Raw genomic sequence first — 144,179 nt, 5'->3', positions numbered from 1 at the left:
CCTTCCCTACCTACTCAGCTTAAATTTTTGTGACCTTTGTGTCCCTTTTTTTGTATTTTTAAATTCAACTTCAACTTGTGCCATTCATGGATATGTGGCCATCTAACAAGGCATGGTTGACCTACCAGGGGCTATAAGCCAAAGAAAACCTGCTGTCCCTTTTCTAACAGCTATGATTGCCAGTAGTTCTTCAGATGGGGATGGAGTTTCATGCTTGTTTTTCATCTCTGTGCTTGTATTTTGCTTAGCTTTAGTTTACATGGCATTTGTATATGTTTTCACAAGCATTGTGAGCTCATACATACAACTGCCCTGTTGTATGGAAAATACTATTTCCTTCTAGTGATCCACCAGTTCTAGCTTTTAATAATTAAAATCTTATGTAATTTTTAAACTCTCATAATTTGAAACAATATATCTAATGGAGATAATCTTCAAAAAGAACTCACCAAACTGTCTTGATTTACTTTGGTTGGCACCTGGCTAGGCAATGATTAAACTTTTTATACTATCCCCTTACACAGTTGTGAACCAGATTATCATTTTATGTGATAGAATGTTTATTCTGAATATTTTGGGTTATGCTAATTTTGGAGCAAATTATTCAGATAATATTGCTATTTCATGTATATTTGGCAAAATGAACTAGCCCATGCAACTAGCCCATGAAAGTTCTTTTGTTTTATTTCATTTTTATTTATTTTATATTTCATTTACTTTAATTCATTACAACTTTTAATTGCTTTTAGAAATAACCTTGGTGGCCTCAATTACTTGAGATACACTTCAACTTTCAAATTAAACTTAATTTGTGTGTGTATGTATGTGTGTGTGCGCGCACACGCAAAACACCTTTCTATAGGCTGGTTGAGCATATTATAAGGAGATCTGCTCTTTTTCTTCCATTCTTTAAATTACAGCTCATTCATTTAAAGGGATACTTGTCAAAAAGAAAGCTTTAAGTAGTGAGTTAAAAAAGCACTGTTAAATAATTGAATTGACTGTGATAAAATTGCCTGAGTTTAAATAGACTAGTCTGTTTAATGAATTGTGCTTTTATGGGGTGAGATAAATCTATGTGAACTCAAGTGGTTGTCCCAGGAACACCGAGTGTAGCTAGCATGTGGGAACATCCAGAGGAGCTGCGTGCAGTAACCTGGTTGTATTTTATTAAAGTTCTGTTCAGGAAACATTGCTTTCTGCCAGGTTAAAAACAACAGGAGAGAAATTTATTATTCAGCTGGCATGTGTATTGCACGTTTCTGATCTTACTCTATTTTTCTTCTCTTTGAGTACAGATCATAACTCGATGCTTAATTAGAAACACAGCACCTAATTTCCAATGTCTAGGAGGGCACTCAACTTAATAATCTTCAGCATTGGATGACATTATTTTGGCAAGCAGGCTGTGGTAGGAAATTCATTTCAGGTTTTAAAGTAAATTTGGCAGGTTGGCTTTCCTGTTTAGTGTTGAAAAGCGTTTTTCTAACACAGGATTAAGCTACCATGCAGGCAATTTGTGTAGCAATGGTGATGGTTATCACTTCAAATGGGAACCTCAGGTGGAATACTCTACAACCCTCGATTGTACTCCTCTTGCTGTTAAGTGTTGAAATACCTTTTATGTGCTTAAAAACAGGACGGCATCTTACAGGGGAACATAATCTCACCACACAAAGACAAAGATCTGTTCTCATCAAAAAGGAATTGCAAAGTCAGAGAGGAATGGCAGCCTTTCCTGCCTTTGATTGAAAAGGGGCGACTGTTTCTTTGCTACACAGCTCAGTGCCACTGAGTAGTGGTGAGGGGCGATAGCTAGTATCAGTTCATGTACAGCACTGAAGGACACTACAATTTAAGACCCATGGAATTCCTATTTTAGTGCGGTTACCTGAGAATAACTTCTCAATGGAAGACAAGATTCCTTTCACTACAAGCACAGATGTAATCATGGGTGCTCATGTTATTTGAGGAAATTTGAAGGATTTCAATGAGATATTGAAAATCAAGTTCAGCCTCAAAACTAGGCCCAGAAACATGGCGTGGATTATTAAAGCCATGAACTAGTTTATATTATCAAAGATCCAACAATGTTGCTGTAAGAGAAATAATTCACACATATTTTACAACTTAATTTCTCTATTTTTAGGATAATTCAATTAGATTTTTAATTAAAATTATGATCTGTGGTGTGTGTGTGTGTGTGTGTGTGTCTGTATGTCTGTCTGTCCACAGGCACATGTGTGCCACAGAATGTCTGGATGTTCAAAGGGCATGTTTCAGGAGTCAGTTCTTTTCTTCCAAGGAGGACTGCAGTGATCCAAACCAAATTATGACGCCTGCCTGGCAAGCTTTTACCTATGTAGCCATCTCAAAGCCTTTAAAAACAGAATATTTTTATTTCTTATTTCAGAATTTATACATGCTAGCTATCAATGTAGTTAAGACCTGTAAATGTTACTTTCATTTCCTCAGATGACAGGATAAGATGACATCCATACCTAAGCTGTGCAAATACATAGTCTAGCTGAGCCCAGATCATTTCTTTTTCTGTTCTAACTTTCTAACCATCCCTTAGCCCTAGGTCTGGAAGCTTCTAGCCTCCATACATTCTAATCTTCCAAGCTGACTGATTCAATCTAGCTTCTCTCAGCTTCTGACTGAGTTGTCCTGCTTGGCTTCTTCATACTAACTTTGGCAGTATGTTATTATCTTCTGGCTCCTTCTCATTCTCTGGCTTGTTCTGTCTTCACCTATGTCGAGTTTGTTTTCTCTGGAGCTTGTCTCTGTAAAACTGTCGCAGTAAAGTTGCCATACACACACCACAAGTGTCTACTTTAATCTCTCCCTACACTAGTCTTAAGTAGCCTCTTTTTCCTGTGCTGCTCTTGTGAAAGTTGGGCTATCATGTCTCTGACTCATGCTGCTAAACCTGCTATGATTCATCATTTTGTCTGTCTCTAAATTAGAAGTCACATTCAAACATGGCTGCTTCCTCCTACAAACTAACTTTACCTTCACTATTAGGGATTAAAGGTGTGTACTGAGGGTGTGTCTGTATTCCAGCTGGATCACATAGATCTAGAAGGTTTTTGCATGTGATCCCTTGTCAGAGTAGCCATGTTGCTGGATTAAAATTCCTCTACAAAGACTTATAATTCCCTACATTCATTGTCATCTAGAAGTAATTGATTGAGTGTCTGATAGGTGCGCCAAACATTTATTGAGATTATGATATTTAATATAGTAAGAAAAGAATTGACTCCTGAAACTTGCCATCTCTCTATCTGTCTACCTATCTGTCTATCTATCTATCTATCTATCTATCTATCTATCTATCTATTATCTATTATCTATAAAACATGGATATATATGACTACAATATAATTAGCTGCTATTCAGGTACCCGAGGGTACACATAGGAGAACGTATTTTCACCTGGAGCGAAAGATGCTGTACAACATACTTTTTATTCTGAAAGAGAATAAAGAGTGATATGAAGAGTAAATGAGAGGAGAGCATTAACCTAGAAATGGCCAGGTTCCAAAATCAGATGGCTGTTGGCTCAGTCTAGAACAGGACATCAAATATGGCACAGTAGTAAATAAAAATGAAGGCGGGAAATAGCAATTTGGAACAAGAGGTGAAAAGTAGATTGTGTGGGAACTTACACATAAGGTGATAAACAGAGAGGACCAGTAGTATTTAGTAGTAACAAGTTATCCCTTGTTTTTTTCTTTAATTATTTAAAGATTCAAGTATTGTCATAGTCCAGTGCTTCTCAACCTTCCCAATACAACAACCATTTAACATAGCTCCTCATGTTGTTGTGATCCCCAGCCATAAAATTATTTTTGTTGCTACTTCATAACTGTAATTCGTACTGAATGGTGTCTCAGTTCCTAACACCATCAGAAATATGCTTTCCAATGTTTCCACAGGTTGAGAAATGATGTCATAATCTGTTTTCTGATTCTATAACAAAACAACTGAGACTGGCAATTTCAACATGGTAGCTCATTTAGCGTATGGTCGTGGAAGTCAAGAAATCCAAAAGTGAGACACAAGCATCTGGTAAGGGGCTTTCTGCTGCATTGTCACAAAGCAGAGCACACCACAAGGCAACAGAGCAAGCATGCATCGTTGCACCTGTATGCTCCTCTCCTCTTGAGTTTATAATCTCACTAGAGTCATTCTGGGGCCTCCACCCTGATGACCACATACAATTAAATCACCCCTCAAAGACACCACTTCTAGAAACCACTAATTTATGAGTTTAGCTATTAAGTTTCAGTGTGAATTTTGAAGGAGACATTCAAATCATGGCCAATATTTTATGCTGGTTATGACGTGTTACTCTTATTTGCTTTGTATTCAGTTTTCATTAAATGTTCTCTTATGACAATACTTTGAGTTCAATTAGTTTCACAAAATGGAACTTTTATAGTTTCCTTCCCCACACTTTTAATTTGGATCCTTGGAATATTGTTTTCTTTGAACAGTGTTCAACAGCAATGAGATGATACTATCTTTGTAGATGTTGTTCACTTTCATGGATCCATGACTTCTAAGCACTTTAAGAAAATTTACAAAGCACAAAGAGAACTGTTCCATCAACAGATAAGGGCATTTGAAAATTTTAATATAAAATGCCAAACTGCCTTCCAAAAACCTTGGAACAATTATTTCCAGGGTTTTGTGGGGGGAAAAACCCATTTAGGGTAAATACACTTCTTAAAACTTAGATGCTAAAGATCACTGGGGCAAATTTTCATTTCTTATACTTTTGACTTGAATAGGTATTTTCAATACTAAAATCTAGTTGATCACAGACTTTTAAAAATTGTTGTCTTCCTATCTGGATGCTTTTAGTTATATGACCCATGTCACCTAGAATGTCATTGCACCATGATCATTTATGTGTAGCCAGTGGGTGATGTGCAGGCTTGACACGTGCAGGGAATAAAACAATTACACACACACACACACACACACACACACACACACACACACACACAGATACACACAGAGAGACACATACAAAGACACACACTCGCACAAATGTACACATGCATGCACAAACGCTGAAAGTAAAAAACTTGAACTCTCGACTACAGCTAAATTATTGAAAAGAACAATCATCTTTCAGATAGTGCTTGAAACCACAAAGAATAAGAGAATCCAACACAGAAACAAACACAAAACCTGTCGAGGTAAGTGAACAGAGTATATCTTTGCAGTTACATTGAAGCCTGGCTTCAGATGCTCTCAGCTCTGTCAAATGATTGCTGCACCACACTCTCAGCTCTGAGGCTGGTGTGCCTCTATGCTGGGCTTTCTCACTAATCCCAGTTCTGAGTCTTCACAGCATCACAGCATCATCTGCCTCTGGCTCATTGTTTTCTGCCTCTGAGTCTTGTTTTCTGTAGCTTTTACTCACTGACATTCTTCATAGTTTTGGCTTCTCTTGATTGACTTCAATTTTGTACTTTGCATAACCTCTGATGGACAGAAGTTCCTCACATGTAGTCCTCATTTTATTCCCCAAAAGTTGCTTGGGAGACATCCTCCAGTTGTTATTGCTGGGACCTCCCTGGTCATGTTGTTGAGTTATAGGAGGTATTTGGGTAAATAAATAAATAAATATGTATATGTTATCAAATTATTATTTATTCTCAAAAATCATATATATGTGCATATAAATTTCCTTTAGTGAAACATGGTGAAAACAAATCTGAGGGGCTGGGGAGATAGTTCAGTCTATAATGTTCTTGTCATGAAAGCATGAGTACTCAATTCCCAAAACTCATGTAAAAAGCTAGACACAGTAGCATAATCGTAATGTTTATTTTCTATAACATAATCCTAATGCTGGAGAGAAGGAGTCAAGAGGATCACTGGGGCATGCTGGAGAACCAGCTAGGTCTAATGAAAAAGTCATAGGCTCTGTGAAGCATTCTGTTTTAATAAACAAGGTAGAGGAACATCAGAGATTGACCTCTGGCATTCACATGTACACACATAGACATAATACCTACAACACAGTTGCCCATATACAAACATGTACATACATGCTATAATGGTTTGAGTAATAATGCCCCACCCCAACAGGCTCATATGAGTTCATAGTCACTAGGGAGTGGCTTTTTCTGAAAGGATTAGAAAGAATATAAGGTGTTTCTTGTTGGAGAAATTTCACCATTGGAGGTAGGCTTTGAAGTTTCAAAAGCCCATGTCAGGCTTAAGCTTACTGTTCTCGGTCTCTCTCTCTCTCTCTCTCTCTCTCTCTCTCTCTCTCTCTCTCTCTCTCTGTCTCTCTCTCTCTCTCTCTCTCTCTCTCTCTCTCTCTCTCTTTCTCTCTCTCTCTTTCTCTCTCCCCCTCTCTCTGCCTGAAGATCAGGGTACATTATCTCTCAGTGATTGCTTCCTGCTCTCTGCCATGGTGAAAATGAACCGAACCTTTTGCCCTATAAGCAAGCCCCAGTTAAATGCTTTCTTTTATATAAAAATCACTTTGGTCATGATGCCTCTTCACCACAATAAAATACCAAGACAGAAGACTAAGACCAGGGGCTGGAATATTGCTGTGACAGGTCAGATCATGCTGTTAGTTGGAGGAACATATAAGACTTTGGAGTGGGAAAGCAATTGAATACTTGGACTAAGCTGTGCTTAGTGGGCCATCCTAATAGGGTGATATAAACTATGGGGGCCAGGCTCAAGAAGTTTCAGAAGGGAAGAATATTAGTAAGTGGCCTAGAGACCATTTCTGTGTTATTTTGTCAAAGAAAGTGTTTGCTTTCTGCCCTTGTCTTAAGACTTTGCCTGAAGCTAAATTGAAGAATTTTAAATTAACGGTGTCAGCAGAGGAGACTTCAAGACAACCTAGTACCGAATGTGTCATGTGGTTATGCAGATGCAGATGTACAATGAAGAAGAGCAAGTGGGGCATGGAGAAACACGGAATGTCCTGTTTGAGGAGAAAAGAAGCATCAGGAATTATAACGGTGCTAAGTCCAGTGCTGAAGGAGATAAAACATTAAATAATAGCCTGATGCTAAATCGAATAAAGGGAGTGGTGACCCCAGGACAAGACCCTAACCAACCGAGCTCCCACCTTGTGTAAAGGAAGTAAAGAAAACCTTAAGCAGTGAAGGACGCCATCAACAGAAAGCTGGTGCAAATGTCACTGAATAAGGAGAGCAAGGTCTAGCCCCATCAAGCAGCAGATGGGCTCTGATGGCAGCTTGGGCTCTGTGGTTCTGGTTTTAGAGTCCAGGATACAGTAAGGAGGCTGAATCTCCCCCTGAGGCTAAGGACAGCCACTGAAGTGAGACATATGTCAAGACTGTCCCTGTATCCTTTCCCAGCAGAGATGTTATTGCCTGGAGCTATGAAGATGAAGCCTAGATTTCATTGGAGACCCTAAGATGTTGGTGATTCTAGAGTCATGGGATACCTGGCAAGGGAGAGCTGAAGACCAGCTGGGGAAGCAGTCCAAGAGAAAGAGATATGTTGCAGTCAACAAGGGTGAAATGATTTGGAGAGCTGATGATTTCTTTGACATCAGAACATGGAGATGCAGAATTTGGAATTTGCCCTGCTGGTTTTTGGTTTTGCTTTGGTTCAGTATTTCTTCATGATGCTTCTTTTCCTCTCTTTTGGAAAGGTAATGTATATTCTGTGCCATTGTATGTTGGAAGTATATGATCTGCTTTTTGATTTTACAGGGATTGCCTTGAGTCTCATCTTAGAAGAGACTTTGGACTTTCAGTTTTTAAGTAGTGTTGGGACTGTATTAGACTATGGAATATTTGAAATTGGACTGAATGCATTTTTGCTTTATGATGTGGCTATACGTCTATGGGGGGCAGGAAGTGAAATGTGATGGTTTCAATAAGAATGGCTTCCATAGGCTCTTATATCTGAATGCTTAGTCACTAGGAAGTGACTCTATTTGAAAGGATTGGGAGGATTAGTAGGTGTGGCCTTATGGAAATTAGCATGTTTCTATGGGGGGAGCTTTGAGGTTTCAAAAACCCATGCCAGGTCCAAGTTTCCTCTGTTTCCAACTGTTTCTGTTTTTCCTTTTTGTCCATCTCTGTCTTTCTGTTTCTGTCTCTGTTTGTCTCTGTCCATCTTTTCTGTGGATAAAGATATAATGCCATGTGTGATGCCATGCTCCCCACCATGATAATAATGAACTAAATTTCTGAAACTGTAAGCAAATTGCCAGCTAAATACTTTTGTTTGTAAGAGTTGCCTTGGTCATGGTGTGTCTTTACAACAATAGAACAATAGTTAAGACACATATATACTTAACAAAAACTATGAAAGACATTTTTGTTTTTTTTAGACACAACATTTCTGTAGTGAGACAGAACTGCAAACTAGTGATTAATATATTTTACATTGCTTTATTTTAGAAAGTTATTGTTATTATTTTTATCTACCATCAATTTATCAATTGTCTATCTGCCATCTGCCTATCTATTTGTCTATCTGTCTATCATCTGTAGGCACATATGCCATAACACACAGATGGACAGAGGGCAATTCATGGGAGATAGTTCTATCTTTCTAGCAGGTGATCCACCAGGGATCTAACTCAAGTCATCACATTTAGTGACAAGATCCTTTACCTCCTGAGCCATTCCACCCACTAGCCCTATTAGTTAAGTGAATAAATGGGGTCATAGTCCTCTTTCAAGTAGGACTTTCATCCAAACACTGGGGAGATAAAGCAAGGGGGATGGTGGTGAACTCAAGGTCAGTGTGAGTTATGGGGTGACACCTTGTCTTAAAACCGAACTCAAAACCAAAATTCAATCCACAAACAGAAATAAAGAGACACAGCTGTTCTTAGAGAAAAAGAATTGGGGACCAGGAGGAGATTTTGTGAGCAGAGTTATGTCTTCCTTACCCTTGTGCTTTTAAAGGTTTTAGGCACACTGTTTTCTATGTCCCCATCATGCCTAATTCAGAGTGCAAGTCAGTGGCCAGTCCAGCAACTGTTGTAGGTCTTCCAGGAATGAAGGCTGTTCAGTGTCGCTGCAAGTTCTTTGTGCAGGGTTGAGGCCCTGTGGCCTTTCTTGTCCAATTTAGGATGTTCATGGGTATCATCCTTGTTTAGCTCACATGTGGGAAGCCACATAGCTGACATTTTAGGTTGTAGCTTCTGATACTACTAGAAGACATAGTGTCACACCAAACTCCCTGAACCATTGGCTCAAAGATCTTTCCACCACCTCTTCTCCAATGTTCATTGAACCTTAGGCTCATCAGAGTTTTGTAGATATATCCACTGGGACCGGACTCTGCAAGTGTGCATTTTTACTGGTTGTAATTTTAGTAGTGGATTCCATCTGTTGAAAAGAGAAGTTTTCTTGGCAAGCAGTAAAGACTACATTTATCTGTGGGTATGAAGATGAATGCTTATAGATTGTTGTTAGGGATTCTGCTGGTTTAGTAAATTAAAAGTATGAGAAGTAGCTTTCCCCAGTGATTTCTAGTACCAATCAGTCAGCCCTGGGAAGATACATATAGATAGCATTATATAGACTGCAAGGTTTTATATATATATATATGTGTGTGTGTGTGTGTGTGTGTGTGTGTGTGTGTGTGTGTACACATACATGTATATAATAAGTATTTTAAAAAGAAACCATAAACTTAAAGGAGAAAGGAAAGGGTATATGGGAGGGTTGGAAGTGAGGAAAGGGAAGGGAGAAATGTTGTAACTGAATTATAATCTCAAAAAAAAATAACTTCTTAAAACAATTTGCTCCCATTGGTGGGAAAATGATTTACAAAGTATCTCTTTCTTCATAAAATCTTTCTCCATCCTGATACAATGTTTTTAGGTGTGGGTTTTAAACTATGGTGATGTTTTAAAAGTAACATACTCTATTTTTTGTTTTACATTTGACTTTTTAGTTTTAAGATTATGATATAATTACAACATGCTTCCTGTCTTCTTTCTTTCTGCAAACCCTCTCAAATACCCCTTTCTACCTACTTTCCTTAAAATTCATGGCCTCTTCTTATTACATGATCTATCTATCTATCTATCTATCTATCTATCTATCTATCTATGTAATGCTCAATATATACAATGAAACATGTATGTATGTATGTCTTCAGGCATGACCATTTGATTTGGCACTGGACAACTAATTGGTGTGCTCCTCCCTGGGCAAGACCAAGAACCACATAACAAAACCACCAATACCAGAAATAAGAAGTCCCATTTTGAGTTGTTAGTTGGGGTTGTCCAAGACACTCTCCAGACATATAGCCTATAGTTGTGCCCTTTGATGCCCCTGGAGGTGGATGGTTAATCCTATTGCTGAAGACACCATGCACTTCAGAAATGGGGTCCAGAGGCCCTTGATCTGGAACTGACCTGCATGACTCCTCTATCAGGACGAGCTTTTATGGTAGCAGAAGGTGCCATGCAAACTTCCAAAGAAGGGAGACAACCAACAGTCCTACATAGCCATGACAACTACAAAGCCACATTAATGACAGTGTGGCAGGATGATAGCTTTATATGTCTTCCCCTACTTTATTCTTGCTCAGCAACCTGGGAGACTCATACAATAAGACTTTGAAGAATTATTATCTTTTATTTCTCACTCTTTATCTCCTTTTTTGGTTATAATGAGAGATTTATAACCTTTGTTTAATTTTTTTATATATGTCTCATTTAAACATGAACTATAATAATGGTTTCTTGATTGGTCTCTTTCACTCCATCTTCCCTTTCCAGTTCATGCAAAACATCTTAGAAACATATATATTAAAAATACTGCTTTCATTTGACAGCATATCATTAAAACCATTTATGGGTTTTCGTCACCCAAAAAGCAAGATGTTCTAGTCCAGCAGAAATATGTCCCACTAGTGCCTTCCAAAGGCTGGTCTGACCTACTTAATGTTAGCCAAGTCTCGATGGAACAATCATACTATTCTCTAGTTAATTTCACAGTGTGGACTGACATTTCAGAGTGACTCTCCATTTTGCTAGACACTGCTGTGTAGACCCTGTACCTCAGCTGAGATTCTTAAAAATATTTATTATTATCATTAATGGGATCCACAAGGCTTATTTCCATGCATTCACAGACAAATTAAAATATCCTGTGACAATGACAGTTGGACATCTTTTGTACTTGCTCAGTTAGCTTATTTCAACTAACGGACAACTCCTCTCAAGTTAGAGGGATGTGTTGTTTTCACTTTTGATCAGTGTGTGTTCTCACATGATAGGAGCCAATTGAAGACGCTCATGTCAGCAGTGCTGACCATCCAAGGAACATTCTTAGAAAACATCAAACTCTAAAGTAACAAAGTGGAAAGTTCTGGATTCTGTTACATCGGTACCTTTTATGGGTCTTGTGCCTGTCCCTATAGCAGGAAGAAAAGAAAACTGGGAGATAGACAGTAAAAATCTTTTTCCATACTCTAGATACCCAAGTTACTCAAGTACTTTTAGAAGACAGTATTATTTATCTGTTGTCACAGATCTTGATTATTCAGAAGCTAATATACAAAAGACCATGTGTCCAACCATCTTTATGTGCCTGGCATTATACTAAGTGTTTTTCATATAGCCACATGATAAATTATGGACACCATTTTCCTGAGCTGAAGCTGGAAGCCTATGAATCAATATCACAGAAAAAGTATGTGGTGGCAAGAAGGCAATTCAATGTGGTGCTGAATTACATGCTTCTATTTTGCTCAAACTTCTCTTATTAAGAATGTTTCTCATTAGCCCAGGTTAGAATTCTAGAAATTCTGAAAAGATGGAAGAAAACTCTGTTACTGAGTAGGAGAATTTCTCCTTTAGGTGAGAAATAACCCCTACCAGGTAGGACATGGAGAGCCAAGTTGTCCACAAGGCAGACAAAGTTTATTCTTAAAGTATGGTGGTAAAGGCAGTACATGGGAGATGTGACATCTGCTGGCACTTGGCCTTCTACTCCCAGAAAGAAACAGTTCTTATTTTCGTGCCCCTAGCCACAAGATTATTGGTTTCACAGAGGGTACAGAAGACATAGGAAGTAGAATGCCAAAGATTAGAAATACCACAACCATTTTTAGAAAATTGATAAAACAAAAAGATTTTCATTATCTTGCTTCTTCTTCTGTCACCACAAATGCTTTTCCCTGTGTGAAAGAATGTATCTTTCCAAATAGGAAAAAATGATTTTTTAAAAGATAAGCCTGAAAAAATTAATTTAAACTTAGCCATATTAGGGTAGCATTAAGGCACTCCCGGGTACATTTTATTGGTCCATTAATATAGGCCCCGAGTGGTTGAAAACACCTTAGGCATGTACTGTATTAATGAACCAATAAAACATGCCCTGAAGTGTCTTAATGATATATTACAACCATTTCTATTACATACATAAATGCACTATTTGCCTGGTGTCTTGCATAGTTTTCAAGAAAATCTTCAATTAACAAAAAATATTGCATCAAGAACCCTTGCCCACAATAAAAAAGAAGCAACAAAGAATCCTGTAATTAACTTACTGGGGCAAGTTAACTGTGAAGTGACTGTGGTTTCCTTTAGTACTTGGAACTTTTTAGAGTTAATATTTTGGTAGAGCTGGCTTGTTGGTTTTTACAATTGAATACTTGTGGAATAGACAGTCTTTCTACCACCCCTCCCTTCAGATACTCAAAACCGAGTGGTGGTTATAAGACTGGCCAGCTAGAAATGCCTGACTCGGAGTTTCCACTGTCTGTGCATACTTTAGATGGTCATCTTTTAGGTATTTGAGAAATGTTCTGCAGAGTGATGAGGAGTCCTAGTTACATAGGCAAGCATGAGGGACTGAACTAAATATGCGAGAACTTATAAAGGCCTCTTCTGATAGACACTGGCTCCCATATTTGGATTTGTTTTATTGAGATAGTGTTTCCTTATTAATAACAGGCTGGCCTCTATGACAACTCTTCAGCCTTCCCTGGGCACATGTATATGCTCCTATGCCCAGCTAGGTTCTATTCTCACTCAAGTTGCAGTTAACCTTGATCTCTCTCTCTCTCTCTCTCTCTCTCTCTCTCTCTGTAGAATCACAAAGATTGACACATAGCTGTAAGTGAAGGAAGCACAGGGAGAAAATCAAACTCTGACAATGACACTGCTGGGGTGGAACATACCTGTAATTGCAGAAATTGGGAAGGTTAGACAGGAGGAGAGGCTCTCTGTGAGTTCAAAGCCAGCCTGGTCTACATAATTCATTTCAGGTCAGCTAGATCTATTTATCAGACACTGATTCAAAATGCAATGATGATGACAATGGATATCATTTACCAAGTCATTAAATATCATAATCATTAACTATCAAGCAGTGTTGCAGTTATTTTTGTATTATTTAACTCTGAAACAGCCCTACGAAGAGGGTAGGAGTACATTTGTTGGGGAGATGAAGTATCTGAGGTCAAATAGAAGCTTCGAATGGTACAAATTGGTATTGAACTTCAACAATCTGAACCAAAGTTCATACTGGGGTAGATAAAGCCCAGTGTAGCCACTGGGTGAAGCAGAGAGTGATGTCAGAAAAATTTATTTTGGAAAATTTTTTTTCCAAAATGTGTGTATCTGCACATTACATCCTACCATTGTATCCTCTTTGTCTCTCCAGTGGTATGGGCACATTAGAGAGAGAGAGAGAGAGAGAGAGAGAGAGAGAGAGAGAGAGAGATCATTGTCCTTGTAACAGTGATTTTGAGGATCCAAACTGGCCTGTATGAGGCAATTGGTAAGATCCAAAGGGAAGGGAAGATCCCATTGTGCATGAGCGCCAAGGGCCATAGCAAGTGAAATGTGACTGTATAGTCACGTGACCCAGAGGAAAGATGATACCATTTTGTCCTTACTGATGGTGTTTGCCAAAGGCAAGTCTTTGAGTTGGAGCCTGGTATAATGAGCAAGTGGAGATAACCTTCTGGATGCTCATCTGGTGAGACAGCATGGAGCACACGGACACATTCTCAATTTGACCACTGGACAGAATGAAGGACAAAGATGCAAACTACTTGTTGAAGGAAAGATAAAATAAAAACAAAGCCTTTTACATGTTTAAGATGCTAAGGAATTACTCATATGTAATTGTACCGACTTGCACTCTAACAGATTGTGACTCAAAAAGTGTTTAGAAAGGCCACAGCACTGACTGGAATTATTCATTTCAGGGTTGTAATTTAGGAACTAAGTTAGCATGAAATTTCTCTCTCCCGAAAAATGTAATTAATCAATTTGGTTATGTATGCGTGTGTGTGTGTGTGTGTGTGTGTGTGTGTGTACATGAATGTCAGGTACTGTCCACCTCATGTCTGGAGACAGGATTTCTCACTGGTCCAATACTCACTGATTCGGATAGACTGGCTGACCAGTAAGCTGCGGGGATCTGTCTGTGTCTGTCTCCCTAGTACTGAGGTATCAAGAGCAATCATTGTGCTTGGCTTTTCATTGGCTGCTGGGACTCGAGCTGTGGTCATCATGTGTCTAACACAAGCACTTTAAAGACTGAGCCATCTCCCTGTCCACTGGTTTTCTTTTGTTAAACTGCATCTAGCTTAGTCAATTTTTTTTCTAAACAAAACAAAATAAAACAAACTGCCATTATGGAGAATTTCATTATTTTGCATACTTACTTTGCACTAATCTATCCAGTTGGGTTTCACAGTCTGGAGAACAGTTGCTGAAGTCTGTTCTGTTTATCTTTTGTTTATTTGTTCTGTTGTTGTTTTCTTTTCTGAAACAGGGTTTCTCTGTTTAGCCCTAGCTGTCCTAGAACTCTCTTCGTGGTCCAGGGTGGCCTTGAACTCACAGAGATCCACCTGCTTCTGCCTCCCAACTATTGACATTTGTTTGTTTGTTTGTTTTGTTTTGTTGTTGTTTTAACTAAGAATTTGCATGTTCCTCACTTGTTTTGTTGTCAAATGATGGAACTCCCATCACTTCCAGTTTCAGGTCTTGACACCAGTGTTGAATGTCACAGCCTGACTTTGCTCATGCAGCCATTAGAAAAGCAGCAAAGGGGATCTTGATGTACCAAAGACATCCCAGAATGAACAAATTTACAATCACTTAAAAATTCTATGAGCCCCATTTCTTGATAAACTTGTTTAATTTCCAAGGAGAGCTTTTAAAGACTGTTCCACCAGGTTGTTTAGGATGGACCATCAGTCACTGCAGTATGTACTGTCAGGAGGTAAACAGCCATAGCTCATGTTCATTGTGGTAATAAAGTGAGTCTCGTTCACTGAAGGAGCCATGTTGCCATCTATTCTAGAACTTGTGGGAGTTGATAGGAACGGCACACGTGAGCAGTAACATCATGAACACATGCCCTCACTGTTCTTTAAACATTCAAACAATTTAATGTTGATTTTGTTGCTGGCTTCACTGATGGCTTCACTGACTTTAATAAGAGAATCCAAAGTGCATGTAGGTGGGGCTTTAAAAGTTTTTGGAGATCCATCCCAGGTAACATTAACTTGTTGGATGCTTCCCCCAAAGTTTATGATATACATGTGGATCACATGATTCTTGTCTTTAGATGAGGAAACGATCTCTTCTCTGAAGTCATTTATCTTCTTGGTGGGAGAATGACTCAGAACCAGGATGCCCTATGAACAGTCTGTGGTCATTCTTTTCTTCATCCTAAGACATGATATCAACATTTCAAAGCATAAGAGCTACACATATTTAAATTGTATTAAGCTGGTGATATTCTCTTGCTTCTAGCCTATAAGAACACAATTTCACATGAATCGATGTAATAGTTAAATCATTTACATACAGACTTTGTGGACCTGAGTCAGGAGGTTGAAGAGTCTGGTGGAAGTCAGTGAAGCAGGCACAAAAAGGAACATCACAGAGGCCCCAGAGTCTGAGACAATGTCCTTGCACAGACACAAAAACAGAACCAAGCAGAAGGTGTTTAAACAATGAGCCATGGCACATTTATTCAGGGAGCCAACATTTCATTTTAACTGTGGGACAAACTTGAGAGGTTTTTGAGTTAATGAAGGGAATAGATTGGGATTACAACAGAATCTATGAGTAAACGGATCCATGATTTGAAGCTGTGGTAAGATTTGTAAGCCACCAATTTATAACTAAGAGTTTGGATATTTTGGCACATTGGGTCAATAAATCTTGACTGTAATCACACAAGATACCCATAGTACAATAGAGGTAATTACTCACAGCAGTAAAAATAGGACAGCACATGGGAGAGAGGATGAGACCTGACATGACACCTAACATCAAAGTCAGCCAATTGACTCAGGTAAATCATTGAACCACTGTGAAGTGTGAAGATGCTAATACACACCTCTTAGAGGTGGATAGAGGACTCATCTGAAGAACATGGCATTATTAGTCCACTAGTAGAACTGAGCAGATCAATAGACCCTTCCAAACCAAACCCAGGATTTTATGCATCGTCTTCTGCACATGACAGGGGACAACCTTGATCAAGACTTTAAGTACTTAAAGAAATTCATAAATTGTGAATGGCTCAGAGATGCCACTTTATTTGAGAAGAGTTCTTCATGGAAATTGATATAAATATTAGGACTCAAGGATAGAGAGGCAAAGCCCCAAGTAATAATTTTCTGTGAGAGAAAAATGCATGTCTCCAGGTAGCTTGAATAGGAATTCTATATAATAATTTGCTTAGTCAAATTTCTATAGCACATAAATTGCTTCTAATGACAATCACTTTCATTTTTAATGATTTTAAACATAGGCATGTCAAACTGTTTTTGAACATATCTCACAGATAATAATCTGTTACTAATTTTTCTTCTTTAGAAATATTTTTACACACACACACACACACACACACACACACACACACACACACACACACACATATTTAAGGAGTCTTGATAAAGGGACTATTTACAAAGATGTTGGTGAAAAATTCAGTACCTAAGATGTAATGAAGCCCAAGATGAGGAACAGTGGGTGTCTTAGTTAGGGTTTTAAAGCTTCAAACAGACCACCAAGGAGGGAGCATGGCCATGTCTAGGTAGGCATGGTGCAGGCAGAGCTGAGAGTTCTACATCTTTATCTGAAGGCTACTAGTGGAAGACTGATCTCCAGGCATCTAGGAATATGGTATTTAAGCTCACACTCACAGTGACACACCTACTTCAACAAGGCCACAAATCTTAATGGTGCAACTCCCTGGCCCAAGCATATACAAACCATCACAGTGTTCTTATTCATAAAATATGACTTACCTAGAAAGACTAAGTCTTATGGATGGGCTCATGTTGGAAAGAAATGTAGACTTTCTTTTCTATCTTTTCTGCTCTGTCTTCTTTTTCCTTTCTCTGGTCCTGAGGATGAATCTAGTTATCTCCCGGATGCTATCAACCCTACCACCGAGTTATATTGTCAGGCTCCAGAGATGTTATCTTCATTGAAGAAACCAGAAACCATGGTGACTTCACTGGGAGTGAATAAAGAGGATACCAATTCTCTTTTTATTTGTCTCTCTCTTTCTAATCTGATGACAGAATGCATTGGTGTTAAGGATTATCTAGAAGCCAGAGGGCGAAAAGGCAGATTGGTATATGCCTGCAGCCAGTTGTCTACTGTGGCCCAGGGTGAACAGTGGCGCTGTCAAGATAGACAGTTTCTACTTTGGGTGGTGTAAGATCCTACTCTTTTGTTTCTTATTCATGCTCTGTGGCTAGTGTGGGCTGGTAGAGAATCTCTGATATCTGCCTTGTCATTCACAACTTACTGTAGTGGTAAGAACAGATGTGCCTTTGAAGTTTAATCAGTTACTTCCGTGAAACCCAAAGAACCTTAGGTGAGATCTTAAGCCAGCGATTAAGTACTTTGGCTAAGTAATTTTATTTTCTTAATCATTTTTTCCTGTATCAGAACACAACACAAGCTTAAGAGTACCAGAAAGTCTGATTCTATCAGGTGCTGGGATAGAGAAGGAAGCAGGTATCCTGAGCAGAATAAACATTGACTTTTAATTTTTTTTTTATTAAAAACATGATGATCTTTCCATTAAATCAGGGTAGGTATCTGCAGAATGATTCAGGCAGAATTCAGTTTGCAAATAGTGTCTGAACCTCTGGTATGATGCTCAAGAAACTCAGAACCTCAGAGAACCAAATATATATTGTCAACTGCAATAACGTCTTAGAAGATTTTTTTTCAAACACTTTAGGATAAAAAAAACTCACATTTGAATTTGAAAAGGGGCTTCATTTAAGTGCATGACATGGCACTAAACCTTTAGTCAAGGGTATTAAAACATCTGTACTTCCCAGACCTTTATAGTCTAAAACAGACAGTTGTGATTTAAAGAAATGCAGCAATTCTGAGTTATCTGTGTGAGCATTATCCATACACAGAAAATGATATACAAATATTTTCAGAATAATCGATTCATCACTCAGCATGTAACTCAAATAAGTCCCTCCCCTAGTGGTACAGAATTATCATTTATAAGTGGATTATAAGCAAGCACTAGGAGCATGGAGGACTTTGGGAAAGGTATAAATAGCATGCTTAGTGGGCATAAAAATCCCATCCCATCCATGCATATTTAGAATTGAAAGGACAGAGGTAGAGCAGAGATTTGCCTACACTTTGAGACAAGATTTTTTTTTTTTTTTGTTTTGTTCGCTTTGTTTTCTCTGTTGGTTTGGAGTGGATAACGGATCTCCACTGGGCATGCAGGATTAGACTTTGTGGCTAATGCTTTGGTATCAAAGAAGTTATATCCCTTTTCTCTGAAATCAGAAGGACAATGGCTGCTGGAAACAAATCCTGAATATTAACTCAGAATGTTTCCTGGACTCTAAGGGTTGTCTGTGGGGAAACAGCTGTGGATGGCTTGAGCTCAGTAGCTTCTAGGTAGGTGTGCTTCTCTAGGGAAACTCCGTTGTGGGTAAGGCTAATACTGGGCAGTAGACCAGCTTCTTCCTATTTCCCAGTGCTCTGCTCCTCTCCCCAGGCCAGTAGGGGCCTGCTGTTTGCTGACACGCAGCAGTCTAGGTATGATGGGCATGTAATGAATCAAGAAACAATCCCCAGTCACAGACCTAGAGGAATAGTATGTGTGGACTTCTCCGGATGAGAAGAATCAGTCCCCCGAGTATATCAAGGGATGGCTGTATACATAAATATATAGGTAAAAAGTCTTGGACTTTTCCTCAGTATTTTAATATGCAAAGATTAGTGATTGTGCTTTAGGTTTCTTAATTATTAGCATTTTTCCTGCTTCCACCTCATCAGCTGACACATCTGATGATGGCATGGGACAAGTTAACTATAAAATCATTCTACTCTGAAGAAAGAAAACGGTGAGCCACACACTAGTTTGTAGAGCTTGCTACAATGTTGAGATGGCTCTTATGAAGCCTTGGGGATGAAGTCCCAAGCTTCAGCCTTTTGCAATATTCTTGTTCTTTGTCCTCTGTGACTCTGGGTTCTGCTATCAGATAATTTCTTACTTGTCTGTTATCTGCCTTGGCTGTAGTAGGAGGTGAGAGATTTGGAGTTTCACTCTCTCTTTCCTGCCTGTGTGAGCTTGTTGGTGCAAGACTTGTTTTAAAGCCCATTCAAAGGCTTTCAAATCCTGGCATGAAGTTGTCATGGAGATTTTGTTTTCTTTAAATTTAGTAAAACCTTTCATCTCTTTGCTCCCAATATGTCATAACCACCCATATATCCACAGTTCTTTTTTTAGATAGAATGCTTAAAGTCATAAGATTTCTTACCTCTCTTTTACAACTCATTTTTCTCAGCACAGACACATGTACCACAAAGCCACGAGGCCTGAGCTGAAACAGACCTTAGTCTTGTCAAAGGGCCACATCTTCAGTTTATAAGGTCTTTCCTTAATGTTTGAGACAAGCATTCCAAACACTTCAAGGTTTAAAATTCATTCTTGTTCTGTTTTATTTCCATGTGTACAATGGGTGATTCTTTATTGTGCTCATTTCTTCCTCTGATACCTTGCCAAACAAAACTAGTAACATTGTACGCCCCTATAAGTCTGTTTTCCAGTTTCATTTTCTAGAGCTACTGGCTGGAGAGATTAGGGGTCTCTCTTTGGGCATGATCCGAGCCCCTTGTTATCAGCTTTGGCTGCTTAACTTAGGCCTGTACACTCTCTAGCTCGGGTACAGGATTCTTGCCAATCATAGGTTTTTATTGGTTCTGTTTTCTGTTCCCTCAGGATACCAATGCCTATTTTATATAATACCAATTGAAGACTCAAACAAACCTTGAAATCTAATAGCTTAATCCTAAAAAAGTTTGTTTCTGACTCACGGACTACCAAACACCATCCTTCTGTTTCCCATTCCTTTCTCTAGAATCTTCAGTGGGTGCCTGAAACCATGTGTAGTACCAAATGTGCGTACTTTGTCTTCTCTCTACACAAACATGCACAAATGCACACAAACCATGCTTTGCCATCTCAACTATGTATCCTGTGGCTGTGAATTTTGTAGTTTGAAGCTCACATTTCTTTCGGCCTTTAACTTTGTTAATAGGTCCTTTCTTGTTGATACTAGCAAAATCAGATAAGTTCCTTTTTCTTCTTTAAAAGTCATGTCTTTCTATCCCTTTTCTTAAAGGAATCACTCTTATATTACCAGCATTATGACTATTGTTCTTTGAGGCCATTATTAAGAAAAATAAAGGTTCCCTGAGCACAAGCTGTGCATAGCTGTGGCAGCCTACGGAGCATAAGATTATGAAGAGTCTGTGGCACAGACAGTGGAGATACCCGGGATAGAGGGATGAGCCAGTGGGATAGAACAGGAATACACAAGATCGTCTCGTGTGCCTTGAAACAGTGCATGAAGACTTGTGAGCTGCTTGTTTCTGGAAACCTCAATTTAATGATTTTAGACTGTGTCTGGACACTGCTGACTACAACTTTGTAAAGCAACGTGGGAGAGAGGGAGATATTTGTTACCAGAAAGGGCTGAGGGATCTGTTGTACCAAAGTTTCATTGTTTGCACACACAGTCCTCATGATGCCAGTCCTGATGGCACTGGTGGCCAGCTGGCAGACAGTACCCCACCCCCCCCCCGTCCCTGCTTTGACTCTTCTCTGCACCTATGCTGACTTCTTAAGTGTCCTGAAGCTTTTGGTGTGAGCCATTTGAACATGGTCCCCAAACTTTGCCTCGCCCCTGAATTTGAGTACGTCACAGCTACTTGGATGTCAGTTGGATTCTACAACTTGAATGTGTCCAACGCTAACTATGGATCTTTCTCTCCCCTCCAAAATTTCTATTATAATCACTCTTAATATTAATAATATGAAGATAATAAAATAACAAAATAAAAAACCATTCATTTTCCCCCAGAGCTACAGTATCTGCCAGACACAAGGCATATATAGGTCCTGCCCATTAAGTTGGTTGTTACAGTTTTAAGGGAAGTTCAGAAAGAAAATTCTGCTTTGAATTTGAATTCAGAAAAAGCATTGTTAATGAAAGTTGTCCCTCCCATATGATTCTGTCAGTAGTTAGTACTCAGTAGTACTTAGTGCCCAGTCCAGCACAGTAGTACTTGATATTTAGTCCAGCACAGTAGTACTTAGTGCTCAGTCCTGCAGCACAGGATGGGAAGGGTCTTCCCTTTTGCTTGATTTCCACATGGTTACCATAAGAGTTGGTCCTCAAGTTATGTTGGGTTGGGTGAGGAAGGGGAAAGAAGGAAAGAGGAAGAAATAGCAGTGGGAACTGTGGGTACTGGGAGGACCTGAGGTCATCAGAGACATACAAGAAGGTGGAAAAGCATCCTGTAGACACTGAGATGGGAGGAGCTGAGAGACACAGGAACAGAATTCTAGTCTGACACAGTGAAGCCACAGGAAGAGAATTCAAATCTGTACCACATTATTTCAAGTATTTTTTAAAAAATGTGGCAAAGAGAAAAAAAATCTCTAACTTTTGCAGCTTTCTCAAGCATTGAGAAAGCTATACTTTACTGGTTTTTACTTTTTGAGAAATAGTCTAAATTTTTTGCATCATGAATTCAGACTCAGTCTGAATGCAGCACAGGTTACCTTAGGACAGGTGATATAGTGGGCCACTATATAAGTCACCTTGATTTAGACGTCTCCAGAACAAAAGTAAAGTGTGTTTAGGCATAATAAACTTTACTTTTGGGGAGAGATCATTTTCATGTGGACAGTAAAGGCATGATAAATTTCCACTTCCAGGAACACAGGCAATTACAGGAAGATGCTAGTCTTTTTGTGGTGAAATGGTATCATAATTTTTCTCTTGCATTTTAATTTTTTATTTTAAAGTGTTCTGTGGCCCTATGGTTTCAGGCTAACTTTTCTGAAGGGCCCTTTTCTTGCTTGAATGAAAAAAAAAAATCCCAGAAATATGCCACATGGTGTCTCATCTTTTTCTGTAGAGTTTCAGGGTCAAATAATTTCATGTTTTAGATATCTAAGTATTTTTTAGAAATACCAGTGTTCCTGATTCCAGTTTTTAAAGTCTTGGGTAGGCACTGGTTAATTAACACTGAACAATTTTATTCTCACCCTTTCCCCACTGTATTATTCATTGTTTATTCAAATAATTTCTGAGCTAATGAGTTACAACAATTGTTGGCTTAATGTAAGATCCATGAAAGCAATGAAGTAAGTTGTATTCTTGAAACCTTATAATCATATTGGACAGATAGATACCCCACATAAACTTTCCATTGGGTTTATTTTGTTAGAGTTACAAACGGCACAGTATTAAAACATGGTGACTGACTGTTGCCCTTGTGATGTTGAGGAAACGACATTAGAAATTGATCTTAAAAGGTAAGTGAGTCTTATCAACTGGTCAAGAAGATAAAGCACACAAGGGAGGCCTGGTATGAGTTCTATGATTAATTTCAATGCAGAATGGTGTTGGGACTTAATAATAATGGAATGAAAAATGGAACTCCAGTTTGGTAAAAAAAAAAAAAACAAAAAAAACAAACAAACAAACAAACAAAAAAAACGGTTCTAATTATGGATCTACAAGGAGTTTAAAATAAGAAAGCAGCATAATCAGATATAAACATTAGGAAAATAATATCAGAATTAGTATCAAATTAGTAATGGGATAGTACTGAAAATAGTACATGGAATTAGAAAGCAAGACCTGTTCTAATGTCCACCAAAGAAGTGATAAAAATTGAGAACTGAGGTCTCAAAGACAGGCTGGAGGACTAGACATCGGATACTTTTGTTGGAGATCTCAGAATATTTTGGTCTAGATTTTTAACAAGGGGATTGTAAAGTTTAACAATAGTGTGTGAGCTTCACATTGAATATTAAAATGACAATTGAATTTTAACTTTTAACAAAAAGTAAATTTTTTATCTGCTAAGTAGTTTTGATTTGCAGATCTCATTCAGGTAAAAAAAAAGCACCCTTTTGGAGAAAAATTTTCATATTCACTTTAATATCCTAAGTACTTGCAACTTTGATATCACTATTGAGTGTATATATGCTCTGTATAGATAAGCATATTGTGATGTCTGGACCTGTCAAAGTCTTTGGTGCTTGAGACAAAGGAGTCCACGTGAAGAATGTCTGTTTCTTAAGGTCTTCACCATGCCACGGCTCACAAAATTCATGTTACAGTCCATACATGTTACTCTTTTTTTGTGTTTTTTCTTTCTAGAAACATGACACTAAAATTGAGTGGATCTGGAGGTGTGGAGAATCTGGGAGGAGTTTGGGAAAGAAAAAAACATGATCAAAATATATTGTATGAAAAGCAATAATTAAAAAAAAATGTTCCTGTGAAGATTAAGTGGATGTAAGAGAAAGAGTTTTAAAAAATGGCTAATAAAACTGTTGATAACATTCTAACACAGTGGTTCTCAACCTGTAGGTTGAGGCCCCTTTGGTGGTTGCATATCCTGCATAGCAGATATTTACATTGCAATTCATAACAGTAATTGTACTACAGTTATGAAGTAGCAATAAAAATAATTTTATGGCTGGGGAGCACAACATGAGGAACTGTATTACAGGAACTGTGAGGAACGATCACAGTGTTAGGAAGGCTGAGAACCACTGCGCAAAAAAGACTCCAGATTCATGTTACCTTATCATCAGCCCTGAGGATTTGCTCTGCTGAAAAGATACCGAAGTTGGAAACGATAGGTCTTTTCATTGTCTATGACAATGACGCTGAACTCAAAGCAGAGTCCAGGCCTTGAAGACCCTGGCAGTGTGTGATTGCCAAATGAGTCTACATATAGGTACTTGTTTTTGGATAAATGACATGACTTTGACTGTATGTTTTCAGTTAAAATATTTATAGCACTTTTTAATAAAAAAAGTATATGGCACTATCAAAGGAAATCAAGAATTTTGGTAAATGACATTACAGTCTTCTGATCAATAAAGGCTTCAAAGTTTACAGCAAGGATCTTTTCCAAAGTTACCCCATTTAGGCACAATGATTGCAAGGCAAGAGCTAGTGGAGCCAGGAAGTATGGTGGGATAGCATCTGAGGCCACAGGTGTATGGTACCCTAAGGTGCATCAATCTACAGGCCTACAGACAAGCTATAGAAGGCCCCATTCACCCAATGAAATTCAAGGATTATTCTGCTGAATGCACTGATGGAAGATGCTTCATAGCTATCATCAGATTTTACAGCTGGAGACAGCCAGAACTTTTAACCTTGTGAAGGGACACTCATGGCTATCCATATAGATTATGATACAAAACAACCATAATGATTCAAGGTCACTCCGCTTCAGAAGATATAAATAAATTTTTTTCTCATAGCCTTTGAGAGGTTTGGTCATGAGCTTTTTCATGATGGGGAAAGCAATAAGGGATGAACATGTTGGAGTGAGTGGTTATACTGTAAGCCAGAAAAAAAAAAAGAGAAAGTGATAGGCTAGTGTCCCACAGTCCTTCACAGGCACAACTTTAATGATATAAAGGCCTCCCAATAAAGCCCACCTTATAAAGGTTACTATCATATCCTAAGACCACTCCTATAGGGACACCTCTGAATATGGAGCTTTGATGGATATTGGACATCTAAACTGTCACAAGAACGGTAGAGTACATTTAGTTAGGCATATTTTGAAGTTTGTTTAAAGAGCTACATGAATTTGAGCAAGCCTTGGTTTTTGCCATTACTATTTTCAAAATTTTCTGCGAGGTAACTGGTAGAAGAGTCTGCGTAGAAACTTCTAGAGAAGTGTTAACTATGTATTGATGACAAATACAGTTTTGACATTCGTTGTTATACACTTGCATGCCCAGAAGTTCTGTGTGGGACCTAGCTTCAGTGAATGAAAGTTAGCCACATTTCACTTATGAGGCCCTCTATTTGGAAGCTGGAGAAAGAAGTTGCTAAACTTTTAGATGCTGCAAGTTCTGTTTTTAGGAAGATAAAATTAAGTTCTCGTGTTGGCCACAAGTGTCCACATTATGAATAAAAATGAGTTTGAAAACATGACAGCACCCCCCCCCCCCAAGGTCTGGCAAGGTCTAGAATGAAATAAGCTAAAGTGATCTGACAAAGTAACTAACCAATTAGGAGCAGGCCCTTCCTCTGAAGATAAGAATTACAAGAAGAGGCTAAAAATAATGGAAACCTATGCCAAGATGCCTGCTGGTTACATTCCTAGTGCGGGGTAACCCTTTATGACATAACTTGATTCTTTACCTTTTTCCTTCCCAAGTGTTTGAGTGTGGAGCAAGGCAGGTTTCAGTACCAATAAGTCTTGAACTGAGAAGGTCTGTGTCATGGCCTTGAAATCATTCACCAGCATTCCAGGCTGAGGCATGAAAGCAGATGGCCAGAGGAATAGCGTTAGAAATGTAGCAAAGGATGAAGAAAGACAACCTCTACCCCTGCTGCTCTCTGATAATTAGTCCTGTAGCTCAAGAGCCCAAGTTTGAAGATTCAATCCAATTGCAAATCATTTTTCTTGGCTTCCACATCCTTCTTTGGTCTTCTGTTGACCTTAAGACTCACAATAATTACCTTTTAAGTTAATTCTATTGAACTATTTCCAGAAATATTTCTTTCCCCTCTGGAGGATGGATGGACCTTTGGCAAGGCAGTGAATGAAATAAAACAGTGGAGATACAAGAGAAACTGGTGATCAGCTGAAGAACTGATGATAAAATGATGATGGCCGACCCTGAGATCGGAACACAATTTTCTCTATGAAGCAACCCTGCACCTTCACCATCAGGGTGAGTACTCCAGCATCCCAGACAGCTCTCCCAATGGTCCAGCTCTTCTGCTATCATGCCCTTCAGGCTCACACAGGTTCAGCTCTACTCTGCTGCCCAGTTGAGTTACAAGGCCCATTCATCTGAGTGATTCAGCTGGCCAAAGCTTGGCTGGTCAACACCTTCACCATCAGGGACAGCTCTACTATGTTGCTCACCTGAGTGTTGCAGCCACCAAGGGATGGGGTCAGCTCTCCTACTCTCATGAACTTGGGGCCAGCTCTCCCCACTGTCTCAACTGTCTCAGTGTGTGTGTGTGTGTGTGTGTGTGTGTGTGTGTGTGTGTAGGGCAAGCATTTCCCTCGTGCATACCACTTCACAGCAGGCCAGTGGCGGGCCAGTTCTCATGTGCTCATGCTGTCAGGGCTGGCTCATTTCCACTGTGCTCGTGTCACCAGATCCAGCTGTACTGCGTCACCCAGGTTAAGTGCAGGACACAAGCAATTTTTTTTTTTTTTTTGCTCTGTCATGGTTTCTTCATGTATTTTGGAGACTTGAGAAAGACAGCCTAGGCATTAAAGCCTTGTTTAAAATTAGAGATGATTATTTGGGCTGGAGAGAGGAGAGGCACTTCTGAGATAAACATGTTTTTTTAATAGAATTTGGTTGACATGACTCAATAATTTTATTTTAAAATTGAATGGGATTGTATAGGTCTTTTTAAAGTTTTATGTTTCCGAATGAATGAACTGAGTTATGTGCTTCAGCACAGAAGATCAGGCAAACTAAGGTGTCTTGACTTCTAAAATAGGGCTTTGTTCCCCTCGAACTGTCAATTCGTGATTGCGGTACAGAATAGCTTATTAGGTATTGCCACATTCCTATAACTGCTGGGCTGGGCTGGGTACAGTTACAAGTAACATTTACATAATACCTGATACAGAAACCTTCACGTCTCAGAATAACTTTTTAACGACGATGCTTTTCGATCTATTCAGACCAGTGAAATGAGCACACATTTCTGGCTCCATTTAATAAATTACCTCCTTGAGGGCATCACATCCCGTTCCCCTGGAAAAGTTCATTCACTGCACATGGGTAAACTAAGTGCTTTTCCTTTATGAACCCCAGTGTTTACTCTCAGTCCGTAAACAGCATAAAGCCGCTCTTACATTATGACTATTATCAAGAGCTCAGACAGACTTCATTGCAGAGCTGTTACTATTGCAGGTGGTGAGCCAGCACAGCTTCAGATGAAGGAAGAACGGGATGAACAAACATGGAAGAGTTAGAGTGAAAATTAGTTTATTTAATTGTTGTAACTTTATGCTTCCCCATTGACGGGGAGCTTTCAGATCTGCTGAATATTACCTTTTTGAAACACTGTGGATAGTTGAAAAATAAAATGGCCCACCACATTGCTCTTAACATGTATGAGTCTTGGCAAGTATGCACTAGGAGGAATGCAGGAATATATGCACTGTGTCCACATTACATACCTAGTTCCTTATTGCCATCAATATACAGCTCTTGGATTCCTCCAAAGTCTCAATTCCAAGGTAAGTTATACAAAATAAGAGTAAAAAAGTGCATTCGTGAAAATAGTAATAGATTTGTAGTCAGCTAGACTTTCTGTTGGCGTTCTTTAGTATCTTTTCCCCACATTTTTTTAAACAGAGAATTCTAACTATTATAGATCAAGCTAGTTAGATCAGTGGTTACATTTAAAAATTCATCTAAATTTAAGTTGTTTGGCTTCTTCTCTTTCTTGTGGTTTCCCTCACTTCCTTCATCTCACTCTCGGAGAATGCTTTTTACCTCCCTGTTTCCTAACCAGAAGCTACACATTACAGAAAGATTTGAACCTCATGTAAAAGTGCATGGCATAATGAAAACGATTGCTGAGTATGGTGTAGCTTTAAAATTAGCTTCTCATTAAGAACGTTGTTAATATTGTGGTATTGGTCATAGGGAGTATGGTTGCTTCTTACGATTCCATGAGTGACATTGTTACATGAATTATATGTCTTGTTGTGTGGTATTTAAATTTAAAATGATGGTGATGTGTATTCAGAAGAAGTAATTTATGCTATTAATTTAATGGGTTGAATTAAATATTTTAATTATTATGAATTGTTCTATTAGTTACTACTTAAACATATGAACAGGGTGCATCTTAAATTTCTTAAATTAATTTATTTTTGTGTACATGTGGTGTAATCATATGTGTGCACACATGACTGTAGGTGGTGTGAGTCTACATGTGAGTGTCAGTGACTAGAAGTAGACATGGACAGTTCCTCCTGGTGGTTCTCCACTTTTTCTGTTTTTAAAGACTCGATCTGTCATTAAACTGGGGCTTTTGGTTTTGGCCACTCTGACTGGCCAACAAGACCTGGAGATACCCCTGTTTCTGCTTTCCAAGCATTGCAATGACAGGTAGCATGCCCCTGTTTGCTGAAGATCCAAACTCGGGTTCTCCTGCTTGTGCAGCTGGCACTCCATCCACTGAACCACCTCCCTAACTCGCACATTGTGCACTCTCTATGTCTATGACATCCTTCAATCTTTTAGCAGAACAGGATTGGACTAGTCTATTGGCTCCATCCATCTGAACTGCTGTAGCAACAGTTATGTGGGGGAAATCAATAGAAGCTCGTTTCTCATAGTCAATGATGCTAGTAATTGTGACTCAAGGTCTTAGGTAGCAACTTCTGGCTTTGTCTTATTACAGTAGACTATTGTGTCCCAATCCTCTTCCCAAATCACTATTACTCAACCCAACACAGCAGGGATGAGGGTTCCAAGAGGTCCTAGTCATAGGGACAAACGCAAGCCTTATCTTTTCTGATTGGAGTTTTAGTTTTTAAGATGTCTTTCCTATTTCAAAGCTTCCCTTACATTAGTCAATTTTGTGGTCATTGCATAGGCCTCCTCTAGTTCTCCTATGGCTTCATAGATAAAACATAACAAAAGCATCCTGTTTTACCAAAGGCCTGGAGTAATCATTATTATTATTCTCTATATTGATTATCATCATTATTCTCTATAATGAATGATTGGCTCATGTTTTGAAATTAATTAAAATACCCTATTATCATCTTTTTTTTTTAAATAGTTAACTACCTTGGTGTGGTGGTTTGAATAAAAGTAGCTTGCATAGGCTCAGAGGGAGTGGCATTCTTGGGAGGCGTGGCCTTGTTGGAGTAGGTGTGGCTAGTTGGAGAAAATATGTCACTTTGAGGTTTCAGAAGCTCAAGCATGGCATAGAGGATCACTCTTCCTTCCTGTTGCCCAAGGATCCAGATGGAGAATTCTCAGTTACTCTCCAGCACCATGTCTGCCTGCCTGTGTGCCTGTGCTGCCATGACAATAATGGACTAAATCTCTGAATCTGTAAGCCTAGCCCACAATTAAATGCTTTCCTTTATAAGACTTGGCATGATCATAGTGTCTTTTCACAGCAATAGAACACTGACCAAGATGTTGGAAGAAATACACCACACGAAAATATGTGTGCAAATTACAGTGACAAGAATTAATGCGAATTGGAAATCAATCTTGTATATTTCTCTTGTTCTAAACTTATAAGTTTTGATTTAAAAATCAAAGATGATGTAAGATACAGAAATAAATGAAATTTAAATAATATTATTTATATTGCATTCCTTTAAAAATAGTGTTGAAATTTTTTGTCTCTTTTCAAGCTTCCTTTCATTCTTCCTTTCTTCCTTCCTCTTGGAGTTCTGCTAATGCTGCACCTTCCTTTGCAATGAAAACTGACTCAGTTTATACTCCTGTACAGTGACGAGGAATTTCCAGATTTCACTTTCTTTCCATATCAATAGAAAATGTAATTAGGCATAGGTACATCTGCTTGAATGCTTATTTATGACCTAGAATTCACAAAGACATAGTTCCTGTCTTTGTGTTCTCATTTTGCAATCTAAATGCTTCCACAAGAAAGCACTTCATACCCCCAATTCAACTGCAAAGGACCAACCCTTTGCTTACAGAATTTCTTCACAGTGTATTAAGAGTTGTTTCCTTCGGTTATCAGTACGGCACAGTAGTCCTGAGGGTGCAGTAGTGGCATGCATAACTTGGCAATAACCAACAGCTCGCTAATTGGACTTAAGGCCAGCTCAATAAGACAGGAATCATGCCTGGCACAGGAACCCTAGCCAACTTGCAGGGATGATAAAACCACGATCTTAGAAGAGAACCCTTAATCACCAGTTTACTAGACCAGCATAATCCTTACATAATAAACATTTATCCTTAAGACCACAGATACGTCTCATTCTCGACCCTCATCAGGGAAACTTCTCTTTGCAACAGATGGAGACCATTACAAAAAACCACAACCAATCGAAACACAGAGTTACGGAGCCCAGTCCCAATGGATACAAGTACAGCATAAGTCCTGCACCTAAGGCTCAGTGATCATTGTGGATGAGGGGAGGAAAAATATTGTAAAAGCCAGAGGTACAGAACATTTGCTGTGAGAGTGTGTCTCTGAGTAATGTCAGAAAACTACATCCATGAAGTCTCATCATGGATGACACCAATAGACATGCTAGTATAGAAGAGAAAAAGGCTCAGGATACCTTAATTCCAGACAAAAACCCTACAATTGATTATTAAATAACAAATTTCAGCCTTGGAAACATATACATACAAGTGACAGGGATTGAACAGGTTGTCTTTATATATTTAGCAATTATATAAATGCACACACACACACACACACACACACACACACACACACACACGCACGCGCACGCACACACCAACTAAACAAAAAGAGGCCTTAAATTTGAAAGAGAGCAAAGTGTGTGGTACATGGGAATGTCTGGAGGGAAAAAAGGGAAGGGCGGAATGATATAATTATAATCTCAAAAATTATTTAAAAGGGATTATTTCACAGTATTTGTACAGGAAGTGCTGTTGGCACCTTTCTGTGCCTGTATCACTCACAGAGGAGGAAAGAGATGCAGAGAGGATGGCAATGAGTTCTTTGCATTTCCTGTTTGTACCGTTTAAGATCACAAACAACAATGTTAGTATATTTATCAGTCACTCTTCTTGTTACCATGACAAAATAGGTGACACAAGTGACTTAAACAACGAAAAGTTTACTTTGGTTCAGGTTTTAACAACGAATGTAGTCAAACATGGCAGGGAAGGGGGCGTGGCTGCATGGGCAGGAAGTGGCTCATCGCCTGTCTACAGTCAGGACGTGGGCTAAGCCATCAAGTCTCAAGGCCTGTCCCAAGTCTTCTCTTCCAGTGAGGCTTCCTTCTATAGTTCTACAACCTTCAAAACAGTACTTCCGGCTGGGCACCAAACTCAAATTTATGAGCTAGGGGCACATTTTACATTTGACCCAAGACATGTAATGTCATATGCACTAGATCACATAGTTTCTTACAGCATTTGGAACTAATGGTAGAGAGCCGTCAATTAGGAGATAGCTTTGTTGTAACATCTACTGGGTACGGGAGTTTCAAGTTGGCTCAGATGAATGTAAGGATCTGCCACTTAGGCAGTGTAGGGACAGAGGCAGAAGGAGCCAAAGTGAGCACTACACAAAATGACAATGCAATGGGAGCAGACGTTACTGCTTCTAGCAACTTCTTAAATGGGGGTGCCAGTGAGAAGACCTAATTCACAAAATGTAAGATGGCGATTCTTATAGGCTGGAGGTGTGGGAAACCAAGCCCCCACCACACAGAAGAAAACCAACAAAACAAAACAATAAAAACAAAAACAAAAAAACCTACCCCCAAACCAAAATGCCATCCCACCACCACAAACAACAAAAATCTCTGCAAGGAAGATGCCACCCAGATTGTCTGGTCTTTCTATGGTGATCTCAGGGAGATTGTCACCTTTCAAAGTGCCAGATTTGCAATGGATGTCCCAAACCATTCATCTTGACTGTGATTACTGGCATTTTATCAGATTGAGATGTTGGGCTTCGATAGTCTGAACTCTCACTGAGAGACTGATGTAGGAACCTGAAAGTTGGATGCACACACACGCACGCACGCATGCACGCATGCATGCACGCATGGCAACTAGTGTGAGCACACACAAGCCTTACCAAGTCCTGACTTGCTAATATGCTTTGATTTTTACTGCTGGGATTAATGATGGAAATATTAAGACCAATGCAAAGTGGATCAAAATGTCTAAACCCTCTGGGAAGTGATGTAACAAAAAGACTTTCATCTAAGGTTCAACGGGCAAATGAAACAAAACAACTCTTATTTCTAATAAGAGTTGAAGCAGGTGTTCTTGTCAAATAGAATATTTATAACCGAGCAGTCCAGTTTAGAAGAATACAGAAAACATGCATATAGATTTATAAATGTTCATTTGACGATTCAGTGCCCCCTTTTCCCCATATGTATTGCCACTCTCTTAAGTAAATATATTCCAGAGAAACATAAATGATCTCCACTTAGCTCATGGGTTTCATGAAGCAGTTGGTGTCTAATAACTTTATCCTTGGCAGAAATAACTTCCTGTTTTAAAAGAAAATAGCTTAAAAGTTCTTATAAAGAAGACTCACGAGGCTTCTTGGAAATCAAGCAGTTCTTAAAAACATTTTGATGTGTTTAGTACAGAGGAATTAGGAACATATGGGTTGTATTTTCCTTAAAAAGCACATGGTTTTTTAAAAATTAAGGAGTAATGTTCTTGGTAAAATAGGCTTTGCCAAACCCAAACTGTTTAAAAAATGGTTCAAGATGTTCAGTGAGGCCAAAAGGCCCCAGGCTTTCACAGTCCTAATAATAGAATCAATCAGGAAAACCAGAATGAAGTCACTAAACTCATTTTAACAGTGTCTTGAAATAACCAACCAAAATAAATCTCAATGTAGTAACAATCACAAGCAATTAGAATATAATAACTTTTATGCTCATACTGAATAAAACCCCAAGCGAGTAGTTAAAATCATTCTAGGAATTCCGGAAAGTTGGCAGTATATTTTGTTTGACTGAAATAATTGATTGCATCTATAAAAGTAATGAAGAGACTAGAAGGGATTGTACAGATAAATTACTTACCAGAAATAATTTAAGAATTTCACTGTGGCTTCTTAAGGAATGGAAGCTGATGTGATTGTTTAAGACCCATGGATTCTTTAGTAAGATGATGTATGTGGAGGCAGCAACCATGAAATTTCATTAACCTCGAATGAGCACCACTTGCCTTATCTGGAAAATAGTCTACTCAATTGATTTGTGAATTTCCTAGTGTTGATTAGATGAAACAGTTGGGGACATCAGACTATACTCTGTATGTGTAGGATGAAGTGGCCCAGTTTTCAGAATGCAATCAAAAAGGAATTCTTTCCCTAGGTTTGATAATTGTGTCTCAAAAATACTTACTTTCAAATGACACAGCAGACTCACCTGTAAGAGGGGTTCAGTAAAATAGTGCTGACTGGATTGTGTGTTAGCTAACTCTTGCCACTATAGCACAACCAATATTCCAGACAACCTATTAAAAAAAAAACATTGTCTCATGGTTCTAGAGGTTTTATATCAGATGGATCCGTTACTTTGACCCTTTGGTAAGGATGCTGGGTAGTAGTGAAAGAGAGTCCAAAGAAGGAAAAATGCTAACCCCATGAAGAAAAAGAAGGAAAGGCTTGTCCAGCGACTGCAATTCCTATGAGTGCACTTATTCAATCAGCTAAATATTGTCCATTCGGTCCTAGCTAAAGGTTCAACTGCCTCTGAAAAACACCATCCTAGGAAGCATGTCTTAAACACGTGTGTCTTTGGGGGTTGCTTGCTATCCAAATTAGAGTAGATCTTATTTTCATGAAAATATTTTCACATCCAACTTTTAATTGGATGGTGTGTGTGTGTAAGTCAGAGGACAATTTTCAGGAGTATTTTTTCCTCCAACCATGTAGAACTCTGGGATTGAACCCAGGTCATCAGGCCTGACAGCAAGTGTCTTTATGTGCTGAGCCCTCTCACTGGCCCTCTTTATTAAGGTCTTAGTTTTTTGGTCTTGACTTGCTTGTGGGTATTATAAGAAAATCAGTAAGGTTTCCTTGTTAAATTGCTGGCCAAATATTTTAGATTTGAAGACAAATTGCTAAATGGCATTAAAGGATCATGTTTTTTGCCCTCAGAATCAGACTTAATATAATAATGTCATCCTTCTTAAGTGATAATATGTCTGTGAGCAGCACTGGTTGAGTCAATAGCCAAAGGAGTTTGATCTTTTCCAGTTTCTTCTTCCCTGTGATGTTCCCTCCTCCTGTGGAATAGAGGTCTAGTTACTAGCCAACTTGGAGATGACGTAGCTCCTGCCTTCCCCTGCCTCTTGACCTCTAGCAAATCTGTATATTGGAAAGGGAAAGAGTATATATTTGAAGCCAGAGAAGGATGGGAGTCTGCCAAATTTGTGGTTTAAGGGTTATAGTTGTGAGATTCATAAGATCTGTCTAAGACAAAGGTGCTAAATTGATTTATACCTAAATTATTGAGTAATGGTATAAAAGGAAAAGACCACTTGAGGAAGAAAAAGAAAACTAAAACAGAAGACTATGGATTAACTTTGACATGAGTCAAGCGAAACAGAATAGTCCACTGGGCCAAATCTATTACCCATTAATCCCAAACAAAATTTGCATTTAGGATGTCTTTATAGGACTTATTTTAGATCTTCCTGCTCACTCTCTTATGTACATCCAAATGGCTCAGTACCTTCATGCCTTGTTGACTTCTACAAACCATAGAAACTTGGCCATGTGCTTCTCAGGCCCAGTCTAGTTTTCTCTCTTCATGATAAAGTCTTACCTTGTTTGTTTGTTTGTTTGTTTTAAAGGAATGGCTCCATATCTACCTCTGACAGGACAATGATTTTAACACTGTTTGTTCATGACTCACAATATGAAATACATTTTATACCAAGAACCAGAATAGAAAGAACATACAGACTTATGTGAAAACAAAATATTGATTAAATTACACACTTGTGCAATGCATTTGATATTTTCATGCCATCTTATTCTACTAAACTTGGCCAGGAATCATTGAAATAATTTCACGGCCCTAACTGGGGACTCATTTGATAATCACAAACACTTCTTTGAGAAGCCTTCCTTGACAATCCCAGCGCACTCTTTCTTCATCTGTTCAAGATCTATGACTTTTATCACTTTTACAACTTGCTCATTTTATACCAATAAAGAACATTGTTCATTTAATTTGTTTCCCTGTCACCAATTAGATTATAAATCACTCAGGGAAGGAGAAAGTTGTGTATTTCTTTGTATTTCTCATAGGACCCAGCATAGCATCTCAATCAATATTTGTTGAGTGAATTAATTGTGTACATAAAAATATCCACATATAATCCTAATTGAGAGTGACAAGAGAAAAATGGGAGGATTTGAAAGTTATGAAAAGTCATCTTTTTTGTTGTCTGAGGAATATTTTATCGAAAATTTTCATATTGCATACATTCACACTGTCCCTTGACATTCAGGGAAGAGATTCAGCAATCAGCAACTCGGATGTATGAGTTAAATAATTTTATTCATTGCCTACAAATCAATTACATGTCACTTCAAGCACAAGTGTTAACTCCACAGAATACATGTTTTCTAGCTTGACCTGATGTTTGTGTGACTTCAGTTTTCCTTGGAGTTGAATTGGATTCTGGATAGTTTATGGGGAGAGATATAGAGTACTATGCAACAATTCTTATCCTAAGTCTGTCATCTTCAGGGTTAGGAGTTTCTAACCTAACCCTGAAGTTATTTTCTTCTTTCTTCCATGCTAAGTCATAGTCGTTGGTATCTATGAGGCTGACCAGATCCCACACTCAATTTGTTGGATTATTTCTTCTCTGGTGCTTGGTCACTTTTTCATTGTCCTTTCTGGGTGTTGGAATTGTCTTCAGGAGCTAAAAATATCTTCCCTTAAAAGTCCTTTACCTCAAAAATTGAATCTAATTTTATTGTTTCTGATTAGGGTAAAATCCTTAAACCCCTTGGTTTGTGACTTGCTGGTGTCTTGGTTTTTCTCTTTCTGAGGGCTTTTTAAAATAAATAGACTAGAGATAGGAAATAAGTGAAGAGCACATATCTTGGCACAAGCATTTTACCAGGACCTGGGAAAAGTATAGGTTATAGTATTAGACTTCAGTGAGAAAAGAAATCACTAATATCTCCAACACATTTCCCCCTATTATACTTAGGAAAATAAGAATAAAGTGCTCACACAATCCATTTCTAGTCATGGAAGGTCATAGAGCCAGAAGAAATGCATTCTCCCAGGGTTCTGAAGCAGTAGAAATCACTGCCTTGAAAGGCACTATACTCAAAGGATCCCCTGGGCCCAGGTAGCAGAAAAGAGTTGAGTAGTTTCAAAACCTTAAAGGGCAAGTCAAGTGTAGACAACATGTCTGGGCAATGAGGAAAGACATGGCAGTGATGGGGCAGCGTAGTTCTAGATTTGACTGAAACAAATAAAGAAATCAAATTTGTAGTGAGATTGTCATCTTATAATATTGAGAGTGTGGGGCTGGAGACATAGTTCAGCAGTTAGGAGCACTTCTGTCCCAGAACCTGTGTGGTGGCTCACAATGATCCATTACTCCTGGTTCAGGCCACCCAACACCATTTTCAGCTCTCCGTGGGTACCAAGCAAGCATGTGGTGCACATATATACCCGTTCAGGCAAAGCACCCCACACATACATATACAGAACAAAAAACAAATGACTAGACCATGACCGAGACTTGGTGTCTAATAAGTCATGAGTAGATTTTTATCTAGTCCAAATGGGAAAGATTTGACTACTCATTAAAAATTACATCTGTATTGTACACAACTTACTCATTTCCTAATAATATATAGATATTACATATACATATAAAACATAATGTTATGAGATGTGTAAGTAGGCCCAAACATTTGCCAGGTTTTACTGATTTGTTAGTTTGGATGACTTTGTCAGTTTATTGACAAAGACTTCTTGAGTGGTGATTATTTGAGACCAAGTCTGTTTTCCCCAAGGAAACTGGAACAGAGACCCTGCTGCTGACCTTCCATGTACTTTATTGCCTATGGCCTCCCTTCACGTTTGCCAGATTGATTTCTTCTTTCTGAAGCCCCATAATATTTCAGGAGAGATAATCGGATGCCTAGGTTTCGACGTTGGTGGCTGAGCAGAGTATTCCTCAGTAGAAAATTCTGATTAGTTCTTCTGGCGATGAATTCAAATGCAACATCCACTCAAAGTGCCCGCTTCAGACACTTACCAAGTGCTGGATCTGAACATCTGTTCCTTATTCAGTGGAGAAGGCGTCATCCATATTGAGCTGCTTTGTAGGGTTGGTGGGCTGAGGTCATTTCCAAACTAGAAAGCTATACAAATGTTGTTACACTTTAATATGATTAGTGCTTTTCCATAAGCAACACCCATTAGCTAAAATTACTTAAAGTGAGATGAAATCTTCTCCTGGGTGTTATCTTAACATTTTCGCATAGAATTAATGTTGTGATCCTAAACTTTTGTTCTCAGAGCCATTCAAAATAGAAAAAATATGACCCGTGTCATATCTGTGATACTAATACTAACTTACAGTTAAACTTACAACTGGGCACACTCAACCTTCTAAGAGGAATACCATTCAATGCTATTTTCTACAGTGCTTGGAAAGGGTTAATCTGTTAATTATACTTCTCCAAATGGTGGTGAAGTGAGAGGAAGGGGCCATTATCCTAATGCTGAATAATTTAGAGCATCCAGACATTTGAGAAGCTGCAGAAGAAACTCACACTAATGCATTACTAGAAAAAAAATCTGTTCTTTTGGAATCAGTTATATTCAATGAGAATTCTAAAACTACTTGCTAGATCTATAAGCTTAGATATATATGTCTTTTGTTCTTTCTCCAAACATAGTTTTATAGAAAAATTACAGTGTAAGGATTCAAATTCTTCACCTTCCTGATGTTAGTTCGAATGACGTTCCTGCATCCTGCTAGTTGAATCGAATGATTAAATCTTTCCCATCTTTGTGGAGTGACCAGGCCAATGTCCTTATGCTTTTTAAATTAATTATCTTTTTAAAAAACAATACACCGTGTGCATGCAGTGTGTGTTACCCATATACTCATGTCTGTAGAGCCATCCACTGGAGTGTGCTCAACCTACCAGGGACCATAGCCTATAAGGAAGCTGAATTTCCCTTTTCCCAAAGTCGTTGTCTGTCAATAGCTCTTCAGTTAGGGGCCTGGCTTGTGAGCCTCTTCTACCTAGTGCTGGAAAGTTGACTGGCTTGATCTTGGGTCAACAACCATAGCTGCTGTGAATTCATAAATGCAGAACTCATCCCAAGTTCATAAGACCCTGGTTCATTCCGGTTCTCCCTGACCTCAGTCTTTCCGCCCCATCTTTTATGGTGGCCCTCGGGCCTTGCATAAGATAGTGGTAGAAGTGTTCCATTTGTGTCTGAGCACCCTACTGGCATTCATTCCTTCTACTTTAATCAATTATGTATTTCTGTGTTAACCACAATCCAATGCACCAAGAAATTTCTCTAATGAGGTCTGACAGCTACAGTTGTCTACTGATAGAGAGATACAGATTTAGAGGGCAGTTTGATACTCTGTCCATTTAGCAGAATACTAAGGTAGGCTTATGCCTGTGGCCTGTGAGCTCTATAATCATGGTTGCTTGACATATTTGTAGTACTACTAATGTAGCATTTCTATTTATTATATTTAATATATTTAATACATACCTATATTATATGTAAATATATTTATATTTTATATATTATACATTTATATTATATTGTATTTATTATATTTATAGTACTATGAATATAGTAATTTCCTCTTGTGGAGTGAGACTTAAATCCATACAGAATATGATTGATTAATCCCAAGACATTTGGGTCACTCTTGCATTTCTGGGCAGATCTTGCTATGCTGATCATTTTTATAGCTCACAAGGATTACAGTTAGGTAAGATGTTGATGACTCTCATCCTCCTTTCCAAGTAGCCTAACACAGAACCTTTGAGTACCATGAAAGTTAGCCACCAGGGAGGAAACTTCCTGGCCAGTAGTAACTTGATTTCTCCATGTTCTGAGGCAAAAATTTGTGATTGATACAGCAGCAGATAGGGTCTCATCATCAAGTTCTGGTGGGTGAGCAAGAGCAGTGGTAATAGCCTATATTGTTTGGGGGTTTTGTGGGACTCTCCTGACCAACAATAATTCAAAGAGAGGTATTTCACACTTAGTACTGGGCTCAGGAAAGAGCATTGCCCTCTTTTTAGGGTAACTCTAGTTGGACTTTTGTATGAATCCATGTATCTATGTATTTCTATCTATCTATCTATCTATCTATCTATCTATCTATCATCTATCTATCTACCTTTCTATTTATCTTTCTATCACCTATCTATCTGTCTGTCTATCTATCTATCATTTATATGTCTTATGTATCTATCATCTATCGATCTATTTATGATTTATCTGTCATCTGTCTATCATCTATCTAATATCTATATAATCATCTATTTCTGTAGTATTTCATATATATGTGTGTGTGTGTATATGTGTATACACACACACACATATATGTAGTATAGGTATGTGTTTATAAAGTAGTAGATTTCCATGTATTCTTTTCAAACATTTTTGTGTTAGTTATTACTTTCCCCAACTCCTTTGTTCTATCCTCCCATACCTTTATTGACTCATGTTAACCAAGTAGGATAATAAGTAAAATTAGACAATCAGTGCATGTGTTAAGGATGTTACTTTCAGAAGGTTATAGAGAAAAGGCAATGCTTGATTTAGGAAACTAAAACATTGGAGTGTAAGACTATATAGTTGCTTAAACCTTGAATGTTAGCTGCCTCCATTTAGTTGAGTATAATTAGCTCAAAGGACAGAATTGAGGATTTTTGCTGCTCTTTTATTTAAATTCAGGGTGCTTCACATTTGTTTAGTCTTTAGCTATCGGAGAAAACCAATTTTTACTGGTGATGCAAAAATGAATAAAGATCAGGGCAGGTGGTGGGGAACTTGCTGGCACTTGTCAGTAATTGCCAAGAGTTATGCCAAGTTCTGTAATGTCAGGACCCAAAGAGGCAGATTATGAAGCAAATTATTTTAATATGACAGCAACCATCTCTCTGCTTTGTTTTCTTCTATGCAGTTTCTATTTATTTCTCCCTCCCTCCCTCCCTCCCTCTCTTATTCCTTCCCTTCTTCCTTCCCTCCCTTCCTCTGTCCCTCCACCTCCCTCCCTCCCTCCCTCTCTTCCTTCCTCTTCATCCCCTTCCTTGTTTTTTTCCTCTTTCTTCTTTTGATCAGTAAGGTCCAGAGAATATAGTGAAGTGGCTGTTCTTTTTTTATGTTCTCCTCTGACCTAGTAATTTTTGTAGCAGAATAAGAAACCCTAGTTCATTGCTCCTAGTTGTTCATGCAAAGCTCAAGCCTTCAGTCTTATAAGAGGTTTCCTTACTTCCTAGAACTAAACCACAGTTGAGTAAGGGGTAGGTTGGGTCCACTGGTGAGGTCTGTCTCATGGTCTCCTGTAAACACAAGAAGATGAGGATGAGGAGGGAGGATGCTGTGAAGAAATAGCTCAGATGTCCAGAATCTCAAGAACAGAGAGAGTAGAGGTTTTGTTTTCAGAAGGAAGTAAGTACAGTCAGCTAAAAACAACAGATGCTCACTCTCTGTGTGTGTAAATTACATTAAAATAATGGCTTTCTATAAACAGACCATCTTCACATTCATTTTAGTAAAATTATGTAAGATATACTAAAAGATAAAAGACTAAGTGTGTCAATGCTATTTAGCTCTGGTTGCTAATAAACAGAAATGTTTTGAAAATTGTAAAGGTCTTAGCAATTAAAGTTATGTGCATAAAGGAATTATTTGTTGTTTCTCTGCTATTAATTATTGCATGGCACTGTAATTAATTCAAGTAATCATAATCAGATATTAACCACTCTCATGATTACAGAAAACATACCCTCATATGTGGAGCAGAGGTGGTTATTCTGTTACAATGATATTAAAGCATGTTGGAGCCAAGGCAAAATCAAGACCCTGAAAGTATTTAGTAGCTCATATGTGAGTTAGTTCTCTTATTTATTATTTACAAAGCAAGGTTAGGAGGCAAATGTTTGCTTGGACTCAAAAACTGGGGAGACTCAGTCCCTCATGTTGGGGTGGCATGGTGGCAGAAGGCAGCCATAGTCCTGCTAAGCCAGTGATTAGAAAGCAGGGAGCTAAACGTGGGCGCTCAGTTTGCTTTCTTCAGCCTATGAAATAGTGCCGTCCACACTTAGGGTGGGTCTTCCTGCCTCTGTTCAACTTCTCTGGAACGCCCTTGCAGGCATGCCACACTCTGAATATCCTAGCTGATTTTAAATCTGGTCAAGTTGACAATGAAGATTAACCATTGTACATTCTAACAAACCCCAGCTACCCCTTGTCTTTGAAATATTCATGTATTCTGAGACCGAATTGCTTTAAGCACGCCACTTGATGCTATAAAGTGTGTAAGAAGGGCATTCATAAACTCATCAGCATGTACAACAAGTACAGAAAACATTGTCAAATTTCAGCAACATAGAATATATTGTATTTCTGTTAAGTTTGGAAAAAACCCGAGTATAGAGAGAGTGATGAAAATAAATACATTTTGCTTCATTTTCTGTGACCAGTGCTTTATAAAGAGAAAATCGACTGTAGTCCAATTCCCACCCTGTCTCCAGTTACTTGTTACCTTGGATTAAGACAATCTCCTCAGGCCTAGTTTCCTCATCTGGAAATGGAAGAAATTTAATTAGATGTTAATGCGAAGCTGCCTCCAGCCCTGAAATTCTACAATTTATGCAATCTTTGGAAGCAGCAAGTCATCAAACTTAAACATGGTGCTTTCTGGAAGTGTACTAGTTAAACTGCTTGGAGCAGTAGCACATTCTTATAAATGATTTCTTGCATCTAAATATGGTTGCTATCTAAATGGTTATGCAGAAAACCAGGTCACCATGTGGATATTTTTGTGACCTACATGTTGAAAGCTTTGAATTCTCAGATGGTCCATGAGCACCCAGGTGGTTTGTGACAGGAAATTTGATAGAAATTCTCAGTGAGAATACAACTCAAAGGCAGGGTGCTGATGGTGATGAGCAATATTATCTGTGTGAACATTAAGGGTTTCACAAGCACATGGCTAGATACTTGGGGTTTACTTTATGGAGCTGGTCATTCAGTGGTCAACCACTTCTTGCCCTGTATGCATTTCCTCTTGACATATACTTCTGTCACCTGTATCCCAACTGCCCTACCGTACATGCAGCATAGGACTGCAAAGCTTTGTTCTTTGCCTACCCCAATCTAATTGTCTCTACATGCTGTTATCCAGACACAGCCTTTTGAAAACATTCCTAACCGGAAAAAAATAGGAAATGCTACAAAATATAATTATTTTTTCTGTGTATTAATGCAAGGGGAAAATGTCTAATGGGTTACAGATTCCTTCCTATTTGAATAGCGTGACCGTGACGGATTAGAGAGGAACTCTCCCGTTGAAGCTACACTTCCTTAGCTCCCTCAATACGGGCAAGGCCTGGGCTTGAGTGATGGTTGCCTGGTGTTTTATGTATGGAAAGAGAAATGATGTGTGAACTGGTAAAGGCTTCTCTATGGGAAGGAGAAGGGAGGTCTTTAAACCATTATTAAGATTAGGGGAGCAGGCCTTCACTTGCCTGGCTAACCAGTAAATAGTTCTGGCTGCCCGCCAGCACATTTCAATACTTCTTTGAAGCTTTCTTTTACTTACTACAGTGGGCTAATTAAAGCACACCTTTCCATCTGTGCTCTGATACACACATACATGCATGTGCACACACACACACACACACACACCAGACACACATGTAGAGTCCATCTTGCACTTACACAGATGGGGTGGAGGAGCCTGAATTTTCTCCCAAGTCTTCCTCTTGAGACCATGTGTTGTATCTAGAGAAGATGTTGGGAGAGCCAACAAATGTGATTTTCTGATTTAAGGATGTTGCTTTATACATCAGAAGGAGTGTCATCGGTGACTGGGGAATGATCAGACTTTATGAACAAACTGTGTCCCTTTGAGATAATTAAAAATACAATAATACCAGACATGGTGCCACACTCTTTACATTCCAGCACTCCGGAGGCAGAGACAGGTGTATCTCTCCATGAGTTCAAGGGCAGGCTGGTGTATATAGTTCCAGCCAAGGCGGCACTGTAAAATCTTGTCTCAAAGAATGAAAATAAATACATTAAAAAAAAGAAAATGAATAAAAAAATGGAATAATGTCTACTTTCCTAGTCAGACACACAGTTGGCAGTTTTTCTTCCCACTTTGGCATTTGAGCTTTCTAGATATCATAAAATATTTCTTTTGAGCAAGGTATAAATCGCTGAGCTATACCCCTAGCCCATAAGCTATTTCTTTCAGAAAGATAAAATATAAATTCCTTAAAAATAATCTTTAGTTCCAGCACTTTAGTCCCAGCACTTAGGAGGCAGAGGCAGGTAGATCTCTGAGTTTGTGGCCAGACTGGTTTTTAGAGTGAGTTCCAAGACAGCCAGGGCTCTACACAGAGAAATGCTGCCTTAAAACAACAACAACAACAACAACAACAACAACAACAACAACAACAACAACAACAGCAGCAGCAGCAGCAGCAGCAGCAGCAGTAGCAGCACTGCTAGAGTGTGTGTGTGTGTGTATGTGTGTATATGTATGTGTGTGTGTGTGTGTGTGTGTTACTAAGAATACTCCAGGTTAAGATATGCTGCTTACATAATCTTATTTGAGTTTTGAATTGTTTCAGGGCTGCCATGCAGTCACCCGACTGTATCTGTATCGCTAAACATTCTCTAGTGACCTAACATCTTAGGCAAGTGGTAGAGTTCAGAGGCTTGTACACTGTGCTTGATCCTGACCTTCAGGGTTGCCAAAGGAACCAGAGGAGTTTGTGTCCACACATGTCAGCATGGGCGGTATTTTGTTTACTTGTTTAATGTACAATGGAAGTCACCAAGGAAACACAGCCAAGATGCATGAAGCAGTCAAGATGCCAATCTTGCGACACTGTGGTAGAAAGTTTTAGTCACTCTCAGGAACCTCCAGACATGGGCTGCCTATAAAGGAAAGGGATTAATTGACCTCAGGGCTCCTGTCTTCAAGGCCTCCTCAGGTCTGAGGAAGACCACATGGTGATTGTCCTGGCACAGGAGCAGGAGGGGTCACATCTCTAGCTTGAAGTCCCATGGAGTCTTGGGTCCCACAGTCCTTTCATACTCAACTGAATTGAGAACCTCTCACTAGGTCTCACTTCTTAAAGGTCCATCTCACCTCAATGCCCCAGTCTTATGGGATCAGAAGACCTGAAAGAGAGAACTGAAGAACGGGGACACAAAGAACAAGTGGCTTGTCTATAGGCTGATCAAAGCGCTGATTTTACTTTTTTCACACAGGGGTTATATGCACATAGAGGCAGGATGTGGGAAAGGGGATGACACAGGAGCGTAGGTGTTCAGGGGAAGTACAGATATCTTCCAGAACAGAATGTCAGCTGGGTGAAGGTTCAGGGGACAGATCACTATGAATCTGCCTATGATTCTTTTGCCCTTATCTAAGTTGGTACTATCAACCAAGGTTACCTATCTACAAGGTCTATGACTATTCAGGCTGGTAAATTTCCACCAAAGCTGCTTGTTTACAATAGCTTCTAGCCATCTGTTTCAGTGTTTTTCCACAGAGACCCAAGACTTTGTGTTAGCAGGCATGTATGTCAGGCCTATGACTGATTTTAGGCTTTCAGTGTATAAGCAGGGCTGCCCCTGATACCTCAGTACTTGGGGGAGATCAGTGCTAGGGAGTTGGGTGATTAGGGGTGTCTTCATTGAACTTTTATGGAGATAAAATATTTATCATGGGAATTATGCTTATACTAAAAACAATTTTAGCTGATATTTACTTGTAACTAGTAAAAAATAACATAGCATTTACATTTTTAGGGGCAAATGAATAGTTTCCTAAGTTGGAGCTCTGCCAGCACTCCCTCCCACTAAACACAAACTCCCTCTGGTTTACAGAATAAGTCAATAGCCTAGGATTCAGATCTAGCCCTCAGTCAGCCTCAAAGCTAATTTATTTCACTATCATAGTACATGATGATAGATGTGCACACTGTGTGCTGGGTGCTACTGAAGCTGGTAGACACATCACCTTGAAGCGGTTATATTTTGATAACTTGATAACTTTCTTTCCTCAGGTTTACTCATGTTTGGTTTGGTAGCAAGTTTATACCAGTAACAGTATTTTTTTAATTCTTCTCTCTCTCTCTCTCTCTCTCTCTCTCTCTCTCTCTCTCTCTCTCTCTCTCTCTCTCTCTCTCCAAGAGTGTGCATGTGGGTGGGCATGCCTGCAGAGGTCATGGAATCTCCTGAAGCTGAGTTTACAAGCAGTTGTGATATGCTTGTGTGTGATCTGAATTCAGGTCTTCTGGAAGAGCAGAGACCTCTAGTAATTGCTCAGTTCTATCTCTGGTCTTACCCTTAGTATGTTATTTTCATAATTTAGTTTTATATATTTCAAATTTGTTTAAATTTCCAAGTGAAATTTTTTTTGCATTTTGTGGGTTATTTAGATATATCTTATTTAAATTTCCTAATCTGTTCAATTTAAAGGTTGGATTCTATTTTGTGTTTCTTTTTCTGGGGTTATGACTTTGTGGATACTATTATTCCACTTTTGCAAGTGTTCCACAAAGATTTAATACACATTTAAAGATATAAGAAGTATCATATGCTTAATATGTCTTTACCATTATAATTATTTATTTAGAATTTTGTCTACTTCTGGAAGCAATATATTAAAAACATGATTTTTGTTATGATAATTTTTATCACTTCTATTATTGAGTTGGATTATCTTATTATGACAGTCACATTTCTATTTTGTTTCTTTCTTCTTTCTTTCTAACTTTTGTTTGTTTTAGAAAGCTTTCTGTATTCTCTTTTACCACATCCTAAATGATTTAAAGTTACTGGTTTTATCTGTATTGTGTTGTATGTACTTTGTTTTTATCTTTTATATTTTAAACAGACATTCTTTGAGCCAAAAATCTTCATATATTATGTATAATAGATATACTAATAAATATTACATACTGTGGTGGTTTGAATATGCTTGGCTCATGAAAAGTGGCACTATTAGGAGGTGTGACCTTGTTGGAATAGGTGTGTCCTTCCTGAGTGTGGCATGGCTTTGTTGGAATGGGTGTGGCTTTATTGGAGAAAGTACAGCATTGTGGGAGTGAGCTTTAAGGATCCATGCTCAAGCTGTGCCCAGTGTGGAAGATACTCTCCTCTTGGCTGCCTGCAGAAACAAGTCTCCTTCTATCTGCCTTTGGATCAAAACGTAAAACTCTCAGCTCCTTCTCCAGCACTATGTCTGCCTGGACAGTGCCATGCTTCTGCCATGATGATAATGGACTGAACCTCTGAGCCTGTAAGCCAGTTGCCTTTATAAGAGTTGCCTTGGTCATGCTGGCTCTTCACAGTAGTGAAAACACATATATAATATTATATTTATTATAATCTTGTTTATTAGGTTATTTCCTCAGCTGGTAGGCACTATACAATACAAAGAAATTATATTTACTATTTAACATCCAGAAATTTCATTGTTGTGGTTTTGTGGGAAGAGGGCAGTTTTGAAAGTTCCATGTGACTTTATCACATTAGTCATCTTTATAAGAAAGTGAATGTGTTTGTGACAATTGTTGGCAAGTAAGTCATATAAATTAAAATGCAGAGAGAATGCATTCTAGTGAAACAGCTACCCCAGTGCATGACACAACCATGGGAGTTGTTTACAGTCCTTAGTTTGGACATAACATGTAATATTAAATATAAAAAAAGTTAACATGATTAATTTTTCTAGTATTTAGCTTACTTATGTCTGCATGATACAATATAATATATAAAAACATAGTTCTGTTTATAAACAGACATAGTTTCCTGATGTAGAACAACATCAAGAGAAAGGCACCACAGCTGCACTGACTCAAGGAACATACATACACAGACACTGCTGACTTCTCTGTGTGGAGCACTAGAGGGCTTTGCCTGCTAAAAATCAGAGCCGGTCCTCCAAATTTGTGCAACAGAATTTTATAGATTGTCTGTATGTTTCATTAATTTTTTCCCACAAGTCTATTTAACATTTCAAGCATGATGTCACCGCTGTCTCTCTAGAATGGCCTGTGACTTCTGCTGAATTCAAAGCTTCCATAGCCCACACAGGACCAAATTAGAGTTGCTTCAGGACCAGATGCCATAGGCATGTCTTTCTTTTTCTTGCTACTTATTTTGTTTAGCTTTATTGATACTCAAAGATTAACACCAACTTCCTGCTAACAGACGGTAGATTTGTAACTCTTCCTCCTTTCCAACAGGTCCTTTGTGACCCAGATTATTTGTGACAATGATGCTATCTTATCTTCCCAAGACTCTCAAATGCCCTCTTCCACTCCCCACCCACGCTTCCTCCTTCCCCTCTGTGAACACCCTAAAACATGCTAAATTTTCCAGAAAGCCAACTCAACCCCTGAACTTTTAAATACGATGCAATGTGGCTAAGCCAGCGTCAGGGTTGCAAGTCTTTCACATCAGTTACATTTCACTGATATAGGAGGAAAGAACCCAAGGGTGAAGTACATTATATTTCCAGAAAAATGTCAGAAGTAGCTTTATCTTACTTTACAAAGGGGAACCACATTAAATATTTGTTTAAGCTGGGGTGGTGGGCTCATGCTTGTAACCTTAGCACTGTGTCAGGATGAGAGGTACAAATTTGGGACCATACTGAGCTACAAGCAAAATCATTTATTTTTTAAACCATTTAAAACTATCAAATTCTAATAAATTATTTTCTGAAGAGAGACGCGATTGAAAAGGTGGTGTTGGAGCCTCAGGTCATAAATGATTCTTTGTTTGTAGTCATTGCTTTTGCTTGTTTGTTTTTGAGAAAGGTCTTAGTGTGTAGTTTATACTAGTCTTGAACTTCTGATTCTCCTCCCTTCATCTGCTATGTCTTGAGAGCAGAGATGTGTGATATTTGCTTGGTTTGAAGTCTACTTGTTGGTCTGGTGTTTCTTTCTCTATGGTTGTCCAGGTGAGTGCAGGCAAACTAATTACACATCTGTCAACCCAACAAGAAGTAGTGAAGGCTGAGAATTGAGGAAAGTCTTTCATAAACTGGTGTCACTGAGAAAAAAATAGACACACAGTTGAAATTGCTTTCAGGGATAGGTTTTACTTAAGATAGAGGTTTTGTTGGTTGTTTTAGACACAGACACACAGATGAAATTGCTTTCAGGGATAGGTTTTACTTAAGATAGAGGTTTTTGTTTGTTGTTTTAGAGTAGTTGAAGTTCACAGCAAAATTGATCAGAGGACACAGACGACACAGACAGCTTCTTGTACTCACTCTTGTATACCACCCACATAGTTATCAACACCCTCAGCATGACCAGCCCATTTGTTACATTTAAAAAAGTCATATTTACATGTCATGACCATCCAAAGTCTATGCTGTGTCAGGATCATGTTGGCTGTTGTATGTTCTGATTCTGCCACAGTCTATCTTTATGTATCACGTGGAAAAGCTTCTTTGTTTTAAATCATCTGGGTCCTACTTATTTCTTGCTCATCCCTGACATCAGGCAACTACTGACCTTTTTATTATCTCCCAAGTTTTGGCTTCTTGGGAATGCCTCAGCTTAAACTATAATATGCTGCTCTGCCCAGTGAGCACATTTTACTTACTGATATTCATTTATTTGGCCCAGTGGCCTGTTTGAATTTCACAGTGAATAGTATCCCATTAAGTTGATAAGTTATAGGTCACAGCTTCTCCTACTACACATTTGATTCCTTTCTTGTCTGGTAGTTATGGACACAGGTGCTGTAACTATCCATGGGAGAAATTTTGAGCAGATGTACATTTTCAACTCATTTGAGTAAAACTCCCCCCAAATGATTGTTGGGTCATATGATGTCTTTCACCTTTGAGTTTCATATGGTTACTATTGATAAGAAAGATGTCCCCAGGATATGAATCCTGCACCGAATCCAGGAATCTTGCAAGGGTCTCCTTTGGTCAACCATCTTTCCTTGAGTTTGGAGGACAGCCTTGATAATTATAACTTATATTGCTGGAGAGCAGGTTTTCAGAAATGAGGCAATGTTGGCCTGGATTTCCAGAAATGCTGGGACTTCACCAAACATTTCACAGTGAAGAAAAACAGCATTGGTCAGGCCTGAATTGCTTCAACCACCTAAGAGCCTTTCTGAGGCTAACCAATTTACAAATAAATACTAGAGTGTTTGATATCCTGGTCTTTTAAATCATTGTATTGAGATATTGAATGTAAAAATTTTTATTTGAATGGGGTAAAAGATTTTCATATGAACGTATATATACAGAACAAAGTTTTCTTTATTGTGACCCCTTAAAGATTCAGTGACTTTTATTAAAGCTTGTTGAGACAAACACTTTAATCCCTTTCCTAAATAAATTTTATAAATACAAAGCTCATTAAAATCATCAGTGTTTCCTTCAGGCTCTTGCTAATTTTGCAGCCATCTTGGATCCTGAGATGAGTTTATGGAATTTAGAATCAAACAAGCCAGCAATGCTTCAGAGATCTTTCCGGAAAGAGGAAGTCTGGAGTAATTCTTACACTTTCTGGATATTGTCACTCTGATTTTCTTTGATTCTTCTTCCCTCTTTAGAAAACAATAACAACAACAACAACAGCAACAACAACTTTGGAACAAATTGATCTTGTTAGACAGAGAACTAGTCATAATCTAGGCTGAGGGAAGCACATAACTTCCTGGACAATAATGACCAAGACAATCATCTAATTTTACTGAAACAAAAGTGAGATTGTACACTGCACAAAATCATTGCAGAGACTGCTTGGTAGATTTGTACTTCTATTTTACCCTCCATGCCACACTAATCTACTAAAGTGTCTCCCTCTATTTTTCTCTGTGCAATCTGGAAGAACAGATTTGGCAATGACTGTATTCATTTAAAGAAGCATCCCAAACAAAATTGAACCCCAAGGCTGATAAACCATAAAGATGCTGATCAGATCTGAGCAGAATGGACCATGCTTTAGGGCTTGCTCTGCTGAAGATGGTTCTAGAAGACTGATGGCTTTATCTAAACAATTACCAACACTACAGCTCTGTCAGATGACCGGAAATTCATGAAATATGGCAATGGCCCTTCATTAAGTAATGGAAGGCATTTTGTAAAATGGTTTTGGGGACTCACTAATTGTTGAAGGTAATTACATTTCATTCATTATTCAGTATAGGTTATAATCAAATAATTTATAGAAACAAAAACGATTCAATAAGATACACACAGGAGAAGTCTATAAAACAAAGAATAATTGATTTTTGATGGGGAAAATGGAAAGAGATGAACCTTGTCAAATTTACACAATGGTTATTCATACCAATGGAAGTGATAATCCATGAGGAAGCAGAAATGTAGTTTTTCCAAAGTAATCCAGAGAGGGAGAGAGATAGAGAGAGGGAGAGAGAGAGATAGATAGATAGATAGAGAGAGAGAGAGAGAGAGAGAGAGAGAGAATGCTTTCCTTGTTTAAATAGATTAAGCTGAGAATCTGCAGTAAAAACAAGTTGGTCTTGTAAAGAAGACTAATTAATGAATGTCTATCAGGGAAGGTGCTAATACATGAGAGACCTTGGATGGATTTCCTCTTGGTCGCTATGTTTCAGCAAGCCTCATGAATTTTTATACATGCTATATTACTTCATTTAATTTAGTTGATTTTAATGGCTTTCTCCTTTGTGAACAGAATCCCTTTTCATTAGAGCATGTATGTATGCCACTGGTAAGACTTCACTCAAAATTAAAATGTAGTTAGCTGACCAAATGCAGAAGTACCTGAAAAATTCTGCAGGTTTTATTTCACAAGCCTTTCAGTGATGTTGGGGGAGTGGCCCGTTTATTCTTCCTACTTTTATAAGCTGTTCTGGGACGACCTTTCATGCTCTGCTCATCCATAGTCCACAGAATTCTCCCAGTTCTTCGAGACTGCATCATTTTATCAGTACCTTGGATTCTCACTTACACTATACACTTGAATAATAACAACTCCTTGCCAAGTCTGGTGCTATATGCCTGTGATCCCAGTATTTGGGAGGCTGAGGCAGAAGGGTTGTTGTGACTAAGGCCACTATGGGCTAAACAGTGAATTCAAGCCAGCCTGAAAGTATATAGTGAGATCATGTCACAACTAACCAAAAAAACTCAAACCAAACACCAAAACCCCTACTTTCTTATAGTAATAAACATAATGAAGCTATGAAAATTCAAGTACTCTAAAAACCCAAATTACCAAATTTTGGTAGTCTCAGAAAATAATTTGAATTTTAAAAAAGAAAATGAGATATAGTCTACTGCATGTCAGAAACCTGACTCCTTTTTAAAGATTAACTTGCTTTTAAGATGTACAGAGATAGTTTGAATTTCAATTTCATAATAAAAATATGTAGAACAGATGGGTTCCAAATATTTTAAGGTTTCTGGCACAAATATAAAAAGGAATCTTCACATCTACTGTGTGTAAATATTTGAAGATAAATAACGTTATATGGCTTATGTCTTGATCCAATAGGATTAATGTGTTTGTAAGAAGGGGCCCTAGAGAGCTGAAATGTTCTCAAGTGTTCATCCTGTCTACTTTGCATATGTATACAGCAGCCTGGAAAGAGGAATTTTGAAACTCTTATATCTTTGTTACACTGCAACGCCTAGAGGACTACAGTTCAGCTTCTGGCTGAGTTCGCTGTCTCATCTTCTGTCCATCCCTCCTGAACACTAAAAGAAGTCTCAGTTGCTTAGGTGCATCTGTGGAAGTGGCAGCCTGCATATTCTCTCTCTCTCTCTCTCTCTCTCTCTCTCTCTCTCTCTCTCTCTCTCTCTCTCTCTCTCTCGTTTCTTGTAGTACTGTCAGAAACAACAATTTACAATAAATCTGTGGCTGAGATTTGGATTTTTGCGGTAGGAAGATTGGTGAGTTTCTCACTCAGAGTAACATCCTAATTCCTTCTGACTTTGAATCTGTTATATCACATGATGTGGTAAAGTGAAATTAAGTTGCCATTTGCAACTAAGATTGCTCATTACTGACCTCAGAATAAGGCAAGTACCCATGTTATCCAAGGAGACAGGTATAATCACGGAGATGGTTAACTGGGAAGAAGGAGGCAGTTGAGAACCACAGGATCTGAGAAGGCCCTCAACCAAGTACAGGTGGTTCTGAAGGCACAACAAAGCATGAAACTTTGGCATTTGTGACAATGGGAGTAGTTCTGAAGTACATAATCTTAAGTGACACAGAAAGATCTGACACAGAATAGCAAGTATCACATGATCATCTTCTTATGCAGAGACTAAGAAAGTTGGTCTTGTGTAAGTCGAGAGTAGAATAGAGGCAAGAAAGACGGCCAAAAGGGGTTCAGTGGGTGCAGTGTAGTGATTACAGGAAAAACAAAATCTGGAGACTGTAGTGAACAGTGAGAGATACACTGTACATGAGAGAGAAGTGTTCAAATGGAGCCAACATAGGGAAAGAGGAGCTGAAGGTGACACATATGCTAATTGACCTGCTTTAATAGTCATTCAGAACATGTGTATTGAACTTGCTTTGTATTCCAGAAATATGTACAAATATTATGTTGATCCAAAATTAAATTCATTTAAAGAACACGTATGGAGATTCATCAAGGCAACTGCCAAGGAATATAGCAATTCATAACTAGTAGACGAGACTGAGGCACAGATCCCACATTACCATGTACAGAATGGATTTCCAGGCCCATGAAAACTTTCTTTTTGTGGTTGAAGGCTTCCAGATATCTAGGACTTAAGACACAAAGTTTATAGTAGTTTGTTCTATAAACAAATAAAAAGCAACAATGCAGGCAGTGCTTCTGCAAGCTTAGGATATTCTTGAAAGCTTTGAAGAATGCAGAATGTTTTAGGGCTTTAGATAACTTTGATTAAAATGTAAATTCACAATTAGGATGAAATATCAGCTCCTAGGTAGAAAATTATGTTAAGATAATATATTTACAAATGCAAAAGTAGGCCTGTCTACATGACATCTATTTAGCTGATGGACATAGTTGTATTATTTACAGGATTGTCCATAAAGTTTGTCTTAAATTTATCTGCTTAATTTATACTTACCAGCTTGTTTTAGTAATGCTTGGTAAGATGTGAGGCTAGAGACTGTGTTCAGGAATTGTTTTCCTTCCTTTTTTGTTTTTGATGGAAACAATGATTCAAATTTAACTTGATTCATGATTGAAGAAGGAAGTCACCTGGAGTTTTGATGAATATATTCCATGGTTTATTAATTAAAAGATTATGTTCCTGAAGGATGTTCATTCTCTCTGAAAGCTTGCTGTTAAATCACATACATGAGTTTGTGTTTGCATGTATATTCAATTATATTGAGAGCTGCCGTGTTCAAAGAAGAAGCAGGAAAATATCCATATAACTTCCAGTTTCTGCTACATCAGTTTTAAAACCAGTGGGAAAAAATATGAAATCCAAGCAAAAGATGGAAAACAAAGAGGTTAAACAGGTATTAGAATTCAAATCTCTTTGGAACTTCAGTGTAAAATTAGAGGATTTGAGTCTCAATGAGTGGACTACTCACCATCAAAGACTTTGCTCCAATGGATTTTTCCGAACACTGCCAACTTTCCTTTCCCCTCCCACTTTCTTTTTCTTCCTTCCTTCCTTCCTTCTTCTTTTCCTTTCTTTTTTAAAAAACAAAGTCTAAGAAATCTGATGTGAAGTTCCCTAATAGTAAAGTATAATGGGGCCTCCGACATTGCCTTATGGAGAGGGCTGTCTAGTCTATTTTTAAAGTCTCCAGGGAAGGAGCGTCTACAACTTCCTTGTGAATCTCTGACTCTGTACCTTGCAATCTTTCCCTCCCTCGGTCCCCAGGCTGGTCTTCCTCCCTTGCTTAAGAATTTATTATAGATCAAATTATTTTAGGGTTCTGAATATATTGTTATATTTAAACGATACGTTCCCCCAAAGGGGCTCAATTAAAAGAGTGCAGGATGTCTGTGCAGAGCTCGCTGTCCTTAAAGACAGGTAGGTGTTCAATTAGTAAATGAAGTGAGATTCAGGTGACAAACACAAGTCAGGTCCTTCTGCACTGACATCTCCTGACAATTTAGAAGCAAACAGGATAGCGGGTTGCTATCTCTATTTATTCTGGAGCCATATGCTTAATCCTGACTTCAAGTCTATGGAACAGAATCTTGGATATCGCACTTTTTGGACAAAGGTGACATGGCTAGTAACCCACTTTTTATCTTGTGGGAGATAAGTAATATTTCATGGCATTTCTAATGATGTTCAACCTTATTTAGGTACCACAAGAGTTTGATGGTGTTGAGGTGTTTTGAGGCAATGGTAATTGAACCCTTGACTTCAAGCATGTTAGGCACAGAACTGCTGGGGAGATAACAGGGGTCTATTCTTACCTATAGTCATGGTTGACAATCAGGAAAAAGTAACCCATTTTTAATGTTTTCATGTCTATTTTTTCCATATTATTTTTATGTTTTTATTCTACTTCAGGAGGAAAAAAACGCTACTCTATAACTAAAAGTATAATTATATTTGTGCTGGTATTTAGCAATATCTGTGTAATATCATTATATTCACCTTCTGAATAATCGTTGACAAGGACTTTTAATTTAAATAGTGAAAATATTAGTTGATATACTTGTGTTAATTATTTTATTATTTCTTTGATTTGATGTTGGGTAGGGATATACTCTCTTTGCATCTCTTAAGAACTTATAATTGAGTTGTTATTTTTTTGTTATTAGTAATACCAATTTAATTTCTTTTATGTTTGGATTTCCTCCTCAGAGTGAAAAACAAAACGTGAAGTGATTATCCTGCAAGTTTCTCTAGTTTCCTTCTAAAGGTAGAAGGAAAACCATCTTTAGGGAGATAAGCATATTTTTTTTGTCTGTTGATACATTGAAGATAAAACAACAGTTTACTTCTATATTCCCACCCCCTTCCCATTTCTCTCTACTACAGGGAAGGGATCTGGAGGCCTGGGTGACTACCTAGAATTACTGCATAGTTCTGTGGGGACTGAGCTTTGATGTGTGGGTTGTCTTTAACCTTCCGACACTGCCCTAAGGGTTCCATCAAAGGTACAGTGAGTGCTCTGAGCACATTTGGTACTTGCATTTGTGAAACAGCAACAACAGTTGTCTGCTCTTGTCTACAGCCCATACTTTTCCAAGACACCCAGTCAACATCTAAAGCACCAAATTCTACCAATACTATGCTATGTTCTCTCTCTATGTGTAGTTGTAACACATTCTAGTGTCCAAATTAGGCACCATAATAACTGACAGTTCAAAGGAACAAATATAGCAATGTATTGTATTGAAAGTTATGTAATTAAACACAACCCTGCTAGACCTGACAGATGGGAGCCACTAGGAGGCTAATGGACAGGGAACATATAAAGCCAGGACACACTGCACAAAAGAAATGACTCATGTCCAGAGCCTGATTGGATCAGGATGCTACCAGTTTTCCTCCCATCACTGAGAACTCCAGAACTATTTGTTTCTGCCAACTTCCATATCAGATTTTTAGAACATGGTTACTCTGAGGTAAACTAAAACCATAGAAAAAGAAACATTAGGAAAATAAGAGGCTTTGGTGAGAGAGAGAGAGAGAGAGAGAGAGAGAGAGAGAGAGAGAGAGAGAGACTTTTGTTCCAGTTCTTGGCCAGTTCCAGATTAAGATCAAGGCAGAGCAATGATTCTGATTTGTAAAGGAAAGCTAGATAATGGGTTTTTGTTCTTCCTTTTATCTGCAGAGCAGTTCCAGCCTCGGGCAGCTGGCTGCAGTTACACCGGTTTCAACGGTCCTAGAGCTGTCTGCTTGCTTTCCTCACCCTCATTTGCTTTTGAAGGGTTGAGTGGAGAATAGGAGCTAGAGTGCCTCTCTCCTTCCTGAGTTTTAGATGTGTAGGGATGGAAGAATGCTCACACTAATCCGACATAATGCACAGGTAGAATGGAAGTGCTCATATCACCCAGAAAAACTTCTTTACACATACAAATTCGTATCAAGTGAGTAACAAACACAAAGTTTCTTGTCTACTGTTCCTTAACTGGGCGTAGCATCTACTGTCTCCCATTTTTTTAAAACAAATCACAATTCCCAATATTTGAAATGATTTGACCCTTAATTTAGTGTCACATTCATACAAAACACTTACATTTCATTCTTCCCAGCCACAGTTTGTCTCTGGCCTCCTGTTAGTAACAATCGATCCAAAATGGAGATCGCACTCTCCAGACTGACTCTTCATTAAGAGTTGGTGGGTGGTGGGTAAAAACGTTTATGTTGTTGTTTACTCTGTTCAGTATACTTTGCTTTTTGTGGTATGTATATGTTTGCATAGTGTGTGTGTGTGTGTGTGTGTGTGCATATATCTTTCTGTGTGGGTGCATCTTTCTCCCTGTCTCTGTGTCTCTGTTTCTCTCTCTCTCTCTCTCTCTCTCTCTCTCTCTCCCTGTGTGTTAGGACTATGTTACTTTACACTACTCCATACTGAAGTCACAGGTCTCAGTCAATGATTAAGAGAACAGGAACAAGAGATCATCTTATTTTGCTTTATTACCGGAATAGTGTGAAAACACATCCCTAGTTTTCAAGATTTTGAAATGTGTTATCTTGATTATTTTATTTGCAATCACCCTGCTAATCTATATCACAACTTTATCAAATTCTGTCTTTGTTGTGGTGGGATCGGAAGCACTATGTACATGGGAAAGAAATCCTTCATAATCTTCATTACGAGTCAAAATCATTTTAATTTTCATTTCTCTGTGTTTAAAATAAATAGACACAGAGAATATGGACACAGAACAAAGAACCCAAACTTGCTTTGTGAAATAGCATGAAGGCGACCGTGAGAGGGATGTGTAGCTGGCTCTCTTTGAGGTGAGAAGAAATGAGCCTGCTGCTGTTGATACTGCTTGAAAGCTTCTTGGGGAGATTGGGGTAAACACTGTTTCTTAGCAGAAAGTGGCTTTTAAATCTGGGAGTTAGAAAACGTACTCAACATTTTTAACTGCGCTAGCTTTAATTCATAATTACAAGCTTATTCCAATCTCTGCATAATGAAACCACGTTTTAGACCAACAGCTGTTATCTGCTTTTGCTCATAGCCTTGGGGTATGAATATTTTAATATTCATTTTCTGTGTGCAGATAAACTAAATACTTCCTACTGGAAGTCTATCAAATTAATCACAAAAATCTTAGTTGCTGTTCTTTCTTCCATGTAACTCATTTTTTAAAACACTACTCACTTTATGCTCCACTTTTCAAAGAGGAGAATGTGGGGGCTGGAGGTGGTGGTGACTAGCTCATGGTGACGATGAAAGCAGCCATGTTTTATTGATCTGCTCTCTTTCCATTTTCATTTTAGGCAAAAGGAGTTGGAAGCTTAGTATTTTGCTTGTGGCAATGTTTTAATAGCTGCTTTTTCTTTGCTCATCTTTCTTTTCCTTCCTTCCTTCCTTCCTTCCTTCCTTCCTTCCTTCCTTCCTTCCTTCCTTCCTCCCTACCTATTGGAAAGCTGTAGTTTTCATGTATTCAATTGCTATTAGGTTCTCATATGCAAACGATATGCCTAAAGGTGGATTATTCCCTCCAGTCTTCCAAGAGCAATGTTACAAACACCATTGTGACACACCACAAAGCACACAGCCAAATTCCTTTGTGGATGTCAATGAGTGAACAGAGAATAAAAGTTCTGTGCTACAATGAAATCTAGCAGTGTTTGCCATGAGGTAGATAGGAAGCGAAAGAAACACTCTGAAATTAAATGCAAATAGGCGAGTTTGTAGTTGAGACTTATGGATGTTAGTACTGTCATGGTTCACATGGATTCTTAACCTTTTAGGGATTCTATGGGAAGATGATGAACTCCTGTCAAAAGAACAATACTATCTAAACAACTTAACAATGAGCACTTTTTCATACCCAATAGTCAATGTAAAAATCTCCATGCAATCAGCAACAGTTGAAACATTAATATTTAATATTAATAATCAATTATATTCATCTAGACCCCTGGCAAGTCATGATCAAAGATCTCACCGACATCAATTATAGCAAAATGGCTGTTTCCTATTTAGACGTGGTTGGTAGACCTGAGCCTGATGATGGAAAACAGTGATAGAAGAAAATATGTGAACATAGCATGGTTTGCAGTGTTTCTTAGTTATGAGAGTCAGATTTCTACAAAGTCAGATCTCTACAAAGGCTTCTCTGGCCCTAGTGAGCATACCTGTGGCCATATCTGTCTGGATCTTTTTAATTAACTGCGTTCTCATTCTTGGTTCCAGGTAAGAGCAAAACACAGCAGTCAGAACCTGGATTTGTGAGAAATGGGTGGCATTCCTTTTGTTGTTGTGGAGATGGTGCATGGATATGGATAAAGACAGCAGACAAAAGCACCCAATTCTTTCCATTCCTGATGACAGCTGAAATGTTCATGTCCATCACTTCATTGTGAATTTGCTCTTGGGCCTTCCCCTTGCTTTCTCCTTTTGATTTTGATGCATATGTCCATGTTTGATATTGGGAAATCCCATGTATCTTAAGACTATTTCTCCTCTTATTGTTCTCTTTACACTCATGTATTTTTATAAAATGCTCTCATTTGAAGTAAAATTATACCACTCTTTCCCTTTCCTTTGTCTAGCTCTTTCCTGCTGTCCACCTTGAATTCTTCCTATGGCTGCCTCTCTCAAGTCAGTTTTTCTATTAATATTGTAACATATATATGCATGCACATAAACATTCACAAACATATAAATACAACCCACCGAGTCCATTTTTGTTGTCTCTATGTATATGATTTTAATTGCTCCTATGTCCTAAGGAACACTCAATTTTCCCATAGAATCTTAATCTTTCACTGTCACATTTGATCTTTCTGTCATACTGACAACCTTCCCTATTTCTTGCCTTTCAGACTCTGCTCCTAAAAGCAACTCTTCACATTGCCTTTCTAAGTTCTGACTGCTACGCAGGGTTGCCTCCTACATACGACTTGTAAAATCCCGAGAATATCATGGTGTTTACTGGGGCATTCACAGTATCAGCTCTGTGTTAGCACTCTGCATAGCTTTCTTCAGTTACTTGATAAACTCTTCTAAGAAGGCGCTACATAATGTTTTCATTCTTGAGTGAAATATTACTGTAAGGCTGTGCTCTTTAAGTTTATAGAAATTTTCTGCGTACATTTCTGGAAGCTTACACAGAATTTACAGGACATTTGCTCACCCATTAAATATATTGTTTGATCCTCATGATCTATGGTATGTTCTGTTATCACTGTTACAAGCTGGGAAACCGAGGCTTACAGTGATCAAGCCCATAGCTGCCAACAGTTAACAGATGAATTAGAAATGGGAGCCAAGGTCATTGATTCAATTTGGTCCTTTAAAAAAAATCAAATATCTGGTGTAGACAGTATTAGTTTGCTCCATTGGCTTGACACTGGGCGTATCACTTCTGTTCCAGGACACATCCCATGCTCAGTAATAGTTGGTCAACATAAATTAAATTCCATGTTTTGTTTCTTAGTATATATTTTTAAGAGAAAGTATGAACATGAAGTTTGTAGGGAACTACAGAAGAAGAGTTAGGGAGGGAAAAAAGAGTGTGATTAAACATATTTATGACATTCTCAAAATCACAAAATAAAACAATATAAACTCAAATCACCCCTCTGTTCTCACACTCTGCCACTTTACTTTTGTGCCTTGTTTTTCTCTAATGGCCAACAATGCGCTAGGTCAGATAGCTTTGGTGAATTTAAAATAAGATTTTTCATAACTTTTCTTACTTGGTTTTTTTTTTTTTTTTTTGACTCTTCAACATAATCCCCACTTTACTTGGGATAGTTTAACGTAGACTCTTAAGCTCCTCTCCCCCATTTTAGAATTCACATTAACTATTTAAGACTTAACTGAAATTTCAACTGGTCTACATGTCTCTCTAAAAATACAATTTGCAAACAACAACAACAACCAAACCAAACCAAACCAAAACTGCTTACTTGAGGCCACTCTGTTATTTAATTGACTTGTTAGTGTGTGTATGTGTGCATGTTTGTGTTTAGGTCAATACTGGATATCATTTTTTAATGATTTTTCCACTTTACTTCTTGAGACAGGGTCTCACATTGAACATGGAACTCACCAGTTTGGCTAAGTCCCTGACTAATCAGTTCTCCGATACTCCTATCTGCCGCCTCCGTGCTCTGATTACAGGTACATGCTACCATGCTGGGCACTGAAGTGAGTCTAAGGAATAGACTTGAGGCCTCACCCTTCCCACGTGTGTTTTCCTTAGGATTGGGGGTCATCTCTCATAGAGAAGATGTGTTCAAACTTCAAGCCTGTAATCAATCTCATGTTGTGAGCTTTTATCTACCTACAAGACTCTCCAAAATAATATTTTTGTGGCCTCATTGAACTCAAAGATCAATGTATATCTTATTCATGCCTGAAAAAAAAGAAAAACGTTTAAACGTTTTAAAGCTATGGCGGCAACTAAGTTTGCTAGATCTTGTGTTGTCTGATGCATGAAAACAGTGATATTCAAGTAGTCCAAGCTCACCTGCCACCACCAACCTTTTCTAATCTAGAAGGAACTCAACTTTTCAAGACACTGACTTTCTGAGAAATGGCCAAATTTGACATTTTGTTAGGCTTTCTCAATTGGGTGTAATCAACATTGGGTACTATTTATGACACCCAGTTCCACTGACCAGGTTCCTTGTTCAATGGTACTTTCCTTAAGGTTTTCACAGGTGTTGATTCACTTTCTTCTGTACTAAAACAAGAGACAGGATTCTAAGCTCTCAGATTATATTCAAGAAAACATCTTAATTCTCACATCTCAGCCTGTGTTTAGCCTCGGTATACAATGGTGTGAGGTGGACCTGTGGCTTTTTGCCTCCTATACACCATCAAATTCAAAGGAAATAATAAGGTGGCTTTCAAAAAAAAGAATGAGAAAAGCAGTTAAAAATTATATTGTACAGCCTGTAGCAAAAAGAGGATGTTGAATGCTGTAGGGTAAAGTTGCTGAACAATCCTATAAACACCTTTCTTAACTATTGTGATTGCTTTCTTGATAATATAGCACAAGAATAACTAATTCCCCAAACCAAGACAATGGGTATCTCTTACCTTATTATAAGTGAACTTGTGCTGGCTGGCCTACGCTTGAAATTGCCAAGTTTACTTCTACAGGTTAGAGTTGCTGATCGTGGTGAACAGTCGGATAAAAACAAATGCCATATATCTGCACTAATTTTATTTAGCATTTTTATAACTTTGTATTTCAAACTTCTATTTGAAAATCACATATTAAGATACTTTGTTGTTATTTCTATTAGGCTATTGTTAAAAAAAAAAGTTCAAATTCTTTTTACTGGAGAAAAATCAATGGTAAGAGTTCACTAGGACCAGTCAGTACCTTTGTTTCTTATAAAGTATCACAACCATATGAGGAGATTAACATTGCTTTCCCTTTAGAAGTTTGAGGAATGATTCATCTATAGGATCTTATTGACTGTGGAGTTCTACCCACTACCCTTCAGGCTCCCACTTGAGCATAGTTCTTAATTCCTCTGTGTTTTCCTCATTGAAATGGCCAATGGCAGAGGAATTGGGGATTTGAAGGTTACCTGTGATTGTGGATAACAGAGAAGCAAATTGGTGGCAAGAAAAGGGTAGGAATAAGATGCTTGACATTGTAAAGCATCCTGGGAGATGAGAACCAAGTAACAGAGTGGGTCACAGTTGCAGATTTAATGGAATGAGACAAAGTCTGAAGTGAATGCCCCAAATAAGCACTATGATGATAGCCAGAAGGCCCATTCCCGTGAGGGTGCATGAATTTCTGGCAAGCTTTTATTTGAAAGGTGTGGTATTTCTCAGTATTTGGCTTGGATGCATCAACTGTGGAAGAATTCAGGCCTTAAGACCCTGGCTACCTCCATTTCTTATCTTCAGGCTATCATCTAAAATCCACTTCCCATGTTGAGAAGAGGCCATAGGATTCTTGTCCAGAGTGTCGATTGAGGTTCCAACTGACAGCTAATAGAAACACCAGGCATATGTGTGAATGAGACTGCATGTGATTTCCAGTCACCATCTTGTCAACTAACTCTTGGGACCCTGTGTATCATCTTAAAGTCTCCTATGTTTAAAGATCAGCGCTCAGGGAGGCACTATGGATATTTTGTAGAGTGTTTATGAGGTGGGATCTCCTAAGAGGTCTTTGGGTGTTTTAGGACACACTTTTGATGTGATTTGTGGAGACACATTAGAGGGTTTCTCTTTTCTCTCTGTCTCGGTGTCTGTCTGTCTCTGTCTCTCTGTCTCTGTATCAGTCTCTCTCAGTGACTCTGTCTCTCTGTCTCTGTCTCTGTCTCTGTCTCTCTCTCTCTCTCTCTCTCTCTCTCTCTCTCTCTCTCTCTCCTGCTTTCTAAGCCATAAAACAAATGGCTTTACTCACATGCTCCATTCATGGCTGCCTTGCTGGCACCACAAGAGCAATGAGGACAAAACACCCATGGTCCGAAACTTATGGACAATAAGATTGAAATGAAGCTTTTTTTAGTTTTAGCTTGATTTTCTTAGATATTTTTGCAGAGTGATAAAATGTTGACTAAGGCACCTGTAGTGTTCAGTCTCCCAGTTAGACATCCAGATACTGTGAAAGAATCAAGTATCTCTTGAAATAGCCTTTCTGGAACTGTAATTCACATAATTCAAGAATACAGTATACAGTGGCTAGCAAAGAGTGGTTTTTATGTGCCCCTCTCTCTTTCTATCTCCCTGTCTCTGTCTCTGTGTCTGCTGTCTCTGTCTTTCTGTCTCTCTGTCTCTTCATATTGTGTATGTGTAGAAAAGTAACTAGAAAAGCATTATCAGGGTCAAATATATCGCTATACTATGGGATAGGGCCAGTCTCTCTTAAGTGATATTTATCATATGAGTGAGTATACAAAAAAATGACTTGATGTTTTGGACAAAGGCAAATTCCCCTTGGATCACAAAACAACTCCCTAAAAATCACCGTGTGATTTATTTTCCTTCTTAACCCACAAAGATGGAAATACTTTGCTGGTGTGGGTGGATTTCTTTGATATTAGTCTATGACTTTCACCGTTTGGATCACGGGCTTTGCTTTCCTAAACATGTTTGATAAGGGGAAATTTAAAATCAGTGGACTGCAGCTTGTGGCTGAGGTTTCCAGATAGCTTTTCTGGCCAGCTTTGAACTCCTTTATTATTGCAAAGTTGAAAGACATTGCTCAGCTTCTTACCAGTAAGGTCTTCTGCCAAATTTAACTTGTACGTTTCTAAATCACTTACATATTTTAAAGGATTAAAATTAAAGATCAGATTAAAAACTTTCCTCTTAGCTTCAAAGCGAGAATCAAAACCTCCACAGAGCCTTAATGACAACCTTCTTGCTGTTTGGGAAAAGGAAAGGGGAAAAATTGCTTGTAGTATTTTGTTAGTTCTTACCACGTTTCTTTCCAACTCGTGTTGTTCTGAAGTAAACATGGGCTGGTGAGATAAACTGTGCTGTTTACCTTGGCTCTACTCAAAACTACAGGGGTATTTCAGAAACTGATTCTCAATACTCGGTCCTTTCTGAACTTGGCTCAGAACCCGTTTCTAAGGAAGGTTGTTAATTTGACATGTTATGGCAGAATTAACTCTGTTGCCACAACAGTGACTTCTCTCTCATAAATTTCCCTCCCTTGAGATTTCAACACTTCAAAAGACGATACAGCATACCTTTTGCAAACCAGAAAATGATAAGGTTTCACTCAGGCTATTGAGCCAATGATTACCCCTGTACCCCAACATGTAATTACAGAGGCAGGACGAGGGAGCTTTTAACACTCTTGCTGGTGGCAGCCCCGAATGTGGGGAGAAATGTCAAGTTGGGGTTGAGGTTCAAAGTTAGGAGTACGTTTCTAGCTCTGCAGCTGCTATAATTACATATCTCTACATGGGAGCTATTTATCTTCTGCCAACCTTGGTAATTAATTTTGTCTTCAGTCAGGGAAAGGGGGATTGATCTTCTCTTTATGAAGAAGTTTCTCACGCAAATGTTTTCCAGTGTTGAAACGCTGAATGGCTTTTCTCCTGTTTTGCAGGTATTTACTGGAATCTGAGCTTCTGATTTTTTTTGACCCCCACAACTATTACAAGTCAGAACCGAGTTTATTGGTGACTTCCATATTCTCCCTGGGATCAAAGTTTTTTTCAAAGTATATACTGATTAGAGAGAACTCTTAAATTATCGGTGAGCCTATTTGCATGTAATGAAAGTAGAGCCACCCAGGAAGGTGAGTTCCTGTTTACTCCACTGAGGGGTCAAATCTTACACAGGCTCATGTTTACTTTTGAAATATTAAAAACTTACCTCTATCAGAGTTTTTTGACCAATCACATCCTAGTAGGCTTGCAAATTTAATTTACTATTTTCAAGTTTGTCACTGATCAGTTCAACAGTAATTTCCAGAAAATGTGGGCCATGCCCTTTAACATTGTCTATATTGAGGTTTTTTACTTTGATTTCCTATGATTGCCTTTGGATATAGTAATTTCTCTCCAGATTTTAAAGACATAGTACCATTCTAATTTTTTTATTTTTAAATTTACATGTATGTTTGTGTAAGTACACACATGTGCATCACATGTGTGCAAGTACCCATGGAGGCCTGAAGAAAGCAGAAGCACCCTGGAACTAGAGATACAGGATGCTGTTAGCATCAGTATATGATCAGTGGGAATGTAACCTGAGGGTCCTGTTAGCTCTCACCCACTAAATCATCTCTCCAAGCCTTTCTTTTTTTCTTTTTTCAAAGAGGATATTTTCATAAGATATGAGAAAAATGTCAATGAACCAAATCAAGATCTTCAGTTTGGTTTTTATAGTAATTTACAGACAGCAAGTACTTTTATTTAAATTTTTTGTGTCTTCCAAGCCTTTGAGCTGGACCCTTGTCAGTTTGTTTTGGTTGATGTCACAGCAGAGCACAAGCTGAGATATTGATAAACAATAAACAGTAGATATTTCTTCCTCGTACAGAAGCTGGGAAGATTAGGACCACTGGGTGAACATACTTGATATTGCATCGGTACTGCTTTCTGGTACTTACATCCTGCCTTCTTGCTTTATCCTCAGGAATCAGAAGGGACAAATTCCTTGGGACCTATTTTACAAAGTCACTACTCTGGGTTATAAGGGCTTTGCTTTCATATTCTGGTCACTTCCCAAAGGTTCCATAGAGAGCCCCCAGTCAGTAAGACTTAAGTATATATATTCGTAATGGTTTGGGGGACATAAACATTTAAACTCCAGCAACTTATAAGGAATAAAAATGGTTGAACAAAATTGTAATACACCAGTTAACTTATTGGAAGAAAGTAGGTAAGTAGTTTTTGTAAGAGACAAAAAAATGATTGAGTTTGAAGTTCAAAGGGACTATCAGGGATGGCTGGGGATTTAATGATAGTGAGAAGAGAGTCACTTTGAGTGCTAGAGGTCTTGTGGCTCATCAGTTATTCCTGTTTCTAGATGAGCATAACAGGGACTCAGGGTGGGGGATGTGACTTTGCTGAGGTCATTCAGCTACTTAGTGATGCAGAGGCCAGGGGTGTCTAGAGTTCTGAGAACACAGCCCAGTGTTTTCTATGAGGAACTGGTTTTCTAGTCTTTTTCTTCTAGAAGAAAGCTACAAAACCACTAGGCAGCACATTGGAAACTATTCTTAAACCCTTCACATTAAAATATTCCTCAATTTAGTGCATAGTCAAGTAGTCATTCATAGTGGAGTCTAGCAACTAAGGTTTAATTTCATGCAATGAGCGCACCCATGATTTAATTTAGCAGAGAGCACATTGGTTAGCTCAAGAATAATCCAAATTTTGTGTGTTCCAGAGCTGGAATATTTTTGAGATTTTTTTTTTTTTTAAAAAAATAGTATCCCAAGTTACAAAAAAAAAGGAAGATTAACTTCAATTTTTATATTAGATGAGAGTGGAGAAATGATTTTCCTGCACCATTGAGTTGAGTTAGCAGAAGAACTAAGGTTGCTTCCTAACTGTAACCTGACTTTCTCACCGGCTACACACCCCCAAAGCCTCAGGAATTGAATGCCTGAGCTCCAGGTGGTGGCACTATTTTGGGAAGTTCTGGAAATTTTAGAAGATGATGCATAGCTGGAGGAAGTAGATGAGGAGAGTTGGCCTGTGGGGGCTGTCTCTTGTTCTGTCTCTTCATCCTGAATTGAGTATTTCTTCCCTCATCATGTTCCGATAATCATGATGGCCTAAAAACTTTAAAATTTTGAGCTAAAAAAATCCTTCCTTATTATGTTGTCTTTAGCAAGTATCTCATGAACATGGGGTAAAAGTAATAAACCCCCAGCCCACAATCTTACAAAAGCTGATGTCAGTGTCTGGAAGCTCAGGGTTCCTACGACAGGAGCTTCATTAGTTCTACCTTCTCGTCTTCAGCAAAGTTCAGAACACAGTGTTTCCATAAAGGAGGCCTTCCTTAGACCACTGTAGAATAGATCCTTTGAACCTTTTGTACCTATTTTATGAAGGGGATAAGCAATTTGCTTCTCATTGTCCACCAGATTATATCTCTTAAGACTCTGATCTGGAGTTAGTACCATAAAAGACATTGCATGAATGCTCACTCGGCTTTCCCACCCACGGAAAAACTAAGAAAGCAAAACCTGGCAAAGGCTAAGATGTCAGCTTTAGAACTCTTTGACTGGAGCGTGAGCATTTCCCTGTATCATTTTATCATCACCTGGGCCATCCAGACGCTAGATAGCTGCTGTATACATTTACCGTTCTCTGGACAAGCTAAACACTAGGTACTCAGCTGCATTCTTTTATCAACACATGGATCATAATGAATATCACCCAGCTCTTGATTCTTTGTTGATGTGCAATGCCTGAAATCAGCAGAAGATTCAGAGAGCATCTGGAACTGTCTACTCAAGCCAACAAATACATATCTAAAAATGTATCTGATAAGCATGAATCCCACTGCTCTTGAATATTCTTAGAAATGGATACTATGAATTTAAAACTATTTTAAGTTTATTTTTAAATGCTCAAGACATTTTCTTCCAAAGACTCTTGCTATGCTTCGTTTCAATATGCTAGACAACTCCCCTTGTACCACAAGTTAGTAGAGTATCAACACAACAAATAGAATTAAGCTAAATTTAACAGAAAGCATAATGCATATTAAAAACTGTCTGTGAGCCAAAGTTAAGAACATTATACATTTATTTGGTACTGACTTCATATGGTGAATCATAACACATCACAAGTCATTAATCTTGTGCATTTGTATTTATTTAGCTAGGATATATAGCTTTGCTGTATCCAGTGTTTATGCAGGTTATGGTAGATGCTATTTTGTATATGTCTAAAATGGGTTTACATAGCGGGATGATTTATTTGAACTAGATCAACACCCAAATTCATATGTGCTATGGAGATCAGATCTTATTTTCTTTGTCGCCAAGTTGGAAAAAAATATCTGGTGAAATCATTTAGTCTCAGAATTTGCCTTATAACTGATTTTCTCTGGGAAAAGAAGGGAGCTTTCTGCTAAATTGGGGACCGGGGTAACCAAGCATCTCTGGGAGGAACAAAGGAAAAGAACAGAGGGGCTAATTGTTTAATTAGTAAATGTCTGCTTGGTTAATGACATATTAATGAGTTTTTAAGACCGTCATATCATTTACCATAAAAGACCCATGTGCCTATCCCTGGATGTACTGTATAATTAAGTAATGTGGCCCAGAGGACTTCATCATTTAAAACCCTGTCATCTTTCTCAAGTTTGCAGATAGAAAAGCCAGCACAGAAGGCACCTGCCAGGTACGGTCAGGGTGCACATCATTCTGAACTAAATTGTCTCTCTGCAATGGTTGCACAGTCAGGTGTCTGCCTGGAAGCCGGGGATTTTTTTTTTTTTTCTCTTTTGACAACTGAAGGCATTGCTAAGACTCCACCATTCAATTGTCAGTTAGCTACTAGTGGGAGGGTATGAATTTGGAGGGTGTGACTTTGAAGGGTGTGAATTTGGAGGGGGTGAATTTGCAGACTTCAGCCTACAAGCTGCTTTAGATGACTTTAGACTACTTAATAAAAGAGTGCGGCAGGAATCTATAATTGAGCTAAGCAACATGGCAGCCACTTGCCACATGTAGCTATTTAAATTAATTAGAATTAAAGACAATTAATGACTTGGCTTTTACTTACACTAACCATGTTTCAGATGTTGCAGTGGACATGGCTGGCCAATAACCATTTTCTGACAGAATGGACCGAAGTACAGATCTATCCTGGCTCAGGTTGTAGTCAATAGAGACAGCTGCTCACATGCTAATTTCTGTTATCTGCACTGCAAAGGTCAAAGGGAGACGACTTCTGCAATAACTTAGGTCTACCAAGACTTATCAGTAAGACCCATATCTATTTTTAATATAGGCCAGGATCCACAGCAGAGTGTTGGCAATTCTTTATTCAGACTGGAGAGTGGAAAATTACCACAAAATACACAATTTGAAGAAAACTTACATTCCGATTGGTGAAACAGAGAAAGTGCCATCACAATGGCCACTATGGACTTTTGAAGCCCAGCTCCTTCCTATGCCCGTAGCATCTAAGCTTTCTCCATTTGGATGCAGACATGCAGACTCACAGACCTGAATTAGACACAGAAAGCTAGTCTTACAGCTCTTATGTGCATCAGTACAGGACAGATCCGTACTTCATTTTTCACTGAGGTAAATTGTGGTCCACAACCTTAAATGCTTTTATGTTCCTGGATGGTCTGCCAGAGAAACTTCTCTAAAGAGGGTTATTTTAAAAATGCACTTATCATTTCTCTTTCATGAGCTCTAATATACAGCCTGGGGAGTCTTAATGTTTCCTGAGTTTTCCCTCTTCCCCATTTCCCTGGGCCCTCATGATGGCTAATTTTGCTTGTTAACTTGACACACCTGGGAAAAGGGAACATCAACTGAAAATTGCTTCCATCAGATTGGCCTGTGTGCCTGTCTGTGAGAGATCTTCTTGATTATTGATTGATATGGGAGAAACAGTTAAATCATTTTCCATAAGTTTCAGTTTCTCTTATTCGTGAATATGTGGTAGTGAGGGACTATTTCTCTGCCACTTGACTAGGGGTTGCCTCATGATGCGATGGTTATATTCACTTTGATGCAAGGCTTGGATCTGAGTTTTATTTTGTTCAAGTGGAAGTTAGCAGATGCAATTCAGCGGTATTAAGTCTACTTACGCTGTTGGATTGCATGTTGGTGTTTCTGTTTCGTAATCATGAGAGGACAATACCATATGATGCTATCTCCAGAGGTTGAGACACATGCCATCAATGCCCCAAACCCAATATGGAACAGCTAGAAGCTAGAAGCTGCATGAGAAACACATGTTTATTTTTGGTATGAAACTGAGAATCTAATCTGTGGTTTTCTGAGCTATGAGCTGGTAGAAATAGAATCTGATGGTTCCTTTTCAAAAGTACCCCAAGCCAGCTTAGGTTCAGCTACAAATAATTTCAAAACCCTACAGCCCTGTCAATGCCTGGCAGTTTAGCAATACAACTATATCGGGTACTACCCCAAACTGGAAATCTAAGAGTAGAAATTTACTAATAGTCAAGCTTGTCTCTAAGGCCTGCTAAGCTTGAACAGAAAGCATATGGAAACTGGAAACTAGGGATGTGATCCCATGGGGTTTTTTTTTTTTTTTTTTTTGTTGTTGTTGTTGAAATAAAGACAAATGTTAGCAATAGGAAAAAATAAGAACTAAATGATACAAAAGAGTGCACTTCTGGATTACTTAGATAATGAGGAAAGGAGAAAGGGTTGTGAGTTGAAGATCCTAAAGATTGTTTCCTTCTGTTATAGAATGATACCCAACTTTGCCAGGTCAGAAACAAACCACTTCACTTTTTGCCTCTCTGAGTCTCCAGTGCTCTTATTATGAAGTGAGGATCACTTCTTCTCACAACAGCCAAAGCCTTTGAATTCTCAGTATGGCCCCGTTGGTTGTCTTATAGCAGATTCATCTGGCTGTTCAGTTTGAACTGACAAGGTAGTCTGGTCTTGTTAGATTTCGTCATTAAGGGATATGTGACATCTGGCGCCAGAGGAATAGAAGAATTTGCTTCCTCTGTCCTGGCTGAGAAGATGGCCCAGTAGGTCATGCCTAAAATACATAATACATAATACATAATACATAATACATAAGAAATAGGTGGTAGAATGACAAGTGATAGTCATAGAGAATCCCATAAACACCCTTCTCTTTTCAAAATAGTAGTGGTTGGAATGTTTCTACTCTTCCCGTGGTTATCCTTGACCAATTGTTTGGCTGGGACAATGAAGAATGGCTGTAAGTGATGTCCTAGGTGTTGTTTCTGGATAAAAGTCCTAAACCCTTCAACTTGACCTTGTATTCCCCTTGATGTTGACTCTGACCACCCTCCGGGTGGCAGGTAATCGTGCTACAAGAGCCAAATACATGTGGTATGAAATGGAATACACAGTTGCCATTAAAGTCACCAAAAAAATTATTTTATTATACTTTACCTAGTCTAGCCTGAAGCTTACAATTCCCCATGTTCAAGATGATTGAAATCTAGTTAAAATATACTGGCCAGATCCATGGTAACACGAGAATAGTACCAAACAAAAGTTGCAAAACCAACTTGGTATAAATCCCAAAAAGAGGAGACATTGCTTGTGACCCAAAACTGGATCTAAAAAGTTGTCCTCGAGGATGAATAGCACAGCTGTCTAAATAGGAAAGGATCTGTGCACAGATGCTCTGGATAAAGCATGAAAGGGTAATGGAGATGAGACCCTCAGAGATGTTTCAGAAATGGAATATGGAGAGACCAGCTAGCAGATGGCCCTGCTGAAACAGAATCACTTCAGGGAAGAACCTTATGCTATGGGATGGTAAAAGCCAATGGGCAGAAGCAAGACACATGGATATAAGTGGCAGAAGGTCAGGGCCTTAAGAATCAACAGGACTTGACAACTGGTATCTAGACAGTGGAAGACATTAGGGTTTCATTTTCAAACCAAGTGTCGGATAAAAGCAATACTGTCCAGTTGGGGTGACACACACCTGTAATCCCAGAATTTGGAGGGTGACAGCAAGAAGATTATCTTGAGCTATGGAGCTAGTGAAGCTAGCTTGGGCTACATAAGATTTTGTCTCAAAAATCTAAAAATGTCAATGTGAAGTTGGGGACAGTAAGAGGAGAAAAGGAGAAAAAGCAGAACAAGGAGGTTACTCTAAAAGGGCCTACATCATGAACAAGGATGACAAAAAGCTATTTCTAAATTCTAGAACCTTCCATGTTGATTATTTGAAGTAAGATTTGGAAACTGAGATATTAAATAGAGAAAGAAAGAAGGAAAGAAAGAAAGAAAGAAAGGAAGGAAGAAAGAAAGGAAGAAGAAATATCAGTCAGTGCTAGGAGAAACTGGGTATCTTGTGGTCACCATGCTCTAAGCTTTGTTAACAGGCTTGTATGTAACCCTAGGAAAATGGCCACCAAGTCACTCAGAACCTCCCATTCCTTATCAGCAGCAGAGTGGTAACTTCAGATGTATTTCCTAGCCATCTGGAGGGGTGGAGACGGCACTCCACTATTCTAGCAAATGCTCAACATATTTATATAGAACACCAGTGAATGAATGGCCATTTGTCTTTGCCCCAAAATACAGTCATTCTTTAGCTCCTACACTGCATTCAGTTCACTGTTTCTGGGCATAGCTCTCAAGTGAAAGGCAGCCATTGCCAAGATATGAAGTGCCAAAATAAAAAGAGGAAATTGTGCATTCTTTCTTCATTTCAACCATTCTCTTCCAACTGGTCAGGACTCTCAAGGAGGTGCAGTTGTTACTTTAAGCTGTTTATCCCCTTCTTAATGCCCTGGTGGAGGTTGGTAGGAAGAGATACTGAGTGAAGATGGACCGAGGATCTTTGTTGTGTTCGAAGAACTGTTTTTTGTTTGAGTGAGCAGTGCTTTTGGAAAAGCACTGCTTTTTTTGCTTTGTTTCTTGCTGACTCCATGCTCAATTAACTACCCTTGGGCTCCTGTCCTAAAAGGTAAAAGAAATGTTCAAACAGACAAGATGTTTTAAATATAAAGGGAACCTGAGTGAGTTCTCTAGGCGGGGATGGTCAGAACACACAATAAAGCTGTTTGCAGACTAAACTGAAAACCACCGTGTTGTAGTGTTATAGCTATCTCTGTGTGCCTTTCTCCAATGGATTCACCATTATTACTTCATGGGAATTTAAATTGATGTATTGCTCTATTACTTTGATGATAACAATGGCGATAATGATGATGGTGGTGGTGGTGACAATGACGATGATGGTAATGATAGAGGTGATAGGTAACTTACATCCAGATAGCAGAGATGACAGCAGATCTGTTTGTGGATTTCTAGAATAGGAACTTTTTTCTCTCTTGGAAAAGGAAATTAGAAAGTTGAACAAAATACATAAGAAAATAATGAAAAGAACAAAGCACTTTTGTAGGCCATTTGATGACACTTGCAATTTGGAACAGAATATTTTACTAACCTTGTCTCTTCTCTCAGTGGTATAAAAATCACAAGAAGGAATTTTTAGGAATATCTCCAAACTGTAGAAATCAAACAGATAATTCTATCAGAAGTGGTGATTGTCCCTTCTAAGAGCCAATGCAGCAGCTTCTGGTGGCCACACAAAGGGAGTATGTTTTGAGTAATTTGTCTTTTAAGCCATTTCTATCCTTTGCAGGCATTGTGGGCTTCCAAGTGGTCTTGGTGATTAGAGCTTTGGGTGAAATCTGTGTGGGTTGATAACCTGCCTACTTTGGCTTTCTGCTGCCTTAAGCCCCTTTGGTTGGCTTTTCAGGGGCAATCCTTATGCCAGTATGCCGCCTGCCTTCAGAAGCCAAGTTTCCCCGCCAAACCTGTGTTTCGGTCAGTCATCAGCAGGTATGTAGCGTGCCTTGGCAATGTTAGAATCAGAATGTGCTTTTTGCAACTGCAAATTTTCATTAACACTATCTCATACTGCATGCTCTGCTTTCATGGTTATAATTTCCAATGCTTTGGTGAGTATTTAGTCAATGTATCATCACAATCCTAACATAGTCAAAGGTGGCACACTCCATGTTTTCCAAGGCATGGCATTTCCCTATGTCCTTCAAGACTAAAAAGTGGGCTAGAATAGAAAAGTTCTAATGTGAAACATCTTGAAGAAATGCTTGTAGATTCATAATTCACATTTGCATATTGAAGTCTTAAAATATCATCCAACATCTCTCAGCTATCATTTGCCAACAGAACTTCTATGGTCCGTGATGACACTTAACATTCCTCAAACTTAATTTCTACACATCACACAGCAACATGCTAATATACTGGGTGCCTATATGAGACAGTGCTAATCCTACTGGAGATACGGTGTCTATCACTGTACAGTACATGTATAGGCTTATACTGAGTGATTTAGGCTTCAAAGGTCAATAAAAATGTAGGCCTTTGATCTTCTGCTCAGGGAAGGTCAAGAATGTTTTTCTGTGACGGTAAAAAGTTCTGGATCTTTAAGCCATACTATCTTTGTCCAAGTGACTCAGTCTTGTCCTTGTGACATGAGAGCAGCTGCAGACAATGTGGGAACAAATATATGACTAAGTTTCAATAAAACTTTACTTATTGCTAACAGAATTGCCAAGAAGTCGTTTTCTTCATTTGATATGTTCCAAACGTTTAAAAATAAGAAATCAGGGCTGATGAAAATCTTCAACAGGAAGACATTTCTGCATTACAAGTCTCGTGACTGGAACTTGACTCCTTGTACTATTGCTGGAAACAAGTGGGCCTCTGACCTTCATATTTGCACTGTGATATTCTCTTATGTACATACCACATACACATAGACACACACACAGACATAGACACAGGCACACACAGACACACATACACAAACACACACACACACACATGCACAAGTGCATAACACAAAATTAGTTTGCTGAAAAATAATAAATCAAATAAAATTACAGAAATAAACAGTCTGACTAGTGAGTGATGAAAAGCCAAGAAGTGGACTGAATTTGGGTCATGGGCCACACTGGCACACCTGGCTCAGTGTGACTGTTGGTAAGCCCAATAATGCTCATGGCTATAGCTGTGCTAGATGCAGGCGCGTTCTTACCTTAACTTTGGTGATCTTGTGAAAATTCAGAGGAAGAACCCTCTATTGTGTCTGGCCATTCCTCAATCTAAGTTTAGAATGGTGATTAGATTTTCTTTTGGTCTTTGTTTCTGATTATGAAGATCTTCCCACCCTTTCAAAGTGATATGTATTTCTGAGTCACATCAGTGATATTTATTTACTCTTTGATGATTGCTAAAAGGTCGGGGGTGTTTGTTTTCTGAATGTATTTTTGAAAGTAACAGGTTGTAATTTTTTGACATTATAATATAATTACATTATTTTTCCCTCCTCTTACCTTTCCTCTCTCCATCCCTCCCAATAGACTTCCCCCATTCCTTTTCTCTAAATTCATGAGCTCTTCAATTGTGTATATATATATCATATATATACATATATATACATATATATATCAATGCATAAATGCATAAATATAGCCTTCTCATTCTGTATAACAACAATGCATATATGTTTTCAGGGATGGTCATTTGGTATTGGATGATCACCTGGTATGCTCTTTCCTAACAATGACTACTGCCTAAGCATTATCCAAACAAGAATGGCATCAATAGACAAGTAAGCAGGGGCGGGGGAAACATCAGGAGGCCTCACCGCTAGATACAGTTCCTAACCTTCTAAAAGCCCTCTCAGGACACTCATCTAGCCCATGTGAATAGACAAAACCCCTCCTGAGACAAATCACCAAGCATTTGTGGATCTATTGAAAAGATGATCAGCATCTGTTCCAGGAGAATGGGCAATCTACAAAGCAGACACAATCAGATACATATGGTACCTATACATTTAGAAGCTATGGGCTTCATATTTAGTAGTTAGCGAGGGGTGCTGAAATGAACACTGTTACTGTTATTGAAGTAATTTTGCTCAGATGAACAGGTAATGACTTGTCTTCATCCCTTCCTTTATGCATTCAGTTAATGCTTTCGGGGACTCCTGTAAACAAACTCCCAACACCGAAGTTGACCTGCCATTTGCATCTGGAAAACAGAGTTCCCCTGGACCAGCTTCTGGTGAATCCACTCTGAAAAATCACAGAAACTGCACACATTACACCTCTCCTATCATCTTTCTAGTCCCCATGAAGATGCTGTGATCACTTGATCATTAGCTTTTCCATTCTTCCTCAGCTCTGCCCATGTTTTCTATCTTATGTGAAAATGGGCTAGCAGTATTTCTCAAACACAACTATTTATTCATTTATTTATCCATTCATTCACTTCACACCCACATCATGCTCCCCATACCCTGTCCCTCTTCTCCTCCCAGTCCCACCCTTCCAAATCCCTCTGTGCACTACCCTCTCCTCTTCTCCTCAGAGAAGGGAATGCTCCCCTTGGGTACCACCCCACCCTGGGACATCTGCTCACAGTAGGCCTAAGCTCATTTTCCCTGCCTGAGGTCTAACTAGGTAGTCCAGTTACAGGAAGGGGATCCAATGGCAGCCAATAGAGTCAGATCTTCCCGCTCCAATTTTCAGGGAACCCAAATGAAGAGCAAGTTGAACTTCTGTTAAAAATGTATAGGGGGCCTAGCTCCAGCCTCTGAAACACAACTTAACCTCAAGGTGCTGTTAACTCTTTACTTATAGAGAGAATATGTGAGAAGGCCCCTATGTACTTCTGTCATCTCATTTCTGGGAAGGCCTTATAGGGCTATTGAAAGAAATGACTAGTGCACGGGGGCTTAGGAACAGAAGTTTATCCCCTTGAAGATGAGAACTCCAGGGTAAAGGATCAGCTAGCAGGGTTGGTTTCTCCACAACTGGAAGACAACTGCTTTGCTGCTGCTTCACGTGACTAGCCCTCTCTGCACTGGTCCTCATGTTGCTGTGTGTGTTCAACTCTTTTCTTAAGAGGACACTAGACAGATTGGGTTAGGCATCCCCACACAGCCTCATTTCACTGGCATTACCTGTTTAAAGGTCATATCTTGGAATGTGGTCATATTTGGAGAGTAACATGTGTTAGCATTTTAACACATTATAGGTGGAGCACACAATTTTATTCATTGAAGATGGCTTCTTTTCTTCCTTCTGTGCAACAGGTATGGCAACACCCATGTTCTGTTGGCCCATCAACACCTTTCATTCTCAAGTCTTGTTCACTTTACTTCCTTTACATATAAGAGTTTCTCTTTCCAGCAGACATATTTCATCTAATGAGCACTGATGAAAATCAAGACCTATTTAACAGGGATCCTTTCCGGTCTTTCCTCACCTCCTGGCATCCACTGACACTTTCAGTTATAGCCCTGCCCTTGGGTAAGATGTGTTGAATGAATGACATTTTTTGGCCTTCCCTGAATTAAATCATTTGGACAAAATACAGCTAGAGGAGCATTGTACTCCCTCAGTTACAGAAGCAGTTTTGTGAAGATGTTTGTTCTTTACAAAGATGTAAAAATCTAAAATATAAAAGGTCAGCCAAGAACAGAGTTAGCGATGATCACATGACAAGTGTCTGTTTGGAATGTGACACACATTAAAGTAGAAAACTTTAGTGTGATTTTAAAAAATTACATTTAGTTTGAGTGAGTGTGTGCATGCATGTACGCGCGCGTGTGTGTGTCTGTGTGTGTGTGTGTGTGTGTGTGTGAAAGATAGCATGTGTGTGGAAGTTAGAGAATAACCCATGGAAATTATTACTGTATGAGTCCTAGGCACAGGCTAGGGTCCTCAGCCTGGCAGCAATTGCCTTTATGCACTAGACTGTGTCACTGGCCTGAAACTTTTACTTGAAGCTCAGCAATTATTTTTTTTAGATTTACTAGAAAAAAAAACTTTGATTAAAAGTATCATTTTAATTACTTCATGGTTTCTTTGAGTCTCTTTTCTGTGTTTTTTTTTCCACCCTTAAAGAAAAATAACATCTATTATGGAAATTTTATGCTGGCAATGTGCTAAGGGAGCTGATGATTCTCATAACAATTTTTGACTTGGTGTCTCCGGACTTAAATCAGATCTTTCTTTGAAGGGAAGTATCCTTTTGGTAAACAGCACCTTCTAGACCAAAGTCGGTTGAAAGCATTCTTATGAAACATACATATATTTTTGAGTTACTGTTTGATTGTTATCTTCTGAAGCTGCCTGTGCTAGAGTCACATACCCTAGGTTGGCTCTTTTCAGAAGTGATGAAAACTTTAGGAGGTGAGGCCCAGTAGATGATACTTAGGCCCCTGTGAGTGGCATCTTTGAGAGGTATTGAGGACCCTCATCCTTTCTTTTCCTCCTTTGGTCCCCATAAGCAGCCACACAGTGTCCAGCAATGATTCCCTATTTAACAAACAATAAAGCCAAGTCACCTCAGAATAGTGAGCCCAAATAAAACTTTACTGTTTATAAGTGAGTTATCTCAGATATTTTTATGGTGTCAAAAACTGACTCATGTCAGCAATATTAGAAAAATGTTTAAGAAATTACTACCTACCCTTTGTCTCATAGATGTTAAACAAGCATCTAGTTGAGAAATCTTTATCTAGTCAATAAAGATTCATTCTGATGAGAGCTCCTTTGACAGGCTACTCCACCGGTCATTGTTTGCTTTCTTTTCTGCTTGAAAATATAAATAAACTCATTTCTGTATAGTCGTAAATTCCAGTTCATTATATGCTATACTTTGTTGCAAAGTTGAAACAAAGTTGATGAGCTGAAGCAGTTGGAAGGAGACGAGTCCCTTGCTTGGTCTCTCAAAGCTGAGACTTGTCTATGTTCCTTTCAATGATTCTCAAGTGATGGCATTGATACCCCGCCTTTGCTTAGGTTTTTTTTTTTAACTTAGGAAATCCAGCAGTTTATTATATCAGTCACTCAACCATTGTTTCTAGAGAGCTTGCTGTGTTGGGCAACTTGCCTTACGTATTAACCATGTGGTGTGCCTTATTGGATACATTATCTATGCCGTTTATTTTCATGTGTAGGTCTCCAAAGAAAACCTTTAACAAATCCAGTAAGGGTCTTTCCACTTGAAACAGTGCCAAGAATTTAACCTGACTGAAAATGTATCACTATAGTGCTTGCCTTCTGGCATAAAGCAGGGACTTTGTATAAACACATCATAAAAACAGATAAAACAGAAGCAGAGAGCCCAGAAGGGTAAAGTTGTCCTTTAGATACTGCCACAGTGACAACTGAGCACTGCCAGAGGATAAAGCAGTCTGAACCAGGCTTCAAGTCAACACACATTTATTGAACTCCAGTTCTGCATCAGGCACTGGGATGGTTACTTTAGGGGGTTCAATGATAACTGAGGCACAGCACCTGCCCTCGAGGAATTGATAGGAGGAGACAGAGACTCACAGGGCTGGCACACAAGGCAGGGTGAATTACGCGCTCAAAGAAAGATACAAGAAAAGTGCTTGGGGGAGTCGAGGGAGAAAGGGGCTAAGTTTTATTGTAAGTATCAGGGATGGCTGCATTCAAAGGATAGGGCTGGGAGAACTCCCGTAGGTTTGGGTATGAACGTGAAAGGGAAATACAAGGGTCAGGTAAGAGAAAAAACAGCACATGAGAACAATCATGCAGAAACATGGACTAGAGAAGACTAAAGACTACTGGAAGAAGGATAGTAAGCCTTTCCACAGGATGGGCCCCTTATTTGTTGTCTAATGCATTGAAATGGAAGGGGTTTGAGGGAGAAAAGTGATGTAATTATCTTTTAGCAAAAATATATTTTTAAATGAACTATCTTCATAAAGTACATCTATTAAACAAAGAAAAATGGATGCTGAACCCATCCTTCATCTTCTTCATGGAAAATAAGAAATTCTAGACACAGTAGAACTATTATTCAGACACAATATTGTCTAGTGGACCTACGATAAAGCAAAGCTAAGTCATGTGTCAAAAGACTATATCTTGATAATGACAGTCATCCTTACGACATTTCAGCCCTCTGGAACTATATGTGCATCCATACAATTGCCATCCTAGAGATTTGACTCCTGAGTAATTGTAAGGAGTTTCTTCAAATAAAACCTTAAACTCAAAAGATGCTAAAGATGTTAGGTAAGAAGCTTTTGGACAGAATTTAGCTCAAAACTACTCTTAAGAAGTCCACACCATATGTTCAACTATGAGGCAAGTATGTACTTCTCCTTACATGATATTACTTTCAGAAAGATTGGGAATCCAGGAGTGGGGAGTAGATCCCTACAGTCCTAGCACTGAGGAGGAAGAGGCAGGAGAATTGCTCCATAGTGAGTTCCACCGTAGCCTAAGTTGCATAGTTAAATTAGGTCTCAAAAAAACCCAAAAAAACAAAAGGATTTGGAATGAAATGTTAAGCACCATGAAAACAAAAACTAGAGGGCCTAGAGAGATGGGCCAGAGGTTAAGTGTGTGAACCCTTCTTTGTAGAGGACAGAAGTTTTGTCCCCAGCATTCGCATCAGGCATTGCACTACCACCTGTGAAAACAGCTCCAGAAGACCTGGAACATTTTTCTAGTCTCTTAAGCACCCACACACATGTGTATATTCCCACACATAGACATGCACATGTGTTTACACATAACTAAAAAATAAAATAAATGAGATGAGGAACTGTCAGAGGGCAGACCAAAAGGGATAACGATTGGACTGTAAAGAAATGATTAAAGATAATTTTAAAAAAGAGTAGCAACACACACACACACACACACACACATGAGTAGACAACAACAACAGCAACAATAACAACAACAGTAACAAAAAGGACTGTATTCAAGTCTTGTTCCTTTCTTTCCTGCGCTGTGGTTGGTGAGGTTATACCTCTCAGGGGCTATAATCCTGTGCAGTGGTTTTCCTGCTTCAGAGCCAATATGCCAGCATTTTCCAATAGCCCAGGAAACAATTAAAGAGCTTAATTTTAAAACTCAGAGTCTGGATGCACTCATCCTGGGACAAGCTAACTACTGATACCTTCTGGTCAGACGGGACATTCTGAAGGGACTTTAAATGAAAGATCTGTTTTGGTAGAGCCATTCTACAACAGAACTTCCCTTTTATGGACAGCACAAGTTTTTGATGTGTAAGATGAGATGAAATAGAAATAGTGGCAGAAAATTTACAGATTTATGGAATAATACTTCACAACAGGGCATTCTTTATAATTATCGGCGTGAGTAGCACCATCCACAGATCTTAAATCATCAACAATGCCATTTTTACTGTAGAGGATAAGAATTATGATTCTTGGACTCTGTAAATTTCCTGCCCTGACAAAGGTGATCTACCTTTTATTCTACCTGTCTCCATGATCCATAAGCACAGCTACTCTGGTGCCAGAAGTATGTGATAGAGGGCTCCTAAAAGGCTCTCTGTCTAAGAAAGCATTGCTCACATCTCATAGGGTTCCTGTGGGATTTAAAAGTGCGAAGATGCTAGTCTGAGGTACTCATAACCCTATTCAACTGAACGTGCCTCTTCCATAGCAAGCATCCCTATCTTGGTTCCTGCAATTTATGATTCCTATATTTGAAAAGTGATGAACATTATATAAATGTCCTAGCACCAATGACTTATTTATGTTCCTGTATGACCATGCTGAAGCCCTTCAGTGCTCTGCTCCTGATCGACACCACTAGCCCCCCAGCTTACCTTTTAATATTTCTCTTTGTCAGTGCAGTATGGTCATAATCCAATCGCACTGGGATTCCAAAATAGGTTCTAAGGTTCACAGTTGTAAAGATGGACAAAGGAGTTACTTATCTTTCTCTCATGGTGTATTCAGCCGTGAGGTCCATTCATTTCTTATTATTCCCTTGAACACTCTTTTTCTGTAACTAGTACTCAGCTAAAAGACTTTGTAAACTCTAACCTGTGAGATTTCTCATCTTAGATGCTTCATGAGTTCAATGAAAGTAACATGTCTGGAAATGGAGTGGCTGTTTTATCTAGCAGTGTCTTTATTTTTTTAAAGTTGTTTCCTCTAATAGTGCGACCACCACCCACAGATGTTATCAGTGACATCACCATGCACAGATGCTATCAGTGACATCACTATCAACAGATGCTATTGGTGACATCACCATGCACAGATGCTATCAGTGACTTCACCATCCAAAGAGGCTATTGGTAACATCACTATCCACAGATGTTATTGGTAACACCATCATCTACCTAATTTTCTCGTTGGTCTCCTGGAAGCCGTCTCCCAGTCTATCCCTTATTAATTGTCTTGTTCTATCAAAGCAAAAACATGTTTCCACCCTAGCTTTTGTAATGCATCTCTACTAAGTCTGTGCTATCTATCCTAGGCCCTCTTTTGTGCTCTAGTTTTCCTGCATTTTTGTGTGGTTTCTACCAAGCATTTTCTAACATTCTGGACCCTATTGACAGCAGTTACCTAGAGGTGTCAGCATTTCTGAAACCATTTTCCTTCCCCATTAAGCTAAAGTGACTTGTGATTAACTGTTTATCTGAAGAAAACAGTTTTATTTTAATCTTCCTTAAAATGAGTGTCTTCTTGGAGGGGATGTACAGAGAAGGGAAATTGGAAACCAGACACAGGCTAAACTAGAGTTTGTTTATTGAAGTATGAATGTTATAGGTTGAATTCCAAGAGAGCCTGGGTTTGGCTTAATGGGATAGATCTGCTCAGTTGTAACCCTAGTGTCAAGCTAGAAGTGACAGGCCATTGGTGATGTTCACATTTTAATGGTGTCCATGGGTCCCCTTTCCAGGCACACATGCATGCTTTTTGTTGGTCACAAAACTTGCTTTGCTACCATCCTTTTGAAAGTGGACAAATAAGAATTTTACATATCTATAATATAACCTAACATGGTTCCACAGATGTATGTATTATGGCATTGCTAAATTAAGCTAATTAACATATGCATTGTGCCACAAAATACAGCTAATACTTTTGTTGTGGGAAGCATACTTACAATCTATACTTCACAATTTGTAAATTTATATTCTCTGACTAAAGTCACCATGGTTTACAGTAGATTTCTTGAATTTATTATTCCCATCTAAGTGGAACCTAGTGTTGATAAGGACAGGAATTCATTCTTTTTAAGGCTGGATGAATTGTGCTCCATCCATGGAACTCCAATAGAATGCAATTAATACTTCAAAATATACAAGCCACTCAATAGTTTCACTTTTGGAATATTTTGTGGGTGAAAGATCATCTTGTTTTAGGATTATGATTGTTCTACCTTAATCATTCTGATTTATACTTCTGAAAATATTTAATTTGTTTTAACTTTTTAAATGATTGAAACAAAAATACCTCAAAAGGCAAAACAAATATGGCTACTTATAAAAATTGAATAAACTAATTTCTGATCAGATATGAAATCCAGAGGATTTAACAGAGAGTGGCGAAGACATGTTGAGTTCAAAACTGCTTTTCTGACTAACCTATGCTATCTGAAGCAAGAGTAAACCCAGCAATGGGTTTTCTTCTAGTTTCACTTTATCCGCTTTATTTTTTATATCCCTCTTTTTCTTCTTTTTTTTTCCATTCTCTTTCTTTCACTTTCCTCTCCTGTTCTTTCTTTCTTTCCTTCTTTTTTTTTTTTTTTTTTTTTTGACAGGTGTCATATAACTTGACGTTGGCCCATAGCTAACTCAAGGACAACCTTGAGTAATTTATGAAATGCTAGTGATGGAACCCAAGGCCTTATGTAAGCTAGAAGAACACCCTACCAACTAAGCCATATGTCAGCCCCTGCTTTGATCCTTTTGAAGAAAATGCTCAAATGTTATTTAACCTTTAAGGTGTGAAACAAAGCTTTAGCTCTCTCTCTGGGGAGATGAAGAAACAAACGTTTTTATTTCTCTCTCTCTCCTCTCATTTTATTTAGGTCTTAATTAAAATATTGTATGCAGGGTATATGCATGCATCTAAATGACATGTACTATTTCAAAAGACCAAAAGAGATGCTTGTTCTAGGTTCAGAGTGGCCAACATTGTTAAAACACTGGCCCATGGAAAGAAAGCTTTGTCTGGTACAGCTTTAGAATTCTTCCTGTGCCTGCCACTGCCTCTGAACTCAGTCCCCAGTTTCTGAGAACAAAGCTGCAGCTTGAGAGATTCCATTTAGAATCCACATCAGTCCACATGTATCAAATCATGGAAGATGCTTTGGTGTCTCTCCATCACTCAAGCAGCCTGACAGGTTTGGATGTTTCTCTCCACATCAACTGTCTGGGCCGGTTTTGACTGGCTACAAATTTGGTTTGCTGTGAACTGAAAGAAGTGTGTGAGGGAGACCCTGTGATCACACATGTCAGGCAGTGGGCAACATTTAAGCAATGCCTATCCCTTTAAAGAGACACATGCATGTGGTCATCTCAGTGATAACTTTCCTTCACTGAACATGACCATTTCCTTCTGTGGGGCAACAACACCTCATGTTAATATTAGACCAGAGAACATTCCCAGAAAGACATTTACCTGCACTAATGACATCGCTAGAATAAAACATTTACTTTTTTCCTGCAGGATAAATAATCAAAACTTTTAACTGGCTAGGTCAGAGCTCTAACAAATGGCTAAATCAATGCCTTTAACACATATAGTATGCACACACAATGAATTCTTATTGTGAATACACTTAAAGTTCTATTCTTTTCACTAGTTTATGGTATATAATCTATCAGGTATAGTTTTTTATATTGTACACTGGATCTCTTGAGTTTTCTTCTTGCTTGACTAAAACTTTGTGACCTTTGACCAGTGTCTATATCTGTAACTCTCCTCCTCTCAGACCCATGCATTATCAGTCTACATTCTGCTTCTATGGATAGACTGCTTTCACTGTTTCATATAAGGAGATATAATATGATACAATACACAGCTATTGATGTAGTTCATATAGGCCAAGCATGTTCTCTCATGGGGAGTCATTTCCCAAGATAAAGTAGAGAAATCTTGACAGCTTTTTTTTTTCTTACAAAAATTTTCTCAAAAGTATTCACACTTTCTTCTTTTTTTTTTTTTAAATGCCCTTGGCCACTGGCTCTCAGTCAATAATCACTGTCTCAATTTAAAAAGTTCCTCATGTGTCACAATGGTTTTCTTTGTTTCTTCAGTGATGCCAGGATTATTAAGTATGATGTACCATTAGAATAATTACCTGTGTACCTTCAGTAGATGGCAACTCTATCGATCAGATTTTCTGAAACAACTTGTTTGGCATATAATGTATTCAATGACATGCATTAAATTGCTCAGAAATACACCTGTGACACTGTCAATGAGAAACAATGGAGAAAAACAGCTCTGAGTTGGGGAACTCCCATTACAGAGTGCAGGCCAGCTATCAACAAGGGAATTGTAGGAGATGAATCAGCATGTCACTAGAGAATTCCTGTCCAAGGAGAACAGCTCACAAGGGAAAGGGGGTTCCAGACAGAGCTACCATCAGAGAATTGAAAGCTGGGAAACCATTTTTTTTTTTGTTCTTTAATACCAAAAATAGCAGCTTTAATGAACTGAAAGAAAGCAAATCTCATGAGTCATGGTAAGTTTGTAACTAAAGAGGCCAATCTTCCCATAAGAATAAAGTTAGGTCCCAGCTTCATACTGAGAGGTACCCTGGCAATAATGTTTTAGCTGCAAAGTTAGCATGTTCGGACTTGCTGGTCTCTATTTCTTTTTCAAAGTGATCACGAGAAAATGCTTGAAATACCTCCTTGGCTAGAAGATGTTCCATTGGATGTTTATTTGAATCTCTATGAAAACATGGTCTAAGGAATTAAGGATAGATAAATGTGTCATTTACCTTAATGGGAATAAATCTGGTAGGTTTTGATGCTCTCTAGCTGAGCTGCAAGAAAGGAGTGAAAGTTATCTGGGGGAATGTACAAGGAATAGCAAGGCAGTAGAGAACGGATAAGGGGATCCTCGTGGGTCTGCCATAAGATGACTGGGGAAACTAGGAGATTTAGGAGAAGTACAAGAAATAGAGTCTATCTTAACAAGTACATTACTAACTGGGCTAACTTGGATAGCTTATGGAAATAAAAATCTTTCCCTTTATCACCTGTGTTCTGTGTGCATGGAAACCCTCTCCAGACTTCCTCTGTGAAAGACTTACTATCTAATTTGATAATATTTGGAAGTGACGTTTTAGGTCTTGATGGATTAGTCCTCATGAAGAGAATTAAGTTTAGCGTTTTTTTTTTTTTTTTTTTTTTTTTTTGTGAGAAGATTCATGAGTGAGATGGGTTTCTCTCTCTACTCCGTGAAACCACAGTATGGATAAAGCCATCCATGGACAACAGTATGAATTCTTCCCAGAATCCCACCACTCTGACTTCTTTGTCTTGATTTTCCAATTTCCAGAACTTATGGAAATCTATTTTTGCTATTTATGCAACTCCCTGATATTCTGTTATGGATTACCTGTATCAATTAAGACACCATCCCAGTGTAGCTATGATGAAATTCTTTGTTCTCTACTCTGACTCCCCTATCATACACATACACACTCCCCTCGCCCCATGATGGTGATATTTCATGGTGATCAATATTTTTAGGTTGGAAGGTATGATGGCTAATCTTGATTGTCAACATGAGATAGAATAGAATAAACAGGAAGTGTCTCAATGGGGGGGTCTAGGTCAGATTGGCCTGTGGACAAGTCTGCAGGGAATTATTTTTGTTAGATTAATTGAAGTGAGAAGACCTGTCTGCCGTGAGTGGCACCATTCCCTAGGCTCAGGGTCCGAAACTTTATGGGTGGAGAAAGTGAGCTGAGCACAAGCATGCATTAAGTTACCACCCATCTCTTCTCACTTTACCATGAATTTAATGACTAGTTGGTTTATGTTCATGCTACTTTGACCTCTCTACAATGATGGATTATAACTTGGAATTATGAATAAAATTAAGGTTTTTCTCCCTGAAAGGACTTTTGTCACTGTAGTTTATTACAGTAACAGGAAACAAGACAGAAGGCTTCTGACTGTAGTCATGACATGCTATACAAACACACGCATACACACCCCCACACTCTCCCACACACAAAGTGCTGAGATATTTATTTTATATTTCATTGACTATAGATGTGTTGTTAGTTTGATTTTGTTTAATAAGTATCTGAACATACTTTTGTGAATAAAATAGTCTTATTTATATAATACCCTGTGGGCTGTAGATCCATGATCAGTCTTCTTACTATTTTGTTCTCTAATGATGGCCTGCTGGCCACATGGTAGATGGTATACAATGACAGCAAGTATAGGAAGAAAAGACAACATTGAAAAAGTCAACAGTTCCATTTTTTTGTTCATGGTCACATTCTCATTTGACCTAAGAACTTCACATCGCTCTTAAATTATTCATATTGCCCCAACACTACTTCCTTGGGGACCAAGATTATAGGACATAAGTCTCTGGGAGAAAAACCATAGAAGACCCTCATTACTGTTCATAGAAGACTATTGGTCTTTGGCATACTCAGTTATCTAGACTAGAAACAAAATCTATTTTCTATAGTGAAAGGCCTAGTTTTATCTACAAAGTACAAATATCAAGCTGGACCTGAAGACACCGTTGAACCAAGCCAAGGAAGCTCCTACAGAGGTGGCATGGCACCCAATTCATCATAAACACTTGTGACATTTTTTTTTCATGTATTTTTATCCCTAACACTTATGATTTTCCATTTTGAAAGTAAAAGTTTGTATATGGGTAGGGCGTTGTTAGATAATAATAAAATTTCCAGTGTTAAACACCAAACCTCTAACAAATAGTGTACCACCCACCTGATATGCTAAAATATAGCATTTTTGTCCCACTCTGAATAGAAAAAGAAGTCAAGACTCTGAGTAAAGAAACTTGCCCAAAATCTAACAGTGAGTGAATGTCTTGGTGATTCAATTCTGTCACTCCAGTGTCCTCATTATATCCCCTTATTGTCTCCTCTCACTTCAACAATTTACAATTTTCTTGGTAAAAGTTGTAAAAGAATATTCAATGTTCTAATTTGTGAGAAACTTAAATCAACTGAATGACAACTATAACTGTTAACAAAGTAAAATGTTCTAATTAATATTCATACATATACATACATACATGTATATGTGAGATCTATCTCTATCTCTCTCTATCTTTATCTCTATTTATCTCAATGTATCTCATTATTTCCTTTAGAACTAAGCATCATAATTTTGGATGATTGCTTGTTTTCATGACCATATTTTAAGATATAATTAATTCAGAATCAAAGTGAATTCCCTTTTCAAAACAGAGAGTTCAAAAATCGTTGAATTCAAAAAAATTCAAGACAGATCAAAAATGATTTCAATTTTTTTCTTTTGTTTACATATGGATATTAAAGGAACAAAGTACTGTGCTTAGAAACCCGATTATATTTGCTTTCAGTATGGTAATGAAAACATTGGAAGGACTATGCCAGCCTACAGTATGAAATATTAACTGTAAAATTGTCCAATTATCCATGACATATTTTCCCTTCTATGGACTTTTCAGTTATCATTTTTTGGGCAAGTTACAATACGTGGGAGTTTAACATTGTTTAAATGATGTAAGAACCATGAATGATGTCTTACAGGGTGAGCAATATACTTCTACCTTTAAGTTCCACATGAATCAAGATAATCACAAAGCCAAACACATGAAACCAAGATTCCCTTTTATTGTTTAGGCAATATTAGTAGGTGGAGCATAAAAGGAAAAGTAGAGAGCCATTGAAGAAGACAGATCCTGACAATGTCCCATTTATAAATTCCTTTATCCTCTTGACACTGGCAGTTGGGACTTCCTGATATGGTCATTGATGTTAAAATTGGTGGGGGAATTCCCACATTTCATGGCCATAACTTGCTTTATTTAGAAGGTTTCTTCTTTCAACGGTCCACCAGTATTATTAAATAAAGGTTTTCCTGTCCTTCCTATTCTTGGATTAATTCTTGGAGGAGAATTTAATTTGTAAGTGTTGCCCAATGGTGTACCCTACTGTCTTAAACAAAAATGTCTTTATTCGTTCACAATGTAGACAATAGCCGTGGCAATGGAATCCAATGAATACTTTCTTTGTTGTTGATGAGTAAGAAATGTTGATTGTCAAGAAATGTACATAGTTAAAGGATACTGATCAGCCAGAATGGAATGAGCTATGGCTGGAGAAACAGGTCTTGGCCCCAACCAGCTCATGCCTCTGGAAGGAAATCTCATCATCTTTGTTGTCTCCCAAAGTAATATCCTTATATGAAAATGAGAAAGAAAGCAAGAAATGAAGATATTCTTTCTTGTCCCAAAGATCTGAGAGTCATGGTATATAGGATAGAAAGTGATGGATAAAGATGAAGACATGATCATGGTAGAGATTTGTTTAAACCTCTGGGCCTGTTCAGAAAGTTTACATCATAGCTAAGAAGCAGCAATATGGAAAGGAATCATATTTACTCCTTATGATAGACAGATCATTGAATGTCTTTTTATTATGACTTTTACTATTAATTACTCTGAATTGAAAATTGTATTTCCAGGAAGAGAAGCTGATGTGTAAATAAAAGTCAGTGATGCATAGAGGTTCTAAATGTGGACTCTGAGGGCGAAGATTGCATGGGTCGAGATCCCAGCTTCTCTTTTTCTGGGAGATCATTCTATGACCAGTCTATCTCATGAGCCCACCAGGAAAAAGCACTACAAATACAAGAGGTTTCTTTGCCCTGCAGAGAATTGGTAGCTCTAAGGTAGAAACAAAATCACAAAGAAGAGAATTCCAGTTTTTTCTGAGTTCCCCATTGAAGGAATACATGTTCTTACTTGATTCAGTCCTGACTACAATTTAGGGTGTTTGACAAATCACTTCATAGTATCAATAAGGAGAATATACTATGTCATCCAAACATAAATACATGTACCATCTGCCTTTTACACACCTTCTCGGGGGTTCTGTTGCTTTCTCAGCTTGATGTTTTTAAGGATTGACACCTTAGAAATGGGTTCACAGCAGCCATGCAATTAGTAAGCTTTCTGAAAAACTACCTCCATTTGTGGCTGCTAATGTATTTGCTATAGATTTTAGTGACAGAAATAGTGATATTAATGTTGTCAACATCTATGTCACTGCTTGCAGGCATCATGTAAACCAAAAGGTTACATTTTAAATTATGAAAGGCTAGGTTTTATTAAAAAAAAAAAAAAGTCCTTCATTTTTCTGACTTGTCACATTAGAGTTTAAGATTATATTATGGGTACTCAGAATTAATCATAACATGTTAGGCTGGGTGGAAATAAAATATACTCTGAGAGATCTATGCAGTGTATTTGAAGTATTTCTGCTTGTAAGGCTATCAGTTAAAAACTCACATTTTATGAATAGTCCCAGCATTTAGCCAAATAATGTTTGCATTTACTATCATATGTATCTGCTTTCTCTATACAATTCTCAGTTTTGAAATTTTGTATTAAATAAGAATGAAGTTGAAGTGGGAAAACTGTTTTTTTCCCACTTGCTGATAGCCACACAGCACGTGATAGGCACTGTGCATTGTTAGGACACTGGAATATTTTACATTGCCAAACGTTACAGAGTTGCCATCATGTCCACTTTAAAAACCAAGTAGCTTGCCCAAGACCTATGGAATGCAGTGTGGTGGCATCAGAGTAAAATGAAGTGGGTTTGACTTTTAAAATAAATACTTTACCTATCATTTATGCTACATCCATTAACGTGTATTGATATAAATTATAACTATTTCTGTGTTTGACACTAATTTTCTTCTTAAGAGAAAAATGCATTTTTTTTTTGGAGAATACCTGGAAGTGAAGCAGATGGACTGATGGCTGCTCTGTGACCCAGCAGAGCAGAAACAGTAATTTACTCTTGGAATTGACAGACTGACTCTCTTTTCTTGGCTGCTGAGACTTAATGATGCTTTCAATAGGTTAAAACCTGCAACCCGATGCTTTGTTCAATGGGAAAATTCTAAAACTTTCACTCAGAAGTCTGAACCCAGGCCAGGCTGCTGCATGGGATGCTGTCTTCCATGTGCTTCTTTGGTCAACCAGCTTCCCTTCCCACACTCAACATGGATGCATGTTGGGTGAACATCTTTTGAAGAGAATAGATTTTGAAAAAAGCTACCTGTCTCTTCAGGATGAAGATGGCTAACTGAAATGTTTGCACCAGTGGTTTGATTTGTATGTTACCTTTTATCAGATGCCTCCTAGTTACTTATTGCATCCAAGCTAGTCTTCCTGCTGGGGAATGAAAGCAATCGTCACTATAATAATGACATTTAGAAATCTCTCTTTATGCCTGCTACTATTTGGGAGTATAGAGCTCTGACTTCGGTGCTTATTCTCAAAGAAGAAGGTGTCTTCCTCTTTGGTTTGAAACCCAAGCCACATGAAAGCATGTATTTTGATATATCATAACTGTGTTGTTCAGTTTCTTCTGATAGGGCATCCAATCACAATGTTATAGAATCTAAAAGGATTTATTCTATGAGGAAGTAAGAACCACTTATGTTTGCCATCCAAGTCTCTGTTAAGTTCTTTTGTTGTGCTTTTTGTAATGTTTTACGCTCAGACGATAGATGAATTTGTGACTCTCCATGAGAAATCAGAAATGCTTTTGTTGTTTGGTGAGTATTTGTTTCAAATAGAACTTATGGAATGATGAACGTGAGTTATTTAAACATCTTGCTGGGTTCTTACATTGAGTGCTATTTATTCTTGGTGACCTTGTGGCTTTGAACGAGATCTTGTACTTGAGAGGGGGAAGTGTTTTTGTTCTGTTTATCCTATTGTCTATTTATCCTATTGTTATATTAGGGAATTCGGGTATTAAAAGAATGCATGGAAATTTGCACTGTGATTAGTCCATATTGGGAAAAGATCCATTTGCAGAGCAGTTGAAATGCCAATGTCATTAGTTTACAACCCCGCTGAGGATAAGTAATCTGAAATGAATGCTCTGATGCCAGTGGATAACATTTTAAGATTCCTTGGAACTGAACAAGAGATCCATGATGTATTGTAGTTACTGAAGTCAATTAAACAGTAGTGGTGACTGTAGCGTTCAATACTTAAATGGTAATACCTTATGGCTGTTACACTGATTTCCTCAAATTGAATTATTTTGTTCTTGTCATGCAGATCTTGCCAAAGAAAAGTTGCATAGTAGAAAGAAAGTAGCCATAGAATTTATTTACTATTGTTTCATTCCATTGGGTCATAGAATAAACCTGTAGATGCAAAGGTTTAGTTATGGATGGAGATCATTTTGCTGTGTCACTGGGAAAGGTTGAGTTGCAGGCTACCTAAACATGGAAGAATTCAGTCTCATTGATTTGTATTGTTCTTTGTTGATTCATACCCTAGCTTGGGGATTTGGTGCTCTAAAAAGCCAGATAAAAAAAATTCCACCCAGCCAACTACCTGAGGCTTATCCACTGAGGCATCTATCCAGCCCAATACTTTTCAATACTGTTTTTTTTCATTTTCTACTTTCATTATATTTGCTATTTTGTTATTATATCATGAATCTTACTGTGAGCGAAGAAGGAAAACTTGAAATTTGACTTGTAGTCAAACTCAATTTCATTTCTTCTATTATTAATATTATAAACTTTTAGTTGGATGATGGGACTTGAACTCTGGGCCCTGCCCTTGCTTAACCACATGATCTACCACTGAGCTGGTCTCCAGCTCGCATCCATTTTAGAGAGATAGATTGTAGCACATACAAGCACGTCAACTGGGTCTTTAGTTTCAGCAAATGGACTGGCTGGGAGTTATGCCATGTTGGGCATCTTGGAGGCTATGGAGTTCACACAGGATTGTCGAGAAGAGAAACCAGAGCAGCTTAAGAATGAAGGGAGAGGTCGTTGACTGTAGAATGAGCCTGATCTCATCAGAACAGAAAGAAAGGAAAGTCCATGAGTTCAGGGATGAGTCAAAAGACAGGCAGACAGACAGGAAGCACTAGGCTTGCCTCATTCAAGTCTGGATGTTTAAGTACCAAACTCTGCCTAGCGTGTTTTCTGCCTTTGCCGACACAGTTACTAGAAACTGGAAACGAAAAAAGGCAAAAGGCAGGCCTAAATATCCACCAAGAGTGGAAGAGCAGTCGGGTTTGCAGAGTCCTGATTGTGAACAGAACTGAAGAACCAAGTGCCACTCTTCTCTCTGTTTCTGTAACTGAGATCAGCCATGCTCATTTGAGCAGGAGCCATGTGTGATGACTTCCGAGGGCCTGGGAATTCGCAGGGTGTACTGATATGCTCCAGATTGCGATGATTCAGAACTCCAGTGCACTGTTCTCAACCCCCTCATCCTCAATTTGTCTTCCAATAATAAATAATGTAAATAATGCTAAAATTAAATGAAAGGCCATTTCACAAGAAAATAAACAAATCCCTGAACATTAAAATGACAGAAGAGTCCCTGAGCAGACTGGGAAGCCCCGGAGCAGTGGCCTTACTGCGGTAAAACTAAATCATCAGTACCAAAAGGGTCTAATAAGCCATTCAGTTTGATGAAAGGACACGATTACGTTACAGAGCCCAGAAGGCTCTGCCTCTGCTAATGCTACGGAGAGTATAGGTTAAAAGACTTTAAATGGGATTGCCAGGACCTTCTGCAGCAAAAAATGCCAGGCTATAGGCAGATAGTATGCCTTTATTAATTTATACAATGGGGCACTGGTACCAATGAGAAGTTTCTGCGATGTTAGATAACCGAGTTTGTTTCATTTAAACATTAGCAGGTCAAGGCTAGCAAGAAAACAAGTTTTCAGATAAGATTTTTGAGATAATGAATTTAAATTATTGTATTGAATGAAAGCCTCTATTCAGTAGCTCTCAAACTCTCTAAGACTGCCTCACTTTGATACAGTTCCTCCCACCGTGCTAACCCTCAACCATAAAGTTACTTTCGTTGCTACTTCATAGTTATAATTTTGCTACTGTTATGAACTGTAATGTAAATATCTGATATGCTACCCCTGTGAAAGGTTCATCTGACTCATGAAGTTCAAGACCCACGACTTGAGAACATTTGTTCTAAATAAAAGGCAACAACCCACTAATGTATGCTTAATATAAGTTTTAGACTAGTAATGTGTCAGACACAGGGAAGGTCCTCCTCCTTCTGTTTACAATGTAGCATTATCCTTCTCTCTGTTTACAATGTAGTGTGTTATATAACTGGTACAGTTCTGGGAAGATTGTTGTTGTATCATTCCTGTTATTGGTATAAAAATCTATGGACTGCTTCACAGGAAAAATGTTACTCTTTCAATTCAATATTTTGATATTTGTCTCCCTGTGTGATGCTAAATAATCTCTGACCTTTCTCTCAGGAATGTCCAATAAAAGAGAAGTGAAATTCAAGACACTGGAACATTGTAAATTCCAGTCTTCATTCTCATCAGAAGTCTGTGCGACACTGTTCTTCATTTATTGTCATTAAGTTCAATTGTGCTGAGCTATGCATGGTGCTGGACAGCTGCAATCCTAGCACTCAGGCTGTACACACAGGAAGACCAAGCGTTTGAGGCTAGCCTCAGCTACATTATACCTTGTCTCCAAAACTCAGAAACAACAAAAAAATCAAAACTAGTTATGCTGCAAATATAGCTTAATGACCTGTCATAGACTTTAGTAAAGATATTTTAAAATGACTTTTTTAAAGATGTGAATTTCTCTGCTTTAAAATATAATCTGAAATAGGTCCCTGACAGTGTTCCCTGGCATGTTTTCAATTATAATGAATTAAGTTTAATGGAAAATGATCCCTTATTCCCATGGTATCCTTTTCTATTGTTTCTTTACTAGTGTTCAAGAATAAAGATGCAACATTGAATGGAAAAAAGTTATTTATGGTATTGTCCTTTTTTCTCTGTGTCTTCTCAAGTAGTATAAAGATAAATGCTGCGGGTTCTCCATCTGGGCATGTTTTAGAAGTTAAGAAGTGCTTAATCATAATGACAGACTTTCCTGGTGTGACTCCAAATACTGCCAAGGTTCTTGTCTGGCAAAAGTTGATGCAACTTGTGACTTCCCTGAAGGGCATTGTGACACTTATTCTCTTGGGGGCATCCTAAAAGGTTTGGGTTTTGCAATGTGTTGAATGTGTTAATGATTCTGGCCTCATTTGAATCTGTGATTAACTCTATTCTAATTTGTTTTCTCAAATAATAGTGTTTCTGTGCGAATGTGTGTAACTCTGTGTAGGCACTGTGATTGGGGTAAAAGACTATTCACCAATTCTCTATCCTCTCTCACAAGAGAAAAAATGTTGCCATTGCTGATATGAGGTGATAGTCAAGAGTTCCTATCAAAGACATGTGAGCAAAGGTCCCAGGGAGAAAAATCATAAGCCATAGCTTTGTGGTCTGACTGATTGTTGTAAAAATATGGCTGCTGCTCTCAGACCTAATTCTGCACACAACAGAAATTATATCAGTCTTCAATGAATACTCTGCATATCTATTATCACAGCACATTTTTGCTGTTTTATGTAGCTGAATCCAGAATGTAAAGCTTTTTGTGTACAACTGGACATTTGTTGGATGTGAGTATCTTTGTATTGAATCAGCCCTGATAAGATCCTTGATGCTGACAATAATGGTAAGTCACAGTTCTTTGACAAGACAATAACCTGTCTCAACATTGGTCCATCCAGTCATGACATCTTTATTTTGCAAAAAACAACCTCTTCATTGTTTTTAAGGTATATTAACTCCTGTTGATCAGATACATCTATGAAGTGTTTCCATGGATGGTGAGATCACCAAACAAAAGGATATTGTATCTAGCATGTATGTGTGAAAGAATAGTGTTTGATAACTGAATTAATGTTGGGGTTTGATAGTTGTGTCCTTTCAATATGCAAATATTGAATCCTGAGTGCCTCCCGAGAATGGGTCTCTGAGATGACAAAGTTTAAATGGAATCATTGGGAGAGAGGCTCTAGTCCGTTAAAGCTGATGCCCACAGAAGAAGAAGGAGAAGGAGAAGGAGAAGGAGAAGGAGAAGGAGAAGGAGAAGGAGAAGGAGAAGGAGAAGGAGGAGAAGGAGGAGAAGGAGGAGAAGAAGAAGGAGAAGAAGAAGGAGAAGAAGAAGGAGAAGAAGAAGGAGAAGAAGGAGAAGAAGGAGAAGAAGGAGAAGAAGGAGAAGAAGGAGAAGGAGGAGAAGGAGAAGAAGAAGGAGAAGAAGAAGGAGAAGAAGAAGGAGAAGAAGAAGGAGAAGAAGAAGGAGAAGAAGGAGAAGAAGAAGGAGAAGAAGGAGAAGAAGAAGGAGAAGAAGAAGAAGAGGAGGAGGAAGAGGAGGAGAAAGGAGAAGGAAGGAGGAGAAAGAAGGAGGAGAAGGAAGGAGGAGAAGAGTGTAGTTTAAAATAATATGTTGTATAAACATAGACACAAACACTCACATACTCACACACATGGTTCATTGTAATAGCATTCATAATAACTAAGAAATGAGAAGAACTGAAGTGTCTATAAACTAATGAGTAGATAAAAATTAGGTGTTACCTATTCACTATGAGATATTACTCAGTCAATGAAAAGAAGCCCTGTTACTCATAAAAGAGGTAGAACTGAAGACTGTTATATTAAATGAAGTAGACATGACTTGAAAAGATAAGCACTTCAGGATCTTATCCATATCGAATCTAAAACCCTTGATCTAGAACTTGGAAATAGAATGGTGGTTATCAGGGGCTGAAGAGAGTAGTGGGGAGGAAAGAACAGGGGAGGTTGGTTAAGGGCTGTTAAGTTACAGTAGGACAGAAGCAAGAAGTCTGAATATGGTACAATACAGTAGAGATACTCTAGGGGATGTTAGTGTGTGTTATATCATACAGCACCAAAAGAAAGGGTTTTGTCATAAAGAATTGAAATTGTTTGAGGAGATGCATGTGACTTGACTTAGATATTATACCACCTATATATGTGCCAAATGTCCCATTAATATGTGTAACTTTTATGTTTTGTGTCAGTTAGAGTAAAAACAAAAAATAGAATTTGAATATAGTAGTTCATATTTGTAATCACAGCATGCAGGAAGTTAAGGCAGGAGGATTATCATGAATTTAAAGGCATCTGTGTTACATGGTGTGCTAAAAGACAGTTTGTGCTGTTAATAAATGATTGGTTTCTAAGAAGACAGAAAGACACACTGAAATGTGTGCTTGAACCGTGAGCATACACACCTTGGAAAGGCCACAAAAGAGGCTCAGTAGGCTGCCTCCACCTAAAAGCCAGGGTCAGACTCTAATCAGTATTTTAACCTTGGATATTTGTACTTCAGAACTGTGAATAAGTCTATTTCTATTGTTTAAGATATAAATCAGCCAATCTATGCTGGTTTGTCAAGGTAGCCTGAACTACCTTGTCTTTGTTAGGGCATTAGGAATCTCAATCTCATTTGCTGCCACCATTTTTAAAGTCCTGTGATCACATATTTTGAATGAGATCTCCAGCACAGCTCTTGTGTTTGGAACATGTTCTAGTGTGGCGTCTGTTCCACCATATTTATGACACAGTATATAGTTAGCAAAGTGTTGAAAAGGATACAGAGGTGGACACCATGAAACCCCAGGTCCTCTTCCCTCTCGCTTTGGAATCCTGAGCCTCTCTTCTTGGATTCTTCTTGTTATTGATGACACCTGCGATTTTTTTCTCATAGGTATCTTAAGAGGATCAATCAAGGCTTGGGACTGCGTTTAAGACCACAAATTCTATATAAATTTTGCACAAACTTTATAGGAAGTGTTACTCATAGCACTGTGCAGAATCTTTGATATAGAGAAGACATGCTTACCACAGCCCAGGTTCAGTGGTGGTGATCTGGGCATCTGTGACCTTCAGTCCAAAGAGTGGGAATTTTCTTCCAGGTTCTGCCTAGACTACTGCCCCAATCCTATCTGAAGCTTACCATTCAAAAGTATGTGAAGGGAGAACAATATTAAGGTCATGCCGTGGATGCATGCCATCGTGGGGGATCTCTTTTGTTCTTCTTGCCAAGCCCTGCCAATCTTATAGCAAGCTTGAATATGAACACAATAAAACCTAATTTATCAGTGAGGCTATCTGGATCACAGTTTCCTCAAATGAGGATGTGAACAAAAGATGGAACGGAGGCTGGAAAAATGTCTCAGCAGTTGATAACATAGGCTGCTCTTACAGAAGACTAGAATCTGGTTTTCAGCAGTTACATTGGGGTGTGTCATAACTGCCTGTAACTTCAGCTCCAGGACATCCTATGTCCTTTTCTGGCTTCCATGGCTACCTCTACTCATGTATGCAATGACACACACACACACACACACACACACACACACACACACACACACAAATACACACACACAATTTTAAAATTAAACAAATCTTTAACAAAAGAGATTGCATGATTTGAAGCTCTGTACAGTTTTGAGTGATAACATCTACTTATGAAAATTTGGCTTAATTGTATTTCTGCTGAAACCCTGCCCTAGTTATTAATTTCTAAATTCTCATCTATAAAATTCTTCCACATACCAATTATATTGGCTTTCTAAGCTCCCCTAATTACTCATGTTTAGAAACCACCTTTATTGCTTGTAAAGGTCTTCAGTGGACTTCATTAATGATTATCTTTCCCCTGTGCTTCATATAAGCTCTCTCTTATTTTCATTTCCAGATTGTATAATTAGTATTGAATTTTTATCATACATCTTTTCATGTTTATCAAGTGTCTCTCTACCTATTTCTTCTGTAACTTTAGAAATAAAATGACATTTTTAACTCTCTGCTTACTTTACATTTTCCTTTTCATGTTTTACTTACTATGATTTATGCTCATGTTGTGATATACTTTTAGCACAATTATTTGTGGTACAGATTATTAGAACTCACTAAACATTTGAGATTTAAATGGGTGAACTTGAAGTTTTCAACTTAATATGGCTACTAGTATTAAGGATATTTTATGAATAAAATTAGCACATAATCAAAAAATGTCTTAAGTGGGTAGCTTTGTTTTAACTTAAGCTGACATAAGGGAGCCAGCAAGCTGGACTACCAGTCACTGCATATTTTTTTCCCTTCTAGGAAAATCCCAAGAGGTCACTTCATAAACAAGTAATTATTGAACACACCCAAGAGGATCTGGATTCTATTCCCAGATCTGCCATTAAGCAAATTGCTTAATACCCTTGTCTTCATAGGCACAAGGTTGTGCTGAGATAGAGTGAGAGAGACTGGAAGCCATAATACCCTCGAAAGCCAGTGTACTCTGAGCTTCCAGTTTCTCATTATTATCAGCAATATACATATTGCATAATGCCTACAGTGCATACTTTTTATAGCATAAAACAAAATTATGCTTCCATTGTGAAAAATCTGTATGTAGCCAAAGCCCCATTGTTTTATATATAAAGGAGGTTTGATGATTTAGTAACCAGTTTAATAATAAAGTCAGTCTATTTTAGGGAAGGCTGGGTTTAAAGGAACCACTTTGTCTTCTGTTCATATGACAGATGAAGACTACTGTCAAATTATAGTCATTTTCTTTGGTTTGGTTTTGATGGAACTACAAATTACAAGACAAAAGTGAAGAAGAGGTTACATCTGTCACCCGTGTAACTTAGGTAAAGATAATGTCAACTCAGGTTAGCAATGTTGTGTGTATCTTCCAGCTCAAGGCTTTCTCATGAGCCCTTTCAGCACCAAGGTTGGCCTTCTTGACTGGTAGTCAGGATCTCTTGGGTCTGGTCTCACCTCACCAGTGCTCCTTCATTTCTTCTCCCAGTGGATGGGGAGATGTGCCCACAGTCCCATAGATAGTCTGCTTTCCCTCATTTTTCACATTCCTAAGAGGTTGTGGGGCAGTCACCAAAGATAGCCTCGATTCTAAAGGAAACACATGGTCCATGGTGAAAGTGAGAGCTGTTAGTTTTCAGGGATGGATATATAGGAGATAGTGCTGCCAGAAGCATACTGTGTGAGCCACCCTGCTTGGGAAAAATGCTACTCCTCAATAAAGAAAACAAATTTTCTTCAGCAAAATTTTGCTTACTTATATGCCTATTCATTCGCACATGATGCATACATATCTCACACACACACACACACACACACACACACACACACACACACACGTGCACACACACTTTTCTCTTAACAAAAATATAGAATTTGAAAAGTGTTGGCAACCTATTCTGGTATCATGTCTTTGCAATTACTTATCTTTATGACACTTCCAAAAATGGAGACTGATCTGAATTGTTAAATATATTTCCCCAAGGGTGTGTGTGTGTGTGTGTGTGTGTGTACATTATCCTTGTGACACAGGTTTCCAAGCACATATATGAGTTTGTGGGACTCTACAACTTCTCCATCTGTTTGTTTAGAAGTTTCTGGGCATGCCCTCTTCATTGACTAGGAAAATTCAAAAACAAACAAGTATATGTATCACAAGGAACATTCTGGGTAAATCTCACGTGCAGGATGAAAGTGGTGGCCTTTTGGTGATGAAGTAGCATTATAAAAAGAATTTCTGCAAGCTTTAACTTTTCTCCCAAATTGTCACTATTTGTTCATGAAAGATATTTCACCTGCACTTTCCCCTCCTTTGTGGCTTGGGAGACAATGTTCAGAAGCAGCTGTGAGGCATTAGTAGGCTGTAGATATTAGTAGGCATTAGTAGGTGTGAGGCTATAGCAGGGTAAATCCAGAAAACCATTTAGATATGGAACTTTAAGGTGGTTAAAAGAAGACAGTGAAGATAACCTGGAAAGAATTTTATGTAATCTGAGACCAGAAAAGTGAATAGATGCAAGGAAAAAGAAGCCTTTTTCAAAACATTGCACAGACCAGAAAAAGCATGACACATTGGGCAAACTTTGCAAAGTACCTTACAACTGAATGTCAAGTTCACAGAGATGAGCCTGAAACACTGGTTCTAGAATAGGTCTGTAGAGTGCTGACAGAGATGAAGTTGATATGTAGTGTGGGGCTTGTGCCCTAACAAGATTGTTCTTGTGATAGCATGATGCATATGTGTGAAGCTAGGAAGATAAGTTGCAAACCTGGCTGTCACTCAGGGGAGAAGTGATGCCAGCTGGAGCTAGGAAGAGACAGTGAGAATGAAGAGGAATGGAAAGAGTTGGGAGAGACAAGTTGGTAAAGCCTGAGCTTTCTGTTTAACCCTATATAAAGAAATGCATGAGAAGACTGAGGGGGATGTTAACCCTTTCCTGATAGAATCCATTTGGCTGAATACAGTCAGTACTTCTGAAAACAAGAAATACATATGAAAGAATAAGTTTAGTGAGAAAGAAGACAGGCCTATGAGCTCAGCTCTACACTTAATGTGTTTGAGGGACACATGGGTTGCCCACCAGGGATTTCAAAGCAGCTGATTCCAAAGCAGGTCGGATGTTCAGTAGGTAGATTTGATCTAAAGTATAACCCATGGGTTTCCTTAGCCTGCACATGGGAGTCTTCTGAGTGATGACATGTTCAAGGAGAATGAATTAAATTAGAATATAATGTACAAAAGGGTCTGAGTGGCAGGAGGAGCATCTTTCTTCATTATCCTAAACAGGCTTCTTCATACACAGTGGAGTGTTTAATAAACAGTCTTGAAGAGAGAGCAGACACAGCAGAGAAGTTTCTATTAAAGAAAAATACAACAGAAACACTTACTTCAAAACACAATGCTTCATCAAATGCTCTGCCAAGATTATTTCACACAAAGAATGCAGCATGCACAGGTCCTAGAGTGTTTAGAAGTCAGAGAGAGGTGGTGCTCGATCTGAGATCTGTCTCTTCCTTTAAATTCAACTGAGAAACTCCATTGTAGGCATCTAAGTGTCTGCATTCTGAAGGTCTAAACTGGCTCCACTATTAATAGTAAACAATGTGGAGAGATTCACTAAGGGACAGATGCTTACAAGAGACTGAGGTTACATGCAAGATACAGTGGAATCTAACTTCCCTCAGTGAGTCAAAGAAGGAAATATAACCATTAGCTTTGATTTTTTAAACTTTATAGTAGACTTCTATTCATACAGCAAATGCAACCCACTTTCATTCAAGACAATCAATGTTTATAACTCAGAGACCAACATTGATGGATCTAAGATTCATCTCCCAGTAACTCGTCTCTTTGAGTGAGATGAAGAAAACCTGTTACAAGTTGCTCATGCAGGAAGCCCCTTCAGACATGGGTGTATTTGATCTGGTCAGCTCTTTCAGCAGACAACCTGGAACCTCCCACTTTTCTGCAGGCATATTCTATTTCTCTAACAAATGAAGCCCATGCCATTGCTGCTTCACAACACCCACTGTCAAATGATTGCTTCTTCTTATTAAATAAAAGGCGGGTGGCCAAGCTCATCTGGGCCCTTCTTATTACACAGTTTAGCCATCACACAGATTCTGTTTCTTTTCCATGTTGTAAAAACATGTCTTCATTATAGTCATTTAATTCTTGATAGACATAAACGAATAAAAATCTATGTGTATACAATATTGTACCTTTGCTGGTTTCTTTCTTGAACAATATTAAATGTAAGAAACGTAATTTCATACAAGTTTGTATTTTAAAATCACACTTTCTAGCTATTTCAACTTCTCTCTGGTCAACTCCCATGAAAATGTAGAAATTTACGAAGAGTGAGTTATGGAAATACATGAAGATGTTTCCACTAATTACATACATGCACACATGCATCTATTTATGAGTAACGCATTTTCACATATGGGCAGTCAGGCACTTAACTCTCTCTACGCATTCTATCTTGCGTTCACAGATTTGGACAGAATGAAAGGGGGGAGCAAGAATAGATATGAAAGTTACGGAGCATAGTAGTTTTAACTCATGCAAAAGGAGGGGGTTGGGTGGAGTGTTACACTCAGTGCACAAGATTCTGAGGAAGTCTGGGCTGTCATGAAGGGAGCCTCAGGGCAGGCTTTCCATTAGAGCAGAAACAGCCAGCTGTGGCAGCTGTGCTCTGATCAGCACTGGCTGCAGTCATGTGGAGAATTTAGCCTTTGGGTGGAGCCTCCAGTCAATCTCAAAGGCATGGCTGCAAGAGGTTGTCAGCTAACTAGTCCTGGCTCCTGTTCTTCCTTGAACTGTCATTGCTGCCACACAGCTGGAAGTTGCCCTCCCCCCACTCAACCCCAGTTCACATTTCTACCATTCTCCTTTGCGTTATACATTATGACTGTAGAGAGTACCAAGAACCCCTTACTACTAGAAGACACTGCATAAAGCTTTATGACTGATGATGGGACCTGTTTGTATTTGGGAAGTTCTACTTGCATATCTATTGTGAATTGTGTATTGAAAATCAACTGTGTGTGATGGGAACAAAGGATATAAACCAAGCTTTATTGTCTTATTGTCATTCTCATGCAATTCATAGTCCAGTGCAGGACATAGAGCATATATATATATATATATATATATATATATATATATATATATGCAGGACACAAGCATATAAACAAATAAAATATATCAGAGTTCTTTCTAAGATGGATTATCACATAGATTACAAAGAAAACATAAAACTACTTCAAAAATAATAGGAATTACAGACAGAAACTTTTTATGACTGATTTATTATGACACAATAAGTTAATTTTTGGAATATACCCTTAGTTTTTGTGGCACCCACATCTGCTGATTTGGTTAAGCTGCAGTTGGAAACATTTCCTGCAGATGTTCCTGTATTCTTGTTATTATCTCAAAAAAAGACTGCATTTATGTTGTAGTAAACACTATAAATGGGGTAAATATGAGTTTAACTGCATGAATGTATATATGTTATATGTAAATATTGTGCTATTTTATATAAAGGCATTGGAGGCTCTGGAAATCAATCATACATGGATACCAGGAAATGACAGTATATAATTCTCATTACTTTGTGTCAATCTGCTTAAGTGCCTACAAAGGACTAGACTAGATATCATCAAACTGATTGCATTTGAGACACAGACAGAGAGAAGTTGAATGATTTGCAGAATGTTACACAGCTGCTCATCCATGATTCCACTCCTGGAGCCTGACTCCCAAACCATCTTTCCCAGCAATTATGATAAATTAATCCTCCTTCCTCTACACACACACACACACACACACACACACACACGCACACGCACAGGAATCAGAGCAGTGAAGTAGCATTTAACTGTGGCTTAAAGATGAGGAGAGGAATCCATGCAAATACACCAGGACAAATAGTTCAGGCCCAGGGAGCAGCCCAGGTGAGACAAAAAGAGCTTCTTACACAGGAGGAGATTCAGGCCACTAACCTGTTTTTTCTTTCACCATTCCAGCAGAGGGGGAAACTTATGCTTTCAAATAAGATGTAATTAGTTATTTGAGTTCACATTTCCACCTGTTGTTTGACCTAAAGCTTCCTTTCACCCCTCTTTCAAAGAAGAGTCCCCAAGTATTTGAAAACAACTCCCCATCCTATTGCTTTTATTTCCCATCCTGATCTAGTACCCTGTCCCCACACTTGCCAAAGTGGCACACTGATCCTTGCATCGTAATTCTCCTTTGGCCATGCTTCCATGTATAGATGTGCCCTTTAAGACAGCCATCCCAAATTAAACACACAGTGATTACTCATTGTTCTGCCCAGCGAAGACTTTGTGTCTAGATAGATGTGATGTCTATCATAAATTTTGAAACATGAAACAAAGCAGTTCTTTGCTCTCTAAAATGGTTGGCAACCTCACTAGCATCCATGAATGGAGATACAAATGCTTTACTGAATGTCTCTATGGCATGCACTGCTCGTGGATAAGATGTACAAATAAACAATATCAAACATTTGGCCTTTGAATCTTACATTCTTATAGATGAAACAGATGACTGGAAAATGTATTATTTATACAGATGATAAGCAAAGAAAGATGATTGGTGTGAATAAATGATAGAACAATATGGGAGAGGAACATGAGAGTTATTAAAGTAGGGTAGTACCCCTCTGGACAGGAGAGAAGCAGCAGAAAGTGAATTGTTGCTTGACCGAAACAACCCTGAAGAGAACTGTTGTTCAGACTCTCTTTCTGGTATTTTCTCCAAATATATACAGTGATATATATTTGTATATAATAATGTGAGTAATAATGTGAGTAATGTATACTCACATTACTGCCAGCCATGGCTCATTTCATTTCCTCAGCTAAATAAAATGTTTCTTGACTCTCCACCTTTGAACTTTGTCCCGGCCCAAGCTGCCCCACGTTGGGCGCCAAAATGTCCTGGACTGCTCTGCTGCTTCAGTCCAGGGGTCAGGGTCTAGCAAGAGAGAAAGTGGGGGGAAGAAGGTGAAGAGACGGGAAGAATGGAGACAAACTAGAGTGTGTGGTCAAGTCTCGTTTACTGTCTCCCATTTACTGTTTCCTTATTGTCCTTATATTGCAAGGAAATCCTGGGTATTTATAAGCACAAGCAGGAGAATATAGCTGAAGACTCTTTACCACGTGTACCATGCAGCTGGGTACACTGGGGTCACTAAACAGCAAAACAAGATATGTGGAATAAACAAGATGTTTGTCAGAGTGTGCTCAGCTGTTGTAGGCTGTTGAAAAACAAGTCTCTATCAGGGTATGGCTTGAGATGGCTGCAAAGTTGATCTAGCTGCTTTCTGCTAAAAGTCAGCTCCCAACAGAATTTTGGACACATACTGGAGAAGTGGGGCCAATCTGACTTGGAATAGCAAAAGCGATGTCTAAAATGTGCATGGAGATTTTGTGTTATCTTTATAAGTGTTGCCCATATTTACTGGGTCCTTCGTGATAGCTCAGTTGGTAGCATAGGACACTAGAACTGCACTTATCTTCCACCATATGCTTCAGCCTGGTTCTCATTCCTGGGTCCTGAGCTGTGTGCTTTCACAGATGTGTGAACTGTCAGACTGCCTACTTTTTATGTAGTAGATTCTGACTCTAAGCTTACACTTTAGTTGAGGAAGCATAGAGCAGCTTTAGAATATTTGTATCAATTTTATTTTTCATAGATTGCATGTAACTTCACTTTCAGCACATTGGAGAACCTCATTCTGCCTAGCCAATGTGCTTCTGGAAAGTCATGAGAAGAGTGATATTTCAAAGTCAATCAGGAAAGGACCCTTTGAGAGCAAGCTACAGTGGGGGCTTTTCAACTCCACTGTTGTGTAAGATTGTGTTACTGCAGATTGGATTTTATTAAAATGGAGTCTTTGTGCAGAGAGTAGTAACTCACATAAGACTACCAATGACCAGCAGAAATAACTGGAAAGCAGATTCTCTAAATACAGAAAGGAAGCTGTCACTTTTTAAAAGATCTTTAAATATCTAGGTGTGTAATAAGGAAACTTGAAGTGGAGTAGTCTGCCTTTCTGATTTTGAAATTCATCTTTCCTGTTTCCCTGATAGAAAGCACTCTCTAGGCAGACAGATTGCTTAAATAACTCTCTTTAAAGGAGTTTTATAATCCATTTTTACATCATTTCAGACAAAAGAATTCTTTTTTGGTCTTCTTTTCATACAAGACACAAAGCCATGCACTGACCTCCACGGTGGCATTTAAAATAGAAGACAGGGGAGAAAAAAATCATTTCAAGGATATTGTTTTCATAATTTTTCTTTCACCCCATTTTATTGACTAAATTTATGTTTTGTTGCAAGTAGATTGCAAAATTCTCTACAAGCATGAAAATTCTTTTCAGAACGTGGCCACCAGAAGGCTGAAAAGGATTAGCACATCTGAACAAAGCCACCACAAAAGTCAGACAATTGGCTCTAGGAAGACAAATTGAGATCTCAGCTTTTAGATTTCTCCACATTTCTCTTACCCATAAGATGTGATAAGACCCACCCGTGTTCAAACCAGACAAAATGGCAGCACTGAGAAGGGGAAGCAGACACAAAGCCTCACCCCTAGCCAAGAAGCAGTTTGCCATTGACCACTGCTGAAACAGGGAAAATCAGTTTTCTCCAATAGAATGTTACTGGGTCTATCAACCACAGTCCAGGGTAGGCTCCTCAGCTAGGACTTTGTATTATTATTAATTTTTTTTACTATTTTTTGTTCTGTCTTTTTTGTTGTTGTTCACTTATTGTTTTGATTTTCATTTGGAAAGAGAGAAAAAAATAAAGTTGGGTGAGTAGGAAAAAGGGGTCAAGTTTGGGGGAGTTTGGGAAACAGGAAAGAATATGACCAGAATATACTGCATGAGAAATATTTTAAAGTTTATGACCCATATGAATAAATTAAAGTGGTATCTTAGGCTGATGAGATGCTTCTTCAGTTTATAAAAATACTTGCTGCCAAGCTTATGACCAGAGTTTGATCCTGGTTTGAACTGGAGACAACTGATTTCCTCATGTTGTTCTCTGGACCTAACACAAGTGCTGTGATAACCTACATGCATGAACGTACAGCCACACACATGCACTCACACACACACACACACACACACACACACACACACACACACACACAGAGAGAGAGGGGGGGGGGATGAATGTATTTTTTAAATGACAACTCAGGGGGGTTTTTCTATTTAAAAGATTTTAAGCTTTGTTTTTTTTTCTAAAGGTTAACATATCAATCCATCATCTAACACATATGTATTTACACTATCATTTATAAGCTACTTCCTATCACATGATGGTAACTATGATGGCACACAATGATTCATAAAGCATGTTATCCACCAAGAAAAAAAGAGGAAAACATATGGTTTAACTTTATATTCCTGGCACCAAAGTAACTCACAGAAACAACTTAAGGGAAAGTGGGTGGGGGATGGGGGTTATCATGCCTCACTGTTTCAGAGTGGTTTCAGTTCATGCAGGCTGAGAAGGCGATCCAGCAGGAGGATGTACAGAGAAGGCTTTTCACATTGAAGTCAACCAGAAAACAGTGCAGGGTCTCCATGTAAGGTGGTTGTAATCTTGAAATCCCCTTCCATAGTAATCAATTCCTCTAGTGAGACCCACCCCTTAAAGGCTCTATAGCTTTCTCTATCCTTCTATACCACACTACCAAATGAAAGACCAAGCAAGCACTCAACCCATGGGAGAAATGGGAGGGTCATTTCAGATTCAACCCATGATGCCAAGCAAAGAAATGGTACAAACATCAGTTTGGGTAATATTAGTGCTGCACACAGGATTCCTGAGAGGAGAGGCTTTGTCAATATTTCTAGGACATGTGTCAACATTTCCAGCACAATTCTTTTAGGGAAACATCTGTAATGGAGAACTTGTTGAGAATTACGGTTCAGAGTAGATTGCGGTAGGTAGGTAGGGGCCTCTCTGGAGAGAAGAGGTCTGTTTCAACAGGGTACATGAAGTGCAAACTGGAGAGGAGCCAGACCAACTGTGGCCTTGAATTACAGGCCAAAATGATTTAATCTGAAGTTTCTCTGAAAAGAAATAGAAGGGTTTTGAAGGACAAAGTATTATGATAAAATATGAACATATTCAACACGAGCATGTGTGAGCATAATCAAGTAGCGTCCAGTCTCTAGTGCCATTCCTCAGGAGGTGTGTAATTTGGTTTTGTGTAATTTTCTTTTTAAATTTCTTGGAGAGAGATGGGGTTTCTCACTGGCCTGAGATTTACAGACTAGGCTTGGCTGGCTGAGCTGTGAACTCCAGGGATCCACATTTTCTCAAATGTATGTCATCAAACCTGACCTTAAAAAATAGTGAGTACCAGGGCTTGAACTTGGGTCCTTGAGCTTGCATGGTGAGCACTTTACTAACTCAATCACCTCCACATCTCTTATTTTTTCTTAGTAGGGGAAAAATCTCATTTCATGAATGCTTGTCTTGTCTGGTGTTAACTAGTAAAAATGGAAACAATACAAACAAAACCCATGCAAGCTGAAAAACTTACATCTGCTTTAGGGCTGAACAACACCCTACCTTCCACAGACAATGGGTACTGTGATTCAGTCAGTGGCACTGTGAATAACTCAGTGAGTGACATGGCATTTTCTGTTGTTTCATTTATTCTTAAATACTGGAAGTAAAGTTGAGACTTATTCAATTGTTTCACAAGTAAAACTTACTTCCACACATCAGTATCCACTGTACTAATTCTGGAACAAAGATTTAGCTGGATATTTACTTTGATTCTTAATCACTAGAATAACATAGGACATATCTGCATAGTTCTTAAATGCCCTTGAAGTATGAGATTAATAAAAAACGTAGCAATCATGCAGTAGGATATTCTTCAACAGTATTTTATAGAATCAATGAAAGAAAAGAACACATTAGTGATATTTTGAGGATTGCTTTTTTTCTCTTCTTTTTCCTTTGCTTGTGGAATGGTAAAGCAATAGCTACCTATGACTTAACACACGGCAAGAGTAAGGGCCTTGGCAATGAAGACGTCTTCCCAGAAAGTTCCTTAGATGAGTTCAAGGTCTACTTTTATTGAGAAATATTTAGAAAGGTCATAGAAGATGGCTAAACTCAATCCTGGGAAGAAACATTACGGGGACATCTGTCTTCTACTAGTGGTGTATGGGTAATCCTTGTAGAGACTGTATGTGCCTGGTCAGCATCACTGCTGTGAGGAGTATGGAAGTACTGTGCTGTGGATGATTCTGGTCTGGTAGATGATAAGAGTGTATTCAATCTCCCCTCATTCTCCTGGCTCTATGTCTTATTCCAACTAGGCTTTGGTGGACCCCAAAGCTATCTAGATTGTGCCCGCCATTCAGCTTCCTCCCTATCTCCTGCTCTGCTTGTCTATGATGTCTTGGCAGCGCATATTTTGAGAACTTGATTTACACTTATACATGTGATATAGGAGTGGAGACGCTCCACCTGTGAGGATCCCCTGAAACCTTTGTCTCCTAGATTTTTAAGAAGTTCCTTCAGAAGATTCTGGGAGATAACTAAGCTCCCTTTATGTTTTTCAAGCAAACAAACTATGCTTGCATTGGCTTCTTTTCTTTCCTCTCCCTGAGGTCATAGTCCCACTGCAAGCAAACCTTTGTCTTGGGTCTTTCCCTGGGAGCAATTCAAGCTCAGAAAGAAATGCTTTCTGAAGATGCCTGGAGTTGAGCAATGTCGGTGAAGAGTGGAAACTTCATCTTTCAAAACTACAAACATCCACTTTAAGGCTGTTGCCAGAAACGTTGATAGACTCCCTAGTGTCTGTGGACTGCTGTTTTAGAAACAATTGGGGAGACTGATAGTTTAAAAGCTCTAAGACCAATAAGCAAATGTTAGCATCAGTAGATTAGACAAGAGGCTGTGCTTCTCTGACCTGTCCTGTTACCACATCCCTTCCAATTTGTTTTGGCGGCGGCTCTAAAACTTGTCTGATCCACATACGCTTGGATTTTTTTTTCTACTCTTGTGACTTGCCTTGCTCAAGAAAAGGTAGATGTGGCAGGTTGACAAGTCCAGGATAGAGCCTTAGGAGGCCTTGCTAAAGGATCAGGATCAGCGCCGTGTGTACAATCCAGTGACAGATTGCTAGAAGATGAGAGAAGACAGAGAGTGGGCTTAGACTATACATAACCACCCCATCATTCACCAGGGATACGTTATAGACCCCCCTACCTACCGATAGATTCTGGGAACACTGAATAATATCTAACCCTCTGTACGTGATATTATGTTCTATATATCTGTAAACAGATACATGCATACGTATTAGACTTAATGTATACATAGACATAGCAAGAGACTAATAGCAATAAATAACACAATCTAAACCAATTCTAACAACATAGTGAAATAAAGTTGTACAAATTCTCCCTTCTCCTTTTTCACTCAACCTGGAAATTTCCATTTAATATTTTTGAGCTGTGGTCAGCTAAATAACAGAGAAATGGGGAGAGGAGGAGTTGTCTTTACAGAACTATTTCATACAATGAATTAGCTTAGGAATACTACCTAAATATTGCTTCTTTAGTCAGACATGACACTACATTCACATTAAAATGATATCACTACACACATTACATTTTTTTACAGCAAGGTAAAAGTTCATTGTGTACAAAGATAAATTAAAATTTCAAAAGATTAGAAGGTATAAAAGTTTCTGTTTCTGAAGCCTAGGGATTCCAGTCCCTTTGATCTTCTAGCATGTGGTTTCTGGTTTCCACAATGCCTCACAGTCCTCAGTTACTGCAGCAGATTCTAGGATACCATCAACCTTGAAGGCACCTGGAGGGAAAAACAGGGACCAAACAAACCAAAACCAACAATATAAAACACAAATCAAAGCCAGCCTCCAACTGAATCTCCACTTTCTCTCCCCACCCCGCATCCTTCCTGCAGTTACCCAATGCTTGTAGAGTTGTCAACAATCTGAGCTCCAGGTCAGGGATTAGGCATTTGTGCACAAGGGGCTGAAAGAATACAAAGGGACACAGTGGCCTCAGACACTAAGAGATAATGAGAAGGTGGCCATCAGGCCAGTATCTAGCATTTCTGGCAACAAAAATGTGGCTTACATCTTCAGATATATATGCCAACCGGCCCTGTTAGTAGTCCATGTATTGTGAAGACAGTTAAAAGGACGTAGAAGCACATGTTTCAAACCTCATCCAGTCCCCATATGTTCTAATTCGACTTTTGACAAAGATAACTTTGTCTCTTAGATCTTAACGATTCTCCTGTGTTCAATGTAGCAGCATGATGTTTCAATCTTAGAAATTAGGAAAACATTAGAGGGCTTTTGTGTGTTTGTGGTTTGCATAAAATAAGCTCAGAATATCTTTTCCATTGGTTATTGGCCATTGTCACAACAATTGAATTATTCCACACTTATCCATCATGTAACATATTTGGATTTATAGGGGAGAATGAACAGACAATGGATAAATGTGGATTTTAAAAGATGAAGAAAATAAGAATCACCTGATTGTTATGGGCCATCTGAATAGAGGCTTCTAGAAATTGTTTACTCTGAAGAGAGAAAAAAACAAAATAACTCCGACTTTGTAAGAAAAAGGCAGGAAGATCTCAATTTTAATCAGATGTTGCTCAGATCTCTGTAGCTGGGGGCTGCTTTCACATCAACATTTAGGACCGTTGTTATATTTTTGTTTTTGTTTTTGATTTTTTGTTTTTCTAATTCCAGGTCTTAAGAATCCATGCAAGCTACAATTATACTTAATAATTTCATATTGTTTAAGTACAAACTCAAAACCAGAAACAAATATTTTTGTCTTCTTTTTAAATAAATAGTAATATATTCATACATTGACAGAGGGATTTTTCTGAGCATGGACCCTGTGCCTTCAGGCCCTAGCACAGTGCCTTTCAGCATCTACATGAAAACTTTAGTTGAAATTATGACCCTAATTGGCAGGATTTTTAAATTGAGCACCCACAGGCCACATTGCTACATGGCACACCATCATTTTCTTCTCCATTGAATTAATTTTCAATCAACATTGTTAGGAAAAAAATGAGGCAGAGTGAAGCTGGCTACCGATACTCAGAAGCTATCTCAAATCCCGAAGCACAAGGATTAATTAAGAACCAATTAATACAGAAGGTATACGTCAAAGGAAGAGAGGGAAGATATGATGAGGTCAGGGCAAAAGTCCTTGCTGTTTTCTTCCTTTGGTGCTTTCGATGTTCCAAACTGTGCAATAGAAAAGAAAAGCAAGCATGCCAAGTGGCAGAGTGTGTATTATTTCAGAAAAGCACACATGTAGGTGTTAGAGATTAGTCTGAGTAACCTTATCGTAAAAGAGAAAGCACCCAAAATATCAGAGAAATGGCTCCCTTAATTTCTTAATAAAATAGGGCGGTAGGAGAGTAGATAAGCCTTAGAGTGAACCATTTCAATTCCAAGCCTGGCTTTTTCTGTGCGATCCAGAATGTACATGTGATAGATTTGTGCCCAAGGCTGCTTCTATCTCCTCCTCCTCCTCCTCCTCCTCCTCCTCCTCCTCCTCCTCCTCCTCCTCCTCCTCCTCCTCCTCCTCTTCTTCTTCTCACATTCATAAACGTGATCAAATGAATTCTTAGTAAATAGGAGTTGAACGAAAAACCAACAGAACCTCCCTATTTCCAAAAGATAAGAAGTTTTAAAATTCCTCAGTAAATATCATCCCAATGGAGGAGTTAGAGAAAGGACTGAAGGAAGTGATGGGGTTTGCAACCCATAGAAAGAACAATATCAACCAACCAGACTCCCCTAGAGCTCCCAAGACCCCTAGAGCTCCCAAGGCCTAAACACCAACCAAAGAGTACACATGGTGCGACATGGCTCTAGCCACATATGCAGCAGAGGATGGCCTTGTTGGGCATCAATGGGAGGAGAGGCCCTTGGTCCTGTGTAGGCTCGATGCCCCAGTGTAGGGGAATGCTAGAGTGGGGAGGCAGGAGTAGGTGGGTGGAGGAGCACTCTCATAGAAGCAGGGGAGGAGGGATGGAATAGGGGGGTTCTGGAGGGGAAACCGGGAAAAGGGATAACATTTGAAGTGTAAATAAAGAAAATATCCAATAAAAGAAAAGAAAAGAAAAAAATGTCAGTAAGTAAATAAATAAACAAACAAACAAAATCACTTATGTTAGTACTAAAATATGTCTGAACAGCAATTATGTGTGTGTGTGTGTGGTGTGTGTTGGTGTTTCTTGAAACAGCCAATCTAGATCTAGTACTGTCTTATTATATGTTAGTGTGAAATGTTAACTGTTCTAGAATATTGACGAGAAGTGTGCGCTCTTGTCACACTTGACAAAACATGCAGGGAAATGGTGAGGGATTTAGGAAACTATCCTCTGTTGTTCTTAGGTACTGAAGTCAAATTTTACAGGAACTGGCAAACTTAGGAGCAGTGTCTCAGATGGAGATGATGAGCATGGGCGTGGGGTGAAGTGGAGAACATGCCCTTGGCTGGAAAAAAAAGCCCAAGGGGGGAAAATCAGTGATTGTTTCTTTTAAAAGAACAAAACAACAGGAAAAAAGTGTACTGGAGAGATCTAGATTAAAATATGCGTTGGCCTTTAAAGAAACTGCTTTGAATAAGAAGGATCAAATCTTTAAACATGGATGGCCACAGCGAGCATACAGGATGTCCTATCTTCATGAGAACCGACATAACAGTCTGGATCTGAATTTTTGTTGTTTAACTGGGTCTTGGGGAGAAGTTTGCTGTGTAAACTTCCAAGTGCTTTCTTTCTAATCTATACATCAAGGTTAGCTCACATAGATGGTTCTAAGACTTAACATGTCAACAGGAGGAAACCCACAGAGACGACGATGCTCCTCTTTGTCTGTGTCTCTTACCTCTGCTCTTCTATAAAGGCGGAGAAGTCCTGAAGATGACTCTTTAAGGTTCTAGCATCATCAATTACCCCTAAATCGTGAAGGTGGAGAACTGTAGGAGTGTAGATGTGCTTATAGGCTGTGAAGTCCTATGGGCTATGAGCAGGCATGACAGTTGAAATCACTGTATGGATGCTCTGCCTCTAGAGAGCCATGACCTTGAGTTTAAGATGCAGATACAAGCTTTTCCCTGAAATAGGCTTAAGTTGAACACAATAGATTAGCCATGTACTAGACTCTCATTCAAAAACCTTAGGCCAAAATAAACTCTTTTCCTTAAGTTGCTTTAGTTATGATAAAAACCCAAGATTTGAGAAGAAGCTAAGCTTTTGTGCTGATTTATAACATATTCAATTGCCAATTGATACCAAAACAGAAACCCAAGTTTTTTAGATAAAACTTAAGAGTCAAATGTGAATTTATCAAGTATTGATTATACAACTAACATAGTATATAAAATTGAATAACAAAGGATGATTTCTATAAAGAGTGCTCTCAAAGGGCCATCTTATTTAGATTTTAGCTACATTTAATTTTATGTTTTATTTGTTTAAAATGAGTGCATTGCTTGGCAGATAGTTAAAAAAAAACAGTTTTTTTTTTTTTTTTTTTTTTTTTTTTTTTTTTTTTTTTGCATGTGTGCTAGTGATATCCTGGCTTTTACAATTTGATGTGAACATTTTAGTTAATTGTTACTAAATTAATTAAGGTAGAACCTTAACATTTCATTTTAATGTTATCTTTTGTCTGTCCATTGTATCTCTGCTTCTCTATCTAATCTCAAATATAAGTGACATTTGTTTTTCCAAATTTTGAACGGGAATAACTAGGGTGGAAGATGCAGAACTGGATGATGTGATGTTGCTTTCCTCTGTTAATATGATATATAAAATAGTAAACATTTACATTGCTTAGTTTACTATATACAAAGCCTTTATTATGTTCTTACTGTATTTCTATAGAAAAGTAACTGCCTCCCAAGTAATTCAGGAACTTCTTATTATTGGTTTAGATTGTTTTCTATATAATAGCATTTTGTCTCCAAATTATAAAATTATTGTGCTTATACTGTTAAGCTCGTATAGAATCATTAAAATTTTGACAAATTACAAAATCTATAAAGCTGTGTGTGTGTGCATGACACTGAGTTAGTGTTTGAATTAATAAGGTTAATCTTCATGGCAGGTGACACTGTTTTGTGATCTGGCAATGATACCAGGACACTATACCAAGTCATTATCCAGTTACAAAAAGTTAATTATACTAGGTTTCTCTCTGTGGCTGTGCTAAAACACCATGACCCAAAGTGACTTACTGAAAAAAGTTTATTTTACTTTATGGTTCCAGACAGAAAGCCCATCGAAGCAGAAGAGGCAGAGCAGACGACAGCCCCAAGAGTATGCGGAGAAATCACATCTTCAACAGCAAACATGAAGCAGACGGTAAATTGCATGAAGGGAGAAGCTTTTTAGTAGAGGGCTTTGTTCTCGACACTGATAGGTCCCCATGGTAACTGGAGGAGGAGCAAAGGGTATACAGACAGATTCAAGCTGGTGGGTGATGTGCAAGATGTCCCCATGGTTGCTTCCATATCCTAAGGAAATCTCACATTAAGTCCTAAAATATGTGAATGTTGGGGAAACTTCTCTGTTAGGTGGTAGCAGGCTGAAGAGAAGATGCAGTGGAGCTGTCTAAGGAAGCAGAAGCCAGAGAAGCCAGGATAAGGATCTGCCTTGCCAGCTGTGGAGTATTAAAGGACAAGTTAAACCATGGAGTCAACTTGTTTTGCAAAGAACCATACAGAATTTGCAAAGTACTATAAATCATAGGCTCTCTCATCTGGAAGAACCATTATTACTAAAAATATACTGGAATGCTTGATCCCATTCTTTTATATCCCTGCCTTTACCACCCCATTTGCTTATGAATAGTAACTATATTTAAATTACATTTATGTCTTCTTCTACCTGATTGTGAAGTACATACATAGTCTTGCTAAAAACTCATGAATGAAAGTTTTTAAATGCTTTGTCTTTTCTCCAAATAAATGTGGGCATTCCTAATCTGAAAATTTCCAGCCCCAAATGCTCTATATCTGAAACTTCATAAACACTGTTCAGTGGGAAATTGCACACCTGACTCCAGGTGAGGGGTCACAATCAAACACAGGTGCACTTAATATATTTCATAACATTTCCTTTTGGCTATGTGTATAAAATACATATAAACACAAATGAATTTCTTGGTCAGATGTGGTCTCATCCCCAAGATACTATTCCCCCCAATCACTCAGAAATTGAAACACTTCCCAAACATTAAATAAGATCAAATCATCAAATCCATCAAAATGCTCTCAAAATTCTGGAGAGCAATTATTCAATATATATTTTACATGCACTTTTTTCTTTAGCTTAATAACCTGCCCAGAAGCTGGTCAGGTGTAATATCCATATGTGGGGAGTGTGGCAGGTGTTTGGGAAGTGACCTTCTTAGACTAGACTTCAACCTATCACTTTTTTTTCTCAGTTGGCTCAGTTTGATTTATGCTATAGTCTGCCTTTGATATCAGGATTAAATCAGTCTTCTGACTGGCTTTGTCAGTTTGGGTCAGGACAAAAGCACAGAGCATCAAATCTGATGGCTCACAGAGCTTATGAAGATGGGAGTTGAAACCCAACCAGCTGCCAGTGGTAGACAAGTGATGAAACCTGTGGTTCCTATTTGTAGAATGGAAATAGAAGTGGCGTGTGCATGGCTGTAGTGGTAATGAGACAATCCATGTAATACACCCAGATCACGGCTATGGCCACATTCATGCTGATGAATGGATTTGCCCAGCTTTGATTTTTGTTTTTCTGAAAATCCCTTCTACCCAGAGAACCGAGAATGATCTTTAACGAATCTGGTCATATTAGGTCTCTGCTTGATAACCAGCAATAGATAAATAGCCCAGTCTTCCTCATACTCCCAGATCTGCACTTTGAGACTTTCCCTAGTCTTCACTGGGATTCTATTACTCCAAATGCCATTGAAGTCTAACCTTCCAACAGCTATCAAAGAGAGATGCTACCATGTAAAGGTAAGACCTATTTCCTATAACCAAGACTATCCATTTTTGGATCTCATTTTCTCCTCTTCCTCACTTGTGTATGATGAAGCCCACTTAAATAAAATACACACACAAACACCAAATGCCTTGTCTCAGGGTTCACTATTGGGGACATATGAATAAAAGTGTATGCTTCCAATCTGGACTTCCTTTCCTTCTCCAGGTTAGTTTTCTTCAGTCAACAGCCACTTCCTCCTCATACCACTGCATATAGGAATGATAATGGTTCGTTGAGTACATTGTGACATTTTTTACTTCATAAGCCTGTATATACTCTTCCAGTACTTTAAATGTTACCGCAATACCCTAGTGGTTAACCGTGTATCTCATTCTACTAAGCGTTCAATGAATGCCAGCTCAAATAGAGTCAGAAATGTATTCTCACTCATCTAATTCCTTAAAAATGTAAAAATGTTTTAGTTTAATTTTACAGGGCACCATATAAATATATTGCTGAAACTACGAGAGGACACATACACAGAAATGGCAACATACAGTAATTTCTACAATTAGGATTATGTCTTTCTTCCTTATAATGAGTTGAAAGCAATACTTAGTAATACTTATTCAGAAACAGTGAAATATCTAGATGTCCAGAAAATACATTTGTTGGAGTCAGACAAATTTAATATCCCAATAGGAACCTAAAATTTCTTTTATAAAAGTCATGTTCTTTTTATGGCAGATTACCACGCTATTACTTTTCATAGTGATTTTTTTTCCTTGCCAAAACTATTCAGCGAAAGTAGCATTAGCTTGGCTTTAAGTAAACTTTTAAGTTGTACCAGCAAGAGCTGAAGCGATGATAGAATTTAACTCATTATGCTTTTATTTTTTACCATAATACTCTTAGCAAGAGATAAATATCATTTCAAACATATAATTAAAGTCTTTGAGTAATCCATGCTTTAATATGATTTGAGACGATAAATACCTTCTACAACAACTATTTCACTGCTCCTTTTAGTGCTATGGCTTTAATTTTCCACAATGTTTTAATTTTGATACAAATACAAGAAAGGTCCAGTGTTCCTACACACTACCAGTATGTATTGCCCTGAATGTGTTTGGAAAAAATAGATGCCCTTCTTGCTCTGGAGTCAAGGTCTAATAGCTACCTGGGTGAACACTGTAAATACATGACTTCCATGTGAAAGTACATTTCTAGTTTTTTTCCATTTAGGTCTTTATACATCTGGTTAATCTTTACTCCTTGTCAGACCTCAGAGGTTGCCTATATCCCATCAGGTTGCCCATATCCCAGCAGTGCAGATTGCCTGTATCACAGCATCAGAGCTTGCTTGTACCATTGCATGCCTGTGTTCCCATCAACAATCTACTTGGACACTGGCCGTTAATGGATTTTTTCTGTACTTACCTGCAGAAGGACAGCCCCAATTACATTTATTATTCCAATATTACACATCTAGTTCTTTAGCATTGTATTTAGTGTAAGAAAGTACTGGGGAAAAAAAGCTTGAAACTTCTTCTAGGATACATTTCTCTTTATTTTTTTTTTTTATAATAAAACTTTAGTTGGTGCCTTTCTTTCTTTTTTGTTTTTTATTTAACTTTAGTTAAGCATATACTTTTCCCACAAACTTAGTCTGATCTCCTAGTATGTCCTGGTACATCTTAAGACAATGATAGAAGCCTTAAAATGCTTTTATAAAAAGAAAACAGTCTAGTTAAAATTAACATGCAGTGAAATCATTAAGGAAGTTAATATAAATTTTAACAAACTAACCCAAACTTCTCATTTACCCTTCTGGTTTTCCTTAGATACTGTATTTCTTTATTGTTTTCAATGCAAACCACATTGAAAGTTAATATAATAACTCTATAATAATATATAATAATATAGTTGATAGCTCTAAAGTAGACAGCAGCAATTAACAGCTATGTCTGGTTGAAATCAGTCAAGGAAGAGTGTGTTTATGAGACCCCTAAGAGAAATGTTTGTGATACAGTCTAGCTATGCAGTCTTCAGAGAGGCATTATTCACTCGGAGTCATGTCAAAGCAGGCCCCGAGGATAGCTACTTGGGAAACTTTTAGAAATGTAAATCCTAGACCTCTCCCTAGACCTACTATGGTACATAGTTTTATGTCAGCTTGACACAAACTAGAGTCATTTGAGGGAAGAAAACCTCAAATGAGAAAAATGCCTCCATAAAATAGGGCTGTGGGGCATTTTCTTAATTGATGGTTAATTACAGGGGGCCCAGCCCATTGTGAGTAGTGTTCTATAGGAAATGGTCCAGGGTTCTACAGGAAAAGTCTGATCAAGCCATGAGAAACAAGTAAGTAAATAGCATCCCTCCATGGCCTCTGTATCAGCTCCTGCCTCCAGGTTCCTGCCCTGTCTGAGTGCCTGTCCTGACTTCCTCCAATGATGGACTATGATATGGAAGTGTAAGCCTAATAAACCCTTTCCTCCTCAACTTGCCTTTCTACGGTCATGATATTTCAACATAGCAATAGTAACTAACACTAACTGAGTCAGAGACTCTGAGTAGGTTCAGAAATCAGACTCTAAACCAGGCCTCCCCCCGCCCCAGGAATTTGAAGCTCGCACTCATGGCAGAGGTCACAGGTGTAGGTGTTCCTCATCATGTTGCCCAGTGTACACTCTTTCATATGAAGAAACAGCGAGGTCTGTAATCAGACATGATTTAGCAGTAGTTATAAAGACCCATGATCTGGTCTGATCCAGTTTGAGCAGCAAGCTTTAGGGCATGCCTTCTAGGATATGTCTAACCCTCTAAGGGCTAGAGTCCTGTTCTGATAATCTCATGATTATTCTCAACTTTGTCTTACAGGTAGACCTAGTCATGTAAACTTACTCCCATCTAGTGTTAAGGAGAGTGGAATCCACTAGTTTATAGGGAAGGCAACAGGAAAGAAGAATAAATTCGTGTTAGATATTTCTACCAAGAAGCAAATGGACAACAAGCCAAGGGCATGGATTTATACACAGTGGAGATTACTCTCTACTTACTCTGTTTCAATTTTATTGACCATAAATACATTTACAGTAGGTGTTTTTAAACACTCAAAAACAATTAACACATAAATAAATCAACATAGGTTTCTTCTGGAATATCCAGCATGTTTGTTAATATCCACACTTACAACTGTTTGTCCTTTGATACACAGCATTCTTTTTCAAGTTTAAAAGTTGTTTGCTTTGTCTTAGGTGGGCTCAAAGTCTTAGTTTATAACTGGGGGAGTTCAAATGTTTTTCCCTATTGCTTGGTTTTTAAAGGGGTAGGCTTGTTATCTTTCAACTCAAAACACAAAAATACTTCACATTGTTCTATCCTTAATGTTCCCCTCAGAACCACATTTGATAGAAGCTCCACTGTTCCTTGAAATTTTAAATGGTATTACAAGTACCAGAGTGGTTGTATTAAAATCATCTTGTGCAACTCTTCTGTAAGCTCTTTGATAGCTACTGGCCATCATCTAAAGAAGCAAAGTCAGGCAACCCCTCCACAGAGAACATAAATACTACTGTGGAGATGGTTGGTGTTTTCCAGAAAATTCCAGAGATATTTATCTGTCAAAATATCACTTACCAAATTCTTTTGAAGTGTTCACTCCATGGACATTACAGGCCCAGGTTCTCATGCAGAAGCAGAAACAGAAGTAGAAGCAGTGCACATGATTTGCACTTGTTACTATTTGTGGTAGCTTTCTGTTTGACAGCTTCTTCATTTCTAAGTTCATTTTTCTGTTCTTTTACCAAGATGTACTTGAAAGTCCAAAACCCAACATATCTAAAGCATACAATTTGAGGGTTCTTCATGATGCTGTCACAGGAATAAAACCGACACACTTGCTTATCACTGCAGGGGTCTCTACATCCTTCCTTTGTAGATCTCTATTTTCTTGCCTGGCTTTAGGGGGAGTTATACAAGTTTCAAACTTAAGACCTATTCATTCAACCTACGAGGTGGGAAAAGAAAGAATCGTTATTTACCTTTTATAAAACATGAAATTGGGGTCTTTGCAGTCACCAAGCACTTCCTCCAAGCCATGAAACCACTAGTTAACGAAACCATGCTAAAGATCAGCTCCTTGGGATCCTAATATAGAATTCACACTATTTTCTGATGTCCTTACTAACCAACCAACCAAACAAAAAACAAACAAACAACCTAACACACAACTAAGTTGCAGTATAGGGTACATTTGTGAGCTACATAACTACATTACATTAGAACAATGCTTCTTTGTGGTAGGTATGGTTGAAAATTCCCTCTGTAGAGAAGAGAATGAGGCATTTGATCTGGAGCTTACTTATTTATCCTGGGAAGAACTTGGTCTTGGAGGAAATATACTCAACCATGAAGGGAGGAAATGGGTATGTTGAGGCCCACAGCAAATGAATCTGCAGGATGGATGGATGTACTCTTGGTCTTGAACAGCCATCCTGATGGTGCCTAGACCTGACCATTTGCTGAGATTCTGGTTGCTGCCCAAGTCCTATGGTTAGAGCTTACAGAACACATCAACACTGATGGAGTCCACGTCCTTCAGAACAGCTTCGTTTTCTGTTTTCCTACAAGTAAATCAGGGAGATATGGATTCTCAGACAGGATCTCTTGAGCTGTTTTTGTTTTGTTTTTAGATCTTTGGACTACTCTAATTCTTTCAAAGGGAGAACTATAATGTTTGGGATTATTTTGCAAGAAGACTTTGCGTGAGGTGTGGTTTTGTTCCTCATGCGTTTTATATGAATCTACACAGTGAAAGAAAAGCAACATTGTCCTCAAACAAGGCAACAGTCAGACCTAATTGTCAACTGGATTCTAAAAGTAAAGTGCAGGGAAAAACGTCCAAGCCTCCAAAGCCTGCTTGGTGTACGGTCTTCCTTTTTCTCAGAACACTTGGCCTCTGACAGTAGATGGCAGTGTGAGATGGGGAATTTGAGACTTGGCAGTGATTTTTTTTTTGTTTCTTGAAATACACCCAGCAAAATGTCTTTTCTTCTTCTTCTCTTTCTTTCTTTCTTAAACTTGGAAGCACTGAATTGAGTTTTTAGGCAGAGTTTTGTCTGGGAGCCAAGATCCCACCCTGGAAGGCTCTGGCAACCTACAGGTGAGGCTAAGCAAGGGTTTTCTTTGAAGTGGGGCTGTTGCCCTGCTCAGAAGCAAGGTGGGAAGTATGTGTGCACAATTTATTGACACCCAGCCAAGCCAACTGCCACTCAACAGTCTTGGCAAGTCTGTACACCTCCCTGGTGAAGCCATCTCCCCTCCCCTTGATGTTTCTCAGAAATTCATGCTGTTTAGACCTAATACATAGAAGCTTTGATATAGCCAAGGTACTAAAGCAGCTTCAGGATTTTACATAATCTTAACTCTCCTAAACCCCTAAAAAATCTGAGGCAGGGAGAGAGGGGATTTCCAAATTGAAATGCAAATTAGCTTACAAGAGAAAAAAAAAAGAATGATCGCTGGGTTTGAAATCATCCCTTTCCCAGTGGTCTCTCAAGTCAGGATTCTACTCAGAAACTGTGAGAAATCATTAAAAAAATGAGTGTATTAAAGCTGGTTATTACTTGTCTTCTTTATAGTCTTAGTGTATTGGCAGGATGTGGAGTCTCTACTCAGACTAGTGCAGAGCATCTTATAAATATGCTGTGTTTTAAACAGGATAGCAATAACTTAAACTATTTGATTTGTTAAATGTTTCAATTCATAAAAAGAGATTAATTTAATTAATCATTCTGATACTGTCCTGTACTTCACACAGTAATAACAGGATTTGAATAGTGTATCTTATCCATATTCCTGGGTTTAATAATTGTTTTGCTTTCTATTTTATGTGACAACTATACTTACTCAATTGTAAATATCTTCTAGCCTAGTTTAATCTCAGTGCTTGTATGACAAAATACCCATGACTTAGCCATGTTAAGCTCCAGTCTCCCAACTGTGCGATTGAAATAATGTCAGATTTATTTCATGGAGCCTAAGGTAGAACACCGGTCATTTTATCCAGAAGTGCAATAAATATAATCCATTGGCATTAGACATAATTTGAAACATTATTGCTCACTTTCCCTTTCCAAAATGGTAAATACTTAATTACCTTTGATGAAGAAAAGTCAAACAGGCAAATTTTGTACTTAAAATGTGGTGCCTGCAAGAATAAGTGAAAGGAAAATCAGGATTGCCTTAAGAACACTTTACATTTAGGTGAGAAAACAGAATGTTATAGTCAAATCTCACCAACAGCTGTGAGTGTTTGAATAGATGCATATACTTTGCATAACCAAGTCAACCAATGTTTTGGTTAACAGGTGAGGGACAAGACTTCCAGGATGAAGAGGAAAATGGAGGCAAGAGAACAAATACAGTCATAAGCCACATCTTTTGTTTTGTCTTATTTGGTAGACATCGTTTAACCTGGGAGGCTGGGAGTGAAAGCCTGAAAAAATAGGAAGTCTGGGGGTGAAGATACTAACCATTAGCTGGTTGTGTAGCACAGTCCTGTAATCTTAGCATTCAGGAAACTGATGCAGGGGGAATGCCAAGATTTGAAACCAGCCTGGGATGCAAAGTGAGTTGGAGACCAGCCTGGGCTACATAGAAGATAATGCTTCTGAAGAATATATCAACAAAACAATGCCCTTAGCACATTTTGTGGTTGTTTTGTTTTTCTTTTTAGGAAGTTGCCTACACGGGACCTCTATGTTAACCTGAATGGAGACCTGTTGAAAGATTGACAACCACAGCATGGTTGAACACCAGTTTGCTATTTCTTTAACTCATCCCCTTTTACATTTCTGTATTTCCTTAAGTTATTCGCTCATTGTTTTATTAACATAAATAAAATGCTTTCTTCTCATTCTGTGACTCTGACAAATGGCTACATAGCCCTGTATACTTTCCCTGAGAAAACGGGGAACAACACTCAGAATATTACAAGGTAAAACTACTTAGCACCCACGGTAGTTATTAGGTCAGTATTAGGCATTTTGTAGATAAATGAATAGAGCCAGCCATGAAAAGCATCTTCCTAGTTGGTAATGATAGAACCAGACAGTTATAGAATGCTATGATGGCAAGAACCCCATAGTAACCATAATTTCTTTTTCTTATAAAAGCAAAAGGTAATGACTAGAAAGTTTAGGTTGAGATTGCTAACATGGGTTATATTTGAATCCTCAGCAAAAGAAGCCGGCAGAATGCACATAAACTGGGCAAACAATCTACTATCAAGAGTCAGCTCCCTTGCTACTTTGATGCTGAGGAATCACAGGATCTGTAGTCAGCAAGTTGAAGGTGCAGAAACCTGACAGCTCAGAGCTAACCTGAAGTCTGTAAGGCTTGAGATCCAGGGAAAGCCAGTGTTTTGGCTCCATCTGAGGGCAAGTGGAGACTGAAAACCAGCTCCAAGCAGTCAGTCGTGATGAATTCCCTGATTGACAAGAAGGGTGGATGGAAGATCACCTGTTTTATTCTACCCAGGACTCCCACTTACTGGATAATCAGCTTTATTTGGTCCACTGATTCAAATGAGAGCCATCTAGAAGTATTCTGCCTGGGACATTCAGACACATATTTGGTCAGATATTTAGACATTGTTGGCCCAATCTAGTAGACATAAATTTATATTATCTTTATATTGAACCTTGTGAAACTGTCACCTCAGAGGAAGCAGAGACATGGGTGTCCTATGTGCTAATGTAGAATGTTTCTGTTTCAGCCTTAAACAAGATCAGGATTTCCTTTTTTTGCAGACAGGTAAACTTTCTCTAGCTTTCAGAATTCTGGTTTGGTAAGAGCAGCCTAGAACTTTTAGTTCACGGCCTTGAAGCAGATGTATATGTGAAGGGGTTTCCCTTAAAATGCCCTATCTCTACTGACGTGATTTTGGCTCAGCCTTGGAAGCTGCATTAGGACAAAACAGTGGGTTTGGAAACACCAGGAGAATTGAGATTTAAATCTGCTTAAACAGTATATCAGAGACAGATAGTGGTTTACACATCATTCAAGATGTTGTTATAGTTTCCAGTGTGGGCAGCCATTGATGGCTGCATGTTTATTTATTATACAATTGCTAATCGGGGTGCTAGGAAGAGCAAAGAATAACATGTTTATGAAAGGTAGCAGCAAACTCAGCTAAATCCTGGTTTAATTTTTATCACGGTTTAATTGATTATCCTTCATACACTACTGAGATTACTTGAGCTAAAGTTTGAATAAGGTAAAGAGTGAACAAGATCACAGGGTTTTATCCATTTTGTTCACTGACTGCTGTATCTCCAGTGCTAAAATTCCAAACTATTGGGTCTTACCCAACGTAACACAGATTTTCCGAGTGACTGTGGAGCATCAGAAGTCCTAAATGCTGATACTTAGATTAAAAGATTAAAGCACTTATTATCAGAGAATTAGGCTACATGTCTGTGCATTTTTATAGTTAGTTTTGATGGTCAGTTTGACAGGATCTAGAATAGTACAGGAGACAAACCTCAGGGCATGTCTGTAAAGGAGTTTCTTTGGGTTAATTGAGTAACATTGGGTTGAGGAGGGGAGTCACACTGTGTGGGACTGTGAAAAAACAGCATAGTTTCTGGTTGAGCATCCGCTGGAGATGCCCGGAGTCCCTGAAGGTTAGAGACTCCACAGGTTTCCCTGCAAGGGATGGCATACATTTCACCATGCTCCTAGACACTAGGCTCCTGAAACGAGGCCAAAGACCTCCATTGATCTGAGCCTTTCAGGCACATAGCACAACGCCCCCTAACCCCTCCACAGGTAGAGGGTGTGACTACAGGCTACAGCCTCAAGACAGATCTTTATATTAGTGAGATACCTAAAGGCCAGAGGGCATAGCCAATTAAGCATTCCTTCCCAGACCCTCCTCCCCACAAAAGGTATTTAACCTCAGGCCTGCCCTGAAAATACTTCATCCATTTTCCAGGGTATAACTTTATCCATTTTCTGCCATGGCAATAAACATCTTAAGACCATAACCTATTTCTCTTCTTTGGGACCTGCCATGGGGATCTGTGGAAAAGGTTTTCAACTACCAAGCCACTGCCTAATCTCCTGCCTATGACCTTTCTATGCTTCCAGCCATGGAGGCCACCAACTCAAGCAAGCAAACCAAGCCAGCCATGACCCAGCCAAGCGAGTCACTGCAACCAGAGCTCTCATTCCCATGAAGCAGCAGCCAGAGCTTCTCCCCCTCCCCTTAGGACCTCAGACTGCGTTCTCTCACACCCAGAGGGGATTCCCATGGCTTCTCATAGAACCATTGCCAGCTTGGAGTGAACACAGTCAACTTCCTGCTCCTCTGCCTTTCTGAGCCACCGCCCTAGCCCATTGGAGGGGCAGACACAGTACCCACAATTCAACCCACAGGATCCATGCACACTCCAACCCAACAACACTGAAAATATGAGACACTATTTCACATGATGAGGCCCTGGACTGAAGAATCTGTGCTGAACACAAGCTTCTGTCTCCCTCTACTTCCCAGTTGTGAACATAATGTGACTATGTGCCTCATGCCACAACCACCAAGGCCCTTTTTGTATAGACTGCACCTTCCAGAGTTAAAACCGGTTCATCTTCTTAAGTTACTTCTCATCAGGTCTTTATTCATAGCAGCAAGACAGATAACTAATACATGCCCTGTTTTATAAATTATTCCTAGAGTAGGAAACAGTATTGTCCTAGTGAAAGATCCAGAGGATATATATAATCAAGAATGAGAAGTCTTATGGGATGAGATTTCATCACAGCATCAGTCTTGACTTTAAATATCTGCAAACTTATCAATATAAATGAGGTAAGTGTATTTGGAAGAGTAATTTCCAAAGAATAAACTTAGAGGTCCATGGACAGGTGTTACGGCTTTATTTGCTATCTAAGGGATTTTTTTTTTCTGATTTTCTTCTAATTTATTTAACTATATGACAGTCTAAGCTGAAATAAAATAGCTCTGTGCTAAGCATTTGCTCAAGAGTTTGAGGACTATTGATCCTATAGGCTAGATTCATTCTTTAAAGAACTATCTGATGTAGAAGTGTCTGAGTCTACTAGAAGTTGAGAGACCTGTTGGATTGTTCTAATTTTAAAAGCATATACCCAACTATTGATGTTTCTACTGAAAGCAGCTAGCTTGTTTCAAATCAGCTTAGAACATCAGTTCAAGATAAAGGCCTTCCCTTCAATGCCCTTTGAAAGTCAAAGAAATTACTCATATGTTTCACTAAAATCTATTCTTATGTCTACAAAGAATGAGTCAAGAAATTTTTTTTATTTCAGTTAAAAATGAACAGAATACATGCATGCTGAATGGCTAGGCAGTACTTAGATGTTTCCTGAGAACACTTAGTGCAGTCATGGCACTGGTATGCAAGAGTGGGAATGGGGGAATTAAGATAGCTATGTGGGCAAAGTGTTTACTCAGGAAGCATGAGGATTTGAGGTAGAATCTTCAACATTCACATTGGAAGCAGGGGTGATGGCATACATTCAGACCACAGCACTGGGGGATAGTGAGAGATATATGTGCCAGGATCTTCTTGGCTAGCTACTCTATCTCAAATGGTAAACTCTACATATACTTAATGTCCACTTGTGCCTTCAACCACATGCCTACGAACATGTTTGAGTGGTCATATAAACACATACATGTGCACACACATAATAAGAATATTTTTTTAAAGATAGAGATAAAGGATAGATACTTTAGTCCCCACAGAGAGCTCAGCTAGAAGTTCCTGAATGAACACCTCCACATAGAAGTTCGGTTTCTGTGGTGGAAAGTTTGTGTTCTTGAATGTTTTCCTTTCTAATGGGGAAATGTGAAGAAAGAAGTTTTACTTTCAGGTTCTAGGATTTTCTCGAGTATCCAGGAAGATGTCTATTTGTGTTTCTGTTAAGAAATCAGATCTAAAAAACTCAGTTATTAAAGCAGTGAATGATACTGTGTGGAGCTGGGGGTGTGGATAAGGGGAAGAGCTTTGCTTTACATATGCAAAGCTATAGGTTTATTTTTAAAATAAAAAAAAAATATGGATAGAGTTGTGCGAAAACCTACTATGGCCAAAGACATTGCCTGATATTTTAGATGTCAGGAGGGTGTTTGAAGGCTGAATGCTTGCCTTTCCACCCCAGAAGTGGTCGATGATAGGTCTATGTTCTCTAGGTTTAGAGGGAAGGGGAACATTCTTTACTAAGTACAGTTTCTCTAAAGTTCAAGACTGTTAGTAAATGCTGGTCTTGCTACAGGTGTGGGCATAATCTCAGGACACATGAGTTTCAATGTCCTCTCTGCCACTAAGAGCCCATGTGATAACACAGGCACCACTGCCTCTCTAGGCTGATTTTATTTTGTTCGCCATTAAAAATTCAGGAATGAGTTAGATTGTTTTAGTATCTCTGCAAGCATACTCTCTAGGAGAGCTGCAAAGTATCTAGGATTTTATATCAACAGTATTTTCAGGAAGTCCATTCCATATAAATGAAATGCATTGTACATAATTTAGAAAAAAAGAAAGAAGTTGTGATTCCTAATACTTAAACGAATAGAGTTTATGTTCCAGTGTACATTTTTACAGGCCAGTCATTTGCTTGTTTTGTGGACTTTAGTTTGAAAGCATCCTTAGCCCAACTCGCTGGCAGAAGAGATGGAGAAAAGTTAATGTCCCCTTCAGAATATGTTATCCATCAAAACTAGGATTAAGCCTGGACAGTTTCCTCGCATCTCCTTCTTTAGCTGCTTCTAGAGAGGCTTGTTCCCTTGCTTCTGTGAGGTTTGTTCTCATAGAGTCTTCATGCTGGAGAGAGAAAATATCAAAAGGTATAGCTAACTATCTAGATAAAAGGGTTCCATTGCTCTCCTAGATGTAATGATTTCTTGTACTATTTTACTTTTTGAAAAACATCTTTTGTTTTTGTATCAGTGATATATCCTAAACTGTGTTGCTTCTTTTCCCATGACACTGAGAATTCTCACTGTAATTCCTTAGTATCTCTCAAGAATTCCTTGATGTTAGCTAAAAGAAATTTTCTTGTTGTTTCTCTGTGGAGGGCCCAAGGAAAAGGTTTAAGCAGTTTCACATATTAAACATATCACACACATTGCACTCCCCCCCCACAGTCATACACATACACATCATACACATACACATACACATCACATACATACACACCATGCATCACATACTATACATACCACACATAAACACACATACACAAATACACACACACCACACACACAATATCACACATACCATACACCACACACACTACACACCACACACACATACACACCATACATCACATACCATACATACCACCCATAAACACACACACACATCACATACACATGCATACCACACACACCTTATCACACCACACACACACACATGCACCTCACACCATACAACATCACACATACCATACACCATAAACACACACACACACACACACACACACACACACACACACACACACCACATCACACATTATGTATCACATAGTTTGTGGATGATTTGGCTTGGGAAGTGTGTGGCATTCCCTACCAACACCACACACAGTTTTACCTTGGATACATACTTTTCTGTACTTCCCTTGTTCTGTTTGCTCTTAAATTCTATTACATTCTCTCTTCCAGAATCCCCGTCCTTCCCAGGTCATGCCATTTAAAAACCAGAGGCTCACCTGCAAGTTGATGGGATGAGTTTGAATCACCTGGAGTCCTGTGAACATTACCTCACAGTGGTACCCACCCATGTTTCTCTACCTTAACTCCTCTTCATTCATTTGGGGCTCAAATTGCTACTCACTTCATTGCTCGACTGCTCTAAAAAGAACCAAGCAATAGTTCTGTTCCCCATGGGGGTCAATTACCCTCTTGAGGTTCAACATCACATACTTCATCCCCAGTGAAAACTGCCATTACACATCTGGCTTGTTCAATTGCAGAGGAGGGAAGAGGGGCAGATGAAGCCAGAGGGGAAGCAAACATTTTGAACAGATTTACCAAAATCCATGAGTACACCTGGAAAAACTGTATAGAAAAGACAGACTTTGAATTTGAAGCTAACATTTGAATCTGGGCTTGGTGGTACATTAACTGTTTGCCCTTAAGAAGCTGTGTGACCATCAAACACTCAGTTTCTTCATGTGTGAAATGTAGAAAATAATGACAACTTTATTGGATTACTGTATACAACAAAGAAAATAGATATTATGCTTAAGGTTCTTGGAACTCGAGAAGAAGGGGCATTGTATAAATCATATCACTTACCATGACTAACAACACTACAAGTTAATCCCATTCCTATTAATGAGAAATGAACAGTCTCCTGCATGCAATTTAACTATTATTCATTGAATACCATCAGGATTCTTTAGCTGAGTATGGAGGCTGGGGATTGTGTGAAAGTGACGTGAGTTTTAACTCTTTTATCCTTTCCTTCATCCTTGGCTCAGCCTACTATATTAAATACAATATTTTAGAACTATATTTAAAGTACAATATTATTTTCTTACTTTGTACTCACTCAGATTTTCTAGACCTTTCTCTTGTCATTAATCCCATAAATCACATCATTTGAGTCAGAATATGTATGTGTATCTCATGTCTGTATGTGCATGTGGTGTGTATGTGTGCACATATATTGTGTGTGTATGCATGTGTGGTAGTGTGTATATGCACATGTAGTGTGTGTGTATAAGATGGTATAATGTCTGGTATGTTTATATGTGTGTGGTGTATGTGTGTGCATAATGGTATGTGTATATGGCATGTGTGTATGTTAAGGTTTTATGTCTAAGCATGTGGTGTGTATGCGATATATATGATGTGTGCACATGTATGGTATATGTGATATGTTTATCACATATATGTGATATGTGTGATATGTGATATGTTTATCACATATATGTGATATGTGTGATGTGTATGGTATATATGATGTGGGGTATGTGTGTGGTATGTGTATGTGTGTGTGTAGGTGTGATGTGGTATGTGAGTGTGTGGTAAGATATTGTGATGTGTGTGTATGTGTCTGCATGGTAAGTATTATGTATAGTGTATTTGGTATGGTATATGTGTGTGTGTACAGTTTGTGAAATGTGTGTGTGTGTGTGGTGTGTATGTGTGGTATATGTGATTTTTTTTGTGGTGTGTGTGGTTGGCATGATGTGTTTATGTGTATGTGTGGTATGTGTGTGTATGTGTGATTTGTGTGATGTTTTTGTATATATGTGCGGACTAATCAAAGGCAGAAATAGAAATGATATCAAATATACATCACCTTTGCACCATTGCAAAGTCAAGAAGCCCTACAATAAATATCATATGTGTGACATGGACAAGCTCAGAATCTAGTGTCTTTGTTTGTTTGTCCACAAGTGGAGGTTGTTAATGACTTATATAATTAAGAGCATATACAAAACCCTTCGCAATGTAACAGGAGATTTACCTTTTTTTTTTTTTTTTTTTCCAGACAGGGTTTCTCTGTGTAGCCTGGCTGTCCTGGAACTCACTCTGTAGACCAGGCTGGCCTCGAACTCAGAAATCCGCCTGTCTCTGCCTCCCAAGTGCTGGGATTAAAGGCGTGCACCACCACAGCCTGGCTGAGATTTACCTTTAAATATAGCAGCAGCAGCAGCAGCAGTAATAGTGCTACCATCTTTACCTTGATGTACACGCTTCCACTAGGTTTGAATTCATCCAGGCTAGTGCATATCTCCATGATTTTCACAGGGCCCAGCAACTGCTGGAAAGAGACATAAATGCCCCCTCATCTGTTATTCTCAGAACTCCTGTGTACCAAGGAGGCTCCAGCTGATACAACAATGTCCCAGGTCATCCTTCTTTAACTCAGCAGCTCTGAGACTTCAGATTGTTGGTGGCTCTTGATGGATCCTAAAGTTAAAGTCTGAAGTTTAAACATTCCACTTGCTGTGTCTTATTTTGTTTGTGTCCCACAGAAGGGTACCAACTTCTTTATTGTGCAAGCAGGGCTCATATATCCTTATTATTTATCTTCCATTTAATAAAAATCTAATAGTTTTTTGTGGGCTAAATAGAACTGGCAGCATTTGAGAATTATTGTTCAAGATAAATGATGGAGCAGACTTGTCCCTTAGCTCATTAGGATAGAAATTTCCATTTAGGGTTTCTAAAACAGAAATAAAATTTAAAAACAAACAAACAAACAACAAGACAAAAACAAAGACCAAACCAACCTGTCTTCACCATTCTGGCTGGTACATTTTATGATACAACCTTTGCTTTTTGAAGAGGGTGTCACCAAGAAGATAGGAGAACATGTGCAAATGGGGAAAAAGAGAGAAATGCGGAACAGCAGCAGCACCACCATCACCACCACCACCACCACCACCACCATCACCACCACCACCATCACCACCACCACCATCACCACCATCACCACCACCACCACCACCACCACCATCACCACCATCACCATCACCACCACCACCATCACCACCACCACCACCATCACCACCACCACCACCATCACCACTACCACCACCACCACCAGCAGCAAACCCCTAAAAGTCCTAAACAATCAAGCTCATGTTTAAAAAGCTATCAAATATATGTCAGCATCTAAGACGCCTGATTCTTCATGTGAATTGGTTCATGGTTTTTCAGGAGAGCAGCACATCTCTCTCATAAGTGGAATTAATGCAAGGAGCTCTGCAAACCTCTGGTAGTTTTCACTTGCATGTTTTTCGTCGGAGGACTTGAGTTGATTCAATTAATTATGCCTCCCCACTGAGTTCCATTTTCATCGGAACCCACACGGCAAAGCTGTAAATGATACGTGCAAATAAGGAATCATCTCTGGGGAAAGGCTTCTTTGAGGACCGTGGCTCTTGCTTTGTGAGATGCTAACAGTGTGTGTAGCTACGTTTCAGGGCTGTGACCTAAGAAAAGATGCTTCTGCTGTCTTTTTCTGCTTTTTCAGTATCAGTGTCAAAACGACCCTCTTTCATGTTGTTGGGGAACAAGCTGAGAAGGTGAATCACACATTTCTACTAATTTCAGAAATTCCTATGAATTTCCTATGTAGTCTGTTCCCTTTTCATCACATTGAAGGATGTACCAGACAGTCCACGTTTACTTAGGTGTTATCAAAACCAACTACACCTCTTTCAATCTTTTCACTGTAATCCATTTTTAGTGATTATTGCAACTTCTTGATGAAGATCTACAGGCAATTAATGGCCACTAAGAGCAATAATCAGCCTTTTTCAGGGGTGATCCCACTGGTAGGTCATTTAGTTCTAAATGGGCAGCCCTAAACACATGTTCTAAACACACATTACACTACATACAAACAACACTAAATGCATTCAGCAAGAACATATTATATTATATATTATATTATATATATGTATGTATATATGTATGTATGTATGTATATGTATATTATGTATGATAGAATGATAATTAAAGAAGTCATGAATTTGAGAGTGGGGGATATGACACCAGAGGAGTTGGAGGGGTGGAAATGATGTAAATACATTATCTATATGTGGGATTCTCAAAATATGTAATTTCAAAATAATAAAATAAAAATAGCAAATTTTCCAATGAAAGTAATTTTGGAGTGAATTTCACATTGAACTAATTCATTTCTTCCTATGGGAAAATATATTTTTAAAACTAAAGACTTCACATTAGTTTCACAACATAAATGGAATAACCAAGCAATACGTTTTTGATTGTTCATGATATTTTTTTAATTTTAATTTTGGGTTTTAGGTAACACATGCAATTATGACAGAGATTACTAAATCTTGCTTGCTTTTGATGCATGCACTTGCAAACTGAAGCATCGTCCAAGTCGTGTAGAGATTACACTGGGGCTGATTTCTGTCTAGGTCTTTAGTTGTCAGTAAATGTAAAATTGGAAAGTACTTCTGTGCACAGGATGAGCCATAGCGGATCCTGGACAAACTGAGCTCTCAATCACCTCTGGTCCTGGGGAAATGGATATTCTCAATCTAATTCCTTATTATCTCCTTATTTCACCTTACCCATCTTAAGTAGATATACTGATGCCTACCTTAAAGGGCGATTTGGGGAATTAAATATGTTACATTACTCTGAGAGCTTCATACATAATCAAATGTAAGTGCTATGTTAATTAACTATACTCCTTAGACCTACAGCATGAGCTTAACCTGAGAACTTATTAGAATCTGCAACCTCACACAACTACTGAATATGAAATCTGGGAGCTGAACCCAGATATTCATATTTTAAGCAAGCCAACATGTTGATATAAACTTCATGAGAAAGGCCTTATTTTTAACTGAATGGGTTATCCCATCTTTCCTTGTGAAGGTAAACATTTCTGATGCACCCTTCTGTATCAAGAATCTTTTTCTATTGACCTGAATAAATTTTGGTGAAGCATCTTGTTAGAAAGCAGGTATCTTCCTTGGATTGCAAATTAATTATAAACTACTACACACATACACACACATACAAACACATACACACACACACACACACACACACACACACACACACAAACTGATTACAGAATTGTTTTAATGTTAATTTTGCCAATGTACTTCCATGGGAACAATCTCACATTCCACTCAGACATTAATCATATAGCCATACAACTTGGAGTTGAAATAAAGTTTGGAGAATAATAGTTACTTGTGCACAATTAGAACTCAGACCTTGATGTTAAATAACCTGTTCGAGGTTAGATAGTTGTTAGATGATAAGCTAGAAGCCACCCAGAAAATTGGTTGACTCCTAGTAAATATTTTTTCACTTAAAACTATCTTACTGTAAGTGGGCATGCAACATCTGAAAGGCAGGTGTTCTCTGCCCCACAGCAAAACTGGCCTTCATGTGAGTAGATGCAAGTGGAGAATTCTTCCAAGCTGATTTTCCCCCAAATAACTATAGTTTTTGTTCAATGAGCATCATGATGCTTCAATTTCCTTATCTCTGGATTTGGAGGACAAATATTTTACTTGAAAAATTTATAAGCACATTTGTAGGCATAATTTTTTTTTGCAGCCTACTTTTAACAAGGGTTCAACCTCTCTTCTAGTCTACCACCCAGCAAAGGTAGTGGAAGAGAAAAGTTATTAGGATTTGGGGGAAGTGGACCTGTTCAGCAATCGTTCTTTGGGGACAAGCTCCATCATTTTTGCCAGGAATTCAGTCCCATAGCAAACAGCAAAGGAGATTCAGCAGCTGCAGACCAGTCCTGTAGGCAGGCAAATACCAGGCACAAAATGGCAGCTACCGTCTAGCGCTTTAGCAAGCAGACATCAGGTACCAACCAGCAACTATAGTTCAATACTGAAGAAACTGCCAGGCTCACCAATTGGATACAGCAGGAACCTTGAGAGTAGTTCCTGCATGAGTTTCTCTCAATGTCAGCATTATCACAAGTGGAGCTCAACAACACTATGTACGGCAAACCAATACATGCTTGTCATTAGCAAAGACTAGCAAGGTGAAGCAAACCAAACCAAGGCTCGGTGCTCCTCCCCTACCGTCTCTGAGGTCATATTTATACTCCTTTATCAAGCATCTTTTCACCTGTGACTGCATCAGGAAAACAGCCTTTCACATGTTTGCTTGAGCACAATATCCTTTCACCTGTATACCCCAGCAACATGTCATTTGATGTAACTAACTTTCCAAAGAAACTAGAAGTTACCACATCACACATCTGCCATTCTAGTGGTCATCCTATGTCCTAGTTTGATTTCTGCTGCTGTGGTAAAACACTAGTCACAACCAACTTGGGGATGAAAGGGTTTATTTTGCTTGTAGGTTACAGTACATCATATAGAAAAGCCAAGTCAGGAACTCAAGTCAAGAACTTGGAGGCAGGAATTGAAGCAGAGATGACAGAAGATGGGTGCTGAGTGGCTCGATTTCCACAGGCTGTTCCACTTGCTTTCTTATACAACATAGGATAATCTGCTAAGGGGGTCACTTCTGCATCAATAATGAATGTAGAAAACATTTCACTGGCGTGATTACAGGCCAGTCTGTTGGATGCAATTCTTTAATTGAGGTTCTTTTTTCCAGGTGACTGGACTTTATGTCAGGTACTTAACCAGCGTAATTGACCCCTTGTCACTCAATTATAACCTTTCCTTTCTTATTCATCCTCAAGATTTCATATTAGTATTACAACATAAAATACAGTATACTTTTAGAAGTACCACAGTCTTTCACAATCCCATATGCTTCGGGAATCTGAAGATCCAAAGTATCTTTGAAAGTTCCAAGTAATCCATTGCGGGCTCCTAGCAAATCACCAATAAGTTACAAGCTTCTTATTACAACAAGAAGAAACATGGAAAAATTACAATCAAATTAAAGGAAAACCAGTATCTGAAAGTGTGAATCAAATATGGTGGCTCAATGTCTAGCATCAGAGATTCATTAGCAGTCTATGGACTGCAGAGGTTATGGGCATCTCTGCTTCGCTGTCTGGAACACACAATTCTTGTGTCCTAGGTGTAAGTTGGTCCTGCATCATACTTGATGTTCTTATTTGTAGTCAGTCCATGGTTCTGTTATCGCTGGTATTCTGGGATAGCCACCAAAATAGTGGCTGTACCTTAACCTTTGGCTTTCTGGTCTTTTTTCAGTGATTCATGACACCAAGCTTCAAGTCTCCTCATGATCTCTTCAATTTTAGGATTTCCATGACAACCTCTCACAACATTTCTATCATCCACGTTCCCATAAGAGCTCACTAAGCTCTAAGAGTTCAACACGTTTTTCTAGTCCAAAGCTGCACAGTCTTTCTATAATCCTCTCTAAAAGCCACATGGCCAGGTTCATCACAGCAGCATCTTGCTTGGTACCAATTTCTATCCTAGGTTGGTGTCTGCTGCTGTGATAAACACTGGTCACAAGCAACTTGAGGAGGGGAGAATTTATTTGTCTTAGGAATTACAGGCCATTATGAAAGGAGCCAAGAGAGGAATCCAAAGCAACAATCCAGAAGTGAGAACAGAAACTGAGATGAAACAGGAAGGCTGCTTACTGGCTGGCTTTTATTGCTTGCTCACCCATACAACCCAAGACCATCTGGCAAAGGGTTGCACCTCCTACAATTTTCTAATTCCTCCCATATCGATCCTTTATCAAGATAATACCTCATAGACAGGCTGGGCTGGTATAGGCAATTCCTCAATTGAGTTTTCCTCTTCCCAGGTGTCTCTACTTTGTTTCAATTTGACAAAAACTAAACAGCACATCCCACATAAAGGTAATCCATAGCAGGTGGCTAGTATTGCATAATTGATACCCAGAGTAAATTTGTTCATCATCATCTTAGATATGCATGTACTTCATGATCAGAAAAGTAAACAAAAACTACCTATGCCTGAGAAAACAGGGAAAGTTCTGAAAATTTATATAGTTTATATAAAATATTTAATAAAAAGGATTTATTAATCCTAACTCTGATGCTATTGATTTTCTAAAGATCATAGTAGAAATGTATTTTATAGGTTTTCCTTATTCTAGAGTTAAATCTAGAATTTGTGTTGGAAAGATTATGAAAGTAATGTACATAGAACATGCATCAAGGGTATGTAGTATATATACACAATCCATGTGTACTTTATGTGTATATATCTCTCTGCAATGCAGTAAACACATTAAATGTGCATGTATATGTGTTTGTGTTTATACCCATTGCAAAATAATCCATAAGACAAGCTGAGGTAATGAGTTCATGTGTGCCCCTAATCAGTGGACGGTTAGATTTATTTATAGCAAACAGATTGATTAGGAAGAACCAGCAGGCGACAGGTTAAAGCCCCCTGACAGCATTTGCCATGGCTATTATGTTTTCCTAATTAGAGGATTTTAAATAGGTAAGCCATTTGCAGTTTGTTCAATCCAGGCATTTGTGTCAGAAGATCCTGTTGCAGAATACGAAGTGCCCTTGCTGTGTAGAACGGTTGGCCGGAATGCGGCATAGTTCTCTTAAAAACAAAGAGACCATGATGGGGGAAAAGAAAAGAAGAGGTCCTCATGTTTGTTCTTTTATATTTAGTGCTGTTTGAAGACATGCTTTCCCTTTGAGGATGGAAGAAAAAAATGCAAGCTTTGTTTCATAGGGAGATAGGGTGGACCTTGTGGACAGCTGACCGGTGGACTGGCACGAAACGCAGAACTGAGAGCTGGGTCTGCAGCTCCCAGTGGAAGGACAGAATTGTCAATTACCCACAATTAATATTTACTGGGGGAACTCAAGAGGTAGGTAGGAGTAAGTATCAAATGTAGCCACAAAAAGTTATGTTATTTTGAGTTAAATACAGATTTGGCTGGAGGTTTTTTCCCACCAGCCTTGTATTTTTTCATTCCTTCAGAAATCTAACCATGTCTTTTTAAAGAAGAGTTGACCGTATATTCTTTAACTTGTTTCTTTTTTACTTCTCCCTCAGGCAAAAGGAAGCAACGGCAACAAAAATAAAAAGGTTTTATGACCTTGCGGAATAGAGATACTAAGACAGGAGTTAAATGAAGAGGCGTGGTGGTTTTAATGAAGAAAAATAAAACAATTTAAGTGATGCCAGGTGGAAACTGGGACTGTCTCTTTATATGGAACGTGTGCAAGAGGAAGAGACCCAGAGATGCCTGGGAAGACAGTTTCTAGTGTCAGGAAATTTTTGCTATGGTCTTTGATCTGAACTTCAATGTTAGTCATGGTCTAGAAGAAGAAAACAAACAAACAAAAACAAAAAAAAAGAGAGAAGAAAACTATTATTTGCTTTAATGAAAAAAAGTCTCGGTGAGCCAAGACTGACGATGCAAAACTAAGGGAGAAAAAAAGAGTGTTGATTCATACAAGCAAACGTCTTAGAAACAAAAATCAGAACAACACAAAGGCCAGTTCTCTTCTCTCCTTCAGTCACGGCCACAAACCAACCCTCAACATAAGAGCCACCACACAGCCAACATGCTCCTCACTCAGGCTTACGGTGTTTGCAGTTCTGAGTGTCTTTTCTTCGTGATGAGTCTTGGGACTAGCCATTGGTTCTCTCTGGGTCCTCTCTTGTTTATTCAAATTTTACATTATGAGAGGGATAATCTGCCCATAAGAAGTGGTTCCTGGAAATGTCGCTCAGTCCTGTTTGTGTGTCTAACAAACAAAATTTTACAAGGAGAAGCCATCTTTTAGAGGTGTTAAGCAGCATAAGGCAGAGGTGCTAATGCCTATCTGTGTTGGCCTGTGGCAGACAGAGCTGACATGGGAGTCTGCCTTCTACTCCCTAATACACTGGAAGTCTGAGGAAAATAGGGCTGGGGAAAACAAGACAAAGCTAAAGACCATGACAGAGAGATTGATACTTATCTTTTTACTTATGTGTTTGTTTTACAGGGCCGGGGATTGAATCCAGGCATTCATACACGCCTCTCAATCTATCTACCACTCATTTGTACTCTCATCAAAGGGGAATTTTTGTTTTCTTGAGACAGGGTCTTAGTGCTCTATGCCAGTCTTACTTCATAGTTATGGCAATCCTCCTGCCTCAAACCACATGGATTCGAAGGCATGTCTCATTACCCTTGCCATCAGAGAAATCTTGACCTGCCAGAAACAAAAAGAAAGTAGCAAGCGAGGGTAGATATGGTTTGTCAGGATGCTTCAGAGTTGCCTGACAAAATACAGTTCTTAGGCGCTGGGGTCCTGGGGTCAGTGGACACCAGGTTCAAAGGCACTTTGTGGAGCCAGGAAGGGTTGTTTCTCTTCTAACTGGGAATAAAAGTCTAAGTCTAATGTATTGGGGATTGTCCTGAAATCCCTACCACCATCACCACTACCAGCACCACCACCACCACTGCCAGCAACACCACCACCACCACCACCACCACCACCACCACCACCACCACTACTACCAGCACCACAACCACCACCACCACCCTTAGATGGAAAGAAGTCCTTGTGAGAAAATGTGAGGACAAATCTGCTCTGAATACAAGTGCAAAGATTGAATCACAAGCCCAAGAAATGAGTACCTATCTCCGAAGCTGCCTGTAGAGAAATCTAACTAAAACAAACACAACAAACATAATCATTTGTTTCTTTGGTGGATTGTAAATACTGAAAACCAGAGTGTTTCATGGCTTTAATTTATAGCATTAGTTCTACTGGGTAGAAAGGAAAAGGAAGGAGAACATAGAAGATGGCAGTTCTATTGTTTCTCTTGTCCATCTCTGTCAAGTATCAGTTCCGGGGTTTGCTTTTGCCATATGCACAGGGAATTCGAGGCTGGTAAGTCAGACACTGGATTTGATGATCCATGACACAACTTGGTGTCTTTCTGAGTGATGTAGCCGTCTTAGGTGTCTGCATGGATCCACAGTCGCTCTCAGTGCAGAGGAGAAACTCCAAGCCGAGAGTCACCGTTTAGCCATGGCCAGGGGGTAGTGTGCCTCTTTGTCCTATTCCTCTTCTGCTCCAATGCTCTCAGAATGCAGCCTTGTAGACTGCTCCTGTCAGAAAGCAGCAAGGCTCTTGCATTTCTGATACACTCAACAAGGTGTGTCGGAGCTTGGGACACCTCCCAGAGACGAATTCCCTTGTAATCAGAATATCCTTGAACATGATAAACTCTGAGTATGCCACATTCCACACTGGTTAAGTAGAGAAATTGGTTACCTTCAAGAACTACATCAATTTAACATCCCGTGGATCTTTATCGATTAAAAATAAAGGTTTAGGGGTCTGGGATGCCGGCTAGTAGGTAATAGAACTTGTTACTTTACCCGAGATTCTGAGTTTGTTTGCCAGTATTCCCATCAGGCAGCTCACAACCACACGAAACTCCAGCTCCAGAAGAGCCCAGTGTCCCCTTCTGGTCTCTTCTGTCACTGCACTCACTGTGGTGGTTTGAATAGGAATGGTCCCCATAGACTCACCTGTTTGATTGCTTGGCCCATGGGGAATGGCAGTATTAGGAGGTATGGCCCTATTAAAGGAGCTGTGGCCTTGTTGGAGGAAGTGTGTGCTATTGTAGGTGCATTCTGAGGTTTCCTCCTATGCTCAGGCTCCACCCAGCACAGATGAGATCATCGTCCTGCCTGCCTTCCAATCAAGATATAGAACTCTAGGTTCTTCTCGCAGCACCATGTCCACCTACAAGCTACCATGTCTCCTGCCATGATGATAATGAACTAAACTTCTGAAACTGTAAATTACCCCAAATAAACGTTGTCTTTTATTTGTCTTGATCACAGTGTCTCTTCACAACAGCCAAAACCCTAAGATACGTTCAGAGACACACGAGGGCACATAAATAAAACTTTTCTAAAATAAATATTTTCAGGGACAAAGGTTTTGTGCTCCTTTAAAGGAAATATTAATTTCCGACCCAAGTTCAGGAAGTAGATAAGCATTACTAATATAGCAAGTCCAGCAAGGGGAAGAGATCAAATTTTTAAAAAACAAGTTAGTATAATCAATGGCATCACAGGCACAAGGTATGTAAGCATAGTAGTTAAAAATAAGGAGCAAATGGGCTGGAGATCAGCTCACCGACAGGTCTTGGCACGCATGAGACCTCGCCTGGCTCCAAATCTCCAAGTCTTAAAATAAGGTGACAAAAGGGACCAGTGAGTTAACATGTCGATTTTAGTATCTGTTGTGATTTGCATGTATTTAATAAATTGCTGAGGCTATTAAATATTGTTTCAAAGGGATCTAAGAATGCACCGGTTCCTTGCTCTGGTTTACTTTGTGTGGACAAACTCAATTTGTATGCAGTGAGTGCCGGCTGATTTACACAAGTAGTTTACGTACAATGCCTGAAGCTCCAGGATCAGAATGCTGCTCTTTTGCAGTCCTGATGGCCCTTCCTATGCCGCAGAAAGGCATAGGCTTGGAGAAAGCAGCTTTGGTTGTCTGATAACCCATTCAATGTTAGAGTTATCCATGCTTCCCTGCAGAAGGTAGGCCTGCAAGACCTAGGGAAAGGATGGGCAATTTTTCTATTTCCAAGACGATCTCTTTGCTCTGGTCTCCCCAAGACTAAGATGTTATCTTTTCTTTCATTCTTTAATGCAATGAAAATATGCTCAAGAGCTTACCACTCAAACGCTTTACATGTTGCTTGGGGGGTGGGGGTGGGGGTGGGGGTGGGGGTGGGACCGGGTTTCTTTGTTTTTGTGTTCGTTTGTTGCTCATTTTTAGATTCCAGATACAGCACAAATGTTCAGAGTCTGCGCGTTCAGGTCATTATGTCTGTGTTTAGAGAAAAGGTTCTCCCATTGCCTGTGTTTAGGTCAGTTCTGCAGTACTGGATGCAGCTTCCCTTAGCTTTCTGCTTCTTGTTTTTCTTTGGGACCAGAGACTGCTTGTACTTCTCTGAACAATCACAGGTTCACTCTAAGCAACATAATGCTATTTTCCCTGGACATCAATAAATCTGATATATTTTGACTATTTATCTCTCCGGCAATAAAGATCTCTGGACACAGCACATTCATGAATTAGCTCAAATTACATTTTGAGCTGCAGAGAAAGGTGCCAAACATTTGATACTCTGCGCCACATTGGATTTAACTTCAGGGGAGAATAGAACTTCTCATTGTCTCATTAAAAGTAAAGTGAAAATAAAAATCTGTTTTGTTAAAAAAACATGGGGCCATTTATTTTAATTTATCTGTCACTTTTATTAGAGAATTTCATGGTGATGTATGTTTTCTGCAGTTTAGGGATGAATCAAAATGAGCCGATGCACATAAAAATGTTCACCTGTCTTTTTTAGATGGTTTATTGTACAGTATTGATTATGAACTATTAAAATGACCATGAAAAATTGTGAAATAGTGATACAATCTATGCCCTTCCTGACTTCCTGGTATTCTTGTCTTCATTTATTAGACACGTTCTGCTTCGGCACGAGATGTTTCAGCTGATGACATTCATATCTGGATAGGGAAGGAACCTGCCAGCTGGGAACTGAAAACGTGTTCTTGCGATTTGTTTTTACCATAAAAGGGCATGCCTGTCAGATGTCCGCTGCTGTCACAAAATGCTTGAGATAACTAACTTATAATAAAGAAAGGTTTGTTGTGGCTAATTATTTTTTTGGCAGGGAGGGAGGTTTTGGTCCATAGATGGCCAGCCCCATTGCTAAAGCTCTGGGGCAGTACATCATGCATGGAAGAATCTGGGTCAATGAGGCTGTTTGACTCAAGAGAATGGGAGTGGTTGGGGCTCATAATATCCTTCTGGGTCATGACTCCAGTGAGCAAATCTCTCCTGAGATCCCACCTTTTACAGTTTGTGCACCTTCCAATAACTGGAGACCAAACCATTAACAAGCAGACCATCCTTAATCCAAACTGCAACAAGGCTGTAAAAATCCCTCCCAGCAGCCATATGAGAAAATTCTCTTATGAATAACCTAATCCCTGAATATAGTAGGGGCAGGTGTGTGCTGTGTAGTCAACTTCCTGATTTTCGTAGACGTCCTTTTCCCTAATAACCAGAGGCTGCAAATCAAAATGAAAACATTGGTTAGCCAGCACTGCTCAAAGACAGAGATTAAAAACCTGACCTCTTGTGACAGATGGTCCTAGAATGTGTAGGCCTTTGTATAATCAGAAGCTCCTACTCTTGTGGACCTCACACATTAATGGAAGACTTGATCAGTGAGTAGTGACATGGGTTAGCCATGTCCTTCTGGCTTTGAAGGGATACTGGCTTTGAGAGAGAGAGAAAGAGAGAGAGAGAGAGAGAGAGAGAGAGAGAGAGAGAGAGAGAGAGAGAGAGAGAGAGAGAGAGAATACTAAGGTACAGAGAGACACAGACAGACAGGGAAAAAGATAGACGGGGTCAAATTTCAGGCAACGAATTTTTTATAGAGAGAAGGACAAATTGGTCAGACAAGGGGAAACTTTTCCAACTGATTCAGCTAGAGCAGAGCTAGTTCTGTTAAAGTCC

This window comes from Arvicanthis niloticus, chromosome 8 (assembly GCF_011762505.2).
Source record: "Arvicanthis niloticus isolate mArvNil1 chromosome 8, mArvNil1.pat.X, whole genome shotgun sequence".
Lineage (NCBI taxonomy): Eukaryota > Metazoa > Chordata > Mammalia > Rodentia > Muridae > Arvicanthis > Arvicanthis niloticus.
Note: the sequence above shows the minus strand (reverse complement) of the source record.